A 144,179-nucleotide genomic window follows, 5' to 3' on the forward strand; every position below is an offset into this window, starting at 1 on the left:
TACATTTCAAAATGACCCTAATAGGCTTTCGTAATTATGTTAGATGACTCGAAAGAGCGAAAGTATTCAGAACAAACATCGAATGTTAAAATTGTTCATCTTCACTACACCTGATTCGGCTGTGCATGCACGGGTTTATGTGTTTACATGACAGCTTACGCACCTGTCAATCTAGATCTATACATAAAAGCATCATTTTGCTTATTTTTGGTTTGTTATCGTTGTTTGCCAAAGCAGTACATGTATTTCCCATACAAACTGCAGCTAATCCGGTTGTTTACCTGTTCGAAAAAGTAATGTACTACATAACTTTCTTATTTTTTCATTTTTGAGTGCTCTCCCCTGAACCTGGATCTTATTTATGCACATCTAAATTTCGACACAATTGCTGTCTTGCAGTGAAATATCAAATGACTAAATTCCCAAAAAGATTGATAACTGAACTAATTAAATTAAAAAGGGCAGTGGCATGAAAGAATATAAAACAATAATTCTAGGGAGCATCACAATATGTTTATTTTATTGATAAATATTGAAACAAAACAATCGCTAGAGGTTGACAGGTCTCGAATTCTGTACCATAAACAAACGTTACTCAATCAAACATATTTGACGAGTACGTGGCGATAAATGTTGTGTGTTTGTTATTTAACTACAGGTTCTTAATGGTAGATAATTCTGTAATTCATATACAGCGATGATGCGACATGGATTGGATAACACTTGAGATCTATATACATCATATTAGTATTTTACAAGTACAGTGTACAAAGCCATATGATATAAACGAATACTATGGAAACAACGAGAACAAGTATAAACAGTTTATCTTAAGCTATGAGTAATGTCAAAAAATATCAGTAACCACACAAGTATTTACAGAAATGTTGTGATAGAAAACGGGCGGAATTCTGTGTTAATCCTGATAACCATGCAGTACCTGTGATTAAGGAAGGGATAAATGACAAGCCCTGATGTTTTATTCTGGACAACAGGACAAACAAATCAGACAAATAGACGATATATTATCTTTATTTCATTAACAATGAAGGGCAAGATAATGCATTGTAATGATTAATTTTGCTGACACAATGAAAGAAAAATCAATTGTACAAAGAGACATCAATCATAATACCCTTGGTCAACATTATACACACACGTGGTAAACATTATACACACGTGGTAAACATTATATACACACGTGGTAAACATTATATACACACATGGTAAATATTATACACACGTGGTAAACATAATACACACGTGGTAAACATTATACACACACGTGGTAAACATTATACACACGTGGTAAACATTATATACACACGTGGTAAACATTATATACACGTGGTAAACATTATATACACACATGGTAAACATTATATACACACGTGGTAAACATTATACACACGTCGTAAACATTATATACACACGTGGTAAACATTATATATATACGTGGTAAACATTATATACACGTGGTAAACATCATACACACACGTGGTAAACATTATATACACACGTGGTAAACATTATATATATACGTGGTAAACATTATATACACGTGGTAAACATCATACACACACGTGGTAAACAATATATACACACGTGGTAAACATTATATACACACGTGGTAAACATTATATATATACGTGGTAAACATTATATACACGTGGTAAACATCATACACACACGTGGTAAACATTATATATATACGTGGTAAACATTATATACACACGTGGTAAACATTATACACACGTGTTAAACATTATATACACACGTGGTAAACATTATATATATACGTGGTAAACATTATATACACGTGGTAAACATCATACACACACGTGGTAAACATTATATACACACGTGGTAAACATTATATATATACGTGGTAAACATTATATATATACGTGGTAAACATTATATACACGTGGTAAACATCATACACACACGTGGTAAACATTATATACACACGTAGTAAACATTATATATATACGTGGTAAACATTATATACACGTGGTAAACATCATACACACACGTGGTAAACATTATATACACACGTGGTAAACATTATATATACACGTGGTAAACATCATACACACACGTGGTAAACAATATATACACACGTGGTAAACATTATATACACACGTGGTAAACATTATATATATACGTGGTAAACATTATATACACACGTGGTAAACATTATATACACACGTGGTAAACATTATATACACACGTGGTAAACATTATATACACACGTGGTAAACATTATATACACGTGGTAAACATCATACACACACGTGGTAAACATTATACACACACGTGGTAAACATTATACACACACGTGGTAAACATTATATACACACGTGGTAAACATTATACACACACGTGGTAAACATTATACACACACGTGGTAAACATTATATACACACGTGGTAAACATTATATACACACGTGGTAAACATTATATACACACGTGGTAAACATTATATACATACGTGGTAAACATTATATACACACGTGGTAAACATTATATACACACGTGGTAAACATATATACACACGTGGTAAACATTATATACACACGTGGTAAACATTATATACACACGTGGTAAACATTATATACACACGTGGTAAACATTATATACACACGTGGTAAACATTATATACACACGTGGTAAACATTATACACACGTGGTAAACATTATACACACGTGGTAAACATTATACACACACGTGGTAAACATTATATACACACGTGGTAAACATTATATACACACGTGGTAAACATTATATACACACGTGGTAAACAATATATACACACGTGGTAAACATTATATACACACGTGGTAAACATTATATATATACGTGGTAAACATTATATACACACGTGGTAAACATTATATACACACGTGGTAAACATTATATACACACGTGGTAAACATTATATACACACGTGGTAAACATTATATACACACGTGGTAAACATCATACACACGCGTGGTAAACATCATACACACACGTGGTAAACATTATATACACACGTGGTAAACATTATACACACACGTGGTAAACATCATGCACACACATGGTAAACATTATATACACACGTGGTAAACATTATATACACACGTGGTAAACATTATACACACACGTCTTAAACATTATATACACACGTGGTACACATCATACACACACGTGGTAAACATTATATACACATGTGGTAAACACCATATGCACACGTGGTAAACATTATATACACACGTGGTAAACATCATACACACACGTGGTGAACAGTATACACACGTGGTAAACATTATACACACACGTGGTACACATCATACACACACGTGGTAAACATTATACACACACGTGGTAAACATTATATACACTTGGTAAACATTATATACACACGTGGTGAACATATACACACGTGGTAAACATCATACACACACGTGGTAAACATTATACACACACGTGGTACACATCATACACACACGTGGTAAACATTATACACACACGTGGTAAACACCATATGCACACGTGGTAAACATATACACACGTGGTAAACATCATACACACACGTGGTAACATTATATACACACGTGGTCAACATTATATACACACGTGGTGAACATCATACACACACGTGGTGAACAGTATACACACACGTGGTAAACATTATATACACACGTGGTAAACATTATATACACACGTGGTCAACATTATATACAGACGTGGTGAACATCATATACAGACGTGGTGAACATCATATACACACGTGGTAAACATCATATACACACGTGGTAAGCATTATACACACACGTGGTAAACATCATACACACACGTGGTAAACATTATACACACACGTGGTTAACATTATACACACGTGGTAAACATTATACACACACGTGGTAAACATTATATACACACATGGAAAACACTATATACACACGTGGTAAACATTATATACACACGTGGTAAACATCATATACACGTGGTAAACATTATATACACACGTGGTAAACATTATATACACACGTGGTAAACATTATACACACACGTGGTAAACATTATATACACACGTGGTAAACATTATACACACGTGGTAAACATTATACACACACGTGGTAAACATTATACACACGTGGTAAACATTATATACACACGTGGTAAACATTATACATACACGTGGTAAACATTATATACACACGTGGTAAACATCATATACACGTGGTAAACATTATATACACACGTGGTAAACATTATACACACACGTGGTAAACATTATACATACGTGGTAAACATTATATACACACGTGGTAAACATTATACACACGTGATCAACATTATATACACACGTGGTAAACATTATATACATACGTGGTAAACAGTATACACACACGTGGTAAACATTATATACATACGTGGTAAACATTATATACACACGTGGTAAACATTATACACACGTGGTAAACATTATATACACACGTGGTAAACATTATATACACACGTGGTACACATTATATACACACGTGGCAAACATCATATACACACGTGGTAAACATTATATACACACTTGGTAAACATTATATACACACGTGGTAAACATTATATACACACGTGGTAAACAAAACATACATGTGGTAAACATTTCATACACACATGGTAAACACATACACACGCACGCACGTACACACATAATGACATATATACACAGTTAATTTTAGAAATAGTCCAAGATGCCATGTGACATCAGTTGCCATACGTTTATATGTTTATATGGGCCTACAATCATTTGTTTTCAAGCTTCACAAATTAGTTTCAGTGTTTAAGGAAACAACATAGGTATAATCTTGTTGGTATTTATTATGATAGTGTGGACACTAATGTCAACACTTGCAAGAACATATATATGATGGAATATGTTCCCAACCAGTACACCCAGTCATCATGACTGTCAGGACGTTCGTTTATTTTGAAGTATTAACGGACAAATGAGGACGGATGTCACGTAAATAACAGTAGGAAACAAAGTACATATAGACATGACAGTGTGACACACATTTGTATATTATATATACAACCTATACAATATACCGGTAATTTGAATATGATGTAGAATTTTAATATTTAAATCAGTGCTTCCAACCTAGCCTAGAATAAAATCGACAGAAATTATATCGATTTGATGTTAAGTTGGACATATCTAGATTATATCAAAAAGCAACACTGATGTTAACATAAACTAAAAGAAAATATAACAGGTTTGTTATGTACAATACCAAGATAACGACCACATGAAAGCATGGGCTGTAGTGTATGTATATACGAGACTCCACGTTAATTACTATTACCACCCTCCAAAAGTTTGAGCTTCTAATTGGATCTTTTAAGTCTTAAGTGGAAAATTCATTATTTGCACCCGATGGAAATCCACGTGCTACGCCTCTACCAACCAGTTGCGTTGCGATTTCGTGCGATACACAATTAGGCGACTGCATTTTTCATTGCATCGGGTATATAACATACATGTACACGTTGTGGACTAAATGGGAGGCTGAAGTTGGTTCCGAGTTCCGAGTTCCGTTTAAGTAAAACGGAACTAGGAACCAGTTCCGAGTTTCGTTTAGAAAAACGGAACTTGGAACTGGCTTCTAGTTCCATTTATCTTAAACGGAACTGGGAACTAGGACCAAGTCTTGTAAAGTTTATACCTGACTAATAACTGCCTTTGCACTCATTGACATATACATTATTTCTTTTTCAGCCTCGGGTCTCATATTGAGATAAAGTACGTAGAATATTTTCTTTATGGAAGTTGGTTCCTAGTTCCGCTTTTCTTAAACGGAACTGGCTCCTAGTTCCGCTTTACTTAAAAGGAACGCGGAACCAGTTCTAGTTCCGTTTATATTTCAATAATAGCTCACCACCATATAGACAATAGCAAATTTGTCTTAACGTAGAGGAGTCTCCGAGGACAAAGACCGCTTTGAAAAAAACAGCAGCGAAAACGTCAATTAAAAAACCCCGAAGGGTCCAGGATATTTACAATAAAAACTCTATATATACAAGCCGTAATGGAACCTCCCTACGGATCGACTAGGGGACAGGTGACTGAGTGAGTAGCGACAACAGGACCCCGGCAGATAATACAAACCATCTGCATGGGAGGAAGGCGAACGCAGATAGAAATCCGCGAAAGTGTTGCGGCCTCGCCAAAAGGCGGATGCAATGACCTCATCAAATGAGGAGCCATTGAGAAGGGCCCCAGAGGCAGACAACCCCCTATAGCTATCTAATGTGCCCTAACCTGAACACTATCACGTGTCTCAGCACTAGACCCCTAATTAGCTTTCTTGATAGTGTCAGAGATCCATCTGGAAATAATCCGAGACGATATGTCAGACTGCTTTGGCTTGATGGGCAAGAACAGACGAGGTTTAGGACGCCCCTTAGTTTTATCAAAGCCATACCAGGACAAAGTAACAGATCATTGTCATCTGGACCAGAGAAATCCTTTATGGCCGGAATCTTATGAGAATCCGTCGAAAAACTGTCAGAGGGGTCACTAAAGAATAGTCCCGAGACCACCAGAGACACGAAGGAAAAGAAGAAAGAGCATGAATTTCACTTCTCCGTCTACCTAAGCCAAATCAACAAGAAATACTGTCTTCCGGCAAGAGAACTTAACAGAAACAAAAGCCAGAGGCTCATAAGAAAGACTTGAGGAGATTGGAGAAGGTGGGGCATGTTCCAAGCTCTGAACGACGCCGAAATGAATAGACATTGGCTAATGCTGAACGATAGTCCCCAATAGTGCTAGGAGATAGTTCCTTAACCTTAAAAAGGTAAAGGATGCACAGAGTAGATCAATCTTCCTGCTGTTACACTAGCTGCAGAAGTTTGACCATCTGGACTCATGGATGGCAGATGAGGAAGATCGAATTGATCTTGAGATGCCATCGGTAACCTCTGCAGAAAAACCTGACTGCAAGAGGCAGACCGAGATAGCCTCCACGCGCGAAGGTATAGGCGATCCGGATTGGGATGGATTGGGATGAAACTGCCTGGACTTGGGTTGGCTGAGAAGATTTCACCTGGGCGGTTTGGCCAAGGGAAGATCTACCAGCAAAACCAGCAGAGCCGGAAACCAAGGCTGTCTGGGTCACGGAGATGTTATCAGGAGAACAAAGCAATCGTGATTCCTGACCTTGTGAAATTCCCTGTCTAAGTGATCTAGCTCCCCAAGCCAAAGGATCCGGAACTGGAGACACAAACGTCTGAATTTGGAAACTCAGAACTGTGGCAAACAGATCTACCTGAGGAGTCTGAACCATACAGATGGCCCTGAATATAGACCTTTTCAGTGTCCATTCCGCGATTACTTGACTCCGAGACCTGGATAGCGTGTCTGCTAAAGCATTCAGGTGCCCTGGAAGATGCCTCACTGAGAGGGACAGACCCATATCCTGACATAGAAGAAGAATCCTGATCGTGAGGGCACAAAGTTTGCGAGACCTGGTTCTCCAAAAAAAGCTACTACTGTAGCACTATCTGTAGTAAGGCAAATGGTTAACTAATGATATATTTATCAGCATATTTCCCCAGGAATAATTTTATTTCATCAATAATGACTGTTCTTATAGTCCCTTAAAGATACAATATATCACTGGTGGAATATCTAAACTCTAAATGGGTTTTGCTTGGTTGACACGGTAACCTTTGACCAAAATATTTTTTGATTGCGTGGTTCAATGTGTTTTGAATGGCTAACATTTAAACACTTTTTTTGTAACTTTTGAAAAATAACTCTCTCGAGTGAATATAGAACATATAGAACAACCACTTGTTGTTTAACCTCTATATATCCTCTATGTATGTCGGGGAATGACATAAAAGAATGCCACATCACATCATCACGTGTGATCGTAAAGTCCTTCCACAGCTGAGTTTCCTTTATCCCCTGTAAACTCGTCGTACGCGCTCTCCATCAGCACATTGTGAGTACGATCGTATATACCCCCCGCGTCGTTGTTTACGGCTGTATTACTAAAGCTGTCGTACTCGCCTTCAGTTTTAGAGTGTTTGGTATGTGAGTACATGTCGTCCTCTCCAACCTCCTGTGCACGCCTTCCAAGTTCCCCGTACTCACCACCCTCTAATTGTCTAATGTTATGAGTATGATCGTATATCCCAGCTGCGTCATTGACCGGCTTCGCAAATATATCGTACTCGCCTTCCTGCTGATGTTGGCGAGTATGGGCGTACATATCGTCATCTGGTGACGGACTCGGCTTCTGACCAAGAACTCCATACTCACCATCTAGAAATAAGCAAACACATTAACTACACTCGAATATATAGTTTTAATCGTGTATTGTCCATGTCATTGAGATGATGGTCATGGGAAGTATAGATTCCTCTGGCTAGAATAAAACGTGTTAATACTTAAACATCGAAGATGAATTGTTATCACTCCATTTCGACATCGCTCATAACAACAGATTTATATTCACTTAAACTTATACTAATTAAGAGCTGAAATCCCGTATCAAGATCTGTACACTAATAAATCTATCCTTGAAATAAAAATGAATAACAGGCCGCTTTTTTACCCTTGGCAGAAATATCCACGCTTTCAAAGGTTTGAGATTTTCGTATCTTACCCTAAGGTTGAGACAAGCTATGGATTCATGGCAACAATTCCAAGACGTTACAACAATGCAATGACATCACATCGACAATCAATCACGTCACTTCGGCATTGTCCTCCATTGATGTACCGTCAATATTAGATACAAAAAAGGCACAAGGGCCTTAAAGGTTTTGATGTATTTCAATTAATTTGACCCTTTTAGGCTCCGCCTATCAGCCCCTGGGGGTTAGTCAGGACAAACATGTGCATACCATTAAATTTTTATTCCATGCTGATAATGTTAAAGCAAGATAGAACAAATTGCAACAGAAATCAGATATATGATAGCCAAATATGAATTATCTATATAAACCATAGTAAAATTTACCCCCTTCCTGGGATCAGGAAATTCACAATTTTGTTAAAGCATCTTAAGACCCTTCCACCTATGAAGAGTGTTTCATTCTATATTATTTGGGTCTTAAGGACATGGTTTTTAAAGTTTCAGTAAATTTGACCCCTTTCGGCACCGCCCTTCAGTGCCATGGGAATCCGCTTTGGGATATCAACCCTCATGAGTTTTAAGCTGTTAAACACTCGAACAACCTCCACTCGGGCTGAAATCCCCTATCTCACCCCAAAGGGGGTGAACTATTCTATTAGTCTATTCGTACGTCATACCTTTCCGTGCCTGACTGTTGCCCGCGTGACTGGGGTGTTCGTGGTGAGATCTCACAGAATCGTAATACGTTTTATTGTTGAATGTAGCGTTGCCTTCCTCTGGTATTTTGTTGGGCGTCCTTCGTTTCCTGTAAAGATATCCGACATTTATCTACACCAACCACAACGAAGGGCTATACGCTATTGTTATTGTTGGACACCTTATAAATACAGGCTATAATCGCAGGCCTTTTCAGATTCTGATTCCTCAAACGTATCCACGATTTTCGGGAGGAACATCTCGCAAATACAGATAGTATAACATTGAAATAGGTGCTTGATCTGCTGTATCTTAATGGTCAGCAGTGTTTTTGTAAACCTGCATAATATCTAAATATCATATCGTAAATAACATGACACCCATTGCATAGATACAACAGTATAGTGTAACTACGAGAGAGCAACTCGAGGAACTATTCCATTCGGGGAACTTAGGTCTGAAGGGGGTGGGGTGGGTTGGAGTATGCTCGATCTGACAGATCAAACGGAAAGGAGACCAAAAATGAAACCCAGTCGTTGGCAGATACCAGTACGGCAAATTCTGTGAATGAAGGAGGGTCTATTAAATAAAATCTACAGGCTTTAGACGTTGATATGGCCAAGAATGAAATATTTAACTCAAGGGTCCGACCCCCTAAACCGCTTACAATTAACAAAGACAAGAACATTGCCTTTTGAAGTTCAAAACCTATAGAATTCGTCTTGTGACGAACGGTTAACTGCGGGCCCAAAGTAGGATAGTGTCAAAGGACATATAAGGAAGAAAACTGTAAGTTGGAAAATGAGACGGTGACCACGAGGATGACCAATGGTACCTACCTTACGATACATATTACGATGACCACGAGGATGACCAATGGTACCTACCTTACGATACATATGACGGTGACCACGAGGATGACCAAATGGTACCTACCTTACGATACATATTACGGTGACCACGAGGATGACCAATGGTACATACCTTACGACACATATGACGGTGACCACGAGGATGACCAATGGTACCTACCTTACGATACATATTACGGTGACCACGAGGATGACCAAGAGTACCTACCTTACGATACATATTACGGTGACCACGAGGATGACCAATGGTACCTACCTTACGATACATATTACGGTGACCACGAGGATGACCAATGGTACCTACCTTACGATACATATGACGATGACCACGAGGATGACCAAGGGTACCTACCTTACGATACATATGATGATGACCACGAGGATGACCAATGGTACCTATCTTACGACACACATGACGGTGACCACGAGGATGACCAAGGGTACCTACCTTACGATACATATGATGATGACCACGAGGATGACCAATGGTACCTACCTTACGACACACATGACGGTGACCACGAGGATGACCAAGATTACCTTCCTTACGATACATATGATGATGACCACGAGGATGACCAATGGTAACTACCTTACGATACATATGACGATGACCACGAGGATGACCAATGGTACCTACCTTACGATACATATGACGGTGACCACGAGGATGACCAAGAGTACCTTCCTTACGACACATATGACGGTGACCACGAGGATGACCAATGGTACCTACCTTACAATACATATGACGATGACCACGAGGATGACCAAAAGCACAGCCGCTAGTATGATCCACCAAACTACAATATACAAACAATGTACTTCATTTTTTTCTTAAGACGATATCTCAATATACACGAATGTAAAAATAATGTTCTCAATGATAATATCACTGTTTATATGCCCTAGTAATGATTAAAATGATGATTTGATTATTTACTGACAGAGGGTGTGGCAAATGTAATTTTAAGAGAAAATAATGTTATTTGATATTTCTAATTTACTGCATGCCAGTGGCGGTAACAATTGAATGATGACCCGAAGATTATTTGAAGACAAGATTAAAACATTTTAAAATGTTGATTTGCAATCATCAAACGATATAATTCGTTATTATTAACAAACAAAAAATAACTGAAAAACAACATCAATATATCAAACGATAAAAAAACACCGATACAGCGTATTACAGTGAGACTACTAAATACAATAGTCGTTTTGAATGCTTACATGAGATACCGCCATCGTCCTCCTCTGGTTCTTTAGCACCAGGCATATTTTGGTTGTTGACGATTCTGCATGGGTTGTCGGCAGTCGTAGACTCTGTTTCATGAAACAGAACAACAAATACTAAAGTATTGAATTTTACACTGTATTTAATAACAATAAAGAAAATAAAAAATCAAAATAAAAAAAACAAAAACAAAAACAAGATGTCCCACGCCCTAATGAATTGGTTCGTGTACATTGTACATTATTAAACAAGACTAGCTAACATATTACCGCTATAATACCCTTTACATAAAACTAAATATTGGTTTACTTTAAAGTCCATTTAAATGACAACATATCAGCGTGTACAGCTATTATTAAAACACAACATAGTTGCCGTTTATTTGTTGAAAACAAAATCTCAATGCTCAAGCGTACACAGATGAAGCTGTGGTATGTATACAGCTAGCTAAAGGAAAAGATGTTTTTTTAAACTTAGATAAGACATTTTAGATATAAAAACAAATTGACAACTACTAGCAAAATACAATAACCTTACGTTTTTCGTTCATTGAGAAGTCGCTATTTCAAGATTTCATCACATCTCATAACTATGACCTTTAAGAAGGTCATGGCCATTCCTCCCAACACGCTCTTTAAATGATGAACCTTTTGGTCATTGGCAAAAGTCATCATTTATTGTTTAACACATTTCATCAAGTGACCATTAAAGATCAACTAATGCAGGACCGCGACCTATAAACCAACCAATATCATCACACTGGAGCTCTTGATTTTTGGGATGATATTTTAAGAATATAAAACATTTTTTCTCTTTTACCTAAAAGATGGATCAAGGAAATCAATTTGCAGAAACACTAGCGCCCTGTCTGTAGCATGCTACCAGTCTAATAGCATACATCATACCCGGATACTCTTGGTAATTGGGAAGTTGTTTACAAAAAAAATCTGATGGCTTAATAACAAAATCATTTAAAGTGTTCTATTATTTGAACTCTGTACGATTGAAAGTTGACCAAGATTCTTAATCCAATTAAACTTTGTGGCCCTTCACCACCCCATGCTTTAGGTTAGTCCAAACTGCTTACTGACACAAAAGAACCGAGACAATCCGATTGCAATATGCAATTCAAACTTCATCTATGGCGATACAAAACTGATTACATATTATCATAATCTGTTTCTATTAGAATACCTTTACTAATGCAGACGAAAGGTAACATGGTAGAACATACTGAAGGTCCATTACGCTGTACAACACCATCCATCATCCTTACTGTTTCACACCCATCTCCAGGAACTTCTGCAATGTAAACTAATACGTAAATCCTGCTCGTATTCCTACCAGAACTTGCTCATGGAACAAAACGCACAGTATTGACCAAAGCATCATAAAAGTTAGAATATGGTAATACAGTGTAGTAAGGATAATTGATAAATCTATATCATATATATATACAACAGGAAAATGAGAAATAGAATATATTAGATTGGTTAATCCCCCCCCCCCCCCCCCCGCGTGCCAAGTTTAACTGCTAAAATATCCAACTATAAGCCACATTTATCATATACATGTAGTAACGGTGTTTATGTCCTTAACCCTGACAGCCAGAAACAAGAGTTCGTTTCATGGTAATTTCCTACTAACCATCGTATGAAGTATCATCGAAATCTATTTAAAAATAAAGTCACAAGAGTGCTGACGAAGATTTCTATCAAATATCAATAGTGAGCCTGGCCTTGATCTTGGTACCATGAAACATGAATTTCTTCGAGGATTTACATAATTGACCAATATGTGAAGTCTGATCAAAATCCGTTCGAAAATGAAGTCTATTGCATACTTATATAATAGTAAATAAACACAGAATACTAACCGGGCTGTTTCCTCCCTGCTTGCATACTTATATAATAGTAAATAAACACAGAATACTAACTGGGCTGTTTCCTCCCTGCTTGCATACTTATATAATAGCAAGTAAACACAGAATACTAACCGGGCTGTTTCCTCCCTGCTTGCATACTTATATAATAGTAAAGAAACACAGAATACTAACCGGGCTGTTTCCTCCCTGCTTGCATACTTATATAATAGTAAATAAACACAGAATACTAACCGGGCTGTTTCCTCCCTGCTTGCATACTTATATAATAGTAAAGAAACACAGAATACTAACCGGGCTGTTTCCTCCCTGCTTGCATACTTATATAATAGTAAATAAACACAGAATACTAACTGGGCTGTTTCCTCCCTGCTTGCATACTTATATAATAGCAAGTAAACACAGAATACTAACCAGGCTGTTTCCTCCCTGCTTGCATACTTATATAATAGTAAATAAACACAGAATACTAACCGGGCTGTTTCCTCCCTGCTTGCATACTTATATAATAGTAAAGAAACACAGAATACTAACCGGGCTGTTTCCTCCCTGCTTGCATACTTATATAATAGTAAATAAACACAGAATACTAACCGGGCTGTTTCCTCCCTGCTTGAAACAACATCGTGTTGTTACAGTCCTTGAATAATTTTTCAAAGTTGTTATCGTCTGCAAGGTAGGCAGATGTGTTGGAGCAGGTTGTATTAGCTTCGTTAAACGTCACAGACATATTAAAGATCTTGGCAGAAAAATGCCCATCTACAATTGAGAAACACTTCCTTGATAATTGGTGGCTAGATTCTTATCTTTAGCTTTTGGTATAACATTCTCATCAACTGTTTCTTTAGCAAGGTTCAATGATTAATTGATGCACGGAAATTTTATCGTTTTAGCCGAAAAGTTAATTTGGGTGATTCTCTAACACGATTGTCACTCATTTCTATATAAACTAATAATAGTAAGTCCCCTACCGGTAAAACAGAGGGACTATAGATTTCCTCTCCGTCCGTATGTAAGTCAGTCCGTCTGTCAGTCCGCCCAGTCAGTTTTCCGCACTTTTTCAGCCAAGGTGACAGTTGTTCTGTAACTTCAGTAGCTTCATATCAAATTCGAGTGTCAGGGTTTCTGGGGCAGGTCAAGGCCACCTTTACTATTTAAACGGGGGTCGGCAGGGGACATATATTGCTTTAGCAATACCCAGCATGCTTGTAAATCAAAAGATATTATCAAAGCTATATTTTATTGTAATTGTTGAAAAGTTGTTAATTTTTTAGCAAATCAACGGTACATAATGTCAATGTGTTCAAATCAAAGCACATAATTAAATAAGCAGTTAATAATTACTTTTCATTTCCTATCATACAATGTATAATATTAAATTTTATGTACTAAATGGTCCCATCCTTCTTTGTCTATCTTCTTTGTCTAACCCCCCCCCCCCCCCCCCCCCCCCTAAACCGCACCCCTTTCTGTTTCCCATTTATTTTGTATTAAGTGTAAGTGGTATTTTTGTTGTGTTGATGACTCAGTTGACGTGGCTAGAGTTGATATGACCAGTACAGAAACTGAGCCCTGACAGGATTGATCAGGCTACCGGGAAACTGAATATATCAGAATATATACACAGTTATAGGAGTTTGTATGGTTTTCTATGTATTTATCTTTGTAGTTGATGATGATAATATTATGATGAAATTATGAAGATGATTAGTATGATGATGAAATTATGAAGATGATTAGTATGTTGATGAAATTATGAAGATGATTAGTATGATGATGAAATTATGATGATATGATTATGATTGTGATGATGTGATTATGGTGATGATGATGATGATGATGATGATGATATTAGGATGGTGAAAGATCTTGAGGATATTATGATCATGATGATAATTGCAAACCATACATTCTGGAACTGATGTGTGTGTGTGTGTGTGTGTGTGTGTGTGTGTGTGTGTGGTTATTATCTATTGATGTATTAAATATGTCTTCAAAAATAAAAAATAAAATCGAAAAAATTGACGTTGCCAGTGTTTGACAATCTACAAATATTTAAAAATATCGCATCATAAAACGCATCGATATCTTTACGAACATCATGATCACATCGTGTCTTCAAGATATCAAATATTACAGAAAGTCTCCGAGCTGTACAACTGCCCGTTGACGTGAACCAATGTCAATCTCGTGTACTCAGTTCTAACTCTCGATGTGTACCACTAACCCCTGACGTGTACCACTAACCCTTGATGTGTACCACTAACCCTTGATGTGTACCACTAACCCTTGACGCGCACCACTAACCCCCGACGTGTACCACTAATCCCCGACGTGCACCACTAATCCCTGACGTGTACCACTAACCATCAGGACATACTTCTAACCCATAAAGAGTACCAATAACCCTTGACGTGTGCCACAAACCCTAGACGTGTACTTTTGACGTGTACCACTAACCCTTGACGTGTATTACTAACCATTGACGCGCACCACTAACCCCTGACGTGCACCACTAATCCCTGACGTGACCACTAACCATCAGGACGTACTTCTAACCCAGGACGAGTACCAATAGCCCTTGACGTGTGCCACAAACCCTAGACGTGTGTCTCTAACCCTTGACGTGTACCACTAACCCCTGACGTGTACTTTTGACGTGCAGCACTAACCCCTGACGTGTACCACTAACCCTTGATGTGTACCACTAACCCTTGATGTGTACCACTAACCCTTGATTTGTACCACTAACCCCTGATGTGTACCACTAACCCTTGATGTGTACCACTAACCCTTGATGTGTACCACTAACCCTTGACGTGTGCCTTTACTCCTCACGTGCACCACTAACTCATTACGTGTGCCATATTTACTCACTTTACCAATTACCTATCACGGTTACCAATAAATCCTCATGTTTACCACCAACCCTCATGTTTAACACCAACTTATCATCTCTACCAATTTTAACTGTCGTCCGGGGGCCAACTCAGAAGCTTCCATGTGGTTGCTATGGCAGCCCAATCCATATAGTTGAATTCGCCGTCCCCTTATACCACTATATACCAATTTTCATAAAAATTGGACAATGTTTAAATTTCGACCAATCAGAGGCCAGAAAATGGCGGTCATTTTTTCCCCAAAAAATAGATACAGTCATTGTTTTTGCAGTGCCATACTACACCAGACAATATATATATTTCGACCAATCAGAAGTCATCTCTATGGTGGCAATTTTTTTTTTAATTTCAACTTTGTTTATACAAATTTCAAAGTTCATCTTGTAACCATCCCTCCGGAAGTTTTACTGAATTCCATTGAAAAGTAAAAGAGTTATAGCGAATGAAGTTTTTAGCCAATCAGAGGACGTAGCGGCTATCTTGGCTGACCGTTAGGAAACCCAATATACAATGTAGATTACGCACATCTGCAATGTATAAGGATTGTTGCCACTGGAAGAGTGTGCAGGAAAGGCGAAGTGTCGTTGGATTCTTCTTTACAAGTGAATTTGATGTTATTACTGGCATCTATGGTGTTGTGATCCATTCTTGACTATCTCAAGTATGTCATCATTGTACTGTTTCCATAAACTGGGCAGTGCTGAAGCGTTCCTGGTAAATGTTGCCTCGGAACCTAAGATTTGTTGCTGCAATATCCTTACATAAAATACGTTTTCCAAACATACGTACTGGATCGCTTCCAAATTTCAGAGATAAGATGCTAGGGCCGTAGGTAATATTTCACGTATCGCGGTTGTAAAAAACTGTTAACACCTTTTTATTCTTTCAGTATATATCGAATTATCAGATATAGATTAATGGTATCAATAAATGCTGGTTATTTCCTTTCGTGGTAAGAGTAGCACGAACGTTAGGAACCATACACTTATCCACAGAATTACAAACTTCGGACAAGATTTTGAACCTTTCTGTCATAACACCACACCGTATTCCTGGTACAAGTCACTTTATTATACGTCGATCATGGTCATACAAACGCTTAGCATAGTAGGACAGTATTGCTATAGTATACAAACATGTGAGTGACTTCCGTTATACTAATTGACCTACAGTATGGACAATGCGACAATTACCGACTGGTAAAATACATACATGACATCCTCCCTTTTTTACATTTGATATTAAGTATATTACCATAACATGTAACAAACTAACATAGCCGAATGTACAAGATAAACATTATTATTATAATATAAATGTCAATTCAACTCAAATACAGTTGATCTTTATATGTTATGATGTCATGCATTAAATTGTACTATTAAATCATTTCAAAATTGAACTTCTTAATTGTTGTCTGTTATATTCAAGATGTTAATTTATATATATATATATGCATACCAATAACATATACATTTGTAGGTGTTGTATAACTGTCCAATTATCAGCAGTTCATAAATGACCAATTATTATTATGAATTCTTAACACATGATAAATGAATCCAAATAATGTTCATCCGGATTATTTTTTTCAGTTATTATAGTCAAGTCTGATCCTCTCTCCCTCTTTCATGAATGGAATTGAAGAATGGCAATCGAGCGGATATAAAAAAAAATTTGAAGTAATTCTTCAGTGACACAATCTTTTAAGCAAATACAAATTAATAAAACTGCGAATAACACATTTATGCATATTTTGCACAATTTAAAGAATATAATGTGACACATAATTCTCACAACACTTCAAATGTACATTTCACTGATTTTGTTTCATTTCTTTCCTGTGTGCATTTTCTCTTTTCATATAATTTTACTATTTTCACAGAATTTTCACCAATTTTCACTAAATTTTCACAAAACTTTTACTGGAATTTCTTTGGTAACTTTACACTGCGGCCACATCTTGTTGCTATTGGTTCTTTTACATAATCTTTAGACTTTTCCTTCCTGGGAACTCTATCTTCAGGTATGTTGACCGATCGCGACACGGTTTCATTGTTTTCAGGAAACGACGCACGTGTTGGTTTGATATCCTTTCGGTTCCTCCTGTATTTCTTTCCTTTTCTAGTTTCGACAATGTAAGATCTTGGATTTGAATGTTTCGCAACAACTTTGGCCGGTATCCATTTTCATTCTTCTGAAACATGACAGTTTCACCGTTGTCCAAGGGAGGTAATTCTTTACCTGCATGCTGATCATAGTACATTTTGGCTTTTTCCTTTCTGATTTTCAGTCTCATCTTGATATCAGATGTTGGAATTTTATCAGGTGACAACAGTGGAGCTGTTGTTGGTATATCTGTTTTTAATCTTCGACCAAAAAACATTTGAGCTAGTGAAAGTCCTAGATCTTCAATGACTGTGTTTCTATAAGCTAACAAGCCTTTATATGGATCCTCAGATTTCTTTAATATGTTTTTCACTGTCTGCACAGTTCTTTCAGCTTGTCCGTTCGCCTGCGGATATCTGGGACTTGATGTTGTATGTTCGAATCCATATGTCTTTGAGAATTTCTTGAATTCCTCATTAGCAAACTGTGGACCGTTGTCTGTAACGAGCTTGTCAGGGATGCCATATCTCGACATTTGGCTTTTGAGATATAACATAGTGTTCTTACTACTCATATTGTCTAATTTGGACAACTCCGGCCACTTTGAATAATGGTCAATCGTGACTAAATAGTTATGTCCTTGAAATTCAAATATGTCAGCGGAAATAACAGACCATGGCCTGTTTGAATTTTCCGTCATTATTAATGGCTCCTTTGGATTTTTCCTAGAGTTAGTGGCACATGTTGAACATTTTGACACTGTGTCCTCTATTTCAGAACTCATCCCCGGCCAGTACAGTCGTTCGCGTGCCCGCGATTTGCATTGTACGATTCCAAGGTGTGAACTATGGATTGTTTTGAGCATTTCACGACGTAATGTTTTGGGAACAATGATAGTATGGCTCTTGAACAGTAGGCCATCTATACATGATAGCTCGTCTCTGAATGGCCAATAATGATGAGCTGTCTCTGGTATTTCATGTTTGTTCTCTGGCCATCCATTGATGATAATTTCTCTGAGCTGTGACAATGCTTCATCTTTTGAGGTCTCGCGTTTGAACTCTTGATATTTCTCTGGTGAAATTGGTAAGTATGACACAATCTGGTTTACTTCAATATCAATATCTGGAACAAGGTTCTCTCTGGTCTCCTTTAGGTAGCTCCGACTCAATGCATCGGCAAGATACATGGTCTTCCCTGGCTTATACACAACATTCAGAGTATATTTCTGTAATGTCAACAACAGTCTCTGTAGTCTTGGTGGAGCACGGTTGAGTGGTTTTCGGAATATCGCTTGTAACGGTTTGTGATCCGATTCGATTGTGACCTCTCGTATTGCTATAGTATACAAACATGTGAGTGACTTCCGTTATACTAATTGACCTACAGTATGGACAATGCGACAATTACCGACTGGTAAAATACATACACGACACTTTCTTAATTAAACTATTGTTTGATCTTTGTAACCCATAAAAGAATAAAACTTTTCGATTTTACTGACATAGGCCACGCACAGCGATATTCTGAGCAAACATAAGTAAAATAACACGTGACCTGTTGTGATTCCCACAGTACCGAAATATATTGTCATGGTCCATTAGTGTAACATGCGTTGTGAACGGATAACGGAAACATACATGTAGCCAATTGACACCGTAAGAAATAAGTTAAAGTTTTACACTAACTAGCCATGTGTGGCCCTTGTCGGTACTGCGGTTTGTTTATATTTTACATTGAGCGGATACAGAGTAAATCGCCTATTCTTAAGTCTAGACAACCACACATGAAAAGAAACACTTACTCTCTAAACAATCGTCTTGAGCTTGATCCCAATACTCGTTTTCTAGGCAGCCACACACCGCGTCATCCTGTCTACAAATAAGATTATTTTTGCAGCTGTTTCCGATATCGGATGGACAAGTCTGGTTGAAGTCGTGTTCTGAAACATAGAAGACGGCATAAAATGTCGCTAACGAGATATATTGATACATTCCAATTATATTTCAGCTTATTTAAATGATTAAATAGCAGGAGGCCGGGTGGTCACATTCAACTTTGAAAAGGTACGGAATCAGCTGATTGACTCCTGGCTTTTCTCCGGGTACTCCGCTTACCTCTCACATCTTCCCTGCCTCTGTCAAGGTCGACAATAGCGATAACTATAATCTAGAAGTTTTGTTATATGTTTACGAAATAAAGAACAATTTAATGTTAGTGTTAACCTATTTATTGCGACACAGGTTATACCAACTTATACTACGCCTGGTGGCCTTACTATGGGAGGAAACCAGAGTACCCCGAGAAAATCCACTTGGTCAGACAGATGATCCCATGCCTTTATCACGTCCGGAGTCGAACCTTGGCCGCCAAGGTAAAAGGCAATTTTATTATACCTCAGACTTGTATCACAGCTTCTGATTAGTGAAAACCATGTCACGTGATTAAAAACATTCGTTATGTCAACCACAACTTTCCAAATAATTCATTATTTACTTGCTGTCGCTTTCGAAACATCATGTCACCCTCTGAATATCATAATGTCACCCTCTCGTGAGCCCTCCGAAATCATCATGTCACCCTCTAGTGAGCCCCAACTCGGAACTCTCTTCCGTAACGTGTTCAAAAGTAGTCGAATCAGAGGAGTTCCGAGTATTCTGCTTGACAACAACAATGGCTGCCGGCGGACGCTATCGTCTGCCAACAGAGGAGGAATTGGCGAAATTATTGCAAGAAAAGGATTTTAAAAACACCAAAAGGGTCATCAATGGGGTCGTGGATTCCTTTAGACATTTCCTATCTGCAACAGGTAGACCAAAGGATTTTGAAAACTTCGACGCCCATACATTGAAAGTTCGACTGGGAGAATGTTATGCCGGGTCCAGAAAGACGATGGGGTACCTCTTAAAATTTTTTCTTAAAAACTGTTGATAGTGATAAATAAACTTATTGATATCAAAATTAATTCATTTATGTTTTTTTCGGTATAATAAAACAATTACTGCCCTTGTTCCGGGTTGACATGAATATTTGCCCACCCTTGAGGTGTCATGTCACCCTCTGGCTACGCCCTCGGATGACATGACACCTCTCGGGTGGTCAAATATTCATGTCAACCCGGAACGAGGGCAATAATTGTATATTATTATACCTCAGGCTTGTATCACAGCTTCTGATTAGTGAAAACCATGTCACGTGATTAAAAACATTCGTTATGTCAACCACAAATTTCCAAATAATTCATTATTTACTTGCTGTCGCTTTCGAAACATCATGTCACCCTCTGAATATCATAATGTCACCCTCTCGTGAGCCCCAACTCGGAACTCTCTTCCGTAACGTCTTCAAAAGTAGTCGAATCAGAGGAGTTCCGAGTATTCTGCTTGATAACAACAATGGCTGCCGGCGGACGCTATCGTCTGCCAACAGAGGAGGAAATGGCGAAATTATTGCAAGAAAAGGATTCTAAAAACACCAAAAGGGTCATCAATGGGGCCGTAGATTCCTTTATACATTTCCTATCTGCAACAGGTAGACCAAAGGATTTTGAAAACTTCGACGTCCATACAATGAACGTTCGACTGGGAGAATTTTATGAATAGATCTAACGTTAGTTGATGAATCAATGAAATAAATATTCTTAAAAACTGTTGATAGTAATAAATAAACTTATTGATACCAAAATTGATTCACTTATGTTTTTTTCGGTATAATAAAACAATTACTGCCCTTGTTCCGGGTTGACATGAATATTTGCCCACCCTTGAGTCGTCATGTCACCCTCGGGCTACGCCCTCGGGTGACATGACACCTCTCGGGTGGTCAAATATTCATGTCAGCCCGGAACGAGGGCAATAATTGTATATTGTCATCAGAAGAGGTACACGTCAAACCCAGATATTTTAAGCACTGCTCATCTTCGGTACACTCACCGCCGTAAGGTATAGCTGGTGACCAAATAGAAAACATCATGACAGGTATAAAACGTTATAATTTCGAATTTAACTGTAAATTAATATTACCTTTAAAATATATTACATGAATGATGTCTTTTATTTGGATATACAATAAATATTGATCGCAGAAAGAAGAGTAATCGTGATCAACTGAATAAAAAGAATAGACTGTTGTATGACTTCATGCAGACAGGTACATAAGTTATGAAAATTATGTAGCGTAGAGTAGATAATTAATTTTGTGAGAACTTTAGTGAATATCCTGTACAATTGTATATTGTCTTGGTTTTTTTTCCATTGGGAAGGATGAATTACTTCCCTTGCATTTTAGCAATTCAATAGAAACCCACAATGTAGCCTTTCCTATAGTTGAGATTGTGTATTACTATGTGATAGTTTTAACAAAAAATGTTTTGTTATTGTTCAAGGTGTCCTGTTTTGTTCTGGATATTTTCGTCATTTAATAAATTTACAATCACTTTCAATTTTGTTTTGGTATAACATTTACATGTATGTCTACTACATCTAAAAAAACAATCTAAGCTTCAATGGCTGCCAGTGTGTTTCTATTCAATTTTGATCTAACCTAGAGAACATAAACACTATTCAAGCTATACTCATCATCGTTACTCTTCAGATTCTGTTTTTATCTTTTCAAACCAATACATAATTGATAATTTGAGGACGCTGTTAAAAAGTTATGTGATCTGTTTGTCTTGAATAGGTATATTTCTTTACGATGGACACCATTTTATGCATTAGCATCGCCAAAACACTACTTGCAATGCCTCTCGAATGCATAGGCGATCTTTTTATCAACACTAATAGTCTCGCGGGGAAGAAGAATGCTTTCCGTCCGTCTAATACAAAATGACAGATTCTTGTATAAAAAACACACAAAATATACCGAGAACATATTCGATCTTAATGAGGCGAGACGCAACTATGAATATAGCTTCCAATAAGTTGGAAGATCTCAGGAATAAACAATGATAACGAGCTTAACTATGTCATACGTGTCACGATCGCATGTGGGTATAGGGTTGTATATGTATGTCTTTACGTTGTTTTGTGTGTAATCGTGTGCGCGTATTTGTATGGCACGAATGGAAGTACGGTCAGAGCGGAAGTGCACGTGCGAATGGTCGGATAGCGTCACTACAGGTATGGTATGCCGTGAGTAATGGCTGTAGTGTAACCACCTGTAGTCAGAATCCTTTTGATCATGGATACAGGCACGGAATACAGACTGTGGTGAGTAACTAACGTTATATCTTTCTGTTTATTTCACTAATTGCTATCTTAGAATGTCTTGTATTCCGGATAAATGTATTTCTAGTATATATCTTAGTGTACGGTCCAATCATGCGTGGCGGTGATTAGTAATAATATGTCTATATAGGTGTTGCTGATCTGATAGCTTATAAATGTTTATGTTGTGATAGTTATGTTATGACGTTTATTATAGGTTATTTGCAGTTGTTGTATTGATATGTCCGTAAATATTGGTATGAATGTCCATCTATAGGTAAAGTAGGTCAGTGAGTTTTACCTGTGTACAAATGTATGGAAGCCCATACGGGCCATATATGATTCATAATGTATATTGTTGTAGCGTTAGGAATGGACCGGCATGCGATTCTAATAGTGTATTATGTTAATATTTAATCATATTTAGGTTTATGATAGCAAGTATTTAGGGTATATAGTACAATATTATATTATTGGAATATCATTTTAGGAAATATGTTGTTAATTAGCATGAGTGTTTGGTGTGAAATTGTCACGTGTGTCATTGTGTTTTTAAGCTTTCCATGACGGAGTGAAGTTCCTTGGACAACAGGACACCGGAACAATCACCACGACTTCGGCATCAGGACCGGTAGAAAACTCCGGTCAGCCTCAGGAGGTCTGATGTGATAAACAGACGGGTCAAGGAGCCAAGGTGATAAGGAATGGTGGTCCGTACTACGGCCACTAGATCATGAAGCGGTGACGTCTAACGCTGTTGACGGTATGACGTTATAGCCAGCTAGCTCTCATTGAGTAGTTGCCACATACTTTACCTGCGGGAAAGTATTGTTGAGACTTATAGTGAGTCATCCCTGTGGGAGGTGCGTGACATACGCGGGATATACCTGAACTGCGGTTCAGTTACTCATGTGTTTCTGTCCCTTGAGTGGAGAACTTGTGCCTTTAATGTGTACTTGTACCGGTATTGTGCTGTTCTGTGTCGACGACTCCGTGACTTTAACCGTAATTGAATGTCAGAGTGTGCAAGGGGTGTGAATGTGCGTTTGTATGAATATATCTATTTGCTTTTGTACATAATAGTTAATAAATATTGTTTTGTATAATCTATTTTATTGTCTTCAATTCCAAAAACCAACTCGAACGCTTGTCCTACGTTATAATACGTTCAATAACGTCTATTTGTGTCTGTGCTAATTAACAAAGATCAGTGAATTTTTCATTATTTAAATCGAAATAACGCTTTGGGAAACCTACTTAAAAATTTGTATACTTAAAAGTGATCATTAATTCGGTTGAATGTCGTACATGGATACTTCACGAAATCGTCATCATATGCCAATAATTCGCCATACTCGCGAAATAAAACGAATGAACGAATAATCCCACAATGAATACGATGTTGTGTAAACATCATTATGAGAATTTTGAATGTACTTTACGTGATATTGCTTGCCGTACCATTCATTTTATAATGTAAATCTCTTATCTGGTAGACATACCGGTGTCTCTCCATTCAAATAATGCTGATCGCCACACGAACAAAAAGACATGTACGTCTCACCAAGACGTTGACACACCATTATTTCCAGACAAACGCCTGCGATATTAACATCACACTCCTGACCGTATGACTTAGCTGAAACAAGACAATTTGGCAAACTACCGCACTGGAAAATATATGTACCAATAATGCACATATGATGAATTTGTGTAGAAACTAATTCAACGGACAGCCAAATAATATTATATAGATCCATGGTATGTAGTAATCAAATAATCGCAGTTAGTAGGTACACGTACCAATGTGAATGACATTAGAATATCACTTCGTTTATACCTGAAGTGCTAATTAATACAGGGGAAACGAATATGTAATGACGGAATCGAATAAGTAATGTTTAAATAAGTAATAAGAAACGAATATGCAATGATAGAATCGAATAAGTAGTGGAATAAGCATAAAGTAATCAACTTCACGGATGCCACTATTAGATGGCAATATCAGAAGTACAATGTACTGTACATTCTTTTAAGTGGACTCATACCCCAAATAAATTTCAGTGACAATTCGTCCTTTTTCCTTTAGGTAGGTATCAAAATGTAGGTCAGAGCGACCTGTTTTTTTGTATACATGCCACATCAATTTATGTACGTAAACCCATGCCCAAAATAAGAAGTTCCAGTGACGGGAAGTGAAGACCCGAACAATTATGTTTGTTTGATGTAGGTTAAATGTAAAAATATTGGTCACTTTTAGGAAATGAAGCACTACTTCACATTTGTAAACCCATGCCTAATTAAAGTTTCGGTGACAAGTAGTGCAGGATATAAAGCCAAGACTTTCTTAAAGCAAGACATTTCATCTAATATCAATGTATGCATTATGGTTATACACATACCAGGAACAAAGATCAACCATCTGATTTGATGAAATGTGCCGTTTTGTGTTATTTTATAAGCAAATTGAACAATATACATGTACTTGTTTCTGTAGCATGCGACTTGGAAAAAAAGAACAAGCGAATGCTTCAACATATTTCCTGCCTATATGAGTGTGTACAAACTTCATCTGATAAAATTCTTGTAGAATAGTGGGATAATGGTAGTGACTTCCAGTTTTAAACAACAAAAAGTATTGTTCGCACGTTTTGTCCGATCTACAAAACAATTTTGCTCGTAGGAAATCATGAAATTACGGTGGTTTATTTAGGACATGTAAAATGTTATTTTCTGTATTGATTATCCCGAGCGACCGACACAGTTTTCCGAGCGTTCGACTTAACTTCTCGGGCACTCTACTTAACTTCTTGAGCGTTCGACTTTGATTTACTGTCTTGATAGGAATAGAATCATTCATGTTTGCCATGAGTTTGAGCTAAAACAAAGAGATAATAAGATTGCGTTTTGTCACAGTTTGGATTTACTCTATCAACTCGTCACTAATTAAGACAAAGTCTTCATCCAATAAAGTTTGTCGACAAAATCGTTTGGATATTCTAGGTATAGCATATTTGATTAACAATCATCCTTATCACTAATTATTAACCGCATGAATATTGATTAACATACACAATTTGATAACCACTCCCACAACCTAGAAGCAACTTATAAATATGTACTTTGGAAAGTTATCGTGATACAATTATCACAGGATTGCAGAGAAATTAAAAAAAAGGGCGGCAGCGCGATAACTTTTATTTGTTCAAATCTCTCATTGTTGAAACTTTAAACGTTTTTTTTTAACAAAAAAATAATATTTAAATGCATTTCTACCAAGCAAGTATCAATATGGCATTAATTAATTCAATATTTTGTCTTTAAAATGCAACAAACGCTAGTAGTTTTTTTTTTACATTTGAATGTTTTTTGGCAATGTCCATGGTTTTTATATTTTTTAAGCGAGATGGTCCTGATTTCCTATCATTTTTATCGTTTTGTTTTGGCTTATCTGTATGGTAAACTAATTGATCTTGCAATAGAGTAACACATGTTTCGTGTTACAAAGCATAACCAATCTGTATGAAATGTTATAGATGGACTGCTAGTCAACGTTCGTCAATAAAAACGAATTACGTATCTAGGTATCAAGTATCTACGTGGAGTAATTTTTACTTTTCGAGTTTGTTTATATCTGTATAATAGTCCTGTATATAATGCAATAACGTGGTACTGAGATGTTATAACTCAAAGTGCTTCCTCTGAAACTTGTAACAAAAATCTGTGAGCTTCACAATCATTCCTGGGGACAGTTTAGACACGAGGGAACGAGCAAATAAACGATCATGCGATATTCTCCACCGGTGTCAACACCAAAACAACAAGTGTGTTTAGTTTTGTATATTAAGTGTAATTTTAAGTGCAAATTAAAATATCACTCGAGAATACAAAGAAACATATCATCATTGGAAAGACCTATTGACGGGTGTATAAAACAAACTCAAAACTCATCACGAAGTCTTTATAAGAACAACAGATAATGGATAACAAATTATAGTGTAGGTAAGCGTCATATCAATCTAGGAAATATTATATTCTAAAAGGGACACGTGGTGTCGGCAACAAGTGGTTAGTTATGAGTTCTGAACGGCCCATCAAAAACTATTAGGGTCATTAGGACCAAAGAATGAGTAAAATGGGAGAAACGAAACATGTAGAAATGTAGATATATATATATTAGCCTCAAATACAGGTTAAAGTGGCTATGGTTACTCAAATCTTATAATAAATACCGACACCTATTAGACAGTTCAACATTTTGTTGATGTTATCAGTTTTGAAGAATGTTTGGACTTGATATACTGTTATAAACATTTCTTCATGTTGTTTCTTAATGCAATCAAAAATAATGTTAAACTGTAAATGGTTCTTTGCATGCAATACACCCAGGCTGATCCTCACGCTTCAGTAAGTAGAATATGTATTGGCCATCCTAAGATTGGAAAAGACAACCTCGTCTCGATAGTTGTTTCTGTAACAAGGACACCACTTACCGAATCTTGCTTCCAGCGTGTGTAATTTATTGTATATATTTATTGGCGGCAAGCAACTTGCCTATCGCATAATGCATAGATAGACCATCCCGGGGTGTCCAAACAAGTAATGTACCTACCACAATCTATTTAGACAGATTATCCCGGGGACGTCGACAACAAGTAATGTACCTACCACAATCTATTTAGACAGATTATCCCGGGGACGTCGACAACAAGTAATGTACCTACCACAATCTATTTAGACAGATTATCCCGGGGACGTCGACAACAAGTAATGTACCTACCACAATCTATTTAGACAGATTATCCCGGGGACGTCGACAACAAGTAATGTACCTACCACACTCTATTTAGACAGATTATCCCGGGGACGTCGACAACAAGTAATGTACCTACCACAATCTATTTAGACAGATTATCCCGGGGACGTCGACAACAAGTAATGTACCTACCACACTCTATTTGGACAGATTATCCCGGGACGTCGACAATAAGTAATGCACATCCTATACTTTAGGTAAAAATAATGAAACTATAATAACTTTACCATACCTTTTTCACATTCGTAATATGTTGGGTTCCAGTACCAATCTGCATTACAGAGACATTTATAGGCCCCGTCGACAGCTTGACATGATAGCTGTTCTTCACAGACATTGATTGCGCTGACGTCACAACTTTGGTCATATGTTCTCCCTGTAAATATGATATAATAGTTGTTAATTTTGTTGTTATTGCTTACAGTGGAAATCAAACGTAAATCTACAGATTCAGTCACATTCCTCTGCACAATACTGTGCACAATACATTGTAATATCAATATGGTATTTTATACATCACACACCCGATATAATGATTATTGAGCTGCCGCATTCTGCCGTTTCTTCCATCCAGGACTCAAAAGTGTATAAAAATCAACCATTGAGATATGGAAATAAAAATGAGTGAAACGACCAACATGCAGAAGGACCTGGGTCTAAGGTTAACCTACATGTGAAGTTTGAAAAAATATTCCTCTCAGTTTTTCTCAAGGAAAACCGATAACAAACTTCAGCTGTCATAATAAATAATGCTGGCAGTTAGGCGGCCATTTTTTAAATAGATAAGTTTCAAAATCAAATGGGCACACCACGAAGTTCGAGAAAAATGCTTCTAATAAATATAAAGAAATCGCGTTAACAAACTCCAATTGTCAAAACCAAAGATGGCCGCTTGGCGGGTATTCTTATTTCTAGATCAGACTCAAAATCAAATGTGAACAACTTGAGACAGAGGGAAATTTACATCCGGCAGACATTTTGTTTCCTGGACCAGACTAAAAATCAATGTAAAGAGCTAGCGGCCAAGGAAAACCTATATGTGAAGTTCGAATTCGTGCCAATTCTTCTCGGAAAATAGCGATAGCATGGATTGACGGACGGCCGGGTAATACACCACGGACAACGGACTCAGGTCAATTATATAGCATCTTTCACATTTTTCAAATATAGGATATGCTATCAAAATATGCAGTGCCTGACTGCAAGTCTTAGGCTGGTAGGTTGATTCTTCTATTGGTACCGGATATGAAATTCTTAAGAGAAAACCACATTAAAATTGAGTTAATTTTGAAATGTAAATTTTAATATCTTGATAAGCTTTGAATTTGAAGTGATGGATTTTTGTTAATAGCCAAGTATAGAAATCGTGCCACTCAGAAATATAAACAAATAAGATAAAGAATAAAGATCAGGGGGAGATAACTCAATGTTATCTCCTGCACCCCCTGATTTCTGGTCTTTTTGTAAAAAATGAAGAAAAAAGGCCGAACGAGAAAAAAATTTAGGAGTAGAGCCATTATTTAGATAAAAGAGTCGAAACACAGACACAGGACACGGAACCGGGCTAGTGACAACAAAAAATAACCAGATATATCACCAAACACTGGCTGGGGTAGTGACAACAGAACAACCAAACACATCACCGAATACCGAATCGGGGTAGTGACAACAGAACAACCAGACACACACCCACACATTGAACCGGGGTAGTGCCAGCAGTACAACCAGCATACCACCGTACCCCGAGCTCACGATATATACCGCTACCATTGAAATATAGAATGTATGTCCGTATCTGCCCGGTCTATGGTCCTCCTTGTAACACTACATGTGTCATATTTTCATCATCAATCCCCCCTGAATCTCAATTTCTCTCTAAATTCTGCTGCAATGCCTCCAAGATGAGAATCCCGTCCGAAAATGTGCTAGTCGGTCCCATCATCTGGTTTCCAGGGACGCTAGATGGCACAAAATGTCATATGCGGTAGCTCGCTATAGAGACCAACCAACCAATTGTTTTCCCATAGGCTTTAGTGTTAACGTTTTGGATTATTTCATTCAAATTCTTGAATTGAATATGACGATTATGGTTTATAACAAAAGTTTAGGGTCTGATATAACACCTAATCAAAAAAAAAGTTGGGTCATTCAGCTCAAATTTTCTCCAGGGTAGCCATTTTGAAAATAGGTGAATTTCGCAGTAAAAATTCTCAAAAATCTTAAATGTTTACCTGTTTACTATTATTACGTGAACTTTTGGGGGAAAAACCAATCGGACTTACGAAATTTATATCAACATTTCTTATTGATAGTTACCTATCAGGCTATATATCTATTTTCTCACTTCATAACATACTGGCCAATCAGTGGCTGCCAGACATTTTATCCTTGGCTCAACTTTCTATACACAGGGGCTGTTTCAAAAATACATTTTTTCAATTGGTTGGTTGTTCCCTAATAGCCTCCCATCTAATTATGGTGTGTTATAAAATCAATTGATCGATATTACTTAAACCCCGATGATTTTTCTTTCCCCAACAGGGTTTCGTCCGTCTGACTCTGTGAGAGGAGTTGCCTCCTTTTGTGCAGCATTGACTCCCTTCGGCAAATAATACCCTGACAAAAATCCAAAGGACCGTTAAAAATGTACATTAAATGGTTTACTTCCAATATCCCTTTTGAGCCCTACCCCTCCAACATATTGGGATCAAGATCCATCATCACTTAAAGATAATTCAGACTAAAAGACAAAATCGTTTCATTCCTAAGCAATCATTTCCACTCTCTCCGACTGCAGACCAATAGCTGATAAAAAGATAGTTTCCCTTTTCTCAAGGACAGTTTAAGAAAAATCCTGTTATTTCTGCGAAGTAAGAAATGTTTTCATGTAAAGTCCCGTCCTCAGGTCCCTGGGGTCCAGACTCACCATTTCTAGTAAATGTTTCCTCCTTACCCATAGTCTGTTTCAGATTAAATACGGACCAAATCCTCCATTCCTAAAGAGGAAGATGCTTTTTTTTTTTATAATTTGCTATATTTTTTTCTCTGCTGTACCCATCCCCGTAGGCCCCCAGGGTGAAATGGTCCATGCCTATAAGGGACTTAGGAACATGTGAAGGTCGCCAAGCCATAGGAAAACCTTAACGGTCCCGTGGACAAGGTGAGTTAAAAGTTAAAACAGATCAAAATAATTGTGTATCTACATGTATAATGTTACAACGGTATGGGGCTATACCTATGTAATAAGTGATGCCAGTGTTAGGAAAAAACAAAAATGACTTATCAATAGATAATCTACTCAATATATACGATATCAGTGTTAGTAATACAGAGCTGTCGCTGTGCAGATGAAATAAAATTCATCGACATTCGTTATGGTGAGTTTGGTGTAATATACAAACTTGTCCGACAAAATCCACTTCCCTTGTCCCAGTACTTGTCCTCAGTGTATAGACACCCGGGAGTACCACAACGGTCAGAACAGACGAATTTAGTCTGACAGAAAGACGGTATGTTGACGTCATATGTCGCGTGATATCACAATCCTTCGATAACAAATCAGGGGCTGATTACTTGATTAGAACTATGCGTAAGCTTTGTTTTGTTTTCAGGTATTGAATGTCCTAGTAACAACCAGAGCCATATGAGGACGGGGGTCAAGGAGACATTGCATCGGGACAGGACAGGACGGGGCGTGACAGGACGTGACGCGACGGGACGGGACAGGACGAGACGCGGCGGGACAGGATGGGACAGGACGGGGCGTGACAGGACGGGACGCGACGCGACGGGATGGGACGGGATGGGTATGGGTAACACTAGCATATTTGATCCCGTGACATTAGATACTGGTAACGATTATTCATTTTAACATTCATCTCACCATGCTTAAGGCCTAATACGTACCAGGTCTCTGGGTCTCTTGTTTAGTTAGAATAAATAACCATAATCTGACTCTCTTGAACTTGAATGTAGGTCAAAGTAATTCGTGTGAACAGACTAGGTGGCCCTTCACTCCAGCATTTTAAAGGGTCCGCACCTCTCGGTTATTGATCACATGAGAAAACGTTGTAACACCGGGCGGACGGACACCGGAGGGACACGGACTGACAACGGACGTTCCAGGAAGATGAGCTTAGAAGCATGCATTATACATTAAGAGTAAATTAGTCTGAAAATACATACTTGTTCCACAAATTCCGAATGTATTATCCAAGTACTTGTCCTCAGGGCACAGGCACTTGGGAGAACCACCACGGTCAGAACAGATGAATCTGGTATCACAGGAAGAATGTATGTTGACGTCACATGTCTCGTTATATCCCGACTCTGTGATAACAAACAACAAGCTAATTATCTTACACAGTTCGCTATACTACATACTAGAATGTCACAGTACTATGTTTATTGTTGTACTGTTTCATATTATCTATTTAAGGCCAGCCTCTCATGTGTGTGAGCATCGTGCCTGTGCTCAATGTTTCTGTTTTAGGAGGCTGTGGTTTGCCCTTTATTATTGTTGATCATCAAAATATTTTTTATCTCTCATGTTGTATTTTTTACACATGAAACTAAAAGAGTGGTTTTCTTTTAATAAATAGAGTTAAGGAAATATCAAAAGCTAAGTCATTTTAATAACATCATTTCGCCACCCAAGAATGGTATTTTATAATGTTACTACTTACATATCCAAAGCGGTTTATTTATTAATATAAGATATTCTGATAATGGGATATTTATTTATTTTTATAGAAAATATCAAACACTCCATACCAATTGACTTAAATGATTGCACACGACTTCCAAACTGTACCCCGCCTCTCACACGTTTCTGAGATACTGATAGTACATAGTTGTATACAACAGATTGACTGAAGATGTCTCACCTATAAATCGGCAGTAAAACTTTAATGACATGTCACAACTGACTTCCTTATAAGACGGGTTGTCGTTTCCACCGGCAAAAGATAAACTTTTACAAAAGGTGCCGTCAGTTGAACCTGACAAATAAAAAAAAGCTTCCATGTTTGCTTGTGTAATTCCACAAATATTTCATTTATGTCGCGTGTGAAGAAGTTAATGAGCATGGTACATGTAATAGTAATGGATATCATCTTAATGCCGCTTCTAAATTGCCCTTCAAAACATTATATCTTCTCTTGGTTATCAGAGTCTATCTACATCAAAGAAGCAAGCAAGAAAGATTGCACAATACAAGTGTTATTGATAAGAACGTCAGTTTGATAAAAGATTCGGCATTACACAGATTCAGTTTATGATCCGATATTAACGAAAGATTTTTTATTTAACAAATTTAAATATATAAAAAATCTAAAACAAAAATGCCAAAGCATTACCTATCAGTTAACATAAGATAACGGACACGATTGACACTTGTCAAGATATATAAATATTGTATCTAATGATATTACCTGGGACATACTGCAGACGGCGAAAACCTCCAAACCAAGTCGAGGAATCAAACGTACACGTATCAGGTACTGGACGAGGAAAACTATCAGCATCCGTGCAACTATATGCTGCCTCTTTCCATACAGTGTTAACGCTAGTTTCCCGCTGAATCCATAATTACCAAAATAAGGCATTACATAACGCCGTCATAAGTCTTTTCAAATCATCTTCAATATTGAATCGAAATATAATATATTTGTATGCTTGTCTTACTGTGTGGATTCTTGAGCTTCATTATGAACATTTTTCTGCGTATCGTCATCATTTATCTGATTGACAGACGATTCGAAATTCACGTACACGTATAATAGTTCTTGCATTTGGTTGGTTCAATACTCGTTTTAGACCGATATGTTCTCTTTCTTTTTCTTCTAAATCACGTGATAAGTTGGGACTTAGCATATCAATTCCAAAAATGATCTAAGAAGAACTTATAAACAGCAACTTTCAACTGTCAAAATCAAATGTAGCCATCTATTCGTTATTTCACGTTTCCAGATGGGTACCACCACGGTCCAACCGGAACTTACATATTCTGATTTTGCAGAAGATAGACGCCGGACAGCTATCTTTGATTTTGATGGTTGAAATTTGTTACATATATAATTATTTCTTGAGAATCACCGGGGTGAGTTTTGATATATAATGATGTGGTATACCTAGCCTGACTGAAGCATATTTAAATTTATTGATACGGAACATTGCCAATCAATTTCACTCATTTACTCCCACTCCTCACAAAAAAAAAAAAAAAAAAAACTACTGGCCCAACAGGCGGGGTTATAGTCTATTATAATAACATTGTAATTGTGTAACAGGAGCTGACCTAGGAAGGGATTATGTAGAGCTTTGGTTATATATCATAATTACTAACAATTAATTATCATATGTCATTGATATCGACATAACATAATGCGGTGCTCCACTCTACATGTAAAGGAAAATATGTGTTACACGCATGCGCAAACTGGTTTGTTTTGAAGAATTGCTCGCTGGAAATCGAAGCCACAAGTTTGTTAGACAAAATACAGATTTGTTAAACGTGAAACGCCACCAAGAATTGACCGTGAAACTTTGTTGGTTCGCCCTAGTTTTAGATGTTTACTTAATATTGAATTGTTGACGGACGTAACTGAGCAGATCTGATGCAAATTAAATGAAGAGTAACTCATAAAGTCAAGCATCGAGATTTATTAATGTGTCTACACGAATAACACCCGACAGCGCCACATTCTTTGATTCTATATTTTCTAGTTACAGAAACATATTCAAAACGACTTACACATACTACCGCCACTCTGAAGTGACCACTCCAGGCTCATGCCCAAATTTATTTGAACATATCTAAACAAGAGAGTGTTGAAAAGACCATTCTGAAAGATGATAAAGTTGATTTTTAACGGTGATTGGTTAAATCATTCATTGAATAACGACAGTCAGCACTATTTGATGCCTCTATAATTAATTGTGTAATGGAACAGGTGATTATTGGAACTGATTCCGTCTTCTAGGAAATGAATCTATTGACTTGATTTATGAAGCAAAGGCAAGTTACATAAAACAAACCGAGACAATTCACTGAATGAGAATATAGTCCATTCAGACAAATAATTAGTGAACAAATCTGTAACTAACGTTTCTAACAAATCCTTCTCTCCACTCCCATCCACCCTTCAATTTAACAATTAGGTGATTCACTATTAAATTGATTAAGCTGAAAACACCCAGTCATTTTCGAAAATATTTGAACATCGTCATCTGACCCTGAACTCCCTCAGAAAACACAACATTTCACCCAAATTTCCCCCACATCCGTGTCATCCAACAAGACATCAAAGACAAAATTAATGTAAATAAACCACCAGGTCCTGATTGTGTTTTCCTGAAAAATATGAAAAAGTTCCTCTCTGATATTACCCCTCACATTATCATTCTACAAATAAGTGGGAAACAAGCCAACATAAATGTTATTTATAAGGGAAACCGTTCAGCCAATGGTATTTCAAACTATAGACCTATCCCGATGATATCTTGTTTTTATAAGTTTATTAGAAAAATATTTTCAAATACATTTATTACTTTACCTTGTTGAAAATTCTAGTATAACTAGGCACCTGTCGGGATTGAAACCGGATGATTTAGGTAGTTATATAGTAATACGTTTTTGATCGTGTAGCTAAAAATATTACATTGATTGAAATTTACTTATCTGGGTCCAGAATTATTTCAGAGACATTATGCATATTCTTAGTGATGAAGGTTATCTTACTCAAGTCAAGGTTATTAAAAAAGAGGTAACTCACGGACCTGTCCTTGGTCAACTTCTTTATTTCAATTATATTATCGGAACTTTTCTACTGAAATTAACCTTTTTCTTGATGACACATCTCTTTATGCAATTATAGATTAACACGCAAGCACTAACAATTGACTACACTCTTATATGTGAATGGGCAACACATGGGACATAAAAATACCTTTAAACAGAGTCAGTTATATTCACAAGGAAACATACACAAATCACTCAAATATGACTTTTTCAAAACAGTCACATCACAGACACCACATCACATACACACTTAGGACTTACCCATAAAAACCAGGGCCATATCAGGACGGGTGTCAAGGAGACAACTATAGAAAAACGCAAAACATAGAAAGCCAGAGCATTGAGGGAAGATATGATATATTAAAGATCCAAGTCTGGCAATGAGCCAGAAGATCTTATTAGGTGTCTTCAATATCTTCTTAATAAAAGACACAAAAGTGATTCTTCAGGGGGCAGACTTTTAACCTCATACGACCATGCAATGGAGGAGACAGGAAGAATTCGTACGCCCTGACTAAAGGGCAGAAAGAAGGCAGACAAGATGATTCCAATACATCCCTTGTTACTTCTTTGCTGGGGTATAATATGATTTGCACTGTATTCCAACCTTTACACGTCATATGTAGCGAATCCTGACATATCCTAAACTCGTAGTTGCAGGCACCGGAACCGTTCACAGCAAGGCACCTGTTAGTTGGAGGGTAGCTTATTCCCAGACTCACTGAATGTAAAAATAAATATTTCACCATGATAATGTATTTTGTGTTTCAATGCCAGTGAACGTTTACTTTTTAAAACTTCACTTGGTATGTCTTAGCTGGACATTTTCCAACAGAGGCACTTATCAGGAATATATTCATCTTTATAACCAAATATCCTGAATTTAACATATGAAGTTAGAAAATTTTAATTTGCATATTCAACATTTTTTCTTTTTGTCCATATTAATTTTGCAAGATTCCCTTCTTGGTTTCCAATAATTCGTAATTATCATCAATGCCGAGTCCACAAGAAGGCCCTTAAATCATTGACGAGTCCTAGAGAAAGAAGCAGCAGCTGAAGGAATGAATGAATGACGAATTTGCAGTGACAACTAATGCATGATATAGAGCCAAGATACACTCTTTCTTTGATGTTCAATGTAGGTCCAAGGTCAAAATGTGTCAGTGGAATTATTCTAGAACATAACAAACCGCCTCACCCAGGTAAGCTTACGATGTACCAGTGACAAGTAGTTCCTAAGACGGAGCCCTGACAAGATTTGAAGAAGGGAATAATGCAATCCTACATTTGGTGTCCAATTTAAACCTTAGTCAATTAATCTTCTAAAGAATTATAATTTTTGGGGTTAGTTTTGTTATACATTGTTTAACATCCTATCAGCAGATTACGAGATATCGGTATCTAAGGGCGGCCTCCCCTGTGTGCTAGATGTATGCATTTGGTTCTTTTGTGCTTGTCTCCTTTAGATAGCGCGGAACTGTTGCCGATTTTATAGTTCTTTGTTACAGAAACACATTGCTGAAATATTCAATAGAACACCCAACCCTGCCATTATACTGAATAGGTAAATTTATGAAAGTAAAGAACATCGATTTTTAACCAGAAAAACGATTTTTAATCACAAAAATATCCCATTATCTGTCATTTTAAAGGAGAATGTGTTTGAAAAATAGAAAATTGCTAATTATTGCTTTATATTAGTTTTCCATTTGTTTTTAGCATTAGAAATTTAAACGATGTAAGAAATATGTATGTCTCAGTTTTATCTCAACATACCTCTCTTAAACACAGTCTTTGCGTCTGTGTTTTTACTGTTCTGGGTTGGCGATCTTTTTATCATCGGTAAGCAATCGCTATCATTTGTCAGTGTGTACGATTCGTCCAAACAATGACAATCTGGACCCTGATTTAATAAAAAAAAAGTCTAATGATTACATTTCATAATACTCATTTCGATATAATTATGAAATGTTAGATGAAACAATCATCAATGGTTGAAAAACACTTGACCTTTATTTTGACGAAAGTCACCAGGATTTATTTAAGTGATTTTACATACACTTTTCCCATTTTTGGATCTGCCATCCAGTACCATATATTTGAGTCAACATTTTTCTATTAGCAATATCCAAAGTTCTGTTTCCAAATGAGCTTCAACAGGGAATGAAGTTGAGAATCAATTTTGACTTCCTTTATTGTGCCTCTTGGGAGAATAGATTTAAAGTGAATGCATATTCACTTCATATTGCACAAGGATGATGCAGATAAGACTTTATGTAAATGCAGTTTTACCCTATGGATGCCAATCATTTAAATATTTTGGGTCCAGTTCATTCAACATTGATTCTCTTTAACCAAATAATCTGCCACACACAATTTGATAAAAATTCTTCAGGTTAATCACCAGTACCCCTTTTGTGCCTTGTCCCTTTATCTCATGGGAAACAGATCCACTGTTTGTAACATTGTAAATCCCCTTCGTCTAAGGATGCTTCCAATGAGGAAGAAGAAAACATCGTCGACATAAGGACGACGGACAGAGGACAGATTGAAGACGGACACCACGGTATGGTTATAAGCATACTTATTTGGTCCTTAGGACCAGGTGATCTGCTAATATCATACTTTGGTCCTTTGGACTAGGTGATCTGCTAACAAATAGTTCTTCCGATTTCACTTGCCTCATGATCCTATACACTGCCATCAACATTATAGTATACATATCGTTAAGGCTGCTACATCTATAGAAGATTAAAATAAGACTAATTTTAAAGCGACTACTTGAGAAAATATGTCATAGTTTAAAAAAAACAGCAAATTAACAAAGAAAACGATTTTCTACGGATAAATTTTGGCGCAGGCGCAAAAAATCCAGATTTGTTGAATGTAAACATTTGCGGCAGAAAAATGGCTCCCGAAATCAAGATATTTCGGCCTTTAACTATAATTAGTTCGGCAACAAAGCGATGTTAAATTAACAATATGTCATGATAGCTTCAATAAAATATATTTATACAACTATTTGCCAAATGAAGTGATCGCGATATCACCGGTGACGATGGCACGGTTTAGATTACCCCACATTGGGCCCCATCCCGGCCTCGGACGGCGATTCATACCGATTTCAGTCTTTATTGTGGTTTTTGCATGTATTAAGTCATATGGAAACAACCTTTAGGTAGAAATCCTTCACATGCATTATATGTTTAATGTTAGTTAAGTATTTTCGTACGCGTTACTGCTTTGACCACTTGAAGAATCCGACATGACTGAACATCCGTGTGTTTCTGTTAATATTTTTCACTGCCTCGTTTTGGAACCATCACGTGAATTACAACAATAGGTACCTGCCATACCAAGGCAATGTGGTCAAACTGGACAATACAAGCAGAACTAGACCATCGCATTGCTGCGGTATAACTTTTGGAATACCAGATAATGCACCTTGACTAAGTTTACTTCCCCGAATAGTCGCTTTAAAGCCGCTCAATATCAATAACACATGTTTACATCTATCATTGAGGCCCACTCGTCTGCCTCTTGTTGAATACATTTCTAAGTTTCTATACCATTTTCATGTCGCAAACTAAATGCGAAACAAATCCTTTTAATCATACAGAATAATAAACTTTAAACAAATTCCCCTCTTCGTTCATATCATTTGTCCCGAGGAGAAAATACCGTCCAATATGTATGGAAATTGTGTCGCCCTACCCCCAAGGATTTTTCAGATAAAATCTTGAACAGAACCTGTTATTTTTACAAAGGAAAAGGGATTTTCATTAATTCGTTATATTTCTCTTACTGATTTGCTCCTGATGATACTTGTTCGGTCCATGTTAGTTGTTACCCAGAGTAGGGCGTGGCAGTCTATCGGCAGCAACAATATATATATATTAACGCACTGATAAAATTAACTGACATAATTTGGGTTTCACATACAATACCAGATCGAGCACTCATGTCACTGCATTTGTTAAGTGTATTCGCTTAAATTCAAGCAACTGTGCTTGGATATCATGTGATAACATACCCTGATAGCCAGTTGTTAGTGACTAGTACAATACCTACCCTGATAGCCAGTTATAAGTGACCAGTACAATACCTACCCTGATAGCCAGTTGTTAGTGACTGTACAATACCTACCCTGATAGATAGTTGTTAGTGACCAGTACAATACCTACCCTGATAGCCAGTTGTTAGTGACTAGTACAATACCTACCCTGATAGCCAGTTATACGTGACCAGTACCATACCTACACTGATAGTAAGTTGTAAGTGACCAGTACCATACCTACGCTGATAGCCAGTTATTAGTGACCAGTACAATACCTACCCTGATAGCCAGTTGTTAGTGACCAGTACAATACCTACCCTGATAGATAGTTGTAAGTGACCAGTACTATACCTACCCTGATAACAAGTTGTTAGTGACCAGTACTATACCTACCCTGATAACAAGTTGTTACTGACCAGTACCATACCTACCCTGATAGATAGTTGTAAGTGACCAGTACTATACCTACCCTGATAACAAGTTATAAGTGACCAGTACTATACCTACCCTGATAACAAGTTAGTGACCAGTACTATACCTACCCTGATAACAAGTTAGTGACCAGTACTATACCTACCCTGAAAACAAGTTGTTACTGACCAGTACAATACCTACCCTGATAACAAGTTGTTACTGACCAGTACTATACCTACCCTGAAAACAAGTTGTTACTGACCAGTACTATACCTACCCTGAAAACAAGTTGTTACTGACCAGTACAATACCTACCCTGATTACATGTTGTTAGTGGCCAGTACTATACCTACCCGGATAACAAGTTGTTACTGACCAGTACAATACCTACCCTGATTACATGTTGTAAGTGACCAGTACTATACCTACCCTGATAACAAGTTGTTAGTGACCAGTACTATACCTACCCTGATAACAAGTTGTTACTGACCAGTACAATACCTACCCTGATAGATAGTTGTAAGTGACCAGTACTATACCTACCCTGATTACATGTTGTTACTGACCAGTACAATACCTACCCTGATAACAAGTTGTTACTGACCAGTACAATACCTACCCTGATTACATGTTGTTACTGACCAGTACAATACCTACCCTGATAGCAAGCGTAGTTGTATTACACTGAGCCTGGCATTGTGCTGCTGCGTCTGACCAATGTAAACTTTCAGGTATCGTATGTCGATCAACGCCAGTGTCGTTTGTACATCCTGGACATAACAAAACATACGAAGCTGTGTATATAAAACCTTAAAGACAAGCCTTATATCTTTCTGTGACTACGATTGATGAAAAGTGAAATGAACAACCTGATAAGAAAATGATACCTGAATCACCGTGTGTGACATCGTGTATTTTGAGGCGGCATCAGGACAGAATCAAAATCAGATTGTTCGCAATTATTTACCAGATAATAACAAATATAAGTTATCAAAAGTGTCGGAAGTACCCAATGTATTATATGGATGCTTCAATTTCAGCATCATGAGACCTTGCTTATTTATAATCGTTTACATGTATTTATAATTTTATATTTTGTTGAATCTCTGAAGTGAAACGGGTAAGAAAAGTCATTTTTCCATTTGGTCAGTGGTATTTATTGGTATTTAGTGGTATTTAGTGGTATTTAGTGGTATTAAGTGGCATTGAGTGGTATTAAGTGGTATTGAGTGGAATTAAGTGGTAATGAATGGTATTAAGTGGTGCTTAGAGATGTGGTATTAAGTGGTATTTAGTGGTATTTAATGGTATTGTGTGGTATTTAGTGGTGTTAAGAGGTGTGGTATTGAGTGGTAGTGAGTGGTATTAAGTTGTGTTTAGAGATGTGGTATTTAGTGGTATTTAATGGTATTGAGTGGTATTAAGTGTTATTTAGTGGTATTTAGTGGTATTTAATGGTATTTAGTGGTATTAAGTGATATTGAGTGGTATTAAGTGGTATTTAGTGGTATTAAGTGGTATTAAGTAGTATTAAGTGGTATTGATTGTTTTTAGTTGTCTGGTATTTAGTGTTATTAAGTGGTGTTGAGAGATGTGGTATTTAGTGGTATTAAGTGGAATTAAGTAGTATTTAGTGGTATTGATTGTTTTTAGTTGTCTGGTATTTAGTGGTATTTAATGTGCAAACAATAAGCTTATGATAACAGTAAAAACAATAATTGATATTAATGTAACATTATCATTTGTGGTAAATCATTGTCATATCGCTAGGAGGCTTCATTCGTTTCCTGACGATTTAGAATGGTGTTTACTTTTGAAAGCTGATGCGGATGTCATGGCTGTGAAACTGTTACATACGTATATATGTATTAGCACTGTGAAACTGTTACATACGTATATATGTATTAGTACTGTGATACTGTTACATACGTATATATGTATTAGTACTGTGATACTGTCATATCAAGTAATATCAAGAGCCCGATAGGCCAAACCAGACACTTTACTCTCCCGCTCCGCTCATAACTACAGTAGATTCGACCAAAGGGGACTTGGAATTGACAATATTGGTAAAACCGTCTGCAAAGAGTATTTGATTCGACCTGATTTGGATCTTGAGAAGATTCTCTTTTAAATTTCAGGGTACACTTTTTGCACCGCCCCTCAGGTCCCTGGGGTGGAGACCATATAATTCGCACTTTTTATAGACCTTTGGTCATCAAACGTTTCTGCAAAATTTCATTGAATCTGGTTCAGAGATTTCGAAGAAGAAACATATGTAAATAGGTGATTAGAAAAGGTCGCCTAATTGAGAATTCGCCTCAGTTGACCTAAAAATACTACATGTATAACATGATGGCATTATGAATTATTTTACCGACAAAACACATTTTGTAAAAAAAAATATAGAATGCTCTCTGTTGTATAAATAAATTGACTTCCATTGACATAGATTTGTGATTTGCAAAATATCATATTTTACTCGGAGACGATACTCTTATCGCACAGACTGTGAATAGCGTCTTACCTATTATCGTTATGAGAGGGGAGAGTTGGTACGTGTTCCCGTCCCACACCTGGATAGACTGCTGCCTGGTATTGACAATGTCCTGCATTGGGGCAAGAGACCCTTGATAATATGTTCTTTGACAATATCCTCTGGCACCATCTCTTGTTTTAGCTATACTCTGGAACTCCGTTTTTACTTCAGAGGCTGAAATATAAGGCACCAAAAGCTGTTGATACATGTACACTGTAATATCACTTCAGTTATGTTTTATCAAGTTGCTAGTGCTACTTTTAGCAGGTGGGAAACAGTTCAAAATATTTTAACATTCATTTGAAGGGTATATATTTTAGTAAAAAAACCAACTTGTATTCCAAATAACCATGGTGAGCAAGCCCTCCGAATCTGGACCGAGACTATTGAGTGTTCTCACATAGAAGTGTTATTGTACTTGAACAACCAGTCAGACATCGGAATATAATTGCCATGATTTCAGAAATATCCAAGTGAACAACGCAGGCCCTCTTTGCCTCTTGTTTATTCGTCTTATGTTTGAATTCAGGATATTATGCAACACAACATCAAGCAATACACGGTTTTATTGTTGTTTACGAAAAAGGGAAGTGAAATTACGCGTGACAACTTTCGCTCTGTCATTGTATCCATGATGGTAGCCTAGAGCTATACAGGAGATAATAGCAATATACACAGCATTTGAAACTCTCACCTTAAAATTAAGTAGAATGATTAAAAGTAATGGTATTGGTATAAAATAGCATTATATATATATATATATATTTATGATACATCAGGCGCGGATCCAGGAATTTGAAAGGGGGGGGGGGGGGGGGGGGGGGGGGGGGGGGGGGGGGGAGCCGAATTTGTTTTCTTTGTCGAGGGGTCTGGGGGCCAAAATTTCGGAAAATGAAATGCTTATAGCAAAAGGGGCGACCCCCAGGAACCCCCCCCCCCCTCCATATGTCTTTATTAAAATAGTATGTGTGCAGTTTTATTTCCAACACATTCCATGTTTTTAACTACAGTAAATATATGCATAACCTAACCTAAATCAAAAACACAAAAATAAAGCGAATTCAAATAGAAGACAACTTCGAAACATTTAGAGAGACATCAACACCAAAGATCTTTAAAACTTAACCCATGTATAAGATTTGTTTATCAATAGGTTACTATGTGATTTATATGCCTGAATATTTTAACTAGTTCATACCGCCACCTACAACCACTAATTAGTTAGTACTGGATGGAGGATAACAACCTTCACAATGTCAAAAGAAGTAAGGTAAATATATTGGACAAAATCAAAGTTTATTTATGGTATATATGAACAGGGTGTAATACACTTACTGTTAAACATTACAATATACACATATATGCAATTACAAATAATAAAATGTCAGGGATAGGTGCGTTAATCTCATGTTTCAAAATATTGTTTCCCTAACTATCCCTAACAGTATCTAGATTTGTTGTACACTTTCTCCCTTAATTGAGAAGGAAATGGTATATTTGTGAATGCGAAGGGTTTCAATTTATTTTCAGAAATTATACATCAACCCTTGTTTGCATATAAAATATAGAGAATGGTAACTATCCCTATACTAACGGAAGGATAAAAATAACAACCGACATAGCTAGAGTGGGGACAGAACCGATATAGCCTTCCTCACGGGGTCTAGAGTGGGGACAGGAACGATATAGTTTTCCTCACGGGGGCTAGAGTGGGGACAGTAACGATAAAGCCTTCCTGACGGGGGCTAGAGGGGGGACAGAACCGATATAGCCTTCCTCACGGGGGCTAGAGTGGGGACAGAACCGATATAGCCTTCCTCACGGGGGCTAGAGTGGGGACAGAACCGATATAGCCTTCCTCACGGGGGCTAGAGTGGGGATAGAACCGATATAGCCTTCCTCACGGGGGCTAGAGTGGGGATAAAACCGATATAGCCTTCCTCACGGGGGCTAGAGTGGGGACAGAACCGATATAGCCTTCCTCACGGGGCTAGAGTGGGGACAGAACCGATATAGCCTTCCTCACGGGGGCTAGAGTGGGGACAGAACTAATATAGCCTTCCGCACGGGGCTAGAGTGGGGACAGTAACGATATAGCCTTCCTCACGGGGCTAAAGTGGGGACAGCACCGATATAGCCTTCCTCGCGGGGGCTTGATTCAGGACATAACCGTTATAGCCTTCCTTACGGGGGCTAGAGTGGGGACAGAACCGATATAGCCTTCCTTACGGGGGCTAGAGTGGGGACAGAACCGACATAGTCTTCCCCACTGGGCTAGAGCGGGCACAGAACTGATAGCCACCCTAATGGGTAGAGCGAGAACAGATCCTCGTATTGAAAGAGGTACTCAAGGATGGTCTTTTTAAGTCCTACTATTCTCCGACTATATAGGGCCGTGTACCAAAGGACTGGTTTCATTTGGTTAGTTTATATCGACGAAGTAGCACTCTAAAGGAAACAAGAGCAGTGATAAGTAATATGTACCATACTCAGCAGGAAGCTTTACTTAGGTGGTCACTTATATCTTTAGAAATACCAGTGCACGTAAGTGGGATTCTACATTGAAGTAGTCATTTCTATCTCTAGTAATACCATTTCAGCAGGTATCTATATTTAGTTGGTCAGTTCTATCTTTAGTAATGGTATTTTAGCAGTTGTCAACATTTAGGTGGTCAGTTCTATCTTTAGTAATACCATTTTCACCGGGGATCTTTACTCGGGGGCCATGTCTATCTTTAGTAATGGTATTTTAGCAGGAATCTTTTGGAAGGAAATATAAATAAGTTAGTGTTAATGTAGCTAAGATTAACTGTTTGTTGTAAATCGGCCTGACACCGAGGATGGTAATGAGGTAAAGATTAAGAAACGTCAAAAATGAGTCAGACGAGTAAAGTAAGAACGCAACAAATGGTGTCCAAAAGTGAGATTGAAATAGGAAAGTTAAAGTGTAACAAAACAGAAAAACAACTAAAAAATAAAGAGATGTCTATCAAGCTACCTATCAGATCACCTCTATACGGATTCAACAAAAAATGTCCTATCAAAAGAAACAAGATCTAATGTGTTTTTGTTAATAAACGAACTTAACTTTTGTTAAAACTAAACAAGATATGTGTAGGTTAAAATATACATGTATTTCCCAACTGGGTTATAAATGTAATGCAGGAACAAAACATGGCTTTGAATGTAGTTTAAATTGACTTTGAAAAGAAGACCCACAGTGATTTGTATACCAATGTAGCTTTACTACTACTACTACTGTTTACAAATGTACATGTATATTGTTAAGATTAGTCGACACATATGCCTAATACAAATGTACCACGGTCAGTATATGTGTAAACGTAAATTTGATTTACATAAGTGTGTAAATGTATACGAACTGAAGTGTTTGTAGCTTATATCATGTGTCTGGAAATATGTCTACAGTCTTATACAGATGTCACTGGGAGTAATTATACAGTCCAATAGCCTATATGTCACCTCTTTAAACAAAATCCTGTCTGTAAATGTTCCTATCGTAGCAATTCATCATGTCTGACCTCTATATAAAGGTAATACAAGTTTTAGCGTAGGTATTCCTGTAGTAGGGTATAATTTCAATGTAATTGAAATTGACATGTAGCCTCTATTTATTGTAATGTATTTGTACATTTTACATAATTTAGATCCGGTCCGGTATATTGTGACGGAACTGTATGTAGTATATTATCCTGCTTTGTAAACCGGTTCTTAGTAGTGTCAAGGTTCAATCTATTTTTATCTTATTGCCCAGTGGTCAGTGTGCGCACTGCGCGGCAATCTATCACACCCGTATGAGATTTGAATGATGGCGGTTTGGTTTTTACAATAGGAGACATTTAGATATTCATCAGAGCTGTGCTATTCAATTGTAAGTACAGATAATGTTTTATGTTGATTATATTTTTGTTAGATTTACTTTATTCTCGAGTACAAGTCAATCTATCTTGTGGTAATTTGAATTTCATAGTATTAGAAATTCATGTTTGTCTTTTATATTATATAGAAGATATGTTCTGGCTTCATATTTTCATCAGTATTATTGTTTTCGAGATTCTTGTAAAAGTAAATGTTCGATTTCCTTTAGCAGTATATTATAACATCTGAATATCATTTGTAGATATGCAGCATTGTCTGTAACCGGTGTTATGTTTATGCTAATACTGGTCGGTGAGATCTCTATCTATTTCATGTACGGTCAAAGAGTAGATAACTCTTTTTCCGGATATTTTAGTTCCGTTTCATTCTTATTTTATTAGTTTGTACTTTATTCCGGAATTAGTCCGTCCGGCCTATGTTTTGTTGTTTAGAATAGAGAGGAAGAAAAATAAAGATGGTCGACACATCGAAGCTGGCCTTATGTTTCCCCCCATAGGCCCAAATTCACCCCTCTCACAGCGTGACAACATGGTGGAGAATCTAAATTGAGGACAGCGAGACGGAAAGTGGTAACTTTACGGTGCTTTGGATTCTCTTTCAATTTAATTTGTGTGTTAGCTGATCCATTTTCGTTTTTTTTTTTTTCGCGCCATGTAATGCCATGTGACATTTGTTTTTCTCGTGATGACTACAGTCATTTTGGGAGACTCGCGTCTTCGTGGACTAAATAAAACTGTTGTTAAACCGAATGTTTTTTGCAATATTGTACCAGGATCCAAGATTTCTTATCATTTGACTTATATTACAAATCATACCAGCCAGTTTTCAGTTAAATTATGTATTATATGCCTTGGAATCAATGATGTACCTGACAATGTTTTCGATCTTCCCCCACATGTTTTAGATCGGCTGTATAGAAAAATTACAAATGATTTTCATAGATTGATTCCTGCAGTGTCTCCATCTGCTCGCATTGTTATTGGAACAATTGCCCCTAAACATCTGTATGAATGTGCGAGCACCTTTCCTCATAAATCAAATTTACACATAAACAATATAACTTTTGATCATCAGAAAGCCTTTGAAAAATTTGTTTTGCGAATCAACAATGACTTCATTCACAATTTCAATGAAACCCACACAGGCCAGCATCTTCCTTTACACACAGACATGCGGGTAAATAGATCTAGAGGCAGGACATCTCGTTTCTTCTATGGTGCGATGGGAGATGGAATTCATCCAGACCAAAGGTTGAAGATGGCCTGGTTCACAAAAATACAAATATTGTTGTAGAGCCCCCCGGCCGACATATTTGTAAATGGTGTCATATAACTCTGTAATGAGCTTTACATGTGTATTATAAACATTAACTGTGATATGTGTATACAAATAATGTTGTAAAGCCCTCCCGGCCGACTTATTTGTATCTTATCATCTTACAGTGTCATTAACTTATGTTATGAGAATTATAATATGTGGGTTGTTAGCAACTTATGAACAATGTGTGATGTATGTTTATATATATGTATACAAATAATGTTGTAAAGCCCCCCGGCCGACATATTTGTATTTCATTATACAGGATGTATACAAACTCTGCAAGTCATATTAACAGGCCATACATGTACAATTTATGTTGTAAAGCCCCCCGGCCAACATATGTATGAAATGTCCTGTCTATCTACTAATTCTATATTGCTGATCCACCCGGCCAACATATTTCAACTCGTCAAATTAGTACCAGCACTTCTATAGACATTCTGAGTGAAATTACTGATAACAGCCTAAGTTCTGATGACAATGATGATTTACACATTTTTGATGAACACTTTTTGGCAAAGAATGCTTTACATGAATTCAGTTTCGTACCAGATAAAAACTCTAGGTCTATTCCAGTATCTTTTACAGACTTTCCAGACAATATAACTCTGCCTGATGTCCCAAGTATTTTTTCCAGTACTGGTATTTCTGATTATGAACCATTAACAGATTCAGCAACTGATGATCTTCACACCATGGCAAAATTAACATGTAAAAAGTTTTCTGGATACCCTCATGAAGATGGACACAACTTTTTGTCAGAATTTGAATCTTATGCAATTTTACTGAAAGCTGACAATGATAACAGAAAAATAGCAGCTTTTCATTTTACATCTTCAAGGACCGGCATTAACATGGTTCAACAGTATATCAGACACTGGTGCCAAAACAACCTGGGAGTGCCTGAAGAAATTATTTTGCGAACGATTTGTCTCCCTTGACTGGCATAGCCCACAAATGATGCTAGAGAATGAGAACTTTCAGAAAATATCTCTTCAGGAAAACCAGCCCATTGAGGATTATCATTGCCAGCTTGTTGAAAAGGGCCAACTTATACATAAAGCGGAACATGAAGTCTTGGCAAGGTTTTTAGCAGGATTACCTCGTGGCTTATCATTTTTTTGTACGTGCTGGTTTACTACGAGATCTCGATACAGCACTTACAGCTGCTAAAATTGGAGAAGCAAATGGTTTTCGGACTGACACTGTTCCCTTCTCAACTCAACAGTCCGCCGAGATGTGTGCTAGTGCCACTAGTACTCTACACCCACAAACACAAAAATCTGAACTTACTGACATCAAACAACAGATACAACAACTAACAGATGTTGTTTCTAGGTTATCTGTTAACCATAACAGCTCAGATTCACAGCAAAATCCCCAGGCGAGGAAAAGACAACAACAGTCGCCAAGGCAACCTCAGTACCAAGCATAGCCTCCTTTCCAGAAGCAAGTTCAAAATAATAACATCATCTGTCACTCCTGTCGAGCAGAAGGACACATGCGTAGAGATTGTAATTGGAATGGAGTTGGCAAATCCCTATCCTTTCTAAAATGCCAGCTTTGTTTTCAATTTGGGCACCCTGCACTTTCATGTCGTTTATTGGCACAACACCCACTACCAAACCAGGGAAACGCTTTTCACCTGAGGAGCCAAGGACCCTTCCCCTCAGGACACCAGTAACTTCAATCAACACGGGGTCTGCTTCAAATGGTAACATAGAGAGCAAAGCCATTGAACAGAGTAAACAACAATTTCTATTCCTACCGGTACAGATTCATTCAACCAAATTATCAGCTCTCCTTGACACAGGCAGTTCATTGAACATCATAAGTGAGGAATTTTATTCAAATGTCCCAAATTTTGCAAAATTTTCATTTCAAAGCTTGACAGATGAAAAAGTGGTCCTGGCAAATAATCAAACTATTTCTATTACTAGTACTGCTGTTGTGAAGATAACTGTTTGTGGAAATACGCATAGAGTTCGAGTCCATATTTTACCTAACACTTCGCATCCCTTGATTTTAGGAACTCAATACCTGAAAGAAAATGGAGTGATACTGAATTTTTCTAATCATTCATATACTTTTGGATCAATTGGAGTGAAATGTACACACCGAACTGTCATTCAGGCCAATTCAGAACAGATTGTTTGGGGCAAACTCCCAAAACATGTTTTATATGGATCACAAGGTATTTGTTCTGGTAGTAGTTACACCTTACATCAACATCTTCTTGTCGCCAAGAGTCTTGTAACTGTCTCGCGCGAGAACACTGTACCACTGAAATTACTGAACCCTACTAATGCTGCAATTACCATCCTTCCAGGGAGAAACATAGCCCAGTTTGAATACACATCTGTGGACCATGAAGCTACTGATGTTTCAGACTATTTCGTACAAAATGTGGAACTCAAATCGGACATCAACAAACAATCTGAGTCAGCGGATTCTAGTTCTAACAAGTCTCTCTTTGAAAACATAAGTATCCCAAACCATTTGACTGAGGAGGAACAAGGTTCGCTGAAATCTTTGCTTCTTCAACATGCAAATGTATTTGTGACAAAAGATAATCCTGATCTTGGTTTTACAGATCTAGTACAGCACAAGATCTTGCTGAAGCATGATGCTAAGCCCAAGTATCAACGCCCATACCGCATGCCACCGGATAAACGTGAGGTACTACGTCACCAACTTGATGAGTTGCTTCGTCAAGGCATTATTGCGCCCGTTAGTGAAGCAGAAGAAATTCTGATTACTAGCCCTGTCGTACTTGTAACAAAGCGGTCACAAAGTAGTACACCTAGCCAGCCTATAACCAAGGAGTCCAGTTTATCACAATTCCGTTTCTGCGTTGATTTCAGATACCTCAACACGCAGACACAACATTTCCAATATGAGATTCCAAATTTACATGAACTTACAGAATCATTTTCGGAATCTTCTCCAAAATACTTTACATCTATTGATTAGAGCTCAGGATTTTTTCAAATGAAAATTGACCCAGAATCAGCAAGACATACAGCATTTAACACCTGTTTCGGGACTTACAAATTTCATCGACTACCTATGGGTTTGAGTAGTTCACCCAGCACATTCCAGCTCCTGATGGACAAGATACTCCACGGCCTCACATTTGCATCATGTTTGTGTTACCTTGATGACATTCTAGTCTTTTCAAGTAGTTTTCAGCAACATATGACAGATCTTGCAGAGGTACTACAACGACTCGAGAAAGCCGGTCTGAAACTTGGCCCAAAGAAGTGTGCATTTGCCCAAACTTCCTGCATTTTCTTAGGCCATCATATATCCAAAGATGGGATCGCCCCACCTCCTGACAGAGTTCAAGCTATTGAGGAAATGTCTGCTCCTATAGATCTCAAATCACTGAGACGGACACTTGGAATGTTTAATTGGTTCAGGAAATTTATTCCAATGTTCAGCACGGTTGCCGAACCGTTAATAAGACTAACACGGAAAGGTGAACGTTTTCATTGGACCAAACATCAGGAAGATTCTTTCCAAAAACTTAAACATCCCTTGGTGCATTCAGATGTACTGGCATTCCCGAACTATCAACAAACATTTTATTTGGCTGTTGATACATCATCTCATGGGATCGGATATATGTTATATCAGAAACATCAAACTGACGATAGCAACATGGACGCTGTTGCACGAGTTGTCCGGTTCGGGTCCAAATCACTCAGCAGATACCAGAGGTCCTATGGACCAACAAAACTCGAGCTTTTAGGTATTGTAACAGCCATTTTAGATTGCAAGACATACCTACAAGGACGACCATTTGTAGTTGAGTGTGATCACCAAGCGATCCAGCCGCTCTTTCAAAAGCAACTTAAGGGTGCCATTTATGAACGATGGATCGCAATTTTGCAACAATTTAATTTTGAACTGCGTTACAAACCAGCGACACAAATGGTAGTACCAGATGCTTTGTCGAGATGTAACCTTGACAACTCCAAGACAACCTTCCACAGTCCAGATGAAGACGACATTTACTTCCCATACACAAATGAGGAACCTGTCGCTATAAAACTTCCAGATGGACAAACATTACAAAATGTGTTTGCAGACTCTTCATCTGACTGTGTTACCCTTAAGGAAGCCAATAATGTCCAGTTTCAACGTCCTGCTATTTCTTTGTTGCCTGATCTATCTCAAAATTCTATGTTACGTTTGGACAATCATGATGACGGATATGATGGTGATTCCGAAGACATGTTCGGAACACTACCAAAGCTAGTGCGAAAAAGACGCTCACATTCAATACACCAACATTGTTCCTGTTTCAATGAGGACAACAAATTGAAAGCTGATCAGACACCGTTCGAGAACCAAACTGTGGATTTAACAATTAAACCACCACAAATTTTGAGCTCTGACCAGAACAATTATGAGGAATCTGATATTTTGCTGTCATCACCAAAACTTGGTTCAACAGATATTTCTTCAGAAACCATTTCACAACCAGTTGATTTCGCAACTGATGACTTTTCTGTTGGGGATGCCAAAAATGGAAAGGACACAGCGCTGACTATTTTGACTGTTTCAAACACCGAAATTAATGATTCTACTTCAAGCTCTGTTGAAATTGATTCGGCGAAAGCCAACATAAAATCAATTGATTTGTTTTCCCGGGGACATTTTGATCCAGAAACCATTTCTGCTCTTCAGCATTCAGATATTCGGTGTAAATCAATGGTTGACTATCTGGAGCACGGATTACTGCCAAAATCTCAAAAAGACTCGAGAAGGATTTTGATAGAAAGTGCTGATTTCCTAATAATTGACCGGCTGTTGTTTCACTCGCGCAAAGCGAATTCTACAAGAACCAAGTCCTTGAACAACTACCAACTTGTTCTACCAGACGTAATGATCAAAACGGTCATTGAGCTGTATCATGACACACCCATGGGAGGTCATGGAGGCATTCAACATACGGTCGACTCAGTAAAGGATCATTATTACTTTCCTCGGTTGGCCACTGTAGTTGCGGATTATGTTCGATCTTGCCCTCAATGCCAGGAAAGAAAAACAACACGAGCTCATACTAAATCCAGTATTGTGGCATACCCTACACCGTCCAAACCTTTCGATGTTTGGCAAGTAGATCTATATGGACCGATACCCATCACAAAGAAGGGTAATAGATATATTTTCACTGCAGTAGATCAATTCAGCAAATTGTTGTTTGCATTACCAATTCCGAACAAAGATGCAATAACTGTATCACATGCGCTATATACACTGTTTACAACATATGGAGTGTGCATAACCCTAATATCGGACCAAGGTTCGGAATTCATTTCGCGATGTACTCAGGAAGTTTGTCGACAGCTTGACATCAAACAACAATACACCCCAAGTTTTGTCCACCACTGTTTAGGATCAGTGGAGAGAGCACATCGTATATTGGCAGAACGTATGACACCATTCGTACAGAAAGGATCATCTGTGATCCTCTCGATGAACAATACTGTGAACGGAACCCTACGGTATTCCCCGTATGAAATTGTGTATGGTTACAGACCTCGGTTCCCATTCTCGAACCACGTTGAAGACACCGACTATCCAAGACTTCCTACATGTATTCACCAATATATCAAGGACTTCAGCAAACGTCTTGATGTGATTCGCCAGGAGGTGACCAAAAATGCAGAACATGCAAAACTTTCTATGCTGGAACGGATGAACACCAATTTGAACCCACTGGACGTTGGACCAGGTGACTATGTTTACTTACAAACTGAACCTACCGGCAAGGGTCAGAAATTGCAAAATCAATACACTGGTCCATTTGTCATTGATAGTTGCCCTACGCCACACACAGTTATCCTTAGGAACAAAGTTTCAGGGAAGACATTACATCGCCCGGTACATTTGAATCGCCTTAAGCTGGCATACATTCGTGTGCCTGAACCTACAGATTATTTCATGGGTCCAGTTACTACAAAGGACAATCATCCAGTCGGAGATCCTAACCTTTTTGACGTTACTACAGAGATGGACACAGGTCAAGAGGAGTCCGTTTTTGCAAACTCCACTGTCAGTGTTTTCCTAATCTTAAGAAGGTTTTTCAGAGTAATATGTCAGAAATACACTAATAATAAAGAGCGCAATCTCTGCTGATGTTTCTGTTGATGAGCAAGTAATGGAACTTGAATAGTGTTGCCAAATGGATCAAGGGTTATGTTTGTATGATGTCATAATTGATTTGTAATTTTGTAGTGAATAATTTCTTTTTTTTTGTCTTACAATGAAGATTTATTTTTGGAGATCCAAATGCAGTAAATTTTTGCATTGTCAAGAGGAAGAAAAATAAAGATGGTCGACACATCGAAGCTGGCCTTATGTTTCCCCCCCATAGGCCCAAATTCACCCCTCTCACAGCGTGACAACACCGGCCATCTACGGGTTATTTCCCTTTGGATTAAGCCCTCTTCCTTTTTTGAAGAGGTAGGTTTTGTTATTTCCGTACATTTGTAAGTCATGTGGTATTTTGCTAATCATTTGTATTTTATATATCTCTGTAACCGTAATTGAGTCGCAATCGATTCAATAGTATTTGTTTAGAAGTAACTGTATATCTTGCTTCGGTGTGCATAACGTAACCTTGTCAGTTCTTTTGTAATGCATGATTGCGACTGGGTTATCAAGTATTTTGTTTAAGTAGTATTTATATAGTGAAGAGTGTTTGTACTAAATGCGTTAGCCAGTCGCGTTTCACTGGACGAGTTCATTATTTGTCTAGGAGAAGAAGGTTTTAAAACTGTGATATTTTACTATTGTTATATTGTTATTATAGGGTTTTTACCCCATGGAATAAACGGAACTTCACAGAGCTATCGTGTGTTTGTAGTACGTGTTCGATCCACTGCTACATTCCAAACATGGTTTGCTTGATATTACGTAACGTCCTGTTTCAACTGAGACGTGAATAATTATCAAGTTATAAGTTATCACTGGACATACATACCAACGTACGTATGATTCAAATGGACTCAACAAAGTCACGACAGATTTAAAGTAAGAACTACACATAACACACACATATTTATCGTAATAAGGAGTGAAAGTGCATGGTGATCAAAACCAAGTGGGTGATTTTTTTTGTTTAATTAATAACAATATGACTCTATTTTTGCCAAATCCAATACCCAGCTCTGTGTGATTCTGATAGCAACTTACATTTTCAAAGTGTGTATATGGCGCTATCGATTGCTGAAATGTTGACTGTGGCTTGGTTGAAGGGAGTTTTTCGTGATATTTTCAAAGTATTTGGTAACACAGTGACATAGCAAGGTCAAGGGGGCACCTTTTTAATGCCTTTCTTAATCAGTAAAATAAAAATAGATCTATGATATTGAATTTGTATGGAATTCATAAAGAATTAAACTTTCATCTTGAACCCACCTCTTGTTTTTATAAGGCACCACAAAATCTGCTATTTTAAGTGGCATACAATATAGAGATGACAAGCTCATCACTGAGAGGCCACAAAATAGCCCAGATCCGTACCCCTTCGTGGACGTACACATGTACAAGTAATGTACACACGTGTACACATACACATTGTAGTGATGTATACATATAAGTTGATGTACACACCTGTATTGCGATGTAATTGCTGTTTTGATCTGACGGAAATTGTTTACTTAACAGCAATTCTAGTTTGAGTCCTGTTATGTTTGCATAACTAGGCTGTCACACGAACAGTGATATGTTAATATTAAAAAACCCAAAACTTTTAAACTTGAGAGATTTCCCCCTCGAGCAATGCGCCTTGTAAAGTTTATCGTATCCGGATAAGGTTTTGTACATCTATGTAAGTTGTACCACCTGAGAAAGTACTAATACATACCGTGGACACAACATGTAGTAAACACCAATATAAATCCCCATAACGATCTAGACGAGGCCGACAGTCTCTGTAGTAATGTCGAATTATATTCACCTTTCACCGTGAAGAGACCAGCGATACAGAGAAGGACGAGCTCCATACCGCTCCTCTAAACAACTATTACTAAGACATTCAGGTCGATAAGGTTCACTGCATCACTTTCTGTGTACATTAAAACTTCCCTTTTTGTGGAAACCCGAGTACACGGATATACATAAGTACCGACTTGAAGTGTTTTTATATGGTTCAATTCCCAACGGCCAATCAACACAGAAAAACGTCGTCATTGTCAATAATTGTTGAATGAAATATTGCAAATAAAATATAATCAAGCTAACAGATAAACTTCAATATACTGGCCAGCAAATCTCTAAAAGTATATAGGTAGCAGTGTACAGTATACATGCCCAATTCTGAAAAATAAGACACATGTTTTAGATATGTAAACATAACCAGTTAACCCTACATATTACCTATAATAAAGTATATATATATATATGTGTAAGCTATACAACATTGGCAATTTTAATACAGCTTTAAATGATAAGTAACCTTATTTTTTCTCTGATTTTCATAACAGTGGATACCACGGTAACGACTTCAAAAAACCTAAAAAAAACTGCAAAATATCATGATGTTTGACCCAAAATGACACAATTCTCTACACAATTTATAACCTATATATATGTTGTGCATTAAAGCCACATACTCCCGAACAACCTAAAATTCTAGTTGCACACGTGTATTAATGCCAATCCAAGATGCTTGACCACTGGCATGGACGCTTGACCGGGGGAGTCCTTGAGACGTCAGTGTATAATCAGAGGAATCCCCATTAAACCGATTATTCCCCACAATGTTGGTCAAAAGAATAATTATATATTATATTCCCCATAGGCATGGTATTGCGAGTGCTCTCTCTCTCTCACCCCCCCCCCCCCCCCCCCCCCCCCCCCCTCTCTCTGTCTGTCTGTCTGTCTCTTATATATGTGTATGATATTGTTTTGAAGTTTTGAATGTGATGTATGTTGTTTTGTTTGTTTTGTTTTGTTTTTTTTTTGGGGGGGGGGGGGGGGGGGGGGGGGGGGCATATGGTAGATGTGATTGGCTAAAATCAGTGTGGACGTGGTCTATCATGTCAATGACTCTGTTGATGTGGAAAGAGTTGATATGACCAACACAGATACTTAGCCCTTGACATGATTCATCAGGCTACCAGGAAACTGAATATGTATGTTTGTGTTTGTATATTCTGTGTCGGTGTATGAAGATGTGTGTATGTTTTGTTTGTCAGTAAATATTCACGTTTATGAGTATGTATGATTATCCAGGATGAAGATGATGATTGTTGAGGGATGATGATTTGTTGATGGTTGATGATATATGATTCTTATTACTGATGCTGATGATGGTGTTTGTTGAAAACAATGATGATAATGTCTGCTGAAAACGATGATGATGATTGTGATTATTATTGTTTTGTTGATGATGATGATGATGATGATGATGATGATGATGATGATGATGATGATGATTTGATAGCTTGATGGATGATGATGATGTTTGTTGAAGACGATGATGATGATGTAATGATGATGAGATTATGATGATTAGTATGATGATGATCATGACCATGATAATATGATGATGATTAGTATGATGATGAGATTACGATGATGAAGAAGATATTATAATGAGTTTGATAATGAGATGATGATCATATTATGATGTGATTATGATGAGATGATGATGATGATGATGATGATGGTGATCATGATGACGAGATCATAATGAAGAGATTATGATGATGATGATGATGATGATATGATTAAGAAAAATCTAGTTTATGATGATGGTGAAGATGATAATATGACTATGCTGAAAGTTGAAAACCATTTCTATTGGAATTGATGTGTGCATGTGTGTCTGGTTACTATGTATTTATGTATTAAAAATGCCTTAAAAATAAAAATAAAAAGATAAATAAAAAAATAAAAAATGTTATAACAAGGGACCAAGAGAAATCTTCATGTAAAGTTGGTAAAAAATCGTTCCAGTTTTTCTCAGGTATGAGCGATAACAAGGCTTTTACTGATTAATATAGTATAATATGCATACTGATGATGGTGGGCTAAAACTCTTGATTGGGATTAGGGTGAGTATTGTTTAACTTACTCCGAACATATAAGGTATTTAAGGACATCCCTGTAGGCTGCGGTATTTGTGTCTATCTCCTTGTGATAGCGCGAAATCGTTGCCGATACTGCAGGACACCCCAACCTGTAGCAATATACTGACAATTGGTCAACCAGTCGTCACACTCCCCAAAATGCTAAATGTTAAGCAGGGACATCAAATACAGATTCTTGAATGACTCGGCCAGAGGTCAAAATGGAAAGCCTTACTCAAGGGGTCGAATGCTAATCTAAAGGCTTAACGAGAAGCAATTTGAAAGAAGAAATAAGGAAGATGAAAGTTTAGAAAGAATAAAGATAAGATCCCATATTCCGTTGGATATTACGATCATAGTCTTTCCTTTTCAAAAGATTAAATCCCCAAAAAAAATAAAACCCATCTTAGGCCGGGGGCCGACGGTCTTGTAGTAATTTTCGAATTTATTCCCCCTTTTCAGGGTAAAAGAGACCAGCTTTTACAGAAAAGGACGACTCCAACCGCTCCTCTAAAAAACTTTTTACTAAGACTTTCCCGGGCGTTTGGGGCACTGCTTTATTTCTGTGTACATTAAAACTTCCCTTTTTTGGGGAAAAACCCGGGGACACGGATATCAAAGTCCCAAATTGAAGGTTTTTATGGGTTTAAATTCCCAAAGGCCCAATCAACAAAAGGAAAAAAAAACGTCCTTGTAAATTTAATTGTTGAAAAAATATGCAAATAAAATAAAATAAAGCTAAAAAATAAACTTCAATTTACTGGCCGAAAAATCTCTAAAAGTATAAAGGTAGCGGGTACAGTATACATGCCCAATTTAAAAAATTTAAGAAAAGTTTAAAATAATTAAAACCATTTTAAACCCTACTTTTTACCATAATAAAGTTTTATAAAATAATTGGAAAAGCTAACAACATTGGAAATTTTTAATACATTTTTAAATGAAAGAAACCCTTTAAATTTTCTTGTTTTCCCTAACAGGGATCCACGGTCAACGACTTAAAAAAACCTAAAAAAAAATGCAAAATATCATGATTTTTGGGCCCCAAAAAAAGGACAAAATTTTTTCTACAAAATTTTAAAACCCTATATATAGGGTTGTGCATTAAAGCCCATACCCCCAAAAACCCCTAAAATTCGGGTTCCCAACGTGTATTTAATCCCAACCAAGGGCGACCACTGGCATGGACGTTTTTGCCCGGGGGAAAGCCCTGGGGGAAAAGGTGGGGAAATAATCGGGGAGGAACCCCCTTTAAAAACCGATTATTCCCCACAATTGGGGGTCAAAAGAATAATTATTTTTAAATTTTCCCCTGGGGCCGGGTATTGCGAGTGCTCTTCTTTTCCCCACCCCCCCCCCCCCCCCCCCCCCCCCCCCCTCTTTGTCGGGCTGTGGGGTCTTATAAGGTTGATATTTTTTTGAATTTTTGAATGTGGGGATGTTTTTTTGGGTTTTTTGTTTTTTTTTTTTTTGGGGGGGGGGGGGGGGGGGGGGGTGGGGGCAGGGGGTAGATGTTTTGGCAAAAAACCCAGTGTGGGACGTGGTCTATGGGGGTAAAAGGGAATCTTTTTGGGGGAAAGGTGGAAAGAGTTGATTCCCAACACAGATACTTACCCCTTGACATGTTTAATCAGGCTCCGGGGGAAACTAAAATGTATGTTTGTTTTTGTATATTTTTGTGCCCGGGGGGTATGAAGATGTGTGTATGTTTTTTTTTGTCAGTAAATATTCACTTTTAAAGAGTATGTTGATTATCCGGGAGAAGATGATGTTTGGTTGGGGGAAGATGATTTGTTGAGGTTTGGGATGATATTAGATTCTTTTATGATGTGAGGGATGGGGGTTTGTTGAAAACAAGGAGGATAAGTCTGCTAAAAAACGATGATGATGATTGTGATTTTATTGTTTTGTTGATGTTGATGATGATGTGATGATGATGATGTGATGTTGAGTTTGAGGTTTGATTAAGTTTGATGGTGATGATGATGTGGTTGAAGCGAGGAGGATGAGGAAAGTGATGAGTTTAAATTTGATGATTAGAGGGATGATGACATGACCATATAATATGAGGAGGTTATTTGGGATGTGAGATTCCGTGATGAAAAAGATATTTAATGGGGTTGATAATGAGATGTGTCATTTTATGATGGGTTTATGAGGGGATGTTTATGAGATGATGATGAGGGGTAAATTGATGAGGGGCCAAATGAAGAGATTATGATGATGATGATGATGATGATAGTTTAAAAAAAATCTAGTTTAGAGGGGGGGTTTGAAGAGAAAATATGACTTGCTAAAAAATTTAAAAAACCATTTCTATTGGAATTGATGTGTGCATGGTGTCTGGTTATAGTTTTATGTTTTAAAAAATGCCTTAAAAAAAAAAAATAAAAGATAAATAAAAAAAAAAAAATGTTATAAAAAAGGGGACCAAGAAAAATTTCTAATGTAATTTGGGAAAAAATGTTCCATTTTTTTTCAGGTATGAGCGATAACAAGGTTTTAATGATTAATATAGTTTTAATATGCATAGGGATGATGGTGGGCTTAAAAACTTTGTTTGGGGTTAGGGGAGTTTTTTTAATTTTAACTCCAACATAAAAAGGTTTTTAAAGGACATCCCTGTGGCTGCGGATTTGGTCTATTTCCTTGGATAGCGCGAAATCGTTCCCGGATACTGGGGAAAACCCAAACCTGTAGAAATATATGAAAATTTGGGTTTAAACCGTGCCCACACTCCCCAAAATGCCAAAAATTTTAAGCGGGGAAATAAAAAAAAAGATTTTAAAGGACTGGGCCCAAAGAGGCCCAAAAAGGGGAAACCCTTACTCAAGGGGTCAAAAGGCTAATCTAAAGGCTTAACAAAGGAAGGCAATTGAAAGAAAAAAATAAGGAAGATGAAAGTTTAAAACGAATAAAATAAGATCCCATATTCCGGGATTTTACGAAATAGTTTTTTCCTTTAGTCATTTTCGCCCCCCAATAAGCTCGATTTTTCCCCCCAAAAAACCCAATTTTTAAATGGAAAAAACGAGGGTTTCCCCCCAAATTAAAATAAGAAAATTCCAATGAGGGAAAGGGAAAATTTTAAGAAAAAATTATTTTCTAATACCCCGGGTGATCCCGGGAAAGGGGTACGAACCCGACGGGGAGTATATAAAAACCCCATGGGGGGAATTACCGGAAGGGCGTAAGGACTGGCTGGGGAGTTTTATGGGGGTTTTTTGGCATTTTTAACTTTACTATCAAAAAATATGTTGATTACCCCGGGAAATTCACACTATTTCATTTATACATCAGAAATTCGTTAATTCAAAACTTGCCCGGGTTTGTTTGGGGGATGCTCAATTTTATCCGGCCCCCTTGGGTCAAACGAGGGTTTTTGCATGTTTTTTGCCCAAAAAAACCCAAAAAATTCGGGGATCAAAAACGGTAGACACATTTTTTGGCAAAAAAACATTGACTGCAATAAATATTAGTAATAAACCAAATCTTTGGATTACAGTTTAAAGGGCCCTTTTATTGGCAAATTTTATAATGGCCAAAAAAATTCCGAGGGGGAAAAAAACCCTTTTCCCCAAAAATATCTGAACCAAAGGGGGGAATATTAGAAACCCAAAGTCGGGGGACGTGTGAAAATTAAGCATTGAAGGCAAAAAATGTTGAATTTTTTCTTTATCCTTTGGGGTTTCATCAGCCCAAAATTCCCAAATAAAAGCATTTTAAATTTGTTTAAATTTTACATTTGAAAAACGTTTTTTAAAAAGACTATATCCCGGGAATGTGTTCCTACGAGGGAAAAAAAACAAATTATTATGTAAAAAGAGGGGAACAGCTTATAAACAGCCATTTTTCGTTATCGCCAAAGGGTGAAAAAAATTGGGGGAGGGCCCCTATAGTAAAAACCCGCCTAAAAAAATTTTTGGGAAGTTAGGGGCTGTAACCTTCAGGGGGCGTTCGGGGCTCATTTTAAAAAATGTAAAAGTCTAACTGAAAAGGGGATGGGTCCAGTTGATATCGTTTATGAAGCCCCAATTCCACTTATATTTTTCGGGAATTAGTGAACTCCCAAAAAACCTAAAAAACCTGTATAAAAACAATTTGATGAATAAAGCCCCAGGGAACTTGTTTCTAACAGAAAATTTTTCAAAACCCCTCCGTAAGCCAAGTAAAAAAATCTTTAAAAACCATTTTTGCGCGGGTTCTCCCTCCCGGGAAGTACTGCCTTTTCTCGGACGCTTTAATTTTGATTATAAATTTAAAAACTTTTTACTTTTGGCATTGGGGAACTTTTTCAATCCGTATGAAAACAAATTTATGATAAGATTTTGTAAAGGGCAAATGCCCAAAGGGCCCAAATAGAAATGATAACGGGAAATTTGGACACCCTGAGAACCAAAATTTTTCCTGTTTTTAAACTTTTTTCTCGTACCCTTTTTTGGAATTGGTTTATATGCCATAGCAAAAAAAAAGGGGTTTGAAAAAATATAGTCGTGTCCCTCGTTTGAGCTTTTTTGGATAAAATATAGGAAATCAAATGGAAAACCCCCAAAAAAAATTTCCTTTAAGGGCCCAGGAAATAATCCCAAACCCCCAAAAAAAAAAATTTGGGTGGCTTCACGCCCCCAAAAAAGGGGGGTTTAAATCCAATTTCTTTAAAAAAATCCAAAAATTAAAACGTTTTTTTCGCCTAAAAAAAAACCCCAAAAACGTAAAAGGGGAAAAAGGGCCCCCTGGATAAAATGAAAAAACCTTATATACACACGGGGTAAACATTATATACAAAGCGGAAAACCCTTAACAACGGGGAAAACATGATTTAAAACGTGGTAAACATTATATAAAGTGGGAACATTACAACGTGGTAAACACTTATAAAAATGGAAAACATTAACACACGTGGTAAAATTATATACACACGTGGAAAAACATTTTTTACACCGTGGGAAACATTAAAACCAACGGGGTTAAACATTATAAAACCGGGGTAAAAAATTATACACAAAAGGGGAAAAAAACCCATTATATTAACGTGGTAAAAAATTTTATACAAAGGGGGAAAAAACTTTAAACAAAACGGGGAAAAACATTTTTACACAAAAGTGGAAAAACTTTTTTAACACCCGTGGTAAACTCATACCCCCAAAAGGGTAAACACTATTTACCCCGGGGTTTAACTTTATATACATACGTGGTAAAATTAATACAACGTGGTAAACATCATACAAAACGTGGAAAAACATTTAAACGTGGTAAACATTATATACAACGTGGTAAAATTATATCCACGGGGAAAAACATTTTTTAACACGGGGTAAACATACCCACACGTGGTAAAACATATCCACACGGGGTTTAAATTTATAACATACGGGGAAAAAAATTTTTAAATTACACACGTGGAAAACATTTTTAACACACACGGGGTTTTAAACTTTATATACACGGGGGGTAAAAAAAATTATATACACACGGGGTTTAAACTTTAATACACACGGGGCCCAACATTTTTAAAACACTTTGGTAAACCTTATACAAACGGGGGGAAACTTTTATACACACGGGGTAAAATCTTTACCCCAAAAGTGGAAAAAATGAAACACCACGGGGTAAAAATATACCCCGGGGTTTAAACGTTATATAAAAAGGGGTTTAAAAAATTTTACAACATGGAAAACATTAACCCCAAACGTGTAAACATATACACACGTGGTAAACTTTATATACACCCGTGGAAAAAAATTAATACACACGGGGAAACATTATTTCCACACGTGGTAAAAATTATAAAACACCGTCCCAAAACATGATATAACACGTGGTAAATTTATACCCCCCACGTGCAAACTTTTGATATAACACGGCAAAAAAACCCAAATTATACACAAACGTGGAAAACATGATACACAAAAGGGGAAAAAACCTTATAACAACGTGGGGAAAAACTTTATACACACACGTGAAAAACAATCCCACACAGTGCAAACGATATACACACGTGGTCAACTTTATATACACACGTGGTAAAAAATTATATACACACGGGGTTTTAAAACTTATAAAAAACACGTGGTAAACTTTATACCCCCCAAGGGGTCAACATTTTTATACACACGGGGTTTCAACTTTATCCCACCCCGTGGTAAAAATCCCCACTTTTGAAAAACATTATACACCCCACGGGGAAAACATTTACACACGGGGTTTAAACATCTTTTAAAACTCACGGGGGAAACTTTATTACCCCACGTGGTAAAAATTAAATTAAAAAATGGTAAACTTTATATAATACGGGGTTTAAACATTATATACACACGGGGTAAACATTAATACACCGGGGTTTAAAAAATAATACACACGTGGTAAAATTTAACCACTGGAAAAATTAATAAAAACGTGGAAACAATATATACACACGTGGAAAACCCTTATAAAAAAGTGGAAAAAATTTATACACCCGGGGGAAACATCAATAAAACGGGGGGTAAACATTATAAAACCCCGTGGAAAAAACAATATATACACACGGGGTTTAAAACTTTATAACACACGTGGTAAACGTTATATACCCCGGGAAAAAATTCATTAAAACGTGGGAAACTTTAAAACACACGTGGAAAACATTACACACAAAAGGGGAAAAATTTATACCCCAACGTGGAAAAACATTATCCCCCAACCACGTGGTAAACATTTTTCCCACACTTTTTGTAAACATTATACACACACGGGGGAAAAAACATTTTTACACCCCGGGAAAAATTATATACACCGTGGAAAACTTTATACACTCACGTGGTAAACTTTCATATACACACGGGGGAAACATTATATCCCACACGTGGAAAAACCATTATATCCACACGGGGTAAACAATAAAACACGTTTTAAAACTTTTAATAAACGGGGAAAAACCTTTTATACAAAGGGGAAAACATTATACAAAGGGGTAAAAATTATCCCAAAACGTGGTAAAAATTATATAACCCCGGGGGGAAATTTTTAAAACACCTTTGGAAAAACATTTACACACACGTGGTAAACATTTACACAGGGGGAAAATCATCCAACCACGGGGTAAAAAAATTATTTACACCCCGTGGAAAAAATTTTTATACATAGGGGTTTAAAACCTTATATACACACGTGGTAAACATTTTTACAAAAAGGGGTTTAAAACTTTATATAAAAAAGTGGTAAAAAATCATTACTTTAGGGGGTAAACATTTATACAACGGGGTTAACTTTATTCAAACACGGGGTTTGAAAATCATTTTACCCCGTGGTAAAAAATATATACACACGTGGTAAAACATTAAAAACAAAAGTGGTAAACATTTTTACACCCCACGGGTAAACTTTTCATAACACGGGGCCCAAATAATATACCCCCAAAAGGGGAAACTTTAAACCAACCCCCCGGGGTTTTAAAATTAAACCCCCCGTGGTAAAATTAAAAACACAGTGGTAAAAATTACCACACGGGTTTAAAACTTTTAAAATTCCCCACACATGGAAAAACATTATACAAAAGGGGTTTAAAAACCTTATTACAAAATGGAAAACATTTTTTAAACCCACACGTGGTAAACATTATATACACACGGGGAAAAAATTTTGTATACCCCACGGGTTTAAACATTATATACACCGTGGTAAACATTATTACCCCAAATTTTTTAAAGATTTTATCCAGGGGGAAAAAACCTTTAATTACCACATGGTAAAACATAAACACGTGGAAAAATATCCCAAAACGGGGGTAAAAAATTATATACCCCACGTGGAAAACCTTTTAATCCCAAACGTGGAAAAACTTTAATACACACGGGGGAAACATTATTTTTCCCCACGTGGTAAAACCTTATATCCACACGTGGTAAACTTTAAAACCCCCAAAAGTGGAAAACATTAAAATAAAACACAGGTAAACATTATTTTACACCGTGGAAAAACCTTTTTTATAAACGGGGGTAAACATTATAAACAACGGGGGAAAACCTTATATACACACGTGGGTAAACAATTACACACGGGGTTTAAACATTATATACAACGTGGTAAACAATAACAAACACGTGGTAAACTTTAATACCCCCCCAGGGGTAAACATTATATCCCACACGGGGGAAAAAACTTTATATACAAAGTGGAAAAAACTTATAAACACGTGGTAAACATTTAAAAACCGTGGTAAACTTTTATAACACACTGGGTTAAAAAATTTTCCCAAAAGGGGTTTAAAACTTTATATAACACGTGGAAACATTAATCCCACACGGGGGAAAAATTTTTAATAAACGGGGGAAAAAAATTGTATACACCGGGGGAAAAACATCATATACCCCCGTGGTAAACATTTATACAAAAGGGGAAAATTTTGTATCCCCACGGGGGAAAAACTTTTATATCACACATGGTAGCATTATATACACACGTGGTAAAAAAAAAAATTATATACCCCGTGGAAAAACATTTTTTAAACTTTGGAAAACTTTTATACACACTGGGTAAACATGTATACACACGGGTAAACTTTAAATATAACACGTGGTAAACTTTATACACACAGTGGAAAACCCTTATTACCCACGTGGTAAACTTATATCACGGGTAAACTTTTAAAACACACGGGGTTTAAAATTTTTAAAACACACGGGGGAAAAACCATTATTTTAAAACAGTGGAAAATATATACACAAATGGTAAACATACACACAGGGGGAAAAACATATTACACTTTGGTTAAACCCATTAATACACACGTGGAAAACATTATACACCCACGGGGTAAACAATACAAACACGTAAAAACCCCAATATACACACGTGGGAAAAAATATATACACGTGGAAAACATTTAAAACCCCACGTGGAAAAAATTTATACCAAGTGGAAAAAAATTATTTTACACTGGAAAATTATAAAACACACGGGGGAAAAATTTTTATATACACCGTGGTAAAAACAGTATAAACACGTGGTAAAATTTACACACAGTGGAAAAACATTAAACAAAAGTGGTAAACATTATTTTACCACACGGGGGTAAACATTTTTTTACACACGGGGTTTAAACAATAAACACGGGGGAAAACATTATATACAAAACTGGTAAAACGTTTTAAAACCACGGGTAAACATTATATACCCCCCGTGGTACACATCAACACACCGGGGGAAAAACATTAAAAAAAATGTGGAAAACCCCCATGTGCACACGGGGGGTAAACATTATTTTACACACGGGGTAAACATCATACACACAGTGGTGAACATTTAAAACACACGTGGTAAACTTTATCACACGGGTTTAAACAAAAACCCCCAAACGGGGTAAACATTATACCACACCGTGGTAAACCCCCATATGCCCCAGGTGGTAAACATTATATCACCCGTGGGTAAACAAAAACAAACAGTGGAAAAATTTCCCTTAAAAACATGGAAACACATACAAACCCCACCCCACGTACAACAAAATGACCACAATACACATTTAAATTTTTAGAAATGGGCCAAAAGGGTCCCCGTGAAAAAAATCATTGCCATAGTTTATAGTTTAAGGGGCCCCTAAAAATATTTTTTTAAAGCTTCACGAATTAGTTTCGTTTTTAAGGAAACAACTTTAGGTATAAATTTGGGTTGGTATTTTTTATGATTTGTGGATTTTAAAAAAGGGGTTTAAACCCTTTCAAAAAACATTCTATGAGGGAAATTTTCCCCAAAACCAGAAACCCCCAGTCATCAATTGTCGGGACAAATTTTAAAGGAACTACAAACGGGAAAAAAATCCCGACGTTCTTTTATTTTGAAGAAATTAACGGACAAATGGGGGACGGATTGTCAGGGAAATAAAGCGGAAACAAAGTACATATAGACAGGGCCGGTGGGAAAACATTTTTTATATTATATTACCAAAAATAACAATTTACCGGTAATTTGGGAAAATGATGTAGAATTTAAATATTTAAACAAATGCTTCCCAACCCAGAATAAAAACGAAGTTAAAATATTGGATTTGGTTTTAAATTGGAAATATCTTTGGGGTATATCAAAAAAAAACATGATGTAAAAAACCCAAAATGAAAGAAAATATAACAGGTTTGTTTTTACAATAACCCCCATAACGAAACCCCAAAGAAAGATGGGCTGTTTTGTATGTATTAAAGAGACTCAAAGTTAACTATATTCCCAAACCCCCAAAAGTGGGAGCTTTAATGGATTTTTAAGTTTTAAGTGGGAAAATTTATTATTTGCACCCGATGGAAAACGTTTTACGCCTCCCAGTTCCCAGTTTCCCTTTAAAATAAAAAGGAACTAGGAAACCCGTTCGGTTTCGTTTAGTAAAACGGAAATTTGGAAAATGGCTTCAGGTTTCCCTTTTTCTTAAACGGAAAATCGGGAAAATGGCCAAAATCTCGTAAAGTTTTAAACCCGACTTTAAAATGCCCTTTTCACTCATTGACAATACATTTTTTTTTTTCAGTTCGGGTTCAATTGAGATAAAGTAAGTTAAAAATATTTTCTTTGGGTTTAAGTTGGGTTTTTAGTTCCGCTTTCTTAAACGGAACGGTTTCCCATTTCCGTTTTTTTTTAAAAGGAACGCGGGGGGCCAGTTCTAGCTCCTTTTATATTTTCAATTTAAAAGAATCACCACCATAAGCAATTTGGAAATTTGTCCTTTAAAGTAGAGGAGTCTCCGAGGACAAAGACCCCTTTTAAAAAAAAGCGCGAAAAAGTCAATTTAAAAAACCCCCCAAAAGGGTTCCCGGATATTACAATAAAAAAACCCATATATACAAGCCCTAAGGGGCCCCCCTACGGATCGACTAGGGGGCAGGTGGTGAGTGAGGGGTAGCGACAAAAGGGCCCCCCGGGAGGGGAATTTCAAACCCCTCTGAGGGGGGAAGGGGAACGAGGGTAGAAAAACCAAGAAAGTGTTGGGGGCCCCGCCCAAAAGGGGGGATGGGAAAAGACCTCATCAAATGAGGAGCCATTGAGAAGGGCCCCAGAGGCAGACAACCCCCTATAGCTATCTAATGTGCCCTAACCTGAACACTATCACGTGTCTCAGCACTAGACCCCTAATTAGCTTTCTTGATAGTGTCAGAGATCCATCTGGAAATAATCCGAGACGATATGTCAGACTGCTTTGGCTTGATGGGCAAGAACAGACGAGGTTTAGGACGCCCCTTAGTTTTATCAAAGCCATACCAGGACAAAGTAACAGATCATTGTCATCTGGACCAGAGAAATCCTTTATGGCCGGAATCTTATGAGAATCCGTCGAAAAACTGTGAGAAGGGTCACTAAAGAATAGTCCCGAGACCACCAGAGACACGAAGGGAAAGAAGAAAGAGCATGAAGTTCACTTCTCCGTCTACCTAAGCCAAATCAACAAGAAATACTGTCTTCCCGCAAGAGAACTTAACAGAAACAAAAGCCAGAGGCTCATAAGAAAGACTTGAGGAGATTGGAAAATGTGGGGCATGTTCCAAGCTCTGAACGACGCCTAAATGAAAAGACATTGGCTAATGCTGAACGATAGTTCCCAATAGTGCTAGGAGATAGTTCCTTAACCTTAAAAAGGTAAAGGATGCACAGAGTAGATCAACCTTCATGCTGATACACTAGCTGCAGAAGATTGACCATCTGGACTCATAGATGGCAGATGAGGAAGATCGAATTGATCTTGAGATGCCATCGGTAACCTCTGCAGAAAACCTGACTGCAAGAGGCAGACCGAGATAGCCTCCACTCGCGAAGGTATAGGCGATCCGGATTGGGATGGATTGGGATGAAACTGCCTGGACTTGGGTGGGCTGAGAAGATTCCACCTGGGCGGTTTGGCCAAGGGAAGGTCTACTAGCAAAACCAGCAGAGCCGGAAACCAAGGCTGTCTGGGTCACGGAGATGTTATCAGGAGAACAAAGCAATCGTGATTCCTGACCTTGTGAAATTCCCTGTCTAAGTGATCTAGCTCCCCTCTCCGGAACTGGAGACACAAACGTCTGAATTTGGAAACTCAGAACTGTGGCAAACAGATCTACCTGAGGAGTCTGAACCATACAGATGGCCATGCATATAGACCTTTTCAGTGTCCATTCCGCGATTACTTGACTCCGAGACCTGGATAGCGTATCTGCTAAAGCATTCAGGTGCCCTGGAAGATGCCTCACTGAGAGGGACAGACCCATATCCTGACATAGAAGAAGAATCCTGATCGTGAGGGCACAAAGTTTGCGAGACCTGGTTCTCCAAAAAAAGCTACTACTGTAGCACTATCTGTAGTAAGGCAAATGGTTAACTAATGATATATTTATCAGCATATTTCCCCAGGAATAATTTTATTTCATCAATAATGACTGTTCTTATAGTCCCTTAAAGATACAATATATCACTGGTGGAATATCTAAACTCTAAATGGGTTTTGCTTGGTTGACACGGTAACCTTTGACCAAAATATTTTTTGATTGCGTGGTTCAATGTGTTTTGAATGGCTAACATTTAAACACTTTTTTGTAACTTTGAAAAATAACTCTCTCGAGTGAATATAGAACATATAGAACAACCACTTGTTGTTAACCTCTATATATCCTCTATGTATGTCGGGGAATGACATAAAAGAATGCCACATCACATCATCGCGTGTGATCGTAAAGTCCTTCCACAGCTGAGTTTCCTTTATCCCCTGTAAACTCGTCGTACGCGCTCTCCATCAGCACATTGTGAGTACGATCGTATATACCCCCCGCGTCGTTGTTTACGGCTGTATTACTAAAGCTGGTCGTACTCGCCTTCAGTTTTAGAGTGTTTGGTATGTGAGTACATGTCGTCCTCTCCAACCTCCTGTGCACGCCTTCCAAGTTCCCCGTACTCACCACCCTCTAATTGTCTAATGTTATGAGTATGATCGTATATCCCAGCTGCGTCATTGACCGGCTTCGCAAATATATCGTACTCGCCTTCCTGCTGATGTTGGCGAGTATGGGCGTACATATCGTCATCTGGTGACGGACTCGGCTTCTGACCAAGAACTCCATACTCACCATCTAGAAATAAGCAAACACATTAACTACACTCGAATATATAGTTTTAATCGTGTATTGTCCATGTCATTGAGATGATGGTCATGGGAAGTATAGATTCCTCTGGCTAGAATAAAACGTGTTAATACTTAAACATCGAAGATGAATTGTTATCACTCCATTTCGACATCACTCATAACAACAGATTTATATTCACTTAAACTTATACTAATTAAGAGCTGAAATCCCGTATCAAGATCTGTACACTAATGAATCTATCCTTGAAATAAAAATGAATAACAGGCCGCTTTTGTACCCTTGGCAGAAATATCCACGCTTTCACAGGTTTCAGATTTTCGTATCTTACCCTAAGGTTGAGACAAGCTATGGATTCATGGCAACAATTCCAAGACGTTACAACAATGCAATGACATCACATCGACAATCAATCACGTCACTTCGGCATTGTCCTCCATTGATGTACCGTCAATATTAGATACAAAAAAGGCACAAGGGCCTTAAAGGTTTTGATGTATTTCAAATAATTTGACCCTTTTAGGCTCCGCCTATCAGCCCCTGGGGGTTAGTCAGGACAAACATGTGCATACCATTAAATTTTTATTCCATGCTGATAATGTTAAAGCAAGATAGAACAAATTGCAACAGAAATCAGATATACGATAGCCAAATATGAATTATCTATATAAACCATAGTAAAATTTACCCCCTTCCTGGGATGAGGAAATTCACAATTTTGTTAAAGCATCTTAAGACCCTTCCACCTATGAAAAGTGTTTCATTCTATATTATTTGGGTCTTAAGGACATAGTTTTTAAAGTTTCAGTAAATTTGACCCCTTTCAGCACCGCCCTTCAGTGCCATGGGAATCCGCTTTGGGATATCAACCCTCATGGTAAGAGTTTTAAGCTGTTAAACACTCGCCAACCTCCACTCGGGCTGAAATCCCCTATCTCACCCCAAAGGGGATGAACTATTCTATTAGTCTATTCGTACGTCATACCTTTCCGTGCCTGACTGTTGCCCGCGTGACTGGGGTGTTCGTGGTGAGATCTCACAGAATCGTAATACGTTTTATTGTTGAATGTAGCGTTGCCTTCCTCTGGTATTTTGTTGGGCGTCCTTCGTTTCCTGTAAAGATATCCGACATTTATCTACACCAACCACAACGAAGGGCTATACGCTATTGTTATTGTTGGACACCTTATAAATACAGGCTATAATCGCAGGCCTTTTCAGATTCTGATTCCTCAAACGTATCCACGATTTTCGGGAGGAACATCTCGCAAATACAGATAGTATAACATTGAAATAGGTGCTTGATCTGCTGTATCTTAATGGTCAGCAGTGTTTTTGTAAACCTGCATAATATCTAAATATCATATCGTAAATAACATGACACCCATTGCATAGATACAACAGTATAGTGTAACTACGAGAGAGCAACTCGAGGAACTATTCCATTCGGGGAACTTAAGTCTGAAGGGGGTGGGGTGGGTTGGAGTATGCTCGATCTGACAGATCAAACGGAAAGGAGACCAAAAATGAAACCCAGTCGTTGGCAGATACCAGTACGGCAAATTCTGTGAATGAAGGAGGGTCTATTAAATAAAATCTACAGGCTTTAGACGTTGACATGGCCAAGAATGAAATATTTAACTCAAGGGTCCGACCCCCTAAACCGCTTACAATTAACAAAGACAAGAACATTGCCTTTTGAAGTTCAAAACCTATAGAATTCGTCTGGTGACGAACGGTTAACTGCGGGCCCAAAGTAGGATAGTGTCAAAGGACATATAAGGAAGAAAACTGTAAGTTGGAAAATGAGACGGTGACCACGAGGATGACCAATGGTACCTACCTTACGATACATATTACGGTGACCACGAGGATGACCAATGGTACCTACCTTACAATACATATTACGGTGATCACGAGGATGACCCAGAGTACCTACCTTACAATACATATGACGGTGACCACGAGGATGACCAATGGTACCTACCTTACAATACATATTACGGTGATCACGAGGATGACCCAGAGTACCTACCTTACGATACATATGACGGTGACCACGAGTATGACCAATGGTACCTACCTTACGATACATATTACGGTGACCACGAGGATGACCAATGGTACCAACCTTACGATACATATTACGGTGACCACGAGGATGACCAATGGTACCTACCTTACGATACATATTACGGTGACCACGAGGATGACCAATGGTACCTACCTTACGATACATATTACGATGACCACGAGGATGACCAAGAGTACCTACCTTACGATACATATGATGATGACCACGAGGATGACCAATGGTACCTACCTTACGACACATATGACGGTGACCACGAGGATGACCAAGAGTACCTACCTTACGACACATATGACGGTGACCACGAGGATGACCAATGGTACCTACCTTACGATACATATGACGATGGCCACGAGGATGACCAAAAGCACAGCCGCTAGTATGATCCACCAAACTACAATATACAAACAATGTACTTCATTTTTTTCTTAAGACGATATCTCAATATACACGAATGTAAAAATAATGTTCTCAATGATAATATCACTGTTTATATGCCCAGTAATGATTAAAATGATGATTTGATTATTTACTGACAGAGGGTGTGGCAAATGTAATTTTAAGAGAAAATAATGTTATTTGATATTTCTAATTTACTGCATGCCAGTGGCGTCAACAATTGAATGATGACCCGAAGATTATTTGAAGACAAGATTAAAACATGTTAAAATGTTGATTTGCAATCATCAAACGATATAATTCGTTATTATTAACAAACAAAAAATAACTGAAAAACAACATCAATATATCAAACGATAAAAAAACACCGATACAGCGTATTACAGTGAGACTACTAAATACAATAGTCGTTTTGAATGCTTACATGAGATACCGCCATCGTCCTCCTCTGGTTCTTTAGCACCAGGCATATTTTGGTTGTTGACGATTCGGCATGGGTTGTCGGCAGTCGTAGACTCTGTTTCATGAAACAGAACAACAAATACTAAAGTATTGAATTTTACACTGTATTTAATAACAATAAAGAAAAAAAAACAAAAAAAAAACAAAAAAAACAAAAACAAGATGTCCCACGCCCTAATGAATTGGTTCGTGTACATTGTACATTATTAAACAAGACTAGCTAACATATTACCGCTATAATACCCTTTACATAAAACTAAATATTGGTTTACTTTAAAGTCCATTTATATATATATATTATATATAAATGACAACATATCAGCGTGTACAGCTATTATTAAAACACAACATAGTTGCCGTTTATTTGTTGAAAACAAAATCTCAATGCTCCAGCGTAAACAGATGAAGCTGTGGTATGTATACAGCTAGCTAAAGGAAAAGATTTTTTTTTAAAACTTAGATAAGACATTTTAGATATAAAAACAAATTGACAACTTCTAGCAAAATACAATAACCTTACGTTTTTCGTTCATTGAGAAGTCGCTATTTCAAGATTTTATCACATCTCATAACTATGACCTTTAAGAAGGTCATGGCCATTCCTCCCAACACGCTCTTTAAATGATGAACGTTTTGGTCATTGGCAAAAGTCATCATTTATTGTTTAACATATTTCATCAAGTGACCAATAAAGATCAACTAATGCAGGACCGCGACCTATAAACCAACCAATATCATCACACTGGAGCTCTTGGTTTTTGGGATGATATTTTAAGAATATAAAACATTTTTTCTCTTTTACCTAAAAGATGGATCATGGAAATCAATTTGCCGAAACACTAGCGCCCTGTCTGTAGCATGCTACCAGTCTAATAGCATACATCATACCCGGATACTCTTGGTAATTGGGAAGTTGTTGACAAAAAAAAAAATCTGATGGCTTAATAACAAAATCATTTAAAGTGTTCTATTATTTGAACTCTGTACGATTGAAAGTTGACCAAGATCAGTAATCCAATTAAACTTTGTGGCCCTTCACCACCCCATGCTTTAGGTTAGTTATTGAGAAGTCCAAACTGATTACTGACACAAAAGAACCGAGACAATCCGATTGCAATATGCCACTCAAACTTCATCTATGGCGATACAAAACTGATTACATATTATTATAATCCGTTTCTATTAGAATACCTTTACTAATGCAGACGAAAGGTAGCATGGTAGAACAGACTGAAAGTCCATTACGCTGTACAACACCATCCATCATCCTTACTGTTTCACACCCATCTCCAGGAACTTCTGCAATGTAAACTAAAACATAAATCCTGCTCGTATTCCTACCAGAACTTGCTCATGGAACAAAACGCACAGTATTGACCAAAGCATCATAAAAGTTAGAATATGGTAATACAGTGTAGTAAGGATAATTGATAAATCTATATCATATATATATACAACAGGAAAAATGAGAAATAGAATATATTAGATTGGTTAATCCCCCCGCGTGCCAAGTTTACCTGCTAAAATATCCAACTATAAGCCACATTTATCATATACATGTAGTAATGGTGTCTATGTCCTTAACCCTGACAGCCAGAAACAAAAGCTCGTTTCATGGTAATTTCCTACTAACCATCGTATGAAGTATCATCGAAATCTATTTAAAAATAAAGTCACAAGAGTGCTGACGAAGATTTCTATCAAATATCAATAGTGAGCCTGGCCTTGATCTTGGTACCATGAAGCATGAATTTCTTCGAGGATTTACATAATTGACCAATATGTGAAGTCTGATCAAAATCCGTTTGAAAATGAAGTCTATTGCATACTTATATAATAGTAAAGAAACACAGAATACTAACCGGGCTGTTTCCTCCCTGCTTGAAACAACATCGTGTTGTTACAGTCCTTGAATAATTTTTCAAAGTTGTTATCGTCTGCAAGGTAGGCAGATGTGTTGGAGCAGGTTGTATTAGCTTCCTCAAACGTCACAGACATATTAAAGATCTTGGCAGAAAAATGCCCATCTACAATTGAGAAACACTTCCTTGATAATTGGTGGCTAGATTCTTATCTTTAGCTTTTGGTATAAAATTCTCATCAACTGTTTCTTTAGCAAGGTTCAATGATTAATTGATGCACGGAAATTTTATCGTTTTAGCCGAAAAGTTAATTTGGGTGATTCTCTAACACGATTGTCACTCATTTCTATATAAACTAATAATAGTAAGTCCCCTACCGGTAAAACAGAGGGACTATATATTTCCTCTCCGTCCGTATGTAAGTCAGTCCGTCAGTCAGTCCGCCCAGTCAGTTTTCTGCACTTTTTCAGCCAAGGTGACAGTTGTTATGTAACTTCATATCAAATTCGAGTGTCAGGGTTTTTGGGGCAGGTCAAGGCCACCTTTACTATTTAAACGGGGGTCGGCAGGGGACATATATTGCTTTAGCAATACCCAGCATGCTTGTAAATCAAAAGATATTATCAAATCTATATTTTATTGTAATTGTTGAAAAGTTGTTAATTTTTTAGCAAATCAACGGTACATAATGTCAATGTGTTCAATAGTCCTTTCGTGATACATAATAATTCTTCACATGGAAAACAAACAGTTCATGTTATTACTTAATAGCACTTATGGCAATAAACCATATAGTGCCGTTATCAGAGGGCACATGCTGTATTGGTGTTGAGCAACCTGACGCCTATTTGGCGAAAGTGATGTATCGAGTTATCTACCTTGTTAATTGAAGAAAACTTGGTGAAGATCAGCCAGAGAGTTATCAGGCTAAGTTTATCAAAACATTACTTGCTTAAATACTTTATTTCTTCACCCTCCCACAATCCCTCCTCTTTAGGATAGGATCTGTGTTCTGCTGTTGTTTTTTCTTTTTGTTATGGCTGTGGTGTGAGAAGGCAGGATAGTCGCAGCTCCTGACCCCTGTTCGACGACGGATTCACAGCCCCAATTGAAAACTATTCCTTAGTGACGAGCATTGTGACCAACTTCAATTCCTTATTGACGAGCATTGTGACCAACTTCAAATGGCAGATTTCGCGTTACAAACTTTCAAAAGTCAATTTGACTTGTTCAGATTTCGCGGTACAAACTCTCACAAAGTCATTCGACTTGTTCATTTATTGGTGATTATTGAGTTATTGACTGATATTGATTGATGTATATTGATTGATGTATATTGATTGATATTGATTGATGTATACTGCGCATATTGATGCGAATCAGTTGATATCTGTTTCCCCAGTATCTACTGATCATTATTGTCATCTGATTGATTTGAAGTCAGCTGAAATCTGTTTCCCAGGATCAGCTGATTAATTAATTTGAATTGTGTTGTTTAATTGGTTGAGAACTGTTCCCAGAATCAATCAATTAATTTGTTTGATTGAAATTGAATTTATTGATGGCGTGCCATTATGGTCTATTGGCAGACCGGTCGCCATATCTTTGCAATAAAGCTGTGACCATAAATCCAAATTTAAATTGTTTGTGATATGTGCATCTATTGATAACTCCGGCTGTGCTAGTGTGTATTACTTACGTTGACACGTGCTTCCTAAATATAAAGCGTCCAGTTCACATAGACAACGGTGTCCCTCTTTGACCGCTTGGCATTTAAGGTCACCCATACACAAGTCGTCAGGTCCAGGCGAGCAGGTGGCATTATACCTGTACTCTGTAACAGTTAATTGTAAGAGTTTTGATGAAATATCGTTGGAAGAGTGACAAAATGAGGCAATGTGTCCAACGTTTTGTGATTTTTAAGATACGTTATAATGTTAAGTTTTATCTTGTGGGAATGTTGTGAAGTTCAGAACTTATTAGAAAGTCTTAGAATTTTATTAGATGCTCTTTTTATCCCAATTAATTTCAATAAGCAATCTTTTATTTTTGGATTACTTTCTCAAAATTTTAATAACTGTAAAGTTGGCAATGAAGTTCTCCTTGTTATCAAACAATATATTTATAAAATGCGCTGTTTTCACAAGGCTTTAAACATCAATGGTCTGCCAAGTGCTCTTAAACAATTGTATGAGTCACAAAAACATATTGCAAATAGTAAAGGAGAAGTCTGTAGGGAAAAGTTTGAAAAAGAGTGAAAAAACTGGGGGGAAATCTCGGACTTATAGATTACCATATCTCTTTCTTCTCCAATGCTGTGTTGCTGATACCCATTAAATAAGCAGTTAATAATTACTTTTCATCTCCTATCATACAATGTATAATTAAATTTTAGGTATTAAATGGTCCCATCCTTCTTTGTCTACCCCCCCCCCCCCCCCCCCCCCCCCCCCACACACACTAAACCTCACCCCCTTCCCTGTTTCCCATTTATTTTGTGTGTAAGTGTAAGTGGTATTTATCAGTATGGAGCGTGGTCAATCCTGCTGATGACTCAGTTGACGTGGCTAGAGTTGATATGACCAACACAGAAACTGAGCCCTCGGCAGGATTGATCAGGCTACCAGGAAACTGAATATGTACGTGTGTGTGAGGGTGTATGTATGTTTATCAGAATATATACACAGTTATATGAGTTTGTATGGTTTTCTATGTATTTACCTTTGTAGTTGATGATGATGATATTATGATGAAATTATGAAGATGATTAGTATGATGATGAAATTATGAAGATGATTAGTATGATGATGAAATTATGAAGATGATTAGTATGATGATGAAATTATGATGATGAGAGAGAGTATGATGATGAGAGTATGATGAGATTATGATGATGAGAGTATGATGATGAGGATGAGGATGATATTAGGATGATGAAAGATCAAAAATTAAAAAATAGAAAAATGTCACGTTGCCAGTGTTTGAAAATCTACAAATATTAAAAACATCGCATCATAAAACTTTAAGAATCGATATCTTTACGAACATCATGATCACATCATTCAAAAATATCAGATATTACAGAAAGTCTCTGAGCTGTACAACTGCCCGTTGACGTGAACCAATGTCAATCTCGTGTACTCAGTTCTAACTCTCGATGTGTACCACTAACCCCTGACGTGTACCACTAGCCCTTGATGTGTACAACTAACCCTTGATGTGTACCACTAACCCCTGACGTGTACCACTAACCCTTGATGTGTACCACTAACCCCTGACGTGTACCACTAACCCCTGACGTGTACCACTAACCCTTGACGTGTACCACTAACCCCTGATGTGTACCACTAACCCCTGACGTGTACCACTAACCCCTGACGTGTGCCACTAACCCTTGATGTGTACCACTAACCCTTGACGTGTACCACTAACCCCTGATGTGTACCACTAACCCTTGATGTGTACCACTAACCCTTGATTTGTACCACTAACCCTTGATGTGTACCACTAACCCCTGAAGTGTACCACTAACCACCGGGATGTACTTCTAACCGATGACGAGTACCAATTACCATTGACGTATACCACAAACCCTAGCAGTGTAGCACAAACCCTAGATGTGTACTTTTGACGTGTACCACTAACCCCTGGCGTGTACTTTTGACGTGTACCACTAACCCCTGACGTGTACTTTTGACGTGTACCACAAACCCTAGCAGTATACCACAAACCCTAGACGTGTGCCTCTAACCCTTGATGTGTACCACTAACCCCTGATGTGTACCACTAACCCTTGATGTGTACCACTAACCCCTGATGTGTACCACTAACCCCTGATGTGTACCACTAACCCTTGATGTGTACCACTAACCCTTGATGTGTACCACTAACCCTTGATGTATACCACTAACCCTTGATGTGTACCACTAACCCTTGATGTGTACCACTAACCCCTGACGTGTACCACTAACCCTTGATGTGTACCACTAACCCTTGATGTATACCACTAACCCCTGATGTGTACCACTAACCCCTGATGTGTACCACTAACCCTTGATGTATACCACTAACCCTTGATGTGTACCACTAACCCTTGATGTGTACCACTAACCCTTGATGTGTACCACTAACCCTTGATGTGTACCACTAACCCTTGATGTGTACCACTAACCCTTGATGTGTGCCATTAACCCTTGATGTGTACCACTAACCCTTGATTTGTGCCACTAACCATTGACGTGTGCCCTTTACTCCTCACGTGCACCACTAACTCATTACGTGTGCCATATTTACTCACTTTACCAATTAACTATCGCGTTTACCAATAAACCCTCTTGTTTACCACCAACCCTCATGTTTACCACCAACCCTCATGTTTACCACCAACCCTCATGTTTAACACCAACCTATCATCTCTACCAACTTTAACTGTCGTCCGGGGGCCAACTCAGAAGCTTCCATATGGTTACTATGGCAGCCCAACCCATATAGTTGAATTCGCCGTCCCCTTATACCACATACACCCCCCCCCCCCCCCCCCCCCCCAAAAAAAATAAATAGATACAGTCATTGTTTTTGCAGTGCCATACTACACCGGACAATATATATATATTTCGACCAATCAGAAGTCATCTCTAAGACGGCAATTTTTTTTAAAATTTTGTTGATACAAATTTCAAAGTTCATCTTGTAACCATCACTCCGGAAGTTTTACTGAATTCCATTGAGAAGTAATAGAGTTATAGCGAATTAAGTTTTGAGCCAATCAGAGGACGTGGCGTCTATCTTGGCTGACCGTTAGGAAACCAAATATAGATTACGCACATCTGCAATGTATAAGGATTGTTGCCACTGGAAGAGTGTGCAGGAAAGGCGAAGTGTCGTTGGATTCTTCTTTACAAGTGAATTTGATGTTATTACTGGCATCTATGGTGTTGTGACCCATTCTTGTCTATCTCAAGTATGTCATCATTGTACCGTAAACTGGGCAGTGCTGAAGCGTTGCTGGTAAATGTTGCCTCGGAACCTAAGATTTGTTGCTGCAATATCCTTACATAAAATACGCTTTCCAAACATACGTACTGGAGCGCTTCCAAATTTCAGAGATAAGGTGCTAGGGCCGTAGGTAATATTTCACGTATCGCGGTTGTAAAAAACTGTTAACACCTTTTTATTCTTTCAGTATATATCGAATTATATATAGATTAATGGTATCAATAAATGCTGGTTATTTCCTTTCGTGGTAAAATTAGCACGAAAGTTAGGAACTATACACTTATCCACAGAATTACAAACTTCGGAAGAGATTTTGAACCTTTCTTAATTAAACTATTGTTTGGTCTTTGTAACCCATAGCAGAATAAAGCTTTTCGATTTTACTGACATAGGCCACGCACAGCGATACTCTGAGCAAACATAAGTAAAATAACACGTGACCTGTTGTGATTCCCACAGTACCAAAACTAAATTGGCATGGTCCATTAGTGTAATATGCGTTGTGAACGGATAACGGAAACATACATGTAGCCAATTGACACCGTAAGAAATAAGTTAAAGTTTTACACTAACTAGCCATGTATGGCCCTTGCCGGTGCTGCGGTTTGTTTATATTTTACATTGAGCGGATACAGAGTAAATCGCCTATTCTTAAGTCTAGACAACCACACATGAAAAGAAACACTTACTCTCTAAACAATCGTATTTAACTTGATCCCAATACTCGTTTTCTGGGCAGCCACACACCGCGTCATCCTGTCTACAAATAAGATTATTTTTGCAGCTGTTTCCGATATCGGATGGACAAGTCTTGTTGAAGTCGTGTTCTGAAACATAGAAGACGGCATAAAATGTCGCTAACGAGATATATTGATACATTCCAGTTATATTTCAGCTTATTTAAATGATTAAATAGCAGGAGGCCGGGTGGTCACACTCAACTTTGAAAAGGTACGGAATCAGCTGATTGACTCCTGGCTTTTCTCCGGGTACTCCGCTTACCTCTCACATCTTCCCTGCCTCTGTCAAGGTCGGCAATAGCGATAACTATAACCTAGAAGTTTTGTTATATGTTTACGAAATAACGAACAATTTAATGTTAGTGTTAACCTATTTATTGTGACACAGGTTATACCAACTTATACTACGCCTGGTGGCCACTGGGGGGCCTTACTATAGGAGGAAACCGGAGTACCCCGAGAAAAGCCACTTGGTCAGACAGATGATCCCATACCTTTGTCACGTCCAAGAGTGCGTCACGTCCAGAGTCCAACCTCGGCTGCCAAGGTAAAAGGCAATTATTTTGCCACCCGACCCGCTGGTGTAAATGTTACTAACATCAAATATACAATCGTTGTTCTTATTATTTTGTAATGATTGATATTCAAACAATATCCTTTGATTTCTCTTGGCCCCTTAGCGTCACCGACGTGCTTTTGATGAAATCTATGGAGCAGTTATCATATTCAGTTTTTGCATTTATTGTATATCTCTTCTTAAATTCATATTTACGCTCTAAAATGTAGCTGTGCTATCCATGTTTATATCTTTGGTAAAATTATAAAGCTTCATATCGTTGCTAAATTTATCGACTAATTAGAGGTCGGAAACTACACTCACTATAATAGCTATTGAAAGCGTAACGATATAAAACTGTATTATATTCAGTTAAAATAAGATTATGTTAAAATACCACTTACGTATGATACACGAACTAGACCTATTCCAGTAGGAGCCCGTGACACAGAGACATTGCATTTTGTCATCAGAAGAGGTACACGTCATACCCAGAGATTTTAAGCACTGCTCATCTTCGGTACACTCACCGCCGTAAGGTATAGCTGGTGACCAAATAGAAAACATCATGACAGGTATAAAACGTTATAATTTTGAATTTAACTGTAAATTAATATTACCTTTAAAATATATTACATGAATGATGTCTTTTATTTGGATATACGATAAATATTGATCGCAGAAAGAAGAGTAATTGTGATCAACTGAATAAAAAGAATAGACTGTTGTATGACTTCATAGAGACAGGTACATAAGTTATGAAAATTATGTAGCGTAGAGTAGATAATTAATTTTGTGAGAACTTTAGTGAATATCCTGTATATTGTCTTGGGTTTTTTTTTTCATTGGGAAGGATGAATTACTTCCCTTGCATTGTAGCAATTCAATAGAAAACCACAATGTGGCCTTCCTTATAGTTGAGATTGTGTATTACTATGTGATAGTTTTAACAAAAAATGTGTTGTTATTGTTCAAGGTGTCCAGTTTTGTTCTGGATATTTTCGTCATTTAATAAATTTACAATCACTTTCAATTTTGTTTTGGTATAACATTTACATGTATGTCTACAACATCTAAAAAAATATCTAAGCTTCAATGGCTGTCAGTGTGTTTCTATTCAATTTTGATCTAACCTAGAGAACATAAACACTATTCAAGCTATAATCATCATCGTTACCCTTCAGATTCTGTTTTTATCTTTTCAAACCAATACATAATTGATAATTTGAGGACGCTGTTAAAAAGTTATTTGATCTGTTTGTCTTGAATAGGTATATTTCTTTACGATGGACACCATTTTATGCATTAGCATCGCCAAAACAGTACTTGCAATGCCTCTCGAATGCATAGGCGATCTTTTTATCAACACCAATAGTCTCGCGGGGAAGAAGAATGCTTTCCGTCCGTCTAATACAAAATGACAGGTTCTTGTATAAAAAAAGCACACAAAATATACCGAGAACATATTCGATCTTAATGAGGCGAGACGCAACTATCAATATAGCTTCCAATAAGTTGGAAGATGTCAGGAATAAACAATGATAACGAGCTTAACTATGTCATACGTTCAATTACGTCTATTTGTCTGTGCTAATTAACAAAGATCAGTGAATTTTTCATTATTTAAATCGAAATAACGCTTTGGAAAACCCTACTTAAAATTTTGTATACTTAAAAGTGATCATTAATTCGGTTGAATGTCGTACATATGCCAATAATTCGCCATACTCGCGAAATAAAACGAATACACGAATAATCCCAAAATGAATACGATGTTGTGTAAACATCATTATGAGAATTTTGAATGTACTTTACGTGATATGGCTTGCTATACCATTCATTTTATCATGTTAATCTCATACCTGGTAGACATACCGGTGTCTCTCCATTCAAATAATGCTGATCGTCACACCAACACATATACGTCTCGGCAATACGTAGACACACCATTGTTTCCAGACAAACGCCTGTGATATTAACATCACACTCCTGACCGTATGACTTAACTGAAACAAGACAATTTGGCAAACTACCGCACTGGAAAATATATGTACCAATAATGCACATATAATGAATTTATGTTGGAACTAATTCAACGGACAGCCAAATAATATTATATAGATCCATGGTATTTAGTAATCAAATAATCGCAGTTAGTAGGTACACGTACCAATGTGAATGACATTAGAATATCACTTCGTTTATACCTGAAGTGCTAATTAGTACAGGGGAAACGAATATGTAATGACGGAATCGAATAAGTAATGTAATAAGTAATAAGAAACGAATATGTAATGATAGAATCGAATAAGTAGTACAATGTACTGTACATTCTTTTAAGTGGACTCATACCCCAAATAAATTTCAGTGACAATTCGTCTTTTTTCCTTTAGGTAGGTATCAAAATGTAGGTCAGAGCGACCTGTTTTTTTGTATACATGCCACATCAATTTATGTACGTGAACACATGCCCAAAATAAGAAGTTCCAGTGACGGGAAGTGAAGACCCGAACAATTATGTTTGTTTGATGTAGGTTAAATGTAAAAATATTGGTCACTTTTAGGACATGAAGCACTACTTCACATTTGTAAACCCATGCCTAACAAAAATTTCAGCGACAAGTAGTGCAGGATATAAAGCCAAGACTTTCTTAAAGCAAGACATTTCATCTAATATCAATGTATGCATTATGGTTATAACATACCAGGAAGAAAGATCAACCATCTGATTTGATCAAATGTGCCGTTTTGTGTTATTTTATAAGCAAACTGAACAATATACTTGTTTCTGTAGCATGCGACTTAGAAAAAAAGAACAAGCGAATGCTTCAACATATTTCCTGCCTATATGAGTGTGTACAAATGAGTCAAATATCTTACGGTAAAACAACAAAAAGTATTTTTCGCACGTTTTTTTCCGATCTACAAAACGATTTTGCCCGTAGGAAATCATGAATTTTCTGTATTGATTATCCCGAGCTATCGACACAGTTTTCCGAGCGTTCGACTTAACTTCTCGGGCACTCTACTTAACTTCTTGAGCGTTCGACTTTAATTTAGTGTCTTGATAGGAATAGAATCATTCATTTTTGCCATGAGTTTGGGCTAAAACAAAGAGATAATAAGATTGCGTTTTGTTTGGATTTACTTTATCAACTCGTCACTAATTAAGACAAAGTCTTCATCCAATAAAGTTTGTCGACAAAATCGTTAGGATATTCTAGATATAGCATATTTGATTAACAATCATCCTTATCGCTAATTATTAACCGCATGAATATTGATTAACGTGTGATGTACGCTACGGTTCGTAAGGCTATACCAAATCCCGCTATGAAATAAGTTCATGGATCTCGAAGATGGATATACATGTAACTCATCAACAAACGATTACACATACACAATTTGGTAACCACTCCCACAACCTAGAAGCAACTTATAAATATGTACTTCGGAAAGTTATCGTGATACAATTCTCACAGGATTGCAGAGAAATAAAAAAAGGGCGGTAGCGCGATAACTTTTATTTATTCAAATCTCTCATTGTTGAAACTTTAAACTGTTTTCTTTTTTTTTGACAAAAAATCATATCTAAATGCATTTTTACAAAGCAAGTATCAATATGGCATTCGATTGATTCAATATTTTGTCTTTAAAATGCAACAAAAGCTAGTAGTTTTTTACATTTGAATGCTTTTTGGCAATTTCCATGGTTTTTATATTTTTTAAGCGAGATGGTCCTGATTTCTTATCATTTTTATCGTTTTGTTTTGGTTTATCTGTATGGTAAACTAATTGATCCTGCAATAGAGATAATTTCCATAGAAATAATGCTTGAAAGTTTGATAAAGCAAGTAATTTTATTTCATCTGTTACACTCATTTTCATTGGTTGGAAAATTAAGGTTATTTCTTCATAACCCGAAAAAATTTACGTCATTTTTAATGACGTAATACACGTAGAACTACTTTTGACGTCGTCTGCTTGCGACTACCAATGTGTCGTTCAACGTCGGATATTTTCGGATTGGTTATCGAACAGAATATCGATTATAAAGTCATCGGAGATACGAAAGCTCTATAAGAAGCTACAGTCGAGAATGTTCTGCAAAAAACCAAAAACGTGTAATCAGCAACACTTTAGCTGCGATAATCAATCAAAACTGCGGCCATAATCAAAATGGCGTAGGCCCACTTGTGGCCGCGGAAAATACAACTTGCCTCTGATACCGTCCAACTCATACGCGTCCTCGATTAGCAATGTGCTGTCATCGGGGATGTTTTCCAACTCATCTTTCAATAACTGAGTGTTTAATTTTCCTCACAAGGCTCTTACATATACACAAACATTCCAGTGTTTCTGATTTGTTAGCCTACAGCACCGTGAGTGACTGTTGACTGCGTCCTCAGACTAGTGCGAACTGGATCAAACCGGTTCGGCATGATCGTTTTCGCGGGAAATTTTAAAAGCGGCACAGTTATTGGCCTCAGAGAAAACGTTGTTTAAGAGAACATTTAACACCAGACGAACACCGGGCGGACGGACACCGGAGGGACACGGGCTGACAACGGCTGATTACTTGATTAGAACTATGCGTAAGCTTTGTTTTGTTTTCAGGTATTGAATGTCCTAGTAACAGCCAGAGCCATATGAGGACGGGGGTCAAGGAGACATTGCATCGGGACAGGACAGGACGGGGCGTGACAGGACGTGACGCGACGGGACGGGACAGGACGAGACGCGGCGGGACAGGACGGGACAGGACGGGGCGTGACGGGACGGGACGCGACGGGATGGGATGGGACGGGATGGGTATGGGTTACACTAGCATATTTGATCCCGTGACATTAGATACTGGTAACGATTATTCATTTTAACATTCATCTCACCATGCTTAAGGCCTAATACGTACCAGGTCTCTGGGTCTCTTGTTTAGTTAGAATAAATAACCATAATTTGACTCTCTTGAACTTGAATGTAGGTCAAAGTAATTCGTGTGAACAGACTAGGTGGCCCTTCACTCCAGCATTTTAAAGGGTCCGCACCTCTCGGTTATTGATCACACGAGAAAACGTTGTTAACAGTTTACACCAGACGAACACCGGGCGGACGGACACCGGAGGGACACGGACTGACAACGGACGCTTCCAGGAAGATGAGCTTAGAATCATACATTATTCATTGGGAGTAAATTAGTCTGAATATACATACTTGTCTGACAAATTCCGAATGTATTATCCAAGTACTTGTCCTCAGGGCACAGACACTTGGGAGAACCACCACGGTCAGAACAGATGAATCTGGTATCACAGGAAGAATGTATGTTGACGTCACATGTCTCGTTATATCCCGACTCTGTGATATCAAACAACAAGCTAATTATCTTACACAGTTCGCTATACTACATACTAGAATGTCACAGTACTATGTTTATTGTTGTACTGTTTCATATTATCTATTTAAGGCCAGCCTCTTTTGTGTGTGAGCATCGTGCCTGTAAAAGATATCAAACACTCCATACCAAATGACTTAAATGATTGCACACGACTTCCAAACTGTACCCCGCCTTTCACACGTTTCTGAGATACTGATAGTACATGTTGTATACAACAGATTGACTGAAGATGTCTCACCTATAAATCGGCAGTAAAACTTTAATGAAATGTCACAACTGACTTCCCTATAAGACGGGTTGTCGTTTCCACCGGCATAAGATAATCTTTTACAAAAGATGCCGTCAGTTGAACCTGACAAATAAAAAAAAAGCTTCCATGTTTCCTTGTGTAATTCCACAAATATTTCATTTATGTCGCGCGTGAAGAAGTTAATGAGCATAGTACATGTAATAGTAATGGATATAATCTTAATGCCGCTTATAAATTGCCCTTTAAAACATTATATCTTCTCTTGGTTATCGGAGTCTATCTACATCAAAGAAGCAAGCAAGAAAGATTGCACAATACAAGTGTTATTGATAAGAACGTCAGTTTGATAAAAGATTCGGCATTACACAGATTTAGTTTATGATCCGATATTAACGAAAGATTTTTTATTTAACTAATTTAAATATATAAAAAATCTAAAACAAAAATGCCAAAGCATTACCTATCAGTTAACATAAGATAACGGACACGATTGACATCTGTCAAAATATATAAATATTGTATCTAGTGATATTACCTGGGACATACTGCAGACGGCGAAAACCTCCAAACCAAGTCCAGGAATCAAACGTACATGTATCAGGTACTTGACGAGGAAAACTATCCGCATTCGTGCAACTATATGCTGCCTCTTTCCATACAGTGTTAACGCTAGTTCCCTCTGAATCCATAATTACCAAAATAAGGCATTACATAACGCCGTCATAAGTCTTTTCAAATCATCTTCAATATTGAAACGAAATATAATATATTTGTATGCTTGTCTTACTGTGTGGATTCTTGAGCTTCATTATGAACATTTTTTCTGCGTATCGTCATCATTTTATCTGATTGACAGACGATTCGTACACGTATAATAGTTCTTGCATTTGGTTGGTTCAATACTCGTTTTAGACCGATATGTTCTCTTTCTTTTTCTTCTAAATCATGTGATAAGTTGGGACTGAGCATATCAATTCCAAAAAGATCTAAGAAGAACTTATAAACAGCAAATTTCAACTGTCAAAATCCAATGTAGCCGTCTATTCGTTATTTCACGTTCCCATATCAGACTCAGAATTAAAAGGGTACCACCACGGTCCAACTGGAACTTACATATTCTGATTTTGCAGAAAATAGACGCCGGACAGCTATCTTTGATTTTGATGGTTGATGTTTGTTACATACATAACTATTTCTTGAGAATCACTGGGATGAGTTTTGATATATAATGATGTGTTATACCTGACTGAATCACATTTAAATCCATTGGAACATTGGCATTCGATTTCACTCATTTACTCCCACTCCTTACAAAGAAAGATACTCGCCAAGGAGACGGGTCATAGCTTATAACAATAACACTGTTTTTATGAAACAGGAGCTGATCCAGAAACGAATTATGTACAGCTACTTTAATCAGATATTATAATGACTAATTATAAATTATCATACAGTACGAGGAGGGTGATTTGGTACTCAAACGCTCACAGAGCGTTGACCCGCGCAGTCCTCCGCTCAGAATTTGCGCGGGTTTGCAGCGGGATTTGAGCGGGGTTTGAGCGGGCTTCGAGCGGATTGGCAGCAGGTTCGGGCGCGGGCTTGAGCGGGTTCGCAGCGGGCTTGAGCGGTTTTGTAGCGGGCTTGAGCGGACTAGTATCGGACCCGCTCGCCGGGCGGGCTTGTAGCGGGCCCGCTCGAGCGGACTTGTAGCGGACCCGCTCGAGCGGACTTGTAGCGGACCCGCTCGAGCGGAATTGAATAGGACCCGCTCAATCAGTAATGACGGTAGACTTTCAACAGCCCGATGTCGATTAATTATACTTTAATTACCATGAGATACAAATTCATATGTGTAATGTATTGCAAATGCAATCGTTGTTATAAGTTGAATAATATCTACAATGATGAACAGTATGACAGTGTACTTGATTTCAGCCCATTTTGATAAAAACTATTTGTAGGGAAATATTGTAATTATTAAAGTTCAAATAGACTATTTTCATGCATGTGCAAGAACACTCTCATAAATCCAGTAATATTGGATATAGTCGTCATTTAGTGTTAGGAGCTGAGTCAATACATTGTAAATGTATCCTGTGACTACTAACTTGTGACTGTCTTCTTTGGAAAAACGAAAATGTAATCTTTTTGGTTAATGGTGGACAATGAACCAAGTGTCAGCAGTAGCATTATTTCATTCTTACGGAACTTGGAGACGGGTCAAAAGGCGGTTTTGTGATCATTTCTAGAGTACCTAGGACGGTCGAATCTTGGTCAGAATTTTTGTGCATCTCGAGTGGGATATGAGGAACACGGAAATGTGCTCAATCCTGTAACCATTTTAATAGTGGACAATGAGCCGCATGTCCAAGGCAGCATTATTACAATTCTGATTTAGCTGACCTTTGTATAGATGGCGTTTTGTGCATGACCTCGGAGAGGCCACATATAAGGGGCTCGTTATTTTGATCTCGACTTATTTTCACATAGACATTTGAAGTATTTAGCTAGCAACATGTCTGTTTGAGAACATTATCGTTGAATTTCTGTAGTAAGTTTCATAAACTTTACAATTATTTGAACATTTCGTAGTTTTAAATACACGGCCTAAAAATATTGTGTTTTTATTACTATCATTATTTATGTGTCCATCGGGGACATCTCTTGCATGGATAATTATATCACGGACATACACTTACATGCATATTACCGGTAGATATCGAAATCAGTGCTAATAGTTTCCCAACTATAGTAGCTAATCATTTAATTACTATCTTCTCAGAAAAAAATCGTCACAAGATTTCACTTTGATTACAAGACAGAACATTATAGTATGTATGTACATGTATGTATGTATATCTTATATTGTATATATACTGTTAAACGGAAATTGTCAAATAAAATACAGTTTAAACTATATAGACCACAGAATGATTCTGTGTGTAGTCCAATATTCTTTCTTTATTGTGAGAAAAACAATACATAGGTGTCATCTATCATGTGTATGTGATGAAAACGTCTACAAAAACACATTTTAAACATATTTTAATCAATTATATCGACAAGATGGGAATATTTCCGGTCCTTTTTATTTCGGAATTAAAAAAAATACGTACTGACTATGCGAAAGTCACCATTATTATCAAGACCCAACACCCAAACAATTTGAAGTATTTCGTCCTTCACCGAGCTATTGACCATTGTCCATTTTATGTCCGATGAAGCCTGAAATTAGATTAACTGTAATTGTATTAGATACACAGTGTACGTACATGTAATTGAAATTTTCCATTGAAACTGGTAGGTAACAAAGATTTTCAGGAGAAGATATGAACCCTGTCTTCAGAAAATGTAGGAGATGAGTATCATTATCTGTACTATTCTAAATTATTACCGCTCAAATCCAAATAAAACTAAACTAAAAGGTCTGTTAAAAGGTCATAATTATAAACGAAGTTCTAAATGGTTTGTCTTTTTTTTTCTAAAAAAAATATCTCTTCTTTGATTACGTGTATGTAAAATAATCCTATGAATATTCATATATATGTACTTATGATACAATGTTAATGTTCCTCATGTTACACATTTCCATGTGTTATATAGTCTCCAAATAAAACTGTGCATGGAGACCACGTGGTTAAAATCGCGTCATTTACAAATCATGATTGGAGTTAATCAATGTGATATAGATAAATCCTCTATACACAGGACAAATACCGGTCGTGTACAGTGTAGTTACCGTTATAGAAATGTTTTCACCTGCTGTTAACATCTGCCAATCACATATTTTGATTACAATAGCGAGTATACCTGTATCGCAGTGACCCCCATCGGACCCCTACGGCTTTTTGACCTGCGGGCAGAATGTTGTTACATAAGGATTTAGCCAGTATGCTCCATGTTTCCTTGTTTACCTGTATCTCACCTCTTACATTTAGGTCTTTTAGAATAAGGCACCTGCCGTTTTCCTTTTGAGGCCGTAATAGCGGAAGTAAAACCCATTAAATCCGTATGCGATGATAGTTGTATTAATCATTCTTAAATCATATATATATTTCAGATTTAAATTAGGTACGTAATTTGTATTGTTGAAAGTTATACATTTATAAAATGTACGTATTGGTTTAATGGATTGAAATAAGAGCAATTACTTTCACTATATCTTTATATATACCCCCTCCTCTCTCTCTCCCGCTCAAACCAATTTGTAAAAATGTTAAAAATAATGTTATATTAAAATGTTATATTATGCCAACTTGCTGTATTTTTTTCATGTATACTTGTGTCGGGAAAGGTGGTTTTTGCCAAATCTCTTATATAATATAAATTACAATAAAAATATGTTTAAATAAAAAACCAGGGTAACTATTTGTCAGGTTTCGTAAGAAAATAGAACACTCAGTATCCATATTTTTAATTTCAACACATCTTATTGACGAGATGTTAAGTCAATAGGATTAGACATCAGGCATAGCCTATATAGATCGATATCGTGATACACTTATTTATTGATCTTCATATTACTTTAATAAGGACGAACTTGGATATTTTACCCAAACGTGCATATACAATTTACTTATATCTATATATACACACAATACTTATCATAACAACAACATTATCCGTAATAAATCATGTACATGTATTTGTTTCAACAAACACATACAAATGTACATGTATAATGTATATATGAGACATACGTTTTGGGTCCGGTTGTTTAAAACGAATGTGTTTTCATATTAAGAAAAATGTCAAGACTGGTTACCTATCAAATGGGTGATATACAGATTAATAAGTTTACGGTCGAATACTGTACATTTTACCGTCTCAGCTTACGTAAATGATAAGGATGACCACAATTCAATTCAAATATTTCATTCATAAAATTACATAAATACTATATATATATATATATGAATGGGTTGGACAACAAACTAAGCCTACATGTATCAGTGTGTATACTGCCACTCGCCAGCCGTCGAAAAACTGTCTCGGTACCCTGTACGCGTGCATTGTGCATACTACAACTTTTACCAAGCATTGAATACATTTGTAGGTAACTCAGACGGGCATGGCTACATAACGGCTGGCGATCGTACAATGCGACCACATTTCAAATCCTGCCTATATCAAAGAAACTAATTGTCTTCTTTATTTTAATATATCATACATACTGTAACTACGATACTTTAAGTGGATATACCACGCACACATGTATATAGAAGATAAATGATTGTTCGCGCACAGCGCCTAGCGAGAGCTTAACTAGAGTACATGTGAAATATCACGTGACTTATTGCGAATCTACATCAACTTATACCAAAATAGATATAAACATATATATTGCACTCATATTTTGCTCGGTTGTCATCGTTGTAAGCTTCGCAACTTGTAGATATGTACATATGTATGCAAAATAGATAAATATTGGTGGTTTGATATCTTAATCTACCGTATGCTACATAAACTGATGGTTTTGATTTCTATTATTCATGTAGTTAGTCTAATTGACATCCAAACTTAAATATTTCATCAACAACTATGTTTTCCCCATGTTATTGACACCAGCGAATATCAAATCTGAGAACTACCTTTTATTTGAAAATGGTCACCTTTAGGTCGAAACAGGCCAAATTGCATTTTTAGATACAATATGTTGTTTAAAAAATAACTTTGTGTTTAACCTTTTTCTATGATTATACTTTAAGATCCATAAAATGTATTTTTTGTTTAACTAAAGTTCATTACTCGCGCTACCAAATTTTTCCTGATTTGATACTTACACAAGCAGAAAACAATTCAAGCAAGTGGATACGAAACACATTTGTAAACATTACATTACATTCTGCGAACGTTTCTGATGAAATAAATATGAGTGCCTTCTTATTCATCGTTATATTAAAAAAAAAAATTGCAGGATTTCTTGTGTCCATGTTACGGGAGCGGGATCGCTCGCTGAGCGGGTTTGCTGGCCCGCCGGAGCGGGATCGCTGGCTGAGCGGGTTTGCTGGCCCGCCGGAGCGGGATCGCTGTCTGAGCGGGTTTGCAGACCTTCCGGAGCTGAATCGCTGGCTGAGCGGGGTTGCTGCCTTGTCAGAGCGGAATCGCTGCGTGAGCGGGATCACAGCGACATCGCTTGCGCGGGATTACGGCGGGATTGCAGCGGGGTTTTAATCCCCATCGCTCGACGAGCGGAAACGCGCTGTGAGCGTTTGAGTACCAAATCACCCTCCTCGTACTGTATGTCGTTTATATCGTCATAACAGTAATGCGGTTCGCCACTCTCTACATGTAAAGGAAAATTGTCTTACACGCATGCGCAAACTGGTTTGTTTTGAAAAATGGCTCACTGGAAATCGAAGTCACATGTCTGTTAGACAAAGATTTGTAAAACGTAAAAAGCCACCAAGAATTGACAGTGAAACTTCTCAGTATGCTTTTTTATTTATCAACCGGAAATGTAACTCGGTGTGCGCACAGAGTTGGTTCGTCCTAGTTTTAGATGTTATTTAATACTGAGTTGTTGACGTAACTGAGCAGATCTGATGAAAATTAAATGAAGAATAACTCATAAAGTCAATTATCGAGACTTATTAATGTGTCTACACGAATAACAACCGGCAGCGCCACATTCTTTGATTCTATATTTTCTAGTTACAGAAACATAAAACGACCTACACATACTACCGCCATTCTGAAGTGACCACTCCAAGCTCATGCCAACATTTATTTGAGCATATCTAAACCAGAGAGTTACGAAAAGACCATTCTGAAAGATGATAAAGTTGATTTTTAAAGATGATTGGTTAAATCTATCATTGAACAACGACACTATGTAATGCTTCTATGATCAATTGTGTAATGAAACAGGTGATTATTGGAACTGATTCCGTCTTCTAAGAAATGAATCTATTGACTTGATTCATGAAGTAAAAGTTACATAACATAAAACAAACCAAGAAAATTCATTGAAAGATAATATGGTCCATCCAGACAAATAGTTGACAAACCTGTAACTAACGTTTCTAACAAATCATTCTCTCCACTCCCATCCACCCTTCAATTTAACAATTAGATGATTCACTATTAATTGCACATCGTCATCTGACCCTGAACTCCCTCAGACACACAACATTTCACCCCGATTTTCCCCACAAATATCCGAGTCATCCAAGAAGATATCAAAGATATCAAAGAAAAATTAATTTAAATAAACGACCAGGTCCTGATTGTGTTTCCCTGAAATATATGAAAAAGTTCCTCTCTGATATTACCCCTCACATTATCATTCTACAAATAAGTTGGAAACAAGCAAAAATAAATGCTATTTATAAGGGAAACCGTTCAGCCTATGGTATTTTAAACTATAGACCTATCCCAATAATATCTTGTTTTTATAAGTTTATTAGAAAAATATTTTCAAGTATATTTATCACTATACATTGTTGAAAATTCTAGTATAACTAGGCACCTGTCGGGATTGAAACCGGATGATTTAGGTAGTTATATAGTAATACGTTTTTGATCGTGTAGCTAAAAATATTACATTGATTGAAATTTACTTATCTGGGTCCAGAATTATCTCAGAGACATTATGCATATTCTTAGTGATGAAGGTTATCTTACTCAAGTCAAGGTTATTAAAAAAGAGGTAACTCACGGACCTGTCCTTGGTCAACTTCTTTATTTCAATTATATTATCGGAACTTTTCTACTGAAATTAACCTTTTTCTTGATGACACATCTCTTTATGTAATTATAGATTAACACGCAAGCACTAACAATTGACTACACTCTTATATGTGAATGGGCAACACATGGGACATAAAAAATACCTTTAAACAGAGTCAGTTATATTCACAAGGAAACATACACAAATCACTCCAATATAACTTTTTCAAAACAGTCACATCACAGACACTACATCACATACACACTTAGGACTTACCCATAAAAACCAGGGCCATATCAGGACGGGTGTCAAGGAGACAACTATAGAAAAACGCAAAGCATAGAAAGCCAGAGCATTGAGGGAAGATATGATATATTAAAGATCCAAGTCTGGCAATGAGCCAGAAGATCTTATTAGGTGTCTTCAATATCTTCTTAATAAAAGACACAAAAGTGATTCTTCATGGGGCAGACTTTTAACCTCATACGACCATGCAATGGAGGAGACAGGAAGAATTCGTACGCCCTGACTAAAGGGCACAAAGAAGGTAGACAAGATGATTCCAATAGATCCCTGGTTACTTCTTTGCTGGGGTATAATATGATTTGCACTGTATTCCAACCTTTACACGCCATAAGTAGCGAATCCTGACATATCCTAAACTCGTAGTTGCAGGCACCGGAACCGTTCACAGCAAGGCACCTGCCAGTTGGAGGGTAGCTTATTCCCAGACTCACTAAATGTAAAAATAAATATTTCACCATAATAATGTATTTTGTGTTTCAATGCCAGTGAACTTTTACTTTTTAAAACTTCACTTGGTATGTCTTAGCTGGAAATTTTCCAAGAGAGGCACTTATCATCAATATATTCATCTTTATAACCAAATATCCTGAATTTAACATATGAAGTTAGAACATTTTTATTTGTATATTCAACATTGTTTCTTTTTGTCCATATTAATTTTGCAAGATTCCCTTCTTGGTTTCCAATAATTCGTAATTATCATCAATGCCGAGTCCACAAGAAGGCCCTTAAATCATTGACGAGTCCTAGAGAAAGAAGCAGCAGCTGAAGGAATGAATGAATGACGAATTTGCAGTGACAACTAATGCATGATATAGAGCCAAGATACACTCTTTCTTTGATGTTCAATGTAGGTCCAAGGTCAAAATGTGTCAGTGGAATTATTTTAGAACATAACAAACCGCCTCATCCAGGTAAGCTTACGATGTACCAGTGACAAGTAGTTCCTAAGACGGAGCCCTGACAAGCTAAGATTTGAAGAAGGGAATAATGCAATCCTACATTTGGCGTCCAATTTAAACCTTAGTCAATTGATCTTCTAAAGAATTATAAATTTTGGGGTTAGTTTTGTTATACATTGTTTAACATCCTATCAGCAGATTACGAGATATCGGTATCTAAGGGCGGCCTCCCCTGTGTGCTAGATGTATGCATTTGGTTCTTTTGTGCTTGTCTCCTTTAGATAGCGCGGAACTGTTGCCGATTTTATAGTTCTTTGTTACAGAAACACATTGCTGAAATATTCAATAGGACACCCAACCCTGCCATTATACTGAATAGGTAAATTTATGAAAGTAAAGAACAACGATTTTTAACCAGAAAAACGATTTTTAATCACAAAAATATCCCATTATCTGTCATTTTAAAGGAGAATGTGTTTGAAAAATAGAAAATTGCTAATTATTGCTTTATATTAGTTTTCCATTTGTTTTTAGCATTAGAAATTTAAACGATGTAAGAAATATGTATGTCTCAGCTTTATCTCAACATACCTCTCTTAAACACAGTCTTTGCGTCTGTGTTTTTACTGTTCTGGGTTGGCGATCTTTTTATCATCGGTAAGCAGTCTCTATCATTTGTCAGTGTGCGCGATTCGTCCAAACAATGACAATCTGGACCCTGATTTAAAAAAAAAAGTCTAATGATTACATTTCATAATACTAATTTCGATATAAGTATGAAGTGTTAGATGATACAATCATCACTGGTTGAAAAACACCGTAAGGTATACGAGTCTTGAACTTCATTTTGACGAAAGTCACCAGGATTTATTTCAGTGATTTTAGCAAAATACTGTCTTTAATATATTTACATACACTTTTCCAATTTTGGGATCTGCCATCCAGTACCATATATTTGAGTCAACATTTTTCAATTATCAATATCCAAAGTTCTGTTTCCAAATAAGCTTCAACAGAGAATGAAGTTGAGAATCAATTTTGACTTCCTTTATTGTGCCTCTTGGGAGAATAGATTTAAAGTGAAGCCATATTCACTTCATATTGCACAAGGATGATGCAGATAAGACTTTATCTAAATCCAGTTTTTACCCTATGGAGGCCAATCATTTAAATACTTTGGGACCAGTTCATTCAACATTGATTCTCTTTAACCAAATAATCTGCCACACACAATTTGATAAAAATTCTTCAGGTTAATCACCAGTACCCCTTTTGTGCATTGTCCCCCCATCTCATGGGAAGCAGATCCACTGTTGTAACATTGTAAATCCCCTTCGTCTAAGGATGCTTCCAATGAGGAAGAAGAAAACATCGTCAACATAAGGACAGAGGACAGATTGAAGACGGACACCACGGTATGGTTATAAGCATACTTCTTTGGTCCTTAGGACTAGGTGATCTGCTAATATCATACTTTGGTCCTTAGGACTAGGTGATCTGCTAACAAATAGTTCTTCCGATTTCACTTGCCTCCTGATCATATACACTGCCATCAACATTATAGTTTAAATATCGTTAAGGCTTCTACCTCTATAGAAGATTAAAATAAGACTAATTTTAAAGCGACTACTTGAGAAAATATGTCATAGTTTAAAAAAAACCCAGCAAATTAACAAAGAAAATAATTTTCTACGGATAAATTTTGGCGCAGGCGCAAAAAATCCAGATTTGTTGAATGTAAACATTTGCGGCAGAAAAATGGCTCCCGAAATCAAGATATTTCGGCCTTTAACTATGAGTTCGGCAAAGCCATGTTAAATTAACAATATGTCATGATAGCTTCAATTTAAAATATATTTATACAACTATTTGCCAAATGAAGTGATCGCGATATCACCGGTGACGATGACACGGTTTAGATTACCCCACATTGGGCCCCATCCCGGCCTCGGACGGCGATTCATACCGATTTCAGTCTTTATTGTGGTTTTTGCATGTATTAAGTCATATGGAAACAACCTTTAGGTAGAAATCCTACACATGCATTATATATGACATGTTAGTTAAGTATTTTCGTACGCGTTACTGCTTTGACCATTTGAAGAATCCGACATGACTGAACATCCTTGTGTTTCTGTTAATATTGTTCACTGCCTCGTTTTGGAACCATCACGTGAATTACAACAATAGGTACCTGCCATATCAAGGCAATGTGGTCAAACTGGACAATACAAGCAGAACTAGACCATCGCATTGCTGCGGTATAACTTTTGGAATACCAGATAATGCCCCTTGACTAAGTTTACTTCCCCGAATAGTCGCTTTAAAGGCGCTCAATATTAATAACAATATATATATGTACACATGTTTACATCTTTCATTGAGGCCCACTCGTCTGCCTCTTGTTGAATACATTTCTAAGTTTCTATACCATTTTCATGTCGCAAACTAAATGCGAAACAAATCCTTTTAATCATACAGAATAATAGACTTTAAACAAATCCCCCTCTTCGTTCATATCATTTGTCCCGAGGAGAAAATACCTTCCAATATGTATAGAAATTGTGTCGCCCTTCCCCAAGGATTTTTCAGATAAAATCTTGAACAGAACCTGTTATTTTTACAAAAGAAAAGGGATTTTCAATAATTCGTTATATTTCTCTTACTGATTTGCCCCTGATGATACTTGTTCGGTCCATGTTAGTTGTTACCCAGAGTAGGGCGTAGCAGTCTATCGGCAGCAACGATATATATATATTAACGCACTGATAAAATTAACTGACATAATTCGGGTTTCACATACAATACCAGATCGAGCACTCATGTCACTGCATTTGTTAAGTGTATTCGTTTAAATTCAAGCAACTGTGCTTGGATACCATGTGATAACATACCCTGATAGCCAGTTGTTAGTGACCAGTACTATACCTACCCTGATAACAAGTTGTTAGTGACCAGTACTATACCTACCCTGATGACAAGTTATAAGTGACCAGTACTAAACCTACCCTGATAACAAGTTAGTGACCAGTACTATACCTACCCTGATAACAAGTTGTTAGTGACCAGTACAATACCTACCCTTATAGATAGTGTAAGTGACCAGTACTATACCTACCCTGATAACAAGTTGTTAGTGACCAGTACTATACCTACCCTGATAGCCAGTTGTTAGTGACCAGTACAATACCTACCCTGATGACAAGTTATAAGTGACCAGTACAATACCTACCCTGATAGCAAGCGTAGTTGTATTACACTGAGCCTGGCATTGTGCTGCTGCGTCTGACCAATGTAACCTTTCAGGTATCTTATGTCGATTAACGCCAGTGTCGTTTGTACATCCTGGACAAAACAAAACATACGAAGCTGTGTATATAAAACCTTAAAGACAAGCCTTATATCTTTCTGTGACTACGATTTATGAAAAGTGAAATGAACAACCTGATAAGAAAATGATACCTGAATCACCGTGTGTGACATCGTGTATTTTGAGGCGGCATCAGGACAGAATCAAAATCAGATTGTTCGCAATTATTTACCAGATAATAACAAATATAAGTTATCAAAAGTGTCGGAAGTACCCAATGTATTATATGGATGCTTCAATTTCAGCATCATGAGACCTTGCTTATTTATAATCGTTTACATGTATTTATAATTTTATATTTTGTTGAATCTCTGAAGTGAAACGGGTAAGAAAAGTCATTTTTCCATTTGGTCAGTGGTATTTAGTGGTATTTAGTGGTATTTAGTGGTATTAAGTGGCATTGAGTGGTATTAAGTGGTATTGAGTGGAATTAAGTGGTACTTAGTGGTATTAAGTGGTATTTAGTGGTATTAAGTGGTAATGAATGGTATTAAGTGGTGTTTAGAGATGTGGTATTTAGTGGTATTTAATGGTATTGAGTGGTATTTAGTGGTGTTTAGAGGTGTGGTATTGAGTGGTATTAAGTGGTGTTTAGAGATGTGGTATTGAGTGGTATTAAGTGGTATTTAGTGGTATTAAGTGGTATTGATTGTTTTTAGTTGTCTGGTATTTAGTGGTATTTAATGTCCAAACAATAAGCTTATGATAACAGTAAAAACAATAATTGATATTAATGTAACATTATCATTTTTGGTAAATAATTGTCATATCGCTAGGAGGCTTTATTCGTTTCCTGACGATTTAGAATGGTGTTTACTTTTGAAAGCTGATGCGGATGTCATGGCTGTGAAACTGTTACATACGTATATATGTATTAGTACTGTGATACTGTTACATACGTATATATGTATTAGTACTGTGATACTGTTACATACGTATATATGCATTAGCAGTGTCATACTGTTACATACGTATATATGTATTAGCACTATGGTGTATTTGATACTTTGTTTTTCGTACACTAATACAAGCCACATGACATAAATGATTATCCGTTACTTAAACATTAACCATTTGAATGCGTTTTCGTTTTACTTTCTAGCCAGTGACGCCTCCTATGAGGCTTAAAGTAATATCAAGAGCCCGATAGGCCAAATCAGACACTTTACTCCCCCGCTCCGCTCATAACTACAGTAGATTCCACCAAAGGGGAAAATATGAGACTCCAGGGACTTGGAATTTACAATTTTGGTAAAACCGTCTGCAAAGAGTATTTGATTCCACCTGATTTGGGTATTGAGACGATTTACTTTTAAATTTCAGCGTACGCTTTTTGCACCGCCCCTCAGGTCCCTGGGGTGGGGACCATATAATTCGCACTTTTTATAGACCTTTGGTCATCAAACGTTTCTGCAAAATTTCATTGAATCTGGTTCAGAGATTTCGAAGAAGAAAAATATGTAAGTAGGTGATTAGAAAAGGTCGCCTAATTGAGAATTCGCCTCAGTTGACCTAAAAATATTACATGTATAACATGATGGCATTATGAATTATTTTACCGACAAAACACATTTTGTAAAAAAAAAAAAAATAGAATGCTCTCTGTTGTATAAATAACTTGACTTCCATTGACATAGATTTGTGATTTGCAAAATATCATATTTTACTCGGAGACGATACTCTTATCGCACAGACTGTGAATAGCGTCTTACCTATTATCGTTATGAGAGGGGAGAGTTGGTACGTGTTCCCGTCCCACACCTGGATAGACTCTTGCCTGGTATTGACAATGTCCTGCATTGGGGCAAGAGACCCTTGATAATATGTTCTTTGACAAAATTCCCTGGCACCATCTCTTGTTTTAGCTATACTCTGGAACTCCGTTTTTACTTCAGAGGCTGAAATATAAGGCAACAAAAGCTGTTGATACATGTACACTGTAATATCACTTCAGTTATGTTTTATCAAGTTGCTAGTGCTACTTTTAGCAGGTGGGAAACAGTTCAAAATATTTTAACATTCATTTGAAGGATATATATTTTAGTAAAAAAACCAACTTGTATTCCAAATAACCATGGTGAGCAAGCCCTCCGAATCTGGACCGAGATTATTGAGTGTTCTCACATAGAAGTGTTATTGTACTTAAACAACCAGTCAGACATCGGAATATAATAGCCATGATTTCAGAAATATCCAAGTGATCAACGCAGGCCCTCTTTGCCTCTTGTTTATTCGTCTTATGTTTGAATCAGGATATTATGCAACACAACATCAAGCAATACATGGTTTTATTGTTGTTTACGAAAAAGGGAAGTGAAATTACGCGTGACAACTTTCGCTCTGTCATTGCATCCATGATGGTAGCCTAGAGCTATAAAGGAGATAATGGCAATATACACAGCATTTGAAACTCTCACCTTAAAATTAAGTAGAATGATTAAAAGTAATGGTATTGGTATAAAATAGCATTATATATATATATTTATGATACATCAGGCGCTGATCCAGGAATTTGAAAGGGGGGGGGGGGGGGGGGGGGGGGGGGTGGGGGGGGGGGAGCCGAATTTGTTTTCTTTGTCGAGGGGTCTGGGGGCCAAATTTCGGAAAATGAAATGATTATAGCAAAAGGGGTGACCCCCAGGAACCCAACCCCCCCATATGTCTTTATTGAAATAGTATGTGTGCAGTTTTATTTCCAACACATTCCATGTTTTAACTACAGTAAATATATGCATAACCTAACCTAAATCAAAAACACAAAAATAAAGCGAATTCAAATAGAAGACAACTTCGAAACATTTAGAGAGACATCAACACCAAAGATCTTTAAAACTTAACCCATGTATAAGATTTGTTTATCAATAGGTTACTATGTGATTTATATGCCTGAATATTATAACTAGCTCATACCCTCACCTACAACCACTAATTAGTTAGTACTGGATGGAGAATAACAACCTTCACAATGTCAAAAGAAGTAAGGTAAATATATTGGACAAAATCAAAGTTTATTTATGGTATATATGAACAGGGTGTAAGACACTTACTGTTAAACATTACAATATACACATATATGCAATTACAAATAATAAAATGTCAGGGATAGGTGCGTTAATCTCATGTTTCAAAATATTGTTTCCCTAACTATCCCTAACAGTATCTAGATTTGTTTTACACGTTCTCCATTAATTGAGAAGGGAATGGTATATTTGTGAATGCGAAGGATTTCAATTTATTTTCAGAAATTATACATAAACCCTTGTTTGCATATAAAATATAGAGAATGGTTACTATCCCTATACTAACGGAAGGATAAAAATAGCAACCGACATAGCCTTCATCACAGGGGCTAGAGTGATATAGCCTTCCTCACGGGGGCTAGAGTGGGGACAGAACCGATATAGCCTTCCTGACGGTGCCTAGAGTGGGGACAGTAACGATAAAGCCTTCCTGACGGGGGCTAGAGTGGGGACAGAACCGTTATAGCCTTCCTCACGGGGACTAGAGTGGGGACAGTAACGATAAAGCCTTCCTGACGGGGGCTAGAGGGGGGACAGAACCGATATAGCCTTCCTCACGGTGCCTAGAGTGGGGACAGTAACGATAAAGCCTTCCTGACGGGGGCTAGAGGGGGGACAGAACCGATATAGACTTCCTCACGGTGCCTAGAGTGGGGACAGTAACGATAAAGCCTTCCTGACGGGGGCTAGAGGGGGGATAGAACCGATATAGACTTCCTCACTGGGGCTAGAGGGGGACAGAACCGATATAGCCTTCCTCACGGGGGCTAGAGTGGGGACAGAACCGATATAGCCTTCCTCACGGGGGCTAGAGTGGGGACAGAACCAATATAGCCTTCCTCACGGGGGCTACAGTGGGGATAGAACCGATATAGACTTCCTCACGGGGGCTACAGTGGGGATAGAACCGATATAGCCTTCCTGACGGGGGCTAGAGTGGGGACAGAACCGATATAGCCTTCCTCACGGGGCTAGAGTGGGGACAGAACCGATATAGCCTTCCTCACGGGGGCTAGAGTGGGGACAGAACTAATATAGCCTTCCGCACGGGGCTAGAGTGGGGACAGTAACGATATAGCCTTCCTCACGGGGCTAGAGTGTGGACAGAACCGATATAGCCTTCCTCACGGGGGCTAGAGAGGGGACATTAACGATATAGCCTTCCTCACGGGGGCTAGAGTGGGGATAGAACCGATATAGCCTTCCTTACGGGGGCTAGAGTGGGGACAGAACCGATATAGCCTTCCTTACGGGGGCTAGAGTGGGGACAGAACCGATATAGCCTTCCTCACGGGGGCTAGAGTGGGGACGAAACCGGTAGATTTCCTCATCGGGGCTAGAGCGGGGACAGAACCGATAGACTTCCTCATGGGGCTAGAGTGGGGACAGAACCGATATAGCCTTCCTAACGGGGGCTAGAGTGGGGACAGTAACGATATAGCCTTCCTCACGGGGGCTAGAGTGGGGACAGAACCGATATAGCCTTCCTTACGGGGACTTGAGTGGCGACAGAACCGATATAGCCTTCCTTACGGGGATTTGAGTGGGGACAGAACCGATATAGCCTTCCTTACGGGGGCTAGAGTGGGGACAGAACCGTTATAGCCTTCCTTACGGGGACTTGAGTGGGGACAGAACCGATATAGCCTTCCTTACGGGGGCTAGAGTGGGGACAGAACCGTTATAGCCTTCCTTATGGGGACTTGAGTGGGGACAGAACCGATATAGCCTTCCTCACGGGGGCTAGAGTGGGGACAGAACCGTTATAGCCTTCCTTACGGGGACTTAAGTGGGGACAGAACCGATATAGCCTTCCTTACGGGAGCTAGAGTGGGGACAGCGATATAGCCTTCCTCACGGGGGCTAGATTGGGGACAGAACCGATATAGCCTTCCTTACGAGGACTTGAGTGGGGACAGAACCGATATAGCCTTCCTTACGGGAGCTAGAGTGGGGACAGAACCGATATAGCCTTCCTCACGGGGGCTAGAGTGGGGACAGAACCGATATAGACTTCCTCACGGGGGCTAGAATGGGGACAGAACCGATATAGCCTTCCTTACGGGGGCTAGAGTGGGGATAGAACCGATATAGACTTCCTCACGGGGGCTAGAGTGGGGACAGAACCGATATAGCCTTCCTCACGGGGGCTAGAGTGGGGATAGAACCGATATAGACTTCCTCACGGGGGCTAGAGTGGGGACAGAACCGTTATAGCCTTCCTTACGGGGACTTGAGTGGGGACAGAATCGATATAGCCTTCCTTACGGGGGCTAGAGTGGGGACAGTAACGATATAGCATTCCTCACGGGGGCTAGAGTGGCGACAGTAACGATATAGCCTTCCTCACGGGTGTAAAGTGGGGACAGAACCGTTATAGCCTTCCTTACGGGGACTTGAGGGGGGACAGAACCGAAATAGCCTTCTTACGGGGGTTAGAGTGGGGACAGTAACGATATAGCCTTCCTTACGGGGGCTAGAGTGGGGACAGAACCGATATAGCCTTCCTCACGGGGGTAAAGTGGGGACAGAACCGTTATAGCCTTCCTTACGGGGACTTGATAGGGGACAGAACCGATATAGCCTTTCTTATGGGGGTTAGAGTGGGGACAGTAACGATATAGCCTTCCTCACGGGGCTAGAGCGGGGACAGAAACGATAGCCTTCATAACTTACACTAGAGCGAGGACACAACCGATATAACCTTCCTAACGGGCGCTAGAGTGGGCAGAGTTGGGACAGAACCGACATAGTCTTCCCCACGGGGCTAGAGCGGGCACAGAACTCATAGCCACACTAATGGGTAGAGCGAGAACAGATCCTCGTATTGAAAGAGGTACTCAAGGATGGTCGTTTTAAGTCCTACTATTCTCCGACTATATAGGGCCGTGTTCCAAAGGACTGGTTTCATTTCGTTAGTTTATATCGACGAAGTAGCACTCTAAAGGAAACAAGAGCAGTGATAAGTAATATGTACCAAGGTGGTCACTTCTATTTCTATCTAGTAATACCATTTCAGCAGGTATCTATATTTAGTTGGTCAGTTCTATCTTTAGTAATGGTATTTTAGCAGTTGTCAACATTTAGGTGGTCAGTTCTATCTTTAGTAATACCATTTTCACCGGGGATCTTTACTCGGGGGCCATGTCTATCTTTAGTAATGGTATTTTAGCAGGAATCTTTTGGAAGGAAATATAAATAAGTTAGTGTTAATGTAGCTAAGATTAACAGTTTGTTGTAAATCGGCCTGACACCGAGGATGGTAATGAGGTAAAGATTAAGAAACGTCACAAATGAGTCAGACGAGTAAAGTAAGAACGCAACAAATGGTGTCCCGAAGGGAGATTGAAATAGGAAAGTTAAAGTGTAACAAAAAAGAAAAACAACTAAAAAATAAAGAGATGTCAATCAAGTTACCTATATATCACATCATACATGTAAATATACCTCTCTACGGATTCAACAAAATATTTCCTATCAAATAATACAAATTCTAATGTGTTTTTGTTAATAAACTTACCTTTTGTTAAAACTATACAAGATATGTGTAGGTTAAAATATACATGTATTTCTATGTTCATCTAAACTGGGTTATAAATGTAATGCAGGAACAAAACATGGCTTCGAATGCAGTTTAAATTGACTTTGAAAAGAAGACCCACAGTGATTTGTATACCAATGTAGCTTTACTACTACTACTGTTTACAAATGTACATGTATATTGTTAAGATTAGTCGACACATATGCCTAATACAAATGTACCACGGTCAGTATATGTGTAAACGTAAATTTGATTCACATAAGTGTGTAAATGTATACGAACTGAAGTGTTTGTAGCTTATATTATGTGTCTGGAAATATGTTTACAGTCTTACACAGATGTTACTGGGAGTAATTATACAGTCCAATAGCCTATATGTCACCTCTTTAAACAAAATCCTGTCTGTAAATGTTCCTGTCGTAGCAATTCATCATGTCTGACCTCTATATAAAGGTAATACACGTTTTAGCGAAGGTATTCCAAACATGGTTTGCTTGATATTACGTAACGTCTTGTTTCAACTGAGACGTGAATACAGCACATTTTCGGAAGATCTATAGATTCAAAAGTTATCACTGGACATACATACCAACGTACGTATGATTCCAATGGACTCACCACCAAAGTCACGACAGATTTAAAGTAAGAACTACACATAACACACACATATTTATCGTAATAAGGAGTCGAAAGTGCAGGGTGATCAAAACCAAGCGGGTGATTTTTTTGTTTAATTAATAAGAACATGACTCTATTTTTGCCAAATCCAATACCCAGCTCTGTGTGATTCTGATAGCAACTTACATTTTCAAAGTGTACATTTGATCAGTGTATATGGCCTATCGATTGCTGACATGTTAACTGTGGCTTGGTTGAAGGGAGTTTTTTGTGATATTTTCAAAGTGTTTGGTAACACAGTGACATAGACAAGGTCACGGGGGCACCTTTTTGATGCCTTTCTTAATCAGTAAAATAAAAATAGATCTATGATATTGAATTTGTATGAAATTAATCAACAATTAAACTTTCATCTTGAACCCACCTCTTGTTTTTATAAGGCACCACAAAATCTGCTATTTTAAGTGGCATACAATATAGAGATGACAAGCTCATCACTGAGAGGCCAAAAAATAGCCCAGATCCGTACCCCTTCGTGGACGTACACATGTACAAGTAATGTACACACGTGCACACATACACATTGTAGTGATGTATACATATAGGCTGATGTACACACCTGTATTGCGATGTAATTGCTGTTTTGATCTGACGGAAATTTTTTACTTAACAGCAATGTTAGGTTGAGTCCTGTTATATTTGCATAACTAGGCTGTCACACGAACAGTGATATGTTAATATTAAACAAGACGCCCATGGGCCTTAACGGTCACCTGATTTTTGAAATATTTCAGTAAATTTGAATGAAAGAATGAATTTCAAAACAAATAAAACAAATGATAGTCAAAAATGTGATTTCCCTATAACTATAGTAAAGTTTATCCCCTCCCATGGGGCAAACGCAAGACCCCGGGGCTAGGAAATTCACAATTATGGTAAAGCACCTTAAGACCCTTCGATCTGTGAAGAGTATTTAATTCTACCTTATTTGGGCTGTAAGAAGAAGATTTTTAAAATTTCTGTTAATTTGACCCTTTTTGGCCCCGCCCATCAGCCCCTGGGGGTCAGTCAGGGCCAACATGTACATACCATCAAACTGTCATCCCAAGCTGATAATGTTAACGAAGTTAGAATGAATTCCAATAAAAATTCAACAAATAATAGTCAAAAATGTGATTTCCCTATATAAACTATAGTAAAGTTTACCCCCTCCCCAGGGGCAAACATGAGACCCTAGGGTCATGAAATTCACAATTTTGGTAAAGCACCTTAAGATCCTTCCATCTATGTAGAGTATTTGATTCTACCATATCTGAGAGTAGAGAAGAAGATTTTTGAAATTTTTGTAAATTTTACCCTTTTTGGCCCCGCCCATCAGCCCCTGGGGGTCAACTAGGGCCAACCTGTACATACCATCAAAGTGTCATCCCATGCTGATAATTCGATACAAGTTAGAATGAATTCCAATACAAATCCAACAAATAATAGTCAAAAATGTGATTTCCCTATATAAACTATAGTAAAGTTTACCCCCTCCCCAGGGGCAAACGTGAGACCCCAGGGTCATGAAATTCACAATTTTGGTAAAGCACCTTAAGATCCTTCCATCTATGAAGAGTATTTGATTCTACCATATCTAAGAGTAGAGAAGAAGATTTTTGAAATTTTTGTAAATTTTACCCTTTTTGGCCCCGCCCACCAGCCCCTGGGGGTCAACTAGGGCCAACATGTACATACCATCAAACTGTCATCCCATGCTGATAATTTGATACAAGTTAGAATGAATTCCAATACAAATCCAACAAATAATAGTCAAAAATGTGATTTCCCTATATAAACTATAGTAAAGTTTATCCCCTCCCCAGGGGCAAACATGAGACCCCAGGGTCATGAAATTCACAATTTTGGTAAAGCACCTTAAGACCCTTTCATCTATGAAGAGTGTTTGATTCCACCTTATCTGAGAGTAGAGAAGAAGATTTTTGAAGTTTTAGTCAATTTGACCCTTTTTGGCCCCGCCCCTCAGGCCCCTGGGGGGTGGGGACCATATAATTCACAATTTTGGTTCACCCTCAGCCATGGAAGCTTCCTGTAAAATTTCATTGAATTTAGTTCAGCAGTTTTTAAGAAGTTGAAAATGTAAATTGTTTACGACGCACGACGGACGACGCACGACGCCGGACAAAAGGCGATTGCAATAGGTCAACTGAGACTTCGTCTCAGGTGACCTAAAAACCCAAAACTTTTAAACTTGAGATATTTCCCCCTCGAGCAATGCGCCTTGTAAAGTTTATCGTATCCGGATAAGGTTTTGAACATCTATGTAAGTTGTACCACCTGAGAAATTACTAATACATACCGTGGACACAACATGTAGTAAACACCAATATAAATCCCCATAACGATCTAGACGAGGCCGACAGTCTCTGTAGTAATGTCGAATTATATTCACCTTTCACCGTGAAGAGACCAGCGATACAGAGAAGGACGAGCTCCATACCGCTCCTCTAAACAACTATTACTAAGACATTCAGGTCGATAAGGTTCACTGCATCACTTTCTGTGTACATTAAAACTTCCCTTTTTGTGGAAACCCGAGTACATGGATACACATAAGTACCGACTTGTCAATATACCTACATCCCTTGGTGATTAACAATGATTCACAACATTTTCCGATTTGCTCATCTAAATACTAAAACCTTTAACATTTCACACGGTAAAGGTCGTTCGGTAGAGATGTAAGCTTCCTGTAGATTCTCTGTAACATAGCTGTTCAGTATAGTATCCTAGTGTTTTTATATGGTTCAATTCCCAACGGCCAATCAACACAGAAAAACGTCGTCATTGTCAATAATTGTTGAATGAAATATTGCAAATAAAATATAATCAAGCTAACCGATAAACTTCAATATACTGGCCAGCAAATCTCTAAAAGTATATAGGTAGCAGTGTACAGTATAAATGCCCAATTCTGAAAAATAAGGCACATGTTTTAGATATGTAAACATAACCAGTTAACCCTACATATTACCTATAATAAAGTATATATATATGTGTAATCTATACAACATTGGCAATTTTAATACAGCTTTAAAGGATAAGTAACCTTATTTTTTCTCTGATTTTCATACCAGTGGATACCACGGTAACGACTTCAAAAAACCTAAAAAAAACTGCAAAATATCATGATGTTTGACAAAAAATGACACAATTCTCTACACAATTTAAAACCTATATATATGTTGTGCATTAAAGCCACATACTCCCGAACAACCTAAAATTCTAGTTGCACACGTGTATTAATGCCAATCCAAGATGCTTGACCACTGGCATGGACGCTTGACCGGGGGAGTCCTTGAGACGTCAGTGTATAATCAGAGGAATCCCCATTAAACCGATTATTCCCCACAATGTTGGTCAAAAGAATAATTATATTCCCCATAGGCATGGTATTGCGAGTGCTCTCTCTCTCTCACTCCCCCTCTCTCTGTCTGTCTGTCTGTCTGTCTGTCTCTTATATATGTGTATGATATTGTTTTGAATGTGATGTATGTTGTTTTGTTTGTTTGTTTGTTTGGTTTTTTTTTTGGGGGGGGGGGGGGGGGGGGGGGGGGGGGCATATGGTAGATGTGATTGGCTAAAATCAGTGTGGACGTGGTCAATCATGTCAATGACTCTGTTGATGTGGAAAGAGTTGATATGACCAACACAGATACTTAGCCCTTGACATGATTCATCAGGCTACCAGGAAACTGAATATGTTTGTGTGTGTTTGTATATTCTGTGTCGGTGTATGAGGGTGTGTGTGTTTTGTTTGTCAGTAAATATTCACGTTTATGAGAATCTATGAGTATGCAGGATGAAGATGATGATTGTTGAGGGAGGATGATTTGTTGATGGATGATGATATATGATTCTTATTACTGCTGATGATGATGGTGTTTGTTGAAAACAATGATGATAATGTCTGCTGAAAACGATGATGATGATTGTGATTATTATTGTTGTTGTTGTTGATGATGATGATGATGATGATGATGATGATGATGATGATGATGATTTGATAGCTTGATGGATGATGATGATGATTGTTGAAGACGATGATGTAATGATGATGAGAGTATGATGATTAGTATGATGATGATCATGACCATGATAATGATGATATGATGATGATTAGTATGATGATGATCATGACCATGATAATGATGATAAGTATGATGATGAGACTATGATGATGAGATTACGATGATGATGAGTTTGATAATGAGAGGATGATGATGAAGATATTATGATGATGAGTTTGACAATGAGATGATGATCATATTATGATGTGATTATGATGAGATGATGATGATGATGGTGATCATGATGACGAGATCATGATGAAGAGATTATGATGATTTGTATGATGATGAGATTATGATGATGATGATATGATTATGAAAAATCTAGTTTATGATGATGGTGAAGATGATAGTATGATTATGCTGAAAGTTGAAAACCATTTCTTTTGGAATTGATGTGTGCATGTGTGTGTGGTTATTATGTATTTATGCATTAAAAAAGCCTTAAAAATAAAAAATAAAAAAAAAAAAAAATGTTAAAACAAGGGACCAAGAGAAACCTTCATGTAAAGTTTGTAAAAAATCTTTCCAGTTTTTCTCAGGTATGAGCAATAACAAGGCTTTTACAGATTAATATAGTATAATATGCATAATGATGATGGTGGGCTAAAACTCTTGATTGGGATTAGGGTGAGTATTGTTTAACTTACTCCCAACATGTAAGGTATTTAAGGACATCCCTGTAGGCTGCGGTATTTGTGTCTATCTCCTTGTGATAGCGCGAAATCGTTGCTGACTTGATAGTGTTACCTCACTGAAGCATACTGCAGGACACCCCAACCTGTAGCAATATACTGACAATTGGTCAACCAGTCGTCACACTCCCCAAAATGCTAAATGTTAAGCAGGGAAATCAAATACAGATTCTTGAATGACTCGGCCAGAGGTCAAAATGGAAAGCCTTACTCAGGGGTCGAATGCTAATCTAAAGGCTTAACGTGAAGCAATTTGAAAGAAGAAATAAGGAAGATGAAAGTTTAGAAAGAATAAAGATAAGATCCCATATTCCGTTGGCTATTACGATCATAGTCTTTCCTTAGTCAATGTTCGCCGCCACAAGCTCGATATTTCCACACAAAACACTATTAATCGTAAAAACGACGATTCCCATTAAAATAAGACATCCAATGATGGACCGGAACTGTTAAGACAAATTATCTCTAATAGCTGTCGGCCTAAGCCTATGTCGATGGTTGTAATATGACGCATGCAGGTATATTTTAATGATGAGTGATCATTATAAGCATTGTTTACTTACCTGAATAGTTAATTGTGAGACCAACGGTACTATTTTTGTTGTAAAATAGATCCGAACTTGTATCACGATATTAGATTTACTGATCATCTGTCGCATCATTATTTAATCCGTTGTTGGCATCTTTTTGTTATTTTGTGACATTCAGCCATATTTCAGCTAATGGATAGACGTATAATTGGTAAGGAAACTGCTAAAAGTATCAAATGCTTTGGTACTTTGCCATAATGGAAAGCAAAATAAAAAAGTCACGGCTTGTTAAAAGCTTGTGCATGTTAAAGTAAGCCTGTTCTTGTGAACCGTATACATTGATTGTGTTTTACAAAAAACAACGGAGGTCTATTAAGGATGGAAAGACATGCGACCTGAAGATTATTTACTGTACTTACGCAAGTAGCAGTCCTTTTCTTACCAGCACAGAAATCCCGCTGAGCACGTCCTATAGAAAACTTTGGCGTGGAGACGAACATTTTGTTGTATTATATTATTAAAAGACCCATCGTCAATTTGAGTCAATTAAGGCCAGATCAGAAGGACGATCACAGAAATACATCAAACTCCAACTAAAATGTTAAAATGTAAAAGTCACTGATATCAAATGAACTTGTTCCAAATCACATCTCGTCACATTTTACAAGTGAAATATAAAAAATAAGAATAACTTTTGCTTTTCTTACCATCAGACCGGCGCTTTATATTCGTCGCCTTGATTTTTCGGTTTAAATCCTAATTAAGCGACGGTAGAATTAGTTATTTTATAAAATACTCTTTCGACAAAACAAAAGTTCAGCATGGCATACTTACTAGGCTAGAGCAGAAAACGATGGAATAGCGATGAGCAGCCCATTCAAAATGCGTTGCAGTCTTAAACCTTTAAATAAAATAACATTATTCAATCGTATGACAGTGCAACATACTCATTCCGCTTTCTTTATACATAGTTCACACCAACGGCGCTTTGATGGCGCTTTAAAGCGGCGTGTAAAGCGGCACCAAAGCGTAACAAAGCTTGATTAAAGCGTTAGGGTCGTAATAGATCGTGGGAAAGCTTGGAGTAAAGTTGGACATTCGGCTAGAGCGCCAAATTTTTTTAAACTGTTTAAAACTTTGGCGCGCTCTGTCACGAATTGATTAAAGCGCCGAGAGCGTATCAAAGCTTAACAAAGCATAACAAAGCTCAGCAAAGCTTGACTCAAAGCGTAGGAAAGCTTAACAGAGCTTGGTTCAAAGCGGGGACCCCAGTCTTCTCAGATTTCTCAAGATTTGCTACGATCGTATCGTATCCATCGTGTTCTTCAAAGATGCAATGATTTTGTGGATCTGCAGCATCTTTATATAGGCTTTTGATCACAAGCCGCATGAAATCGGCGATCTCGACATTTTCCAATGCGTAACAGAGCTTAACAAAGCGTAACAATGCATAACAGAGCTTGAAAACCGTATCAGAGCCTGATCTAAAGCGTCATAATCGCATAAAAGCGTAATAAAGCGTAACAAAGCTTATCAAAGCGTGACCAAAGCGTGAGGAACCGTTACAAGTCGGGAAATAATTCGTCCCCAAAGCGGCAACCAATTCGTATCGGGGCTTATCAGAGCGTAAGAGATCGTGATGTTGTTTGAAAAGTAAACAAAAATGACGGCGCTTTGCTCGCTAATTTAAAGCGCTGCATTCGCCGTTGGTGTGAACTAAGCATTATAATTTCTAGTATTCCATAGACTGTAATGCCTTCTCTTCAGTTTATGTAGGATATAGAAGCAGTTTTTCGTTATGATCCAAAATACATTCATCATGCTGAAGCACTAAGCATGTATTGCATTACTATTAGTTTATGAACTACTACCGACATATTTTAGTAGTGATGCGTAGCAATTTTAATCTTATCTTAAAATGTTTATATACAATTGGCATTCAACATATCTGTTGTTTCTAGAAGAAACAAAAAATACATAAAATTGCAAAGCGAATATCACAGTAAAGCCTTCAAAATAATAACCTGTATAATTGCCAAGTAAAAGGACTCTTCATGACAATTTATCACGAATCAATATAAAGGTACGCTTATGAAATGGGAAGGCAGAAGCTAGTGAACGGTTGATTATAACGAGAAGACTTACCATATTAGAGAGGTGTATGAAGCACAAATACATGTAGATGATATCGACATGATTAATCTATACTGTTTTGTAGTATTAAACGTCCTATCAACAGTTATTAAAGTCGGCATTAGAGTGCCCAGTCAATTTACAAAAAATGTTCCACTAATGATCTTTTTAGCATGCTAAAAGATGTAGAAATAATACGAAATTGTTTAAAAAAGAGGATATTGCCATCTTATTGAATTATCTTAAAGAATTTTCTTTTTTAAAAAGTGTAAATTTTTAGCCCACCATTCAAATCAAATTTCGTAGGTTTTCCCTCCGTGAACAATTATTGTTACCACTATTTCTCAGAAAGTACTGAAATGATCTTTCCCCAAATTACATATGTAGGTTTCCCCTGCTCCCTTTATATATCCCTTATATTAAATTAATGTTTGAGTTTTTTTCTTTCTAATAATGTTGTTATTTTATAGGATAATGGCCAATAAGGGCACAGGGGTACTCGACAGTAACCCTGGAATTTACAGCGCAATGGGGAATTCCAACCTTTGCATCTTGATTTCTGTCTTTTTCAATAAGGGTGTACATTTTTGATTTTCCAAAATTTCAAAAACCTACTCTTTATTTTCTTGTAAAGAAAGTACAGATTTATTTGTGCGAGTCCTTTTAATTCAAACTGAGTTTTAGTAATTCCAAACTATGACGCCATATATCTTTAACCGGAAGTGATAAATAACCAAAGCAGAACAAATATGCTTTATGATAGCAGACGAAACGTCTTAATATAACGCGAAGTTAATAGCTTAAACATCTTGCACATAGACTACAACTGAATACGTCGATATACAACCAATACTCGGACTAATAATAACTTTGGTTTGCGATTAAATGGCACTGGTCGCTATGGGAAGTAAAAGTATGGTTTCACGAAAAACATAGTCAATTAGAAGTTCTTTCCGCGACAGTGCTGAATAGATTCACAATACATGGCAAAGTGAATCATGGTTCCAACTCCCAGGGTAAATGGTTAGCTAGTTACAGTGCTTAACGGCCATAAAGGCCAAAAAAGTGATTAAAATACGAGCAAAATAGGCACGAGACAAAATAACACGCAAAAAACGAAATATGTAAAAAAAAAATGTAGATATATATTGGTACACTCACGATCAGTTTAAACTCAAAAAGTGGTTAGGGTTACTCAAATCTTTTGATCAAGACCAATAACCTTTCAGATATTTCAAAATTTTGTATATACTAACAGACTCGAATAGAGTCTTCAGACTTGCCATGCTGTTGTAAAAACTCTATCTTGCAAGTTGTAGATCAATGCGTATGACAAACAAGGGTAAAATAGTTTCAAAAGTTCTTCTATATATCCAGATATGAAGAAATCATAATATATGAAGGGGTTTTCAGGGTGCCAAAATTTTGAATGACCCTGGGGTCCTGAGCAGGGATTACATTTTACCATTTTTAGCTTTTTTTGAGCTTATGTCATGGCGCGGCGTCCGTCGTCCGTCCGTCAACATTTGCTTCAAATCACTACTAGTCAAAAAATTCTTATTGGATTTTTACCTTTAGTTAGAACCATCCTTGGCGGAAGGGGATCATATTTTGCATAAATGGTGACTCTGACCCCCAAGAGGCCGGAGGGGCGGGGTCCAATAGGGGAAATTGAGGCAATTCCATTAAATCGCTAATACTCATAAAGTTATATTTACATTTGCCCCTTTTACCAATTGACACAATGCTAAGAGGCAGTTGCCACCATACGCCTATAAAACCCAGTGCATCACGCTATAACACCCAGTGGGGCATGTGACATTAAAAAAGGCGGGATTTTTGTTTGTTGGTTCAGTTTTTTTCAAAGTTGACGGAAATGGTAAGACAATATAAATATAAGTATTGAACAGTGGTTTTAATGCTGTTATTGTCGATATGGCAGCAAGATGTAAGGTGGGCAAATGGCATGGGAACCCTACAACGGGTTCCCATGCCAAACATCTTGCTGCCATATCGACAATAACAGCAAAGACTCTGGTGTGTCTCGGCCAGGGGACAGAACCCAAAGCCTTCCTCACAGGGGCGAACGCTCAACTAAAGGCCAAAAGTGAGGCATTGTCAAGGGAGACGTTAGGAAGAAGAAAGCTGTTAAGAATGAAGAGAAAAGATAATATCCCAAATTTAGTCGCCTCTTACGATCATGCAATGGGGGCAGCAGGTACGATTCTTACGCCCTACCTGCAGGGGATGTAAAGACTATGGTATGTTTCGGCCAGGAGATAGAACCAAAAGTCTGCCTCACATGGGTGAACGCTCAACTAAAGCCAAATGTGAGGCATGGTCAAGAGAGACATTTGGGCGAAGATAGTTGTTAAGGAAGAAGAGAAAAGATCATGTTTACCATTGTTTATCATTGGGAATTACATTTTCACACTTTTGACTATCATGTGTTAATTGCTATTTGATATTAAAAAGTCTTAGTTATAATTAACAATATTGAATGGCAGTTATATGGCATGCATGTATTAGCCCTGACTGACCACCAGGGGCTGATGTGCAGGGCCAAAAATCAGTCAAATTGTCTAATACATTTCAGAACTCATGTGGCTGTTAAAACCCCTATGCCTCTTGTAAATCTCACCTGAGAATTAAACATTGAATATATTATTTTTTCTTCACAAATATAGCGAAGTTCACATTTCATTGATTGAAGATAAGTTAATCCTGTTACTCCCTCCTGTTCGATAGATAAGTTATTATAGCTTGCAAAGTGAACTTAAACAAAGTAATTGTCCTTCCTCCAGGAGAACGCAACATCAGTCGTTTTAAAGCATCTGCTCACATTCCTGAAAAAAACATAACTATTCTTTAATTATCCATGAATGTACACTTATTAACAAAATAAGTCTAATTTCCTACAATTGTATGTGTATATACTATTTACGTAACCGCTTTATTTCAATCTTTCGTGCACAACACATTTGACTGGACTTTGTGTTTTGATTTCATATACCTTACCGAACATTTACTGTGCTTATCATTTCACTTATTTCTTATTTCACTACTTTGATGGGCCGTAAAGATAAGTATGATTTTCTGGAATGTCTCAGCATAAAGACAAAACACAGAAAATCTTCGTCAATCGCATTGCTGTCGAAGAGCAAACAGATTTATAAATCCACTTCCTCCTTCTCAAAACGTATTTGTCATTAACATATTGAATGTTATGATGGAATAATTCCTTTTCAGGGGTCGACATTAACTTTTTTCTGCACTTGTCCCTTCGGACAAGTGATAAGATAAATTCACTTGTCCGAATGAAATAATCACTTGTCCTACATGTGTTTCTACTTTCCATCTGTTATGTGTAAACAGCGAGATGATTTATTATAAAGTAGAGGTAAGCACTGCAAGCCATAATTTCGACTCATAATAATTACTAACAACAATAAACAGCAAGAAAGTATTATTACAAGTTATTTAAGTTTTACTAAACCATCCTTTTTTTACCTAAAAGCAGATGAATGAAGTACTTTAAAATAATTAACTTTCATGAAGAACTGTTCGACTAAACTATAAACAAACTTACTACTGTGAAAACATTAAAACATGTCACCGTTTTCTAGGGCACGGCAGTCTGCTTCATCTGTAGCCTCCTTAATTATATCAAAACTGATTCATTTTTATTACGATTCCTGAGCCCCGTTCGATTTGCACTCTTATAAGAAGAGAAGCCTTCTAAGAAGATCGTATTCCGTTATATGTAAATCGAGTAAACCGGGAGAATAAAACAAAAAATAAGCAAGTTTTTAAGTTTTCTCAAACACGATGACACAAACATGTGCATGTATGTGTTATAAATCCTTCTCTAGTGAAACTCATCACTCGCACACTTAAAACATGGTCGCCGCCATCTTGGAAGATAAATCTTCCAGCTTTGAGACGGAAGAGTAGAAGATCTTCCAGAAGCAGAAGAGCTTCAAATCGAGTGACCGGAAGATATCTTCTAGAATCAGAAGAGTGCAAATCGAACGGGGCTCAGCAGACGGTATCTGTCGTAGTATCAATGCTCTCACATGTACAGCATTCGCATGCGTTTCAAACATACTAGTGATACCGATTACATGTTTTCGAGAGCCCTCGGAAGTCTACCATCATTTCTATGTAGTTCTGAATGAAGCTTTAATAAGCATGATCAACTCACTTCCGTTCGATGGTTAACACAATTTAAAGGAGTTTTTACTCATTTTACAGTGAGTATTGAATCAGTTTTGACTTCAGAATATAACATCAATAAAACATAAAGACAGATTTGTTACTTGTCCCGTCGGACAAGTACTTTAATGATTTCACTTGTCCGACATCAATTTCGTCTGGTACAGGACAATCGGACAAGCGTTAATGTCGACCCCTGCTTTTTAATTGTTCGGACGCATATAAGTAACTAGGTAGTACCACAGAAGTATCGATGACAAAAGTGATGACGTATGTTCCAGATCAATAAAAAATTAATACTTTTAGCATGTTTTACGGGAAAGTGATTGCTTGGTATTATAACTAATACCAACTTACGATGCAAAGTACGTACATCAAACGACGTGATGAACACGCATAAGCTATAATCTTAAGCCTTTATAGCGTTCTGACCGAGCTGTCTTATTGGAAATCCTTTTATGTTGTTGATTATAGTAACTTCTCTGCGACAAAACACTTTACTATATCATTATCGTGATCTATCGCTGATAAGGTTATACGTTTATCCTTATTATAGATAGAAGCTGAATTAATAAGGTGGTATTAGCCAACTAAGATGCTATGTTGTTTCATTTCTTATTCAGTCTGACAAAAGTCTTTTGTATAAAAAAATGGACCTTTTAATCTATATCCGTTTTACCATGTATTACGATTCCTTTGGCCAATTAGGTTTGCCATCGCTTTGTATTTTTATTAACATGTCAAATACGATTATTGTACAAGAAAATTATAAATAAAGGCCAGCTTAAGTGGATATTTATAATTCATTAAGACTAGGAAAACGATCTACTAATACTACTCGAGTTGAAGCATTTCGTCCAGGCACATTGCAATGTAGGTAATTCCTTTTTTGTTCGTTATTTATCATCAAAATGATAATGAATAGAAGTAGACTTGTGATCATATAACAAACACCTGGGTAAATTAAATCATTAGTGACATATAAATATGATGCACTTTACTTAAAAGTAACATTTCATCAAAGGATTTTTATTGGCACAAATCTGGCATCCACATTACATCATTAGGAAATACAAGATTTATCAACGTTTGATTAATAATAATCTCCACAGCATAAATTTGGCCCAGAACTTGAGTGTTCTATAGTTATCACTGTCCTTCCACATATATTGACGAATGTACCTGAAATGTGGTCAAACTGTTGTTTACAAAAAAAAATACAGTCGAAGAAAAATCGAAGTCAAAGATCATCAGACCAAGTGACTTATTCTTATCGCCTTTAGTCCGTCGTCCTGCGTTCGTAAACAACTAACGTTTTCGTCTTTTTCTCTGAACCCCGTGAGCCAATATTAATGAAATTTTACAAACCCTTCCATGGCCAAAGGTCAATTAAAATTGGTCAAAAAGGGTCAAATCAACTAAAATTTCATAAATCCTCTTCTCAAAACCCAAATATAGTAGAGTAAAATACACTTTTATAACTGAAAGCGTCTGAACGTCTCACGTTTGCTCCTTTGGAAAGAATAAAAGTCCTTGTTGTTTATATAAAGGTATCACATTTTTAACCATCTTTGTTGAATTTCCATGGGAAATTTATTCCATATTGATTAAAACTATCGGGATGGATTGTCAGTTTGATGGTATGCACATGTTGGCCCTGACTGCCCCCAGGACCTGATAAGCGGGGCAAAAAAACAAAACTATTCTACTCAAGACCAAAATATATTAGAATCAAATACTCCTCATAGATTGAGAAAGTTCTTAGGATGCTTTACCAAAATTGTGAATTACATGAACCTCGTGTCACACGTTGGCCCTTAGGGAGGGGAACACTTAATATAGTTTTTTATAGGAAAATCACGTTTTTGATGGTTTGGTTTGGTTTTATTTGTTTAACGTCCTATTAACAGCTAATGTCATTTAAGGACGTCCTCCCGTGTTTGCGAAATGCATGCGTGTGGTGAGTGCGTATGTATTTTGGGAGGCTGCGGTATGTACATGTTATGTCTCCTTGTGATAGGCCGGAACTTTGACCGATTTATAGTGCTACCACAATGAAGCATACTGACGAAGACACCCAGCAGGACACCCCACCCGGTCACATTATACTGACAACGGGCCAACCAGTCGTCCCACTCTTAAAATGCTGAGCGCTAAGCAGGAGTAGCAACTACCATTTCTAAAGACTCATCGTACTGACCGGGCGTCGATGAATTTTACACCCGGGCAACGATAATTTCTATAGAAAATAAACGCCGAAGACGGGTCGGAAGAACGGTTGAGATACTTTTTCTCTTTTTTTTTGATGTGATAATGCTGTCCTTCAAGGAAAATAACCTGACCACGGAACATTATGATAAAATGGCTAGAACTTGCAAGGATAACGGACAGGAAAAACACTTCTCATTTTTGGCTAATTCGCCCACAGTGTAGGCGGGTATGGCCAAATTATGCCCCAATCCACAAATTATGCAACATATAGAGCAAAATCAGCGATCGAAATGACTGTTAATCTCATAGTTTATCGGAATTATATATTTTGACATTATCAAGTCTTATTAAATTGATTGGTAATAGTTAAATAGGAAAATTAAACATTTCCGTATTTTACACCTGTGGCAACGAAGACGCTCTGGAGCTTTACACCCGGGCGCCGCAATTTGTTGACGTGGTAGTGATGTAAAAAATTACCAGAGTTTGCCTTTTAATGATTTTTGTTTATGTAATTTTGCATTTTTGCAATACATTACAATTCATTCACTGACAGGCCTCTTTAAAGGGTCGATGAAACGGAAGTAAACACAGAAAAACCTACCTTGTCCTACGCTAAGTAACATGCATCTTATTTACATTGGCTTTGGTTTGGTTTGGTTTGGTTTATTTTGCTTAACGTCCTATTAACAGCTAAGGTCATTTAAGGACTGCCTCCCGTGCGTGCGACATGCATGCGTGTGGTGAGTGCGTATGTGTGTTTTGGGAGGCTGCGGTATATAGGCCCATGACGACAAATCGAAACTGCTTAAACACCAGCGGAGAAATCAGGTGTACCGGATTGGTTACCATCCCATATGCTCATGGCATAGGTACAAATATCGTTTTTCTGAATTCAGCAAAGTCTGACTTATCAATTGAATAGAAAATTCCTCTTTTAATTAAAAAAATGAATAAATAAAAAACAAAGTAGCGACAAAACCGCAATATCTCAAAACCATCGGGATTATTTAGTACGTTGTAACAAGAACATACCGAGATTACCTGAACACAGATTCCCCAATAAAAGAAAGGTCACTACATTATATACGGTATTCATCACTTACACTCAAAATGGTTCTCTCGCTTATCATTTCTCTCACTAATTACATGGAATATGTTTCAAAATCAGTGACACCTGTAGTCTATGTAGTTTTCGTTGGGAACGCTGTAATTCTTATTCCCGACTCACTGATGCAACACAAATGTCAATATTTATATTTCCACTTAATTCAGACTCAATGAACCTACCACAGTTAACTAAAGTCATTTTTCAATGAACTATATCAAGTCCGGCGTAGGAATACATTTATCGAGCTTGGACTATATCCTTTTCAAAAGTGATCATATTTATATGAAATAAATTCCATTAAAAATAATATTTGTTTTAATTCGTTATTAAGTTTGTTCACGAAAGAAATCCTGAAAGTAATAACCATATGTAGACGAAGAGTGATGACGTACATTTCGGTAAGTTCCGTGGTAGACATGCACAAGTCCCTATTTGTCAAGGACCTAAATATATACAAAAATATCAAAAAATATAAATAAAAGGATTGAATAAAGTTATGTTGATGTGTATGGGGGTATAAACCTCAATAGGCCATGATCAATTTGTCTAAAGACCTATTGAGGTTTATACCCCCTTCGCAGTTCATGATCAATTTGTCTCAAGACCTATTGAGGTTTATACCCCCCATACCCCCCATACACCTCAACATAACTTTATTCAATCCTTAATTGGTCACGGATCCAGCTAATATCGAGTCAAAGTCACAAAGGTAATCAGCCACCATCAGTCACACAGACTAGTGTAATCAGGGCACACAGACCAGTCTCTCATTTGTGACATAGACTAAAGTAAGACATACATATCTAGTCACACAGACTAGTGTAGGATGAGTCAAACAGACCACTTGGATACAGTGGATACATCTGGTCACACAGACCATACAAATACCGCTGGTGTGACAACCGTGAGGCGTTCAACTGGTAATGTCCGTTCAATGATACACCAACTGCATTTGGCCTTCCATCACATGATATATGGTGTCAACGGCCCTAACGGCGAAAAGCTACAATATACGTATATATATCCTAATTTCGCAGGTCAAAGATGGGCCGCGCAAAACTTCCCATCCAATTCGATAGATGTCGCGTCTGTGCAGATGCCTCATGACGTCACTGAGGTTATACGTATATCCTAATTCAATACTTACCATACATATTAAGCCACGGCATTAGTCGTTTTTTTCTTATTCGAAAGAAATAAAATGAAAAAATAGATTCAATAGTTGCAGAGGTCATTTGTGCAAAAAACACCTTTTATCTCTCGAAGAGAAAACGCAATCGGCCACACATTGTATATTCCTTGTTATCCGTCGTTATCACAAGTGTAATGTTAATACACACCTGAAAGCCTTATCAAATATGCGCATAATGCACACCATATCGATCTTCTTCTTTTTTTTTGTTTGACATGAATATGAACAATCCACATGTGCACATTATAAAGGACTTGTGGTAAGACTTTTGCTGAATTCAGAAAAAAAGTAGGTAGTTTTTTTTCTGTGTTTACTTCCGTTTCTTCGACCCTTTAAAGAGGCCTGTCCGTGAATGCACTGTTACGTATTGATCGGGCAGCATAAATGCAAAAAATACATAAATAAAAATCATCAAAAGGCAAACTCTGGTAATTTTTACATCACTAACACGTCAACAAATTGCGGCGCCCGGGTGTAAAGCTCCAGAGCGTCTTCGTTGCCACAGGTGTAAAATACGGAAATGTTTAATTTTCCTATTTAACTATTACCAATCAATCAAATAAGACTTGATAATGTCAAAATATATAATCTATAATCCGATAAACTGTGAGATTAACAGTCATTTCGATCGCGGATTTTGCTCTATATGTTGCATAATTTGTGGATTGGGGCATAATTTGGTCATACCCGCCTACACCGTGGGCGAATTAGCAAAAAATGAGAGGTGTTTTTCCTGTCCGTTATCCTTGCAAGTTATAGCCAATTTATCATATTGTTCCGTGGTCAGGTCATTTTCCTTGAAGGACAGCATTATCACATCAAAAAAGAGAAAAAATATCTCAACCGTTCTTTCGATCTCGTCTTCGGCGTTTATTTTCTATAGAAATTATCGTTGCCCGGGTGTAAAATTCATCGACGTCCAGGTGTAAGCACCGGCGCCCGGTCAGTACGATTGAACCCGGTGAATACGTGATTATATGAATATGTATTTACATATTTCATTTTTAGCTCACCTTGTCCGAAGGACCAATGTGAGCTTATGCCATACCGTTGCGTCCGTCGTCCGTCCAGTCCGTCAACAATTGAATTCTTCTTCATAACCACTGATCAGAATTTGACCAAATTTTGTCAGAAGCATCCCTATGGGATGTGGACTCAAAATTGTACAAATGGTGGGGCTGACCCCCCCAGGGGTCTGAGGGGCGGGGCCAAAAGGGGTCAATTTGGCTCTATAAATATAAACGACTTCTCTGAAACCATGCAAAGGATATCGCTCCTATTTGCCTGGTAGTATCACTATGGGGTGAGGATTCAAAATTGTACAAATGGTGGGGCTGACCCCCTGGGGGCCTGAGGGGCGGGGCCAAAATGGGCCAATATACCTATATTTATATTAACGACTTCTTCTCTGAAACCAAGCAATGGATCTTGCTTATATTTGCCTGGTAGCATCACTATGGGGTGGGGATTCAAAATTGTACAAATGATGGGGCTGACCCCCTGGGGGCCTGAAGGGCGGGGACCAAATGTGTTCAATTGGGTTATATTGATATAAACGACTTCTTCTTTGAAACCGAGCAATGGATATTGGTCATATTTGCCTGGTAGCATCACTATTGGGTGGGGATTCCAAATTGTACAAGCAATAGATATTGCTGATATTTGACTGTGAGCATACCTTAGGGGTCAGGATTCAAATTTGTACAAATAGTGGGGCCGACCTCCCTTGGGCTGAGAGGCGGGGCCAAAAGGTGTCATTTTGGCAGATGTGACATAAACAACTTTTTCTCTGAAACTAAGCAATGAATATCTCTAATATTTGACTGGTAGCATTTCCTTGGTTTAAGGATTCAAAATTGAACAAATGACGGGGCCAACCCCCTTGGGGCTGAGGGTGGGGCCAAAAGGGGTCAATTTGGTTAAATTGATATAAACAACTTCTCTGAAACTAATCAATGGATACCACTCACATTTGTATGGTAGCATGTCATGGGGTGTAAAATGTCAAAATTGTACATATTTTAGGGTTGACCCCACCAGGGGGCTGAGGGGTGGGGCCAAAACGGGTCAATTTGGCTAAATTGATATGAACAACTTCTTCTCTGAAACAGCTCATATATGACAGGTAGCATTCTTTTGGGTAAGGATTCAAAATTTTATAAAAGGAACTGACCCCCCGGGTGCAGAGGGCGGGGGTCAATGGGTTTAAACAACTTCTTTTCTGAAACTAAGCAATGGATATCACTCACATTTGTGTGGTAGCATCCCTAAGGGGTTGCGCCAAAAGTATTTCTTTTGGCATAAAAACCTCACGGACCCATATAAAATGCCTGATATATTGACATAGCAATACCAGTGACAAATATACATAATCATCATTCTTGTTTCATATATAATAAAATCCAGGTGAGCGATACAGGCCCTCTGGGCCTCTTGTTTAATGTTGTTTCGTTTTTGCCCTTTTTTCAATTGCCATATGTTTGGCACTAATGACCTTAAAAGTATTGATTGTCCGTTAAGCTTTAATTAGCTTATAAACGTAGAGAATATCCTTGTCACCAATTTAAGATGGTGTCAAGATTAGGTCCTGATAAAAACTGAAGACAAGATGCATTGTATAAACATTAACTTCAGTATTTCAATTTATTAAACCATATCCCGATGTTGCCCTACTATTGTAATTTTCTGCTGCTAGTGTACGCATACAGCCAGTGTCTTGTTCTACGTGGGAGACCAGTGCGCAGACGCCGATGAAGACGCACATATTTGGATGTCGTTTAGCACTCTGATAATCTGATAAAAACAATGGGATACAAGTCTTTTAAGTTGAAAAATCTTCTGTAAACACAATCAGAAGATACTTTGTTTGTTCCGATTGGTTAAAAAAAACAAGAGGCCCATTGGCCTTAATGGTCATCTGAAAAACACTTACAGCAGGGACACACCCCTCAATCCAGAATCATTACCATAAATTATCTATACGCAGCCAGTTATTTTTCAGATCAAATCTGGTTTTTATTCTTTTTGGCTTAATGGAGGAGCAGCATCTTCAAGCAAAATGTCCCCAAGTTCCCATTTTTGGGGCATGCTCCTCGTTCTCAATGTGCGGGACATGCCTCATTTATATCAATTAGGGCTTTCACTTCCCCAATGATGTTTCAGTAAATGTAGTTGTAATCAATTAAGGCATTAAAGAGGAGTAGCATTTTAAAGAAATATTTAAACTAAGTGCTCCTTTTGGGCGCCCCACCCTTCTTTCCTCAGGGCTCAGACCTCTCTCATTTATATAAATTATGATTGCTGTTCCCTTAAAATGTTTCCAACCAAATTTGGTTGTAATCAATAAAGGCATTAAGAAGTATGATTTTAAAGCAAAATGTTTGTTAAGTTCTCCTTTTGGGACTCGCCCTTCTGTCCCCAGGGGCTTTGGTTTGGTTTATTTTGTTTAACGTCCTATTAACAGCTAAGGTCATTTAAGGACGGCCTCCCGTGCGTGCGACATGTATGCGTGTTTTGGGAGGCTGCGGTATGTTCGTGTTAAGTCTCCTTGTGATAGGCCGGAACTTTTGCCGATTTAAAGTGCTATCTCACTGAAGCATACTGCCGAAGACACCCAGCAGCACACCCCACCCGGTCGCATTATACGGACACCGGCCGAACCAGTCGTCCCACTCCAATTATGCTGAGCGCTAAGCAGGAGTAGCAACTACCATTTTTAAAGACTCTGCTATGTCTCGGCCAGGGGACAGAACCCAAAGCCTTCCTCACAGCGGCGAACGCTCATCTGAAGACCAAACGTGAGGCATTGTCAAGGGAGTTTGGTTTGGTTTATTTTGTTTAACGTCCCATTAACAGCTAAGGTAATTTAAGGACGGCCTCCCTTGCGTGCGACATGCATGCGTGTGGTGAGTGTGTATGTGTGTTTTGGGAGGCTGCGGTATGTTCGTGTTAAGTCTCCTTGTGATAGGCCGGAACTTTTGCGGATTTATAGTGCTACCTCACTGAAGCATACTCCCGAAGACACCCAGCAGGACACCCCACCCGGTCACATTATACTGACAACGGGCTAACCAGTCGTCCCACTCCAAGTATGGTGAACGCTAAGCAGGAGTAGCAACTACCATTTTTAAAGACTCTGGTATGTCTCGGCCAGGGGACAGAACCCAAAGCCTTCATCACAGGCCAAAAGTGAGGCATTGTCAAGGGAGACATTAGGAAGAAGAAAGCTGTTAAGAAAGAAGAGAAAAGATAAGATCCCAAATTTAGTCGCTTCTTACGATCATGCAATGGGGGCAGCAGGTACAATTCTTACGCCCCACCTGCAGGGCAGTGTTGATAATAGAACGACAGATAAAATAAACATATTTCGAGGGGTTCGTGTACCCTGTTACGCGATGCTTTGTTTACAAATTCCAAACGTCATACGTCAATATTTATGACGAAAAGCAATCTCAATACCATGCAATCATCATAGTATCCCAAACACTTGCAGTTATTCTGATTAGATATACTAAAGATATTGATGGATCATAACAAATTGATTTTTAAAGATGTTAATCATACCTATATCTGCCTGATGAATGTCACGAAGCGAGTATGTATAATTAATATAATGTGCATCCGGTATCAATCGATCGTTAGTTAACACATCAGGGGGAAAGTTGAAGTGATTGTGAAATTTCTTGAAAAGTATAGAACAATATAGAAAAGTGTGGCAATTGAATTTTTCTCTGCATCAGTGGAGTTCATTTAATACGTTTCTGGTATTATTTTAAGGTTAGGTTTAAGATTTCCAGTTTCAGACCAACGTGAAGAAAACAGGATGGCTTAGGTTTAGGTTAAATCATATCAACATATATTGTCAGTGACAGACGACTCCTATATGTATGTCGCAGGGCTGCACTATGTCCTTGCAAAATATAATAAAATACTAAACTACGTTAAAAAGTTTGGTGTTCATTTTAACAACATAGATCATATGTTATGCTTCGGTTTTACCATTAAAATACCGTCCTTAAATGACCTTAGATGTTAATAGGACGTTAAACAAAATAAACCAAACCAAACCAAACCTCATCTTTACGCTTAACGTCAAAATGACACCACATTGTTATTTAAGGACGGTGTTTTAAATGACTTTTGAGTACGTACCACACTGAAATACTACACATGATCAAAACAGTACAATAATACTAATGCCAACTTGATGCTTTCAAAGCAAGAACGATTGTATCAAATGGAGTCTACCCGATTTCAGGTTCATAAGTTTAAATTTGTGAATAAAATGTCGTTTGATATCTGATTGTGGTTAACACATTCCTTTGTTGGTGTATGTACCATATGCAGTTGATCATACAATGATAAATAGACTACCAGAACTACATCAGTGTAGCAATTAATTTACGCGATTAACATAGCCGCCGGATAATTAACAACCTGTATAAATGCTTAATGAATAATGGATTTACCAATACATATTGAATATATATATATATATACATATGACTGTACAGTTGCCCCTGGTTTAACGGCGTGTAACACACGTCGTTGTTCAGTAGAATAGGATAGCGCCAAAGCAGTAATAACAGTCACCAGAGAGGTCTGGTCTTAACATTGGTAAAAAAAAGACGGTTGATGAGCGTTCAGTCAGGTTGTGCATACAATGGTAAGTGATCAGATTTAAGTGTCTATATATCAACTATATATAATAAATGACAAAATTTGTAATATGTTCCTAGGCGTGTAAAAAAGGTGATTGTGTGTTTGGAGAAGAAAAACAAATGCATTATTTTGTGTAACGATGTACATTTCTCCAGGTGTGTACTGTATTTTACTGTGAAGTATGTGATATAGTACTGTGAAGTATGTGATATCATAGTACTGTGAAGTATGTGATATAATAGTACTGTGAGGTACGTGATATCATTGTACTGTGAAGTATGTGATATCATTGTACTGTGAAGTATGGGATATCATTGTACTGTGAAGTATGTGATATAATAGTACTGCGAAGTATGTGATATCATTGTACTGTGAAGTATGTGATATCATAGTACTGTGAAGTATGTGATATCATAGTAATGTGAGGTATGTGATATCATTGTACCGTGAAGTATGTGATATCATTGTACTGTGAAGTATGTGATATCATTGTATTGTGAGGTATGTGATATAATTGCACTGTGAGGTATGTGATATCATTGTACTGTGACGTATGTGATATCATTGTACTGTGAAGTATGTGATATCATTGTACTGTGAGGTATGTGATATCATAGTACTGTGAAGTATGTGATATAGTACTGTGAAGTATGTGATATCATTGTACTGTGAAGTATGTGATATAATAGTACTGTGATGTATGTGATATTGTACTGTGAAGTATGTGATATCATTGTACTGTGAGGTATGTGATATCACTGTACTGTGACGTATGTGATATCATTGTACTGTGAAGTATGTGATATCATAGTACTGTGATGTATGTGATATTGTACTGTGAAGTATGTGATATCATTGTACTGTGAGGTATGTGATATCACTGTACTGTGACGTATGTGATATCATTGTACTGTGAAGTATGTGATATCATTGTACTGTGAGGTATGTGATATCACTGTACTGTGAAGTATGTGATATTGTACTGTGAAGTATGTGATGTCATTGTACTGTGAAGTATGTGATATCATTGTACTGTGAGGTATGTGATATCATTGTACTGTGAGGTATGTAATATCATTGTACTGTGAGGTATGTGATATCACTGTACTGTGAAGTATCTGATATCATAGTACTGTGAAGTATGTGATATAATACTGTGAAGTATGTGATGTCATTGTACTGTGAAGTATGTGATATCATTGCACTGTGAGGTATGTGATATCACTGTACTGTGAAGTATGTGAAATCATAATACTGTGAGGTATGTGATATTGTACTTTGAGGTATGTGATATCATAGTACTGTGAAGTATGTGATATCATAGTACTGTGAAGTATGTGATATCATAGTACTGTGAAGTATGTGATATAATACTGTGAAGTATGTGATGTCATTGTACTGTGAAGTATGTGATATCATTGCACTGTGAGGTATGTGATATCACTGTACTGTGAAGTATGTGAAATCATAATACTGTGAGGTATGTGATATTGTACTTTGAGGTATGTGATATCATAGTACTGTGAAGTATGTGATATCATAGTACTGTGAAGTATGTAATATCATAGTACTGTGAGGTATGTAATATCACTGTACTGTGAGGTATGTCATATTGTACTGTGAAGTATGTGATATCATAGTAATGTGAGGTACAACAAAACAATGTATGTGATATCATTGTACTGTGAGGTATGTGATATCATTGTACTGTGAGGTATGTGATATCATTGTACTGTGAGGTATGTGATATCATTGTACTGTGAGGTATGTGATATCATCGTACTGTGAGGTATGTGATATAATTGTACCGTGAAGTATGTGATATCATTGTACTGTGAGGTATGTGATATCATTGTACTGTGAGGTATGTGATACCATTGTACTGTGAAGTATGTGATATCATAGTAATGTGAGGTAAGTGATATCATTGTACTGTGAGGTATGTGATATCATTGTACTGTGAGGTATGTGATATCATTGTACTGTGAGGTATGTGATATCATTGTACTGTGAGGTATGTGATATCATTGTACTGTGAGGTATGTGATATCATTGTACTGTGAGGTATGTGATATCATTGTACTGTGAGGTATGTGATATCATTGTACTGTGAGGTATGTGATATCATTGTACTGTGAGGTATGTGATATCATTGTACTGTGAGGTATGTGATATCATAGTACTGTGATGTATGTGATATCATTGTACTGTGAGGTATGTGATATTGTACTGTGAAGTATGTGATATAATTGTACTGTGAAGTATGTGATATAATTGTACTGTGAAGTATGTGATATCATTGTACTGTGAGGTATGTGATATTGTACTGTGAAGTATGTGATATCATAGTACTGTGAGGTATGTGATATTGTACTGTGAAGTATGTGATATCATTGTACTGTGAAGTATGTGATATCATAGTACTGTGAGGTATGTGATATCATTGTACTGTGAGGTATGTGATATCATTGTACCGTGAAGTATGTGATATCATTGTACTGTGAAGTATGCGATATCATAGTAATGTGAGGTATGTGATATAATTGTACTGTGAAGTATGTGATATCATTGTACTGTGAGGTATGTGATATTGTACTGTGAAGTATGTGATATCATAGTACTGTGAGGTATGTGATATTGTACTGTGAAGTATGTGATATCATTGTACTGTGAGGTATGTGATATCATAGTACTGTGAGGTATGTGATATCATTGTACTGTGAGGTATGTGATATCATTGTACCGTGAAGTATGTGATATCATTGTACTGTGAGGTATGTGATATCATTGTACTGTGAGGTATGTGAAATAATTTTAGGAAGCTTGAAATATAGAAACAAACTACTCATTAATTGTAAGCGATGATTATATTACAGAAATCATGGAACCAATCAGATTCTGTGTTCGATGGTGATGGAACATTTTCTGCTCTGGAAGTTTTTGGCATATGTCTTCAAGTGATTGGCATCATCGAGAACATTATTGTGGTGATTCTACTATTTTCAAGACCAAAACTTCGAAAACGTGCTCATGAGTTTTTCATACTTTGCTTGAGCTTCAGCGATTTACTTGTATGTAGTACTAGCCTTATATATTACATACGACTTTATATCAAAACTGATATTTCATCGGAGTTATTTTGCAGAACGATCTATATCGGATGGGTCCTGTTTTACGGCACTTCCCTATTTCTTGGATTTTTGATTTCTCTAGAGAGATTTAATGCTGTGAAATTTCAAAGCCATTCTACGTTCCCCGGGAAATCTAAATACTACGTTACTATCATACCAACTACACTGCTGTTGATTTTAGTTGTTATCATAGTGAACAGCGTGGAAACTACGGGATATTATCATCGCTGTAAGGTTGAACGAATGTATTCCTATAACAATTTGGTTTTCATACTTGTTTGTACCCAGCTGATCGTCATCTTGCCTTTAGTGTTATTAACCATTGTCTTGTACGGGGCTGCTGTCTGCAAACTGACATCTTTACTAAGAAAACAACAACGTGTCATTAAAGAGAGGAATCGTCTTATAGACATTGGGACATGCATACCAACTTATTTCACATACTTAAAATTGAAATTAAAAGCAAACAATCTTCAATCAACTCCGTCAAAGAAAACTGACAGACATTTTAACATCCCATTACTCTGTAAAACTGGCAGGAAAAGTATCAATAATTCCAAAATTCACCATAACGCACAGTTTGGTCCAGACCCAGCTTTCAAACATAACAATCGCTGTACTAACAGGACAAAGAAGCTGAAAACAGCTCTGATAACTGTTCTCATTATTCTGATTACATTGTTTATTACGTTTATCCCACACTCCGTTATCCAAATGTTAAAGTTGGTACATATCCATCTCCCTGCTGTGGAGTTAAGTACAAGAGTAATACTTATTGCACATCCTGTGGTCAATCCCATTTTGTATGTTTGGCGAATTAAAACGATCAGGAAAGAACTGAGGTGTTATATTTAAGACGGAAGATAAATCCGTAATCATATCACTGAAAATGATAATGAATATGTTTAAAGTCTTCATTTTTTTAATCCGTTTATTTAGGGAAATTACGCAATGATTAAACCTTGGGAACTATAGGTTTCCCCTGTCCGTCTTGTACGTAGGTACTTTACGCGAAAAACATTGTCAGCGCTCTCGCAGCTTAATTCCTGTAGGGACTTTGATCAAACTTCATGCAATGGGATTTAAGGCCAAGGTCGCTATTACTTTTTTTAGCGGGGACCGGTAGGGGACATGCATATTTTTGTGAGGAAGCAATTCGAGTTAATCTATTGAAAAAAGTAACAGAAATAGAAACAAGGAGAGCTGACAAAGCGGAGGCTTAGGATATAAGTAAAAAATATATACTATACATATATACATGTATATATATATATTACCATTTAAAATAATAACAATGGAAACCACCATACAGGTGATAATAAACCCATTGTCCGTTAAATCATAATGTCCGAAATGAGAAAGAACTACAGAAACTTGGAAGTGCCCTCCTCATCGATCATCAATCTATCACTACATAGCTCGAGCTCGTCATCGGCTGTCTCCATAGAGCGCTGCAGTAGCCGCTGTTCATGTACCAGATCTCCACTGATGTGAGCTGTTGGGAATAGCCATGGTGTCTTCTCTTTAGAATCCTCCCTCATCCTCGAATGTACGGTTTCCGGCATCCACGGAGCCGCTCCACGAGACGCGGGGCTCACGGTAATCTGAGGGGATGCTGTTATAGCCGTCGTCTCCTCTTATCTTCCGTGACTATTTCCTGGTTATCTGGTAAAAACCGTTTCCAGACTTGGCAACCTTTTACGCGTAAAACAACCTCGTCGTATGCTTCTTGCGTCCAGAACACTGCGAGCGAAAATGGCCGATCTGTTGACACCGTAGACAAATCGGCGGTCGACAAGGAACATCAATCAGGGGAGTCTTCCCAAATATCCTCATTCTGTGAGGGATCATGTCCTGTTCGCCTTCTGGTATGACACGCGTCATCACTCTGGTATAGGTTTGGAGCGAAACCTTTGTAATTACTGTCGTCTCACGCTTTATATTGACGACGTTACCATAAAACCGTCAAAGTGAGTAGCAATGGCATCGTCTGACATACATGACTGTTAACGATGTACACGGATGGTCAGTCTACGCTGGTCACAGGGCTCCGGGTGTAGAGTGAAGTGTTCCCATTCAATGACGCCGGTTTCGACAATCCTGTCAACTTCTTTCTTGGATGAGACCATGGCGAACCAGGAATTTGGAGCCTCACACCGGAAAACGGACTTCAGTTATTCAGTCGCCATCCAGGAGAGACTTCTCTGTCTCGAAACGGGTCACGGTTTTTCTTTTGGAACCGGCAACGAGTAACCTGATTGATCATGAACTCTGATTGATCATGAACTCCTCAGGACATTAATGTCGATGTTGGCATCTGTCATTATGAGCGGACAGCTGGCCCCGTTGAACTTAGCTAGCAAAAAGGCCGAGAAGCGATCTAGATATGCTTGTATATACGCGCTAAGTCACTTAATTAAGTGACAAGTAATCTATATCATGTAAGACCATATTTGTTATATATAAACTTTATGTTTAGTTTAGTCGAGCGATGTGTTAATTTTATGCCATTGATTTGGTTTGGTTTGGTTTATTTTGTTTAACGTCCTATTAACAGCAAAGGTCATTTAAGGACGGCCTCCCGTGCGTGCGACATATGTGTTTTGGGAGGCTATGCCATTGATATATGGCTATAGTCTAGGTATAAGACGGGAAAACATGTTTTTAATGTATATGTATATTGCAGAAATTTGTGTATTTTAAAATATCTAACATCTATCTGATAGAGTACCGAGTTCTTTTTTTTTTTATATTTATTTTATTTTTAAGACATTATCAATACATAAATACATAAAAGTCACACACACAAACGCACATCGATTCCAGTATGACTGGTTTGTTATCAACATATAGTCTTAATATCATCTTCAATGTCATTATTACTTATATTTTTCATCATCATAGTCTCATCATCCTACTTAAACATTAAAATCATCATCGTAATACTAATCATCATCATACTATTCGTCATCATCAACATACTCATCCCCATCATCATCATCATAATCATCCTCAAAGTCATCTTCATCATAATCTCATCATCATCATCATAATCATACTAATCATCCTACGAATCATTATCATCATAATCATCATACTCATAACCATCCTAAAATCATCATCATCATCATCATCATCATCATCATCATCCTCATCATCATCATCATCCTCATCATATCATCATCATTATATCATATTCTCATCTTCACAATCATATCATCCTACGAATCATTACCATCATAACATCATCATCAGCATCATCATCATTAGTCATCATCACAATCTCATCATGATTTCATCATCATCATAGTCATCATCATCATCATCATATTCTTATCTTCTTCATCATTATAATGATAATAATAAACCTTAAATCATCAGCATCATCATCATAATCTCATCATGATATCATGTATATATAGTCATCATCATACTAATCATCATATAACCATAATCATCATCATCATACTCATCATCAACATCAATTTAACTACAAGGGCCCAATGGGCCCAAATCGCTCACCTGCAATCGGTGATCTTTTCATATATGGATCCTGCAGTTATTTGAAAGCATGCTACATGACCAATATAATGTCTCTCGGCACTTAAGCTATTCACTAAAAGTCATTTAAAGATTTAAGCATACTTGATCGACGTGACCTTGAATGTGAGTCAGGGTCATTCATTTGAACAAAGTTGGTAGCCCTTCACCCCAGCATGCTACAGACCAAATATCAACTCCCTTGGACGCTTGGTTATTGAGAGGAAGTCGCTTAAAGATTTTAGCCTTTTTGACTGCTGTGACCTTGAATGAAGGGCAAGGTCATTCATTTCAACAAACTTGAGAGCCCTTTACCCCAGCATGCTACACGCCAAAAATTCGGTCTCTGGGACTCTTGGTTATTGAGAAGAAGTCGTTTAAAGATTTTAGCCCTTTTGACTCATGTGACCTTGAATGAAGGTCAAGGTCATTCATTTGAACAAACTTGGTAGCCCTTCACCCCAGCATGCTACAGACCCAATATCAACTCCCTGGGACTCTTGGTTATTCAGAAGAAGTTGTTTAAAATTTTAGCCTTTTTGACTCCTGTGACCTTGAATGAAGGTCAAGGCCATTCATTTGAACAAACTTGGGAGCCCTTCACCCCAGCATGCTACAGGCCAAATATTAGGTCTCTTGGACTCTTGGTTATTGAGAAGAAGCCGTTTAAAGATTTTAGCCCTTTTGACTCCTGTGACCTTGAATGAAGGTAAAGGTCATTCATTTGAACAAACTTGGTAGCCCTTCACCCCAGCATGCTACAGACCCAATATCAACTCCCTGGGACTCTTGGTTATTGAGAAGAAGTTGTTTAAAGATTTTAGCCTTTTTGACTCCTGTGACCTTGAATGAAGGTCAAGGTCATTCATTTGAACAAACTTGGTAGCCCTTTACCCCAGCATGCTACAGGCCAAATATTAGGTCTCTGGGACTCTTGGTTATTGAGAAGAAGTCGTTTAAAGATTTTAGCCTTTTTGACTCATGTGACCTTGAATGAAGGTCAAGGTCATTCATTTGAAGAAACTTGGTAGCCCTTCATCCCAGCATACTACAGACCCAATATCAACTCCCTGGGACTCTTGGTTATTTAGAAGAAGTCGTTTAAAGATTTTTAAGCATATTTGACCCCTGTGACCTTGAATGATAGTCAAGGTCATTCATTTGAACAAACTTGGTAGCCCTTCACCCCAGCATGCTACAGACCCAATATCAACTCCCTGGGACTCTTGGTTATTGAGAAGAAGTCGTTTAAAGATTTTAGCCTTTTTGACCCCTGTGACCTTGAATGAAGGTCAACTTTATTCATTTGAACAAACTTGGTAGCCCTTCACCCCAGCATGCTACAGGCCCAATATTAGGTCTCTGGGCCTTTTGGTTATTGAGAAGAAGTTGCTTGAATGGAAAAGTTGACGCCGGACGGACGGCTGGACGGCCGGCCGGACGGACGACGGACGGACGACGGACGCCGCCCCACGGCATAAGCTCACTTGCCCTTCGGGCAGGTGAGCTAACAAGGATAAATACATACAAACCAAACATACTCCTATACCTGTATACATATTCTGATAAACATACATCCATCCACACCTACATACATATTCAGTTTCCTGGTAGCCTGATCAATCCTGTCGAGGGCTCAGCTTCTGTGTTGGTCATGTCAACTCTTGCCACATCAACTGAGTCATCGGCACCATTGTCCAGGCTCCACACTGACTGCACCATTTAGATCTAGCATATACACACAAAACACACATACACATTCAAAACAATATCATATGTATACACATTCAAAATTACTTAAATGTGCACTAACTAACTACCTTACCCCACACACACACACACACACACACACACACACACACACACACACACTCTCACACATACTCATGCATATTCACACATACTTGCATTTAATAGTCTACTTGCTATTTTGACTTACATCATTGTAAATATAAATCATTTAGCAAAAAATAAAAATAAAAATAAAAAAAAGGAGACAACAAAAAAGGAAAGGGATAAAGCAGAGAGAGATAGAGTGAGGCCATGGGATGATGAATTCATTCTTATCCGAATTACCGAGTTCTTAATTTATTTCTTTTAATTGACTTATTGTATTGAACATCAGCGAAGAGTTATCGTTCTAAGCTGTCTTTGCTAACTATGAGGTATAAGCGTATATGATTAAGTTAGTAATGTGTATTTTGATTTGTGTTGTAGGTTGTTTTTGTTCACGTGTACAATAAAGAAAGAACCTTATAACGTCTCCTTGTCCTTTCTGAGACTGTTACAGTATTTTGGTAACAAAGCAAAGGGTGACGCAAAGATAACCTATGACAATTTTCATGACAATCGGTTATTTTTTGACCGTGTTGTTAGTTAGTTAAAGTGCTTAACGGCCCAACAACACTATAAAGGTCATACGGGCCAAACATGTGGTTAAAAATACGAGCAAAGACAAGATTTGGTTTGGTTTGCTTTATTTTGTTTAACGTCCTATTAACATCGAAGGTCATTTAAAGACGGCCTCCCGTGAGTGCGACATGTATGAATGTGGTGAGTGCGTATGTGTTTTGGGAGGCTGCGGTATGTTCGTGTTAAGTCTCCTTGTGATAGGCCGGAACTTTTGCCGATTTATAGTGCTACCTCATTGAAGCATACTGCCGAAGACACCCAGCAGCACAACCCACCCGGTTACACTATACTGACAACGGGCGAACCAGTCGTCTCACTCCTAATATGCTGAGCGCTAAGCAGGAGCAGCAACTACCTTAAAGACTCTGGTATGTCTCGGCTAGGGGACAGAACCCAAAGCCTTCCTCACAGCGGCGAACGTTCAAACGGACGACGCACGACGACGGACAAAAGGCGATTAGAATAGGTCACTTGATACGTTGGCTCAGGTAACCTAAAAAGGCCTTTAAAATGTGTTTTATTGGAATCGGATCACCCGTTTAGGAGTTGTCCGGTAAGGAAAACCTGTTGATAATGACTTGCTTCCATGTCATCCGAAATTATTGAAATTTAAACAGATGCATGCATATATTTACACATGTTCCCTAACATTCCTATGCATCTTTGTGACAATCGGCCCACAAATTAAGGAGGAGTTGTCCGGACAAGAATAACCTGTTAATAGTGACAGGTTACTATGGCATTCAAAATTTTGGAATTCAAACAGCTGCATGCACATCTGCACATGTTCCCTAACATTCATGTTTTGTGAAAATCGGTCCACAGGTTTAGGAGGAGTTGTCCGGACAAGAAAAATCTGCTAATAGTGACTAGTAAATATGACAAAAATTTTGTTTAGCAATTCAAACATCATCATACATTTGGTTTGGTTTGGTTTATTTTGTTTAACGTCCTATTAACAGCTAAGGTCATTTAAGGACGGCCTCCCATGCGCGCGACCTGTGTGTTTTGGGAGGCTGCGGTATGTTCGTGTTAAGTCTCCTTGTGATAGGCCGGAACGTTTGCCGATTTATAGTGCTACCTCACTGAAGCATACTGCCAAAGACACCCAGCAGCACACCGCACCCGGTCACATTATACTGACAACGGGCGAACCAGTCGTCCTACTCCAAATATGCTCATCTGCGCATGTTACTTTATATTTGTCTGAAGTTTCAAACGAATCTGGCAATCAGTTTAGGAGTGGTTCGAACAAAATAATTATCAGAAAACCTGTTCACAGAATTCGGTTACCATAGCAACCACAATTCTGAGAAAAAAAGCTGCATACACTTCTACACACGATCCGTATTTTGTGTGTGGAGTTTCAGGGGAAACGCCTTACCGGTTTAGAAGTTGTCCGGACAAAGTTAAAGTTATGGCTGTTATTGGATATATATATATTGGTTTATAGTCATCAGTTACCATAACAACCCTAATTCTTAAAAAAAACCCAACTAAGTGGCATGCACATCCACCCATGGCCCTTTATATATGTGTGAAGTTTCATTGCAATCGGCCCAAATTTTAGGAGAAGTTGTCCGGACAAACTTATTATCAGAAAACATCTTTACAGTGACCAGTTACTATAGCAGGCAAAAGTTTCGGCAAATAACTGTTTATATGACTGGCTACTATGGCAACCAAACTTTTGGAATTTAAACAGCTGCATGCGTAATTACAAATATTCCTTTACATTCCTGTGCAGTTTTGTGAAAATCGGTCAACAGGTTTAGAAGTTGTCCGGACAAGAAAAACCTTTTAGTATTGACCAGTTACCATGGCAACCAAAATTTTGAACTTTAAACAGCTGCATGCATATCTACAAATGTTCCCTTACATTCCTGTGTAGTTTTGTAAAAATCGATCAATAGGTTTAGAAGTAGATGTCCGGACAAGAAAACCTGCTGATAGGTCCAGTAACAATGGTGACACATGGAATTTAAACAACTGCATGCACATCTACACATGGTCCTCTGTATTTGTATGAAGTTTCAGCGGAATCTTGCCACCAGTGTAGGAGGAGTGGTTCGGACAAAATATTTTTTTCGGAAAACCTGTTCAAAGTGACAAGTATAGCAACCAAAATTCTGACAAAAAAAAGTTGCATGCACTTCTACACATGATCGTTTACAGTATAAATGCTAATTTTCGCCATTTTTGGCGTGTAAAGATGGGGCCAATGTTAGATGAACACAACAATTTCAGGCTGAATTGAAGGATTATAAACTATCGTACATATGCCAACTGTAGTCGAATCCAAAACATAGCCACTTAATTTTAATTTTCGATCGTGTTTTATTCTATACAGTCACACGCAACACGTGTTTTATATTATTATTCTAAATGTATAGAATAATCCATTCGAATGTATGCATGCCAATTAAAATCTAGATATACCGCTGAAAATCTAGGCCTAGTAAATTTAAAATGTCGCGTTGAGTTAAATCGAGATTATGTGCTAAAATCACGAACTAGGCTAACTATTTTCAATTAAAAACCGATACATAGAAAGTAATTTTAAAAATCCTGTCTTGTTTTAAAATAAAGTCCGGTCATATAATGAAACAAAGTGGCATTGAATTCATGCTACGGAGAAGGCTGATTTTATAAGTTCACCGTCGCTTTTGGTTACATCCATTGATGTACATGTACAAGTAAACAAGAGAAAACACTCCTTAGTGATTAGCCACGGCACGGTGAACTTACAATTCATCGTGTTTGCTTAAAATCACGTAATGGGTATCGACCGAAGGGGAGGTATGCATCGCTATACTAACCTGGGCTCGTGCTCGTTGTGTAGCATATCTGACTTACCGCATGTCGCTGAAATAATACAAAAAATCACGGAAACGTGTGTAATTGCAAACAAGTCTAATGTTTAACGAGTTGGACATATATACCTCAAGTTGTGGTCCTTCAGAATTAAGCTTGCGTTTAGGTTGTTCTATAATACGGACACAACTCTTTGGAAAGAAACATGAAAGCATTTTTTTTATCTGATATCAAGCTTGGTTTAAGTGTTTTAAACTGCTGTTTTAAATCAAATCATCTCCAATGTACCCCACCATTTTACAGAGAGATGTTATTGGCATGTCTGATATTTATGCCTCTATTGTTTTTGAGAACGGACGGGAAATACTTATTGACAGCCCATGTTTTACAATCCATTGATTGCAAATGAAAATGGTTGCCACCGTATCTACAAAAAATATTTGTAGATACCGGTCTGGTATTTTTAAAAGACTTTACTTATGAAATTGCATAATGATTCCTTCCTATCAGTGCAGTAGTGGAATTAGACCAAGAAAAATATCAAGAAATCACAAAGGCAGAAAGATCCGTTAAGATACATCAGGACAATTTGTGATCGTAAAGTAAACAATTTGAAACTAAATCACCGTTTCACAAGCGGTTAAATAACCACCTTTTATAAGGATAACTATATACATTGATAGGTGTGTTTATGTTCGAAATAGGATACTTTATTATAGCAGAATCTGGTATTTTGAGGTACCAATGTACATGCCGAAGAAGCTGTGACGCACAAAATTCATACTGGTAAAACTGCGGAAAATTCTCCGGGGTAATATACCTGTTATTGTTCTTTTATATCTAAGGTATGTGGTGTTATTGTTCGATTTCAACATAGTTACGCAACACGTACATAGTCCGGCATGTATTCAATCAAACTGCTTGCCACATTTGCCGCCATTACCCATTGTATATAAAACATTATTTTAATAATAACATAAGCGTGCATTTGTACCGATTTTGGTATAGATATCTGCCTGATATCGAAATCGATCAATGTCAGGATAATGTATTACAACCAGTATCTACCTTTCACAGCACTTTGGCAGTCACCTTTGAACTATTTATATTCCTTCGCCATTGACAAAACTACCGCTTGTACAAATAACACTAACGTATTTATTCTTATTAATACTTTTTTTTAACAAATATTGCTGCAAAAGTATGCGTTCCAAGGTTTCTTTAAAAATATATAACACAATTATTTGGCGAATGAATATCCCCTTGGTGTTGCAGGTCACATGATAACAGCCAAGATGAACGTCATTTCAACGCAATTAAAGGGTTTTGGACACATAGGGTATTTTTCCATTTTCTGTTAGCCCGACCCCATAAATGTTGGCTGACACAGGTTTTACCTCGCCATACAAAGCTGTTTATCTATTTTAGGCCAGTAAGGGGATATTGCTGCTGGCTGAAAATTTTTAATGAGCTAGGTGGTCACGTGGTCCGACGCGTCATCTGGTTCACATCACCAGTATCACTAGGCTAGAATCTGCCTTGTTATATGCATTTATAGAGGGAAACTTCAAAAAGCACCATATCATTTTGTAAACATTGAAAGCAATGACAGTGAATGTCCTGATTTTATCATCTTACATGTTTAGATTTTCTTTCCACACCTCATGTCTGTAATTGTATAATCAAAATAGTAGACCAGCGGACAATATCATAACCTTGGTAATTTACTAATATCACATGTCATCTGTTTATTTATTTTTTTTATTTTAAAAACTCAAACAATGGCATATACACTATAGGTCTACTCAGAGATGTAAATATCACATATGTGATATATACATCTCTGGTCTACTATACAGTGAGGTGACAAAATGATCTCACTTGTGAAGTCTTTTTACGGTGATTAATTTTCCTAGCCTTGTTAACCATTTTATTTTTGGCATAATTTGATAAGATTTTGTACACTTTTAAGGACATGTTTTACCCTTTCCTGACGTAATATCAACATAAAAATATCCATTTCTTAATTTTGCAGGATAAAGATTTGATAGAAATGCAGTAGTTTGAAATACAGTTGTCTCATCCTGATGTAATTTAATTAGATAGTACGTAATCACAGAACTGATTTTTTTTTATCGGAGACGATACATGGGTTTTTTGTTCATTGACCTTTGAGGATTTCCTTTGTACATATTAAATCAAGAATTTTTAAATATTGGTTGAAATTAAAGCGTCCAGATAATTTTTACTCAAAGCATGTTATGATGACATGTTGGAAACTAAATATCCTTGGATTCTTTATTTAAATCAGTAACTTTGAACTGTCAGTCTTGGGTAAATGTTTGAAGAAATCAGTTACTGTTCTGATCAATTTTACAGTAATGTATTCAAACAACGTTCTCTTTTGACAACTTCCTTAAAGAATGTTTTATGAAGGTTATGAAGGAAATGTATTTGATGTGGTGAAAATGCTACGCAGACATTCGTATTGATTTGATTAAAACATATCATTTTAAATACTGTAGTATGTTTAAACGTATTCAGTTACTCAAAGTAGAAAATATGAAAGAACTTAACAATTTAGGAATATATTTATCACTAGCAAATAAACTAAAGGAAAGATTTTTTAAAAGATTTTAATTAGAATATATTCATTTTTAATGATTATTTCTCTG

General features: G+C 37.5%; 5 protein-coding genes and 1 long non-coding RNA gene across 8 annotated transcripts; 1 reads left to right on the plus strand and 5 right to left on the minus strand.

The window, feature by feature from the left end:
• Positions 1 to 4,446: 4,446 nt before the first annotated feature.
• LOC117319775 lies at positions 4,447 to 14,078 on the minus strand. Of its 2 annotated transcripts, XR_004530823.1 has the most exons (7): positions 13,920 to 14,078; positions 12,638 to 12,745; positions 11,440 to 11,532; positions 10,943 to 11,009; positions 9,316 to 9,443; positions 5,985 to 8,322; positions 4,447 to 5,678 (listed from the first exon to the last, which is right to left on the minus strand). XR_004530823.1 is itself a non-coding variant. In XM_033874525.1 (6 exons), exons 1-6 carry the CDS (start codon positions 14,053 to 14,055, stop codon positions 7,916 to 7,918), a joined length of 939 nt encoding a protein of 312 aa, XP_033730416.1. In that variant the 5' UTR covers positions 14,056 to 14,078; the 3' UTR covers positions 4,447 to 7,915. The 2 variants fall into 2 exon arrangements, 1 of the variants encoding a protein (XP_033730416.1); XM_033874525.1 differs by having other exon boundaries at positions 4,447 to 8,322.
• A 4,128-nt stretch (positions 14,079 to 18,206) lies between these two features.
• Positions 18,207 to 19,523, minus strand: LOC117341796 (uncharacterized protein K02A2.6-like). The gene has a single exon (XM_033903661.1). The coding sequence runs from the start codon at positions 19,521 to 19,523 to the stop codon at positions 18,207 to 18,209; it is 1,317 nt and encodes a 438-aa protein (XP_033759552.1).
• Positions 19,524 to 32,524: 13,001 nt separating this feature from the next.
• LOC117319792 lies at positions 32,525 to 33,926 on the minus strand. Its single transcript, XR_004530824.1, has 3 exons — positions 33,790 to 33,926; positions 33,244 to 33,357; positions 32,525 to 32,686 (listed from the first exon to the last, which is right to left on the minus strand). It is a non-coding gene; the product is annotated as an uncharacterized LOC117319792 (long non-coding RNA).
• A 2,150-nt stretch (positions 33,927 to 36,076) lies between these two features.
• LOC117319799 lies at positions 36,077 to 56,468 on the minus strand. Of its 2 annotated transcripts, none has more exons than XM_033874545.1 (5): positions 56,367 to 56,468; positions 43,160 to 43,345; positions 41,290 to 41,402; positions 37,938 to 38,064; positions 36,077 to 36,879 (listed from the first exon to the last, which is right to left on the minus strand). In XM_033874545.1, exons 1-5 carry the CDS (start codon positions 56,410 to 56,412, stop codon positions 36,578 to 36,580), a joined length of 774 nt encoding a protein of 257 aa, XP_033730436.1. In that variant the 5' UTR covers positions 56,413 to 56,468; the 3' UTR covers positions 36,077 to 36,577. The 2 variants fall into 2 exon arrangements, with proteins under 2 accessions (XP_033730436.1, XP_033730433.1); XM_033874542.1 differs by having other exon boundaries at positions 56,274 to 56,461.
• A 14,794-nt stretch (positions 56,469 to 71,262) lies between these two features.
• Positions 71,263 to 110,308, minus strand: LOC117341805. The gene is made up of 18 exons (XM_033903671.1): positions 110,182 to 110,308; positions 102,263 to 102,448; positions 100,413 to 100,525; positions 97,772 to 97,898; positions 96,595 to 96,708; positions 88,836 to 88,979; positions 88,289 to 88,402; positions 87,867 to 88,010; positions 84,518 to 84,661; positions 83,060 to 83,200; positions 82,049 to 82,186; positions 78,064 to 78,198; positions 76,365 to 76,529; positions 75,694 to 75,801; positions 74,465 to 74,557; positions 73,969 to 74,035; positions 72,535 to 72,662; positions 71,263 to 71,537 (listed from the first exon to the last, which is right to left on the minus strand). Exons 1-18 carry the CDS (start codon positions 110,225 to 110,227, stop codon positions 71,263 to 71,265), a joined length of 2,382 nt encoding a protein of 793 aa, XP_033759562.1. The 5' UTR covers positions 110,228 to 110,308.
• Positions 110,309 to 129,482: 19,174 nt separating this feature from the next.
• On the plus strand, positions 129,483 to 135,466 carry LOC117319819. The gene is made up of 2 exons (XM_033874552.1): positions 129,483 to 129,611; positions 132,484 to 135,466. Exons 1-2 carry the CDS (start codon positions 129,609 to 129,611, stop codon positions 133,591 to 133,593), a joined length of 1,113 nt encoding a protein of 370 aa, XP_033730443.1. The 5' UTR covers positions 129,483 to 129,608; the 3' UTR covers positions 133,594 to 135,466.
• The last annotated feature ends 8,713 nt before the right edge of the window (positions 135,467 to 144,179 follow it).

The sequence above is a fragment of the Pecten maximus genome, chromosome 2 (genome assembly GCF_902652985.1).
Source record: "Pecten maximus chromosome 2, xPecMax1.1, whole genome shotgun sequence".
NCBI classification, from domain to species: domain Eukaryota; kingdom Metazoa; phylum Mollusca; class Bivalvia; order Pectinida; family Pectinidae; genus Pecten; species Pecten maximus.

Excerpts from the sequence above, each read along its gene's own strand:
- LOC117341805 (XM_033903671.1), bottom strand. The coding sequence starts at position 110,227 with ATGGAGCTCGTCCTTCTCTGTATCGCTGGTCTCTTCACGGTGAAAG. Across the intron at positions 88,980-96,594 it reads GCTACTTATGGCGTGTAAAG|AGGGAACTAGCGTTAACACT; the intron begins GTTGGAATACAG and ends TTATGGATTCAG. Across the intron at positions 76,530-78,063 it reads TTTAGGAAGCACGTGTCAAC|ATGGGCATTTTTCTGCCAAG; the intron begins GTAAGTAATACA and ends TCTCAATTGTAG.
- LOC117319799 (XM_033874542.1), bottom strand. The coding sequence starts at position 56,412 with ATGGAGCTCGTCCTTCTCTGTATCGCTGGTCTCTTCACGGTGAAAGGT. Across the intron at positions 41,403-43,159 it reads CCCTCTCATAACGATAATAG|GATGTACAAACGACACTGGC; the intron begins GTAAGACGCTAT and ends TGTTATGTCCAG. Across the intron at positions 38,065-41,289 it reads CAACTACGCTTGCTATCAGG|GGTCCAGATTGTCATTGTTT; the intron begins GTAGGTATTGTA and ends TTATTAAATCAG.
- LOC117319775 (XM_033874525.1), bottom strand. The coding sequence starts at position 14,055 with ATGTCTGTGACGTTTAACGAAGCTAATACAACCTGCTCCAACACATCT. Across the intron at positions 11,533-12,637 it reads TTTCGTCTGCATTAGTAAAG|AGTCTACGACTGCCGACAAC; the intron begins GTATTCTAATAG and ends TTCATGAAACAG. Across the intron at positions 8,323-9,315 it reads CAACAGTCAGGCACGGAAAG|ATGGTGAGTATGGAGTTCTT; the intron begins GTATGACGTACG and ends GCTTATTTCTAG.
- LOC117341796 (XM_033903661.1), bottom strand. The coding sequence starts at position 19,523 with ATGTATCTTGCCGATGCATTGAGTCGGAGCTACCTAAAGGAGACCAGA.